This window comes from Atractosteus spatula, chromosome 20 (genome assembly GCF_055471065.1).
Source record: "Atractosteus spatula isolate fAtrSpa1 chromosome 20, fAtrSpa1.hap1, whole genome shotgun sequence".
In the NCBI taxonomy this organism is placed as follows: domain Eukaryota; kingdom Metazoa; phylum Chordata; class Actinopteri; order Semionotiformes; family Lepisosteidae; genus Atractosteus; species Atractosteus spatula.
This window is the reverse complement of record NC_142725.1, coordinates 13078440-13222618: the sequence shown is the minus strand read 5'-3', so window position 1 is coordinate 13222618 and position 144179 is coordinate 13078440. Positions and strand designations below refer to the sequence as shown.

General features: G+C 38.8%; 2 protein-coding genes across 5 annotated transcripts in view; both read right to left on the bottom strand.

Annotated features, from left to right (window-relative positions):
• The window catches only part of gpr153 (G protein-coupled receptor 153), a 21924-nt gene extending 10749 nt beyond the window's left edge, over positions 1-11175 (bottom strand). Inside the window, exons 1-2 of one of the 2 annotated variants that reach the window (XM_088938439.1) lie at positions 10817-11175; positions 3811-4240 (exon numbers count right to left, since the gene is read on the bottom strand). In XM_088938439.1, coding sequence (XP_088794565.1) covers positions 3811-4240; positions 10817-11175 — 789 coding nt within the window. The remainder of the gene's footprint in view (positions 1-3810; positions 4241-10816) is intronic. The other variant, XM_088938440.1, reaches the window with a different exon arrangement.
• A 39081-nt stretch (positions 11176-50256) lies between these two features.
• Positions 50257-143341, bottom strand: acot7 (acyl-CoA thioesterase 7). 3 transcript variants are annotated; one of them, XM_088937983.1, is made up of 10 exons: positions 143151-143270; positions 141177-141852; positions 133369-133486; positions 131426-131582; positions 120959-121050; positions 112663-112777; positions 111240-111326; positions 84963-85079; positions 70999-71183; positions 50257-50723 (listed from the first exon to the last, which is right to left on the bottom strand). In XM_088937983.1, exons 2-10 carry the CDS (start codon positions 141242-141244, stop codon positions 50625-50627), a joined length of 1038 nt encoding a protein of 345 aa, XP_088794109.1. In that variant the 5' UTR covers positions 141245-141852; positions 143151-143270; the 3' UTR covers positions 50257-50624. The 3 variants fall into 3 exon arrangements, with proteins under 3 accessions (XP_088794109.1, XP_088794108.1, XP_088794110.1); XM_088937982.1 differs by lacking the exon at positions 141177-141852 and having other exon boundaries at positions 143151-143341; XM_088937984.1 differs by lacking the exons at positions 141177-141852; positions 143151-143270 and adding an exon at positions 137985-138110.
• Between the last annotated feature and the right edge of the window lie 838 nt (positions 143342-144179).

Below are 144179 nucleotides of genomic sequence, written 5' to 3'. Positions count from 1 at the left end.
ATAACTAGTACAACCTGCATTGCAAACCAGAGCACTACAGTATGATCCAGTCTGGTGATATGTCCACTAGCACATGCAGGAAATTGTCATTGGAGAAAGAGTAATAAAAAAACATAAGAAGGAATACAAACAGGAAAAATGCATTTGGCACCTCATGCTTATTTGAAGCTTATTGATCTAAGACCTCATACATTCTTGAAATGACACACAGGAGATCTATTGTAGCTGGATGGATGGACAGTTGTTTCCTGACATACAAGTATACCAAAACATTAGGCAATCTGCAAGCTGTTAAGCACAAAATCCTGGCATTAGGAAAAACTCAGTCTACACTCAACAAATCACATGAATTATCCAATGACAGTGCTGTTATAAACCTCTGTGCACATTGCAGTTTAACTACAGAGCAGATTTTCAGAACAGAAAAGCAACACAGTAGAAATGTTGATAATCACACATTTGAATTAACATCCACATGATCTGTTTGATGTTAGTAACCCAATTCATTTGCCTGTGTCTGAAAACCACATTTTTTCTGTAAACCCAAATGTGTATCATGGAATCAATAGTGCGGGACAAAGATAGCAGCTGTTGCATTCCACACTGAATTAATAGTGCACTCTTCAGCTGACCTAGTTTGCAGCCTGAAACTGAGTTAATTGAAAAAGTCTGTTTAAAACAACAGCAAATAAAAAGATGCTTCATCAAAGATCTCTCCTCTGGAGGACACTTGCATTGTAATCAAGTATGATAGTGCTTCTCTTTTGCAGCACTCTTCATCAAACCAAGCCTCCAGAGAAATACCTGACCTCCACTGCAGTTTCAGAGTTCTCTGCTATTGCTGACATAAGAAAACCAATAAGATAATTGAGTTGGGTGGCTGATGTCACAGAACCTTTCAATCCATCTACCCCTGCAACAATGGCTAGCAAAAAAGATTAAGGAAGGAACATTAAAATCTGAAGTGGCTTTATACTGCTGTCTGATAGCTTCCCCCTCTCAAATTCAGCATCGGAATCAGTGAGTTGAGAGCTAATCAAGAATAACCTTAGAACATGAAAAACATAATGCAACGCATTTGATGTTGAATGGGGTCTGGAGATACGAGGCAGAGGTGGAGAGGGATAGGAAGAGCAGAAAGAGGTCAGGGCCGTTAAAGCCATTAAAGTAAAGATTCGGCTCTGTTTGAGCACTGGAAACAAGACATGGAGCAGAAGGGCGGAACTCGTCAGGTCTCAATAATTGAGATGGAACAGCTGCAATTCCTGATGGATTCTCTATAGTTTGCTTATAAATATAGCTGATTTATTCAACCAGTACTGTATATTGAAGATGTACAGAGGGCTTACGACAATAATTGCCTGAGACAACTGTCAGCCTACACACCACTAACTGCTGGCAAGTCACCCTATTTTCTCGTTTTAAGTTCTCACTCATTTCAGACCACGTGCAGGAAGCTAGTTCTTTCAGAGGGTTCCCCTCGCAGGGAAGACTGCAGTCTTGTTGAGTTCCCTCTATTTACTTATGGTCACTACTGGATCATCTGACTAACTTCATCTTCATAAGTCAGTAAGCACTGCATCACATTTACTAGATTTTCTCATCAGCTTCACTCTTTGCCTTCATTAATCATGAAACACTAGAACATTCAACCTGCCTAACTCCATATCTCTCAGATCTTAAATCTTCACTTTAACACAACCATTCACTACTATTCAGTTAGACTGTGTGCCTAATCACAATCCTCACTAAAAGCATGATTTCAACTCAGTTTCCCCACCCCCTACTCTTTCAGCAAATCTTCACTAACAGGTCTCCTCGTCGTCAGCTGTCCCAGGTGATTGTGTTTGGCCAGGGACAGCGCTCTGTATTCAATACTTGTACCCTTGACACAGCAGAAGCTGGTTTGTTGTTGTTGTTGTTGTTGTTGTTGTTGTTGTTGTTGTTTGTTTGTTTGTTTGTTTGTTTGTTTGTTTGTTTTCTCTCTAACTTGTCACATTGACTAAGACCATGTACTCCCATCTAAACTACACTCTTAAGAAAGAACACTGCTACTGAGTCCCTTTGCCTCCTAGCTGTTGTTATAAGCCTCTTAATTAGCTCAGAAGCGTGGCCAGTCCCACACAGAGCCTATCACACCAGCTCTTTTCCCTCATGTGGAATTTCACTCCCTCTGACTGCCAATTACTCACTTAGACCAGCTGTGCCTCAGGTTATAATTGCAGAAATGTTTAACTATTGCTTTTAAAACATTGACAGTAACTTTTCTCAGTTAGATTTGCCAAATTATTTGTGGCAACATCACTAGGAATTCCATGACAATTCACTGACTATTGTCTTTGGCTTTAGTGATTTAATTGAAAGGGAAGATGGGAATTTCAGTATCGGCTACATTCTGTCTGGTGCATACTAAATATTAGCAGCATCTCTAGAAGTCTAACTGTACTGCACTAGGAAGTCAACTGCAGTTTGCCTACTATTAACTATTACAAGAATAATTACTGACAAGAAATTTAAATACAGCCACAAACTCCACTGTTCTGACCTAGTGATTCCAGGTTTTTTTTTTAACTGTACATATATCTCAGTGGGTGGCACAGTGTTGCTGTGTTGTATTTAGTCTAAAAAACAATAATACTATATTACCCAGTCCTTGAGGTCTCCTATTGGATTACAAAGGCTGGGCAATATCAGGTTTCCTTAAGTACAGCTGCCCTGAATGAACGCTCATGACTGCAATACATAGCTTTGTTTTACTTGGTACTTTTCATCGCCATAGCGCTCATGCTTTCGAATTTTATTTTAATCACGTACACTCTGTCGCGGCCTCTACCTAAGAAATGAAATAACACAGTAAATCAGAGGCGTCCAATCCTTATCCCAGAGGGACTGGTCTATCTGCAGGTTTTTCAGGTCTCCTCAAAGTACCAGCTGCTGAAGAGCTGAGAGAAGCTGTTGAATTGGTCCCATTAAGCAAATAATGAGCTGATTTAGGTTATTAAAAGATGAGTTGGAATGAAAACACTGACTCTCCAGGACCTGAACTGTCCATTAATCATATCAAGTTAGTAGATCTTTTTAAAAATTGACGGGGCACCTGAGTTAATATTTTTTAAAGCATTTAAGACAAGACTATGCTGTCATAATACATTACTGGACCAACATTTCAGCAGTAGCAGTCAAAGGCACAATAATAATTGTGAGGGCTGGAATCTGTTCAAATGACTGAAACTGGGCTATTGATTATTAGAGCGTTTTTTTCATAAAGAGCTGACCCATCTTAAAGTTGTTCCACTGACTTTCTGTGAACCTAATTAAATGTACTGGCAAAGATGGCTCTAAAACATTTTTGGAATGCTTCAGTTATTGGACTAACCTCAAGATACATCAACAAAAACAATTTACGTAAGTTAATTAGAAAAGTTCACTCAAAATGTACAATTTCACAGCACAGACCTCATTACAAACACACACAGACACAGATCTCTGTGTAGAACATCACATTGGCTGCTCTTGTTTTAAAAATCTTTGGCACTTTCGCAAAGCAATGATTTTAATGAAATTCAGACTCACCAGTACGAGTTCTGTATTTTCTAGTAGCATGAAGAGTTACACTAGACACCTATTTCAGTTACGATTAGAAGAATTATATTGCAAATTCACATATGTAAGTTCCCTGGCTGATTAATGAACACTTTGGAAGGCTAGTATTGAGCATTACCTGAATACATGACTCATATTATAAAATACTATAAAATATAATATAAACATTATATTATAAAAATTAATTATACCTGGTGTAGGACTCACCAGAATGGGGAATCCAGTTAAGAAATCATAGATAAAAACTATCCCGCTGATTAAATAGGTTATTTGCAGGGAGGTCTTGATGGGCTCAGAGCCATCAATGGAAGACCTCCTCTTCCCCTGGGCATCCTCCACCACAATGGTGGGCACATTGAACTTGTTCTTGTCAATGTTGTGTCCCGTCTGGATGGAGAAGGTCTGGAAGAGGGCGATTCCGATGCACACCACTCCCATCACTACGCTGCCGCTGATCAGGAGCAGAAAGCACACCCCGAAGCCCAGGCCGATCTCCGTGACGATGAAGCGGCAGTCCCGCGTGTAAAAGCGTTCGGTGGTATCATGCCAGCCCACGGCAGGCAGAGTGGACAGAATGAAGGACACCATCCAGATTCCCATGACCGTGTGCACCGCTTGCTTCTTGGTGTTGCTCAACCTGGGCGAAAAACACAGCAGCACAGGGAAAAGGAGGGTTGTTATTTGAAGACACTGTTTCAGAGCGGATCCTTCCGAGAGCATCAGGAGTTGCTATATTACTCTTGACTGATAGAGTCAAACAATTGTGTGATGTGATACCTTGTAAGTACAATTAGCCTCATATCAAGCAAAACAAAAGTAAGAGGTTAAGTCTGCAAACTACATTGTACAGTGGATAAGGTCAAGCACTTCTCTGGAAAGGACATGAAAGCATTAGATATTATCATACAGGGAAATGATGGGCCCTGTGACAGGTATTTTGGAGATTTTACAGAGTTTATTCAAAGGAGAAAAAAATAAAGAGACTGCTAACTGGAGATCAAGGATAAAACTACTGTTGCTCTAGAAGGACTAACAGTCTTTTTGACTGTCTTTTTGTGTTACAGCTTGCCCACAATGGTGGAACATTGGAAGGAGGCCCAGCCCAGGTTTGATTCCTTATGAACGGGCCAGTCACACTGGGAAGGGAGATACAGACCTAATTGCACTATCCTGGTGCCCTCTTTATATTCAGTTCTTTTCTGAAAGCAGAGTAAGAGCGAAAACAAAGGAATGTGTTTGTGCAGTTGTGGTCCAGTGATGCTGTATTTTGCGTCTGGTTAAATGAAGGTTGAAGTCTTGTTTTCCTCCTCTCAGACGGTTTTAAGTCAAAATGTCTCTCCCAATCCACTGCTGTACTGCACTTTAATACAACTGCCATCTTAACCGTTTTATTGATCCTTCTAATTATCAATCACTTAAATGATTAAAAAGCTGTCTGTGCCAAAATAAGTGTATTGGAAAGAGAACAAACCTTATCGTAATTTCTTTCTTTTTTAATGAAGCAATAAGATAATGAAGAACACAGTATCCAAGGACCAAGCAATAAAACTTTAAAAAATGATTGTTTTACCACATTGAGTTAAGTGGTAGCCACAGCGGAAACATTTGAGTTCTTACTTAAGACCAGTGGTCTTGCAGCCAAGCTGAGGATGTAACCCATGGGGATTGACTGGCATTTCTCACATGAAAGGTCAGCCATGCAAAGAGTGATTTGATATTTTTTCTTTTAACTTAATTCTCTTGACAGTGAAAGGCAAAGCAAAAGCTTGGCAACTACAGTCCGTTCCCTTATACTAGAAAAAAGGAATAAAATCTGTGTACCAGCTGAAGGCATTCCCATTGTCTTTCACTGTAGGCAGAGCTCAGCTGCTAGTGCAGAATAAAAGCAGGGATTTATAAAGCAGGGTTTGAGCAGTGGAAAACTGGAACTCAGAAAACCTGGTGCTGTGAAGCACTGGTCCTTCCCAAAAGGATTTGCTAGCACAAGAAACGGCACATCACCAGGTAACGATCTCTTGGAGTAGAACGAAAGCATCAAATTCATCATTCTGATGACAGAAGGGGTCAACCACTGAAGGTGCTCATTCTCAGCAGAGGCTGAGCCTAATGGTTCGGTCTACGTCTACGCTCAGCTGCAGTTACATCTAAAAATCCCCAAGCAGTGCTCTATGACTGGCCAAGCACTGGTGGGTTTGCATGGACATGAGTCTGGAAGGTTGCATGAGACTGGCTGATGTGATTTACTAGGTACCTATGAGCTTGCAGTGTTGGTGTCACCTTTCCAATTAACATTGTCACCTTTGTCATTGTCACATTGTCAGGTGACATGTCACCTTTCCAATTAAGTCTAACTCCTAACTGGATGATGCTGCATGACTGCCAGTATGAGAAAAGGTTGGTGGCTCTAACAGTTAATATTTTGGAGGAAAGCACTCCTAAGCTGGCAGGAGGGCTGTTGCAGTACGTTGCACATTGGGCCAATGATAGGCCATCCCAAACCTGAGGGGAATAAAAACAAAAATAATTGACATTTCTAAATTTCATAAAAACACATTAGCTGCATGTGTGTGAATGCCACTTTGGATTGAAGACCAAACTAAAAGCAGGTCACGATATCTTGTTGAAGTAGATGCCCAAGCAACAAGTGAGCAGGGAGCAGAGCTTTATTGCACAAGAAACAACACCAAAGTCTTAAAAACACAAGCAGCTTGATCCCCCTGAAATGTAATCTGAAATTTGAAAATATTTAGCAAAGGGATCCTTGTTGTGAACAGTAAATAATAATAACCTTTCTGGAATTCTGCATTTTTGGTCAAACAATGGCAAATTAGTGAACTACTGTCACCTATAGCACTCTCACCACTTCTTTGATTTTCATCTCGCCTCACCATCTTCTTGTATTGTGTCTCCAGCTCCTCTGTCCTTTGTTAAGCAGGAAGCACGCCCATATCTCCTCAGTTTTTGGGTAGACTTTGGTTCTCAAGAGAGCTCTAGGAATGTGCAGAATCCGAGAGGTGAAGAATTCAATCTGAAGCCTCATGGCACAGTAAGAGCGGTGAAGCTTAAATTAGATGTAGGAAAAGCTCTGGATTAAATCATCGAACGTAATTTTGATGTCAGATTGTCACGTGTTTGTATCTGCACAGGTTTGGCTAAGGGTCTGCTAAGCAAATAAGAGGTCTGTAAATATTAGTAATTTACATTATCAGTGACAGAAAACAGAAATCTAGTTTTATTATTTGATTTTGTCCATCATCTATCATGTGATCTTATTGAGTATCAGCTGTTGCTTATTGAAGGAAAATTTTGTCCGAAAACAATTCTTTGGGTCTGAAGCAGAGCAGGACAGTACATTTGTGACTCATGGCTTTTGGCACATGCTGTGGCTTGAATGCTTCACCAATGGGCTTCAGAGTAGAGTAAGCAACATAGTTGTTTCCCCTTCACATATCCCCATATACTGTACCAGCTTTGAGACAATGCCTTTGATTTTGCTGATGAACAAGGCAAATTGTAAAAGTGTCACATTATAGCTTCATTAGTTCAGGAGTACAATAAGCTGGATTTATTGTGTTTATTCATCTAAACTGACACCCAAAATAAATAATTTAATCTTTCTGCAAAATAACAACACTAATTCTACATTCAGGGATTCCTGTTAGATTTTCTTTAATATCTATAAAGGATGCAATTTGTAGCACGCTGAGCTGTCACTGCAGATGAAAATGGATAACCTGAATAGCACAAAAACAGATGCATGTGTCCCCCCCCCAAAAAAAAAAACGTAATGCCTAAATGGATTCCCCTGTGTAAACACTGTCACAGTGAAAAATCCCAGGGAGAGATGCCCTGAAAAGCCTGGATTCTCTCTTCTTCCAGTAATGGAATTGTCTTCCTTTGGGATCTATAGGAGGCAGTAAAGTGCTCTGAAGAAAGTAGCACACAATTTGTCAGCAGCACTTTGTCCACACTGGTTTGCTCCATAACACATTGTAATAATTGTTAATGATGTTTCTGCTTACAGGCAGAAAATCTGCATATACTGTACTGGGCTGCAGACAGAGAACTCTTGTCTATTTGATGTACCTCATTAAAAAAACACATTTACTTATTCAGGCAGCTATTAAAAGAATATTCAAGCCAGAAGATAATTTTAGTAGAACAACAAGTAATGGTTTGTTATGACTTAGTTAATGCTTACCTGTTCATTTGATTTGATTTAAAATGCAAGTGATCGATATTGCAAACATTTCTGTATACAGGAAACAAGTAGCAGTTGCTGAAGAAGGTGTGGATTTCATATGTTGCCATGGCTGTTGCTGTGTGTTCTAATGAAAAAGCTTTCTAACAAGGAGTTAGTTGTTACTGGGGTTACCCTGTGAGTGGAAAGGAAGACTCTTTTTGCTTGAAGAATGTCTGACAGTTCCTTAGCCTTCTATCAAACAAATTAGGGTTACTGCGGCAGATAGAGAACTTATGTAAAGACAAAACTGGCAATTACACGTAGCAAAAATCACAGAAAATTGGCTATTGTCAAAGTCTTGAACAAAATAAAACAACAACAAAGCAAGCAAAATGTCTATTACTGTGTTACAACACTAATCAGCCTGTGTGTCAATAACCTCAGCTCCCCAACACACTGTGCTGCTTGGTGTGGTTAGATCAGACTCTTCTTTATAGGGAAGAAGAGAGGAGTAAACAGCAAATAGTTACTGAGCTAAGTTTTGTTACCAGAGCATGTGAATGGGGAAAACCCAGGGAAAGCTGCAGCAGTGCTGTACATTGATATAACCTTTATTTTCTTCTACAAGGTAATTTGATTGACAACAAATTCTCATTGACAGTCAATGTACAGCCCCATTTATAGAGCAGGGCACTTGGTGATCCAATCTGTATGAAGCACCTTGCTCAAGAGTACAGGAGCACTGTCCCACCCGGGGGATTTCAACCCATTACCCTACTGTCCAGAGCACTGACCACCTCGCACTACTTAATTTATGCACTGTAGCAAATTAAGTGTTATATTTTAAACCAATTTGATTACCAAATAGTTTCTGTGAATAACACAATATAAATATACCTGGTACATTTTTAAAAACTTATAACAAAATTCTGCAGGATAGTGTTGAGAAAAATACTTTTAGCTTTGTGATGTCTACAGCAGGGCAGAATACATGCAGTAACAATAATAACAGTAACGGGGGCAGTTCCTTTACACCCTGGCTGGAGACTAGCTGGCTGGGGTAAAATGGGATTTTAGAGCCGCATGGAGTTTTGTCACCTCAGCATACACAGGATTTCTAAATGCAGCTTTGGGAGCCCTGTCAAATCATGTACTGTTTTACAGCGAAGACAAATGATAAGGAGGTTTTGCTACTGGGAGTCATTCATTTTCGTTTGGGCTTCCTTCACGGTCTTCCACTGCTGCAGTAATAGCTTTGCGTGCTCTGCCAAAGCACAGCTGACTCAAAAGAAACCACTCAAACCAAGGGAGCAGAACTAAACACACAGCACAATGCTATCAGGAGTGGCAGACCCAGTCTTACAGCGGTTAAAGCACTTTTTGCATATCATTCCAAAGAAAAAAATAACTACAGAGTTCATTGGCCAGACTAGGGATTTAACTAGGTCCTACAAATTTGCTCATTAAAAGACAACCAAATGCCCCAAACATGGTTAACCCCTATCAAGACTGGTCACCTCTTAAATGGTTTGTCAACAAACCCCATAGAACCAGACACTATGAGACAGAATACTTACATTTTCCTGTTTGAAAAACAAAATTGTAGCTTTAACAGGAGATAGTGTATCATGAAAGCACCACACTGTATTTTATTATACTAGAATGAAGAAATGCAGAAGCCACTTTTAAAAAAAAATATCACCTCTGAATTAAAACCACTGTTTAGTCAAAGCTAAGTGGACAAAACTGTTTGATCTGCCTTGCAAACATAGACGTAACCGATTTAAGGTAAATTTTAAATTCTAATGGGAGAAAACAAATTTGGTCAGGCAGTGTAATATTTTCTCTAGTAGAAAATGTAACAATTTACATCAGCATTTAATGGTAGCTTTGTATATCTCCTAATCTTGTAGCAGCTTTATGGCTTTGGACAGAAGCAGTTCCAACACATAGTGATTGTCTTTATTGCCGTGTCTGAAAGAAGCAATTAATTGCCCTGCCAATTAAAAAAGAAATCCTGTCTCAGAGAATCTGTTAATGGCAAAGCTTGTTGCCAGTCCAAGCTTCTTGCAGTACTCTGGCTTGTAGGGCTCAGGAGACAGAGGGGGGTTATAGAAGACACTGGGGAAACTAGCATTTGGAAAGGAGCTGGGAGAGAGTGAGAGTCTGTTTGTGATGTCCTTCTGACCGGATCATTTATTTAATAATGGAATTTTTTTTTTTTAAATGGCACGATATAAACCAGCTAGCTAAACCAGTAGCAGCTAATAGCAATAAAATAATGCAGCATACTGGCCTATGAGAATGCATTCATATTCTGTAATACCAGTGCAAAATAACATTTGCCACCTAAAATTACAGTTTTCTAAAACAAGTTTTATCTTAGAGAGCAGATCAAATTAGCCTGATCAAATTATGTTATATAGGGAATATATTTCCACACAAATATGAATCGTAATAATCATAATTTGTGTATTAAATACCCACCCAATCGGGAATGTTGTATTAAATAATCACCCAATCAGGAAATTCCTTACTGGTAAATACACCAAAAACTAACTTGAAGAGAATTAGGCCAAGCAGGATTGCTCTTACAACATGCCCACTTGTCAGAGCCCTCCATCCTTTGACATGCTATAGTCTCCACTGGGCTTTAAAGGAGAGATAATTCTGATTGGAGGAATGGGAAATCTCTCTCTGACATCGCTGCAAGCTTGCAGGTATCTAGCAAGTCACAGTTGCTTTGCCAAAGCCAAGATGACCCTCGTTGGCTAATGGCCACCATACCCAAGTGGCACTCTACCAGCTGTCCACTGCCACTTGAGAAATCGAGGTCACTGCCACATCACAATTTCAACAAGTGATGTTGGGTATAAAGTAAAACCTTGCTCAAAAAAGAGAAAAGCTTTCTGCCACTTGCCAGCTGGGAATATTCATTCAGGAAAGAAGGAGCACACAGGGCAGACAGGAAAGGAAAGGAGAGTCACAAGGCACCAACACAGAAGAAGTAATAGTGGCACACGCTCTTACCCATACCTGTAGTTGACCGGCCAGCGGACCATCCACATGCGGTGGTAGGAGAGGGAGGTGACAGAGAAGCAGGTGACCAGTGTGAGGGTGTAAAAGGTGGACACAAAGACTTTGCACAGCCCCTCATTCCACTCATAATTGGAGTGCTGGCGGCGCAGCTGGATGACAGAGTACATGGTGATGGGGATGCCCATGTTAAGGATGTGAGTGCCAGCCAGTGTGCAGATGAGGAACTCCAGGGGCTTCCATTTCTTCTGCTTGGCGCTCACACTCAGTATGCCCCAGGTGTTGGCCAGGATGGACACCCCCGAGCAGACCAGCCAGGCCAACGCGTTGTTGTTGATGACCTCATCCTTCATGGTGGAGCGTGGAGGCGCTGGCAGATGGGAGGATGGCGAGAGGTGCAGGCGGAGCAGCGGGCGAGTGGCACCAGGCGAGAGCCAGCATCCTACTGAAGCAGATGTTCCTTGTCCAGGAGGCAGACGCAGGGGGCTGAGGGCATGGCGGACTGACAGCCTCGCTGGGCAGAAGGAGGACAGAGCAAGTACACGTCTCCAAACCAAGCCGGTGTGCCAAGATCCCTATGAATCGAGACAGAAAGGAAAACAGCTTTTTAGGAGTTTGACCATGTTTGATCAAACAAGAAATGAATTATGGGTATGAAAATCAATGAGCTCTTCACCCAATCACAATGCTACAGTAGATGGAACTGGTGCTCCCACCCTTATCTGGAAGTGAGTTCATGCATAAGTTGCAAAAACTTATTTGTATATTTTGTTTTTTCCATCTCATATTTGGAGAATGTTCATCTGTATATTTTTATATAAAGGTACACATTATGAGTCAAACAGGAGTCAATGATATACTTGAAGTCTATATTTTCTTTCTGAGTCTGAAAAGAAATTTGGCAGGCTCCGTGTAATTTAAATTTAGATCATTCTTTATTATTTGTGAACCACAAAAGGTGCAAAATGCAAAACTTCTGCACTATCAGCACCAGACTACGTTCTAAAAATTAATCATATCTCTTAAACAGCAACAATTTAAAAATTCTGATGCTGTATGAGGGGTTAAAGCAACTTCATGTTTGGTGTTCAAAGATTTATGAAGGCTTTTCGGAGATCACCCGCAACAGATCATCTCATGCCACTATTCCCACAGTACAGTGCTTTTCAGGCATGCTTATGTTTTCCACATCTCTTAGCACTTATCTTCTGTGTGCTTTAAATATATATATATAAAATATATATTTTAAAATATAGAGATTGGACCTCAGTGCACAGATGCATGATTGGAAAATGAAAGGAAAAAATGTTTTATTGTACACAAATTAAAAAAGAATTTGCTTCAGGATGTTTTGGACAGAAAAATGTTCAGCAATGTTGGAATAAAAACACTGTGGCTACATTCAATTCTAAACACCTGAAGGACTTATCTCCAAAACACAATTTATATACAGTATATACGTCTTGTTTTTGTTAGTAACTGTTGGCTATAGCAATATACCATAGCAAGTCTCACACATGCATCTTTCAGACGTGTAGTAGAATATGAGCACTATAAAATGAAATAATAAAAAATAAGTACATCAAATACATTTTACATACAAATGTAAAATATAATTACTATAGTAATATTTCAGATAATTGATGTTGATGGCAATTACCATGGCATTATTTACCCTGTAAGACAAATACACAAAGGTTTTCAACACTGGGAAATCCAGATGTAGGAAAAGATTATGGCTCTGTGGGTTTATGAATTAAATATGCAGCCGTTTGTTATTGCTGTGTTGGCTAGGCTGCGCGGAAGGGAGATTGTGTGAGGTTAGCTTTGGGGGTAAAAGCAACAAAAATCCATTCAGAAAATGTTGGTTTCACATCGTGGAAATAGGACATAAAAAAAGAAAGATAAAAACAGGACCTGGATGCTTTTCTGATTCCACTTGGTGAAAATAAGTAGTACGTCTCGCTCTTAAAATTCTCAAATTGCATTTGAAAGCAGCCTTCAGTATAACTTAGAAAAACACATTTTGCTGGAACACATACTTCTGAAAAGCTGGCAGATGATATCTTGTTTTATGAGGACTTGTCTTCAATGAGTCTGAAGTTCCCATCTCATGAACAAGCACAGGGAAAGAGAGAAACAGCTAGGCGGCAGGGTCTCATCATTGCTATGCAGTGCAGCAAATTAGGAGTCAGCATGGTATAACTTTACTAGGAGAATGGATGTGCTAACAATGTCTAATATGTCTTCATTCATAGGCTTGATATGTGCCTTTTGGTTGGACAGTGTATTCTTAAAATGCACAATCATATCTTAATAGCTGCACAGCGCAATCAAATAGCTATTCTAAGAGGTTAAAAATTATTAATAAGAATGAGAGTACACACAGTAAGTTGTTTAAAGCAGGAAATGATGCTTGCCTACCTGTAACCTAAGGAACCCAAGCTGTGTGTAGCTATGGTTTTTGTTCATGGGGAAAAAGATATTTGAGCAGAGGATCCAATCTGATTTTTCAAGTGTCATTTGAAAATGGAATACTTTCCTTGCTGCATCTTGCACACTGATTCAGTAATGGTCATACAACATTGATCTGTCAAGTCTGGATGCAGCAGTTTGGATCTGTGCCACAGACATACAAGGGTTTCAATGGAATTGAATTTTCCAGACATTAGGTTCCAGAAAGTTTATGGCAGAATACGCAAGTGTAAAAGACAAATAATCTATAGACGCCAGGCTGCACCAGAGCTTTCAGAACGATCTAGAGGGATCTGACTAAAACTCTGCTTCATTCTGCTTAAAGGTGGGAATGCTCAAATGAGTACTGTATCTGGCAAGCCACCTTATTGGAGATGCCAGTGATCCACTGCCTCACTCTCTTAGAAAGGGCTGTGTAATAAAAGTTATTTTTTTATAGGATTCAGTGTACACTGCTGCTGACTTTGAAATTAGGTTAAATTCTCCCTTTGCAGTTATAGTATCCCCTGGTTTCTTCACCTCTCTTTGCATATATATTGAAATTCTGTTTATCTATCCATAAAAGAGGCTATTCCAATTTCTTCAGTCTTACTATCATAATCAAAAGCTTCCAATAGAATTATTCATGTTGTAGCATGAATATGAATCATCTGTATGTTATCAGACAGTATCTTGCACTAGGTTCTTGCACTAGCAATGGATAGATTCTAAAATGCAACCATCCCTTCTATTTGTAGTAGAGTTGAGACCAATGCTAAGAAGAACCGCATAAGAATTTTTAAGGAAGATTTTGTATAAAAATCCAAGCTTATAGTATTTATTTATTATGCAAAGGAAAATACAGGATTTCCCAAAGGTCAACTCTCTTAGCAGGTGCTATATATACCACAAATGAAATACAAAGACAACCTTTTGATGCCAGCTCAAAGATGGGAGATAATAATTGACTTACTGCAAAAGAAAACAGTTATGAACAAGCGATAATGTAACGACTCCTTAAGGAACCCTTATTTTGTACAAAGTCAGATTATGCAAATTGTGGATTTCAGTACCATTCCAATTTGCTGTGCAAACCAGAGATGTGCTTTTAGGTCATCATTTTCCTTAGAGGCCATTCCCACAGAGCTCCGTGTGGGGCTATTAATAAGAAAATGAGAAACGGACTCATCAGAATTTCTTCATCTCCCAGTTATGTCTTATTTAAAAGTCACGACATGCGGGGAAAAAAAATATGAAAGAAATAAACTTGGGATCAGATCTCCTGCCATGTGGTCTGTTTGTCTACGATTATATCTGTCCCAGCATCCCTTTCATCCAGTATTTGGTATTTGAAATGCTACATGAAAAAAAGGTTTCAAGGGCATTATGCCAATTTTAGTTTTCTTCCGAATTATTTTTTTTGTTGTTGTTCTGAAACTCAGGCAATTTATAGCTTTAAGTAACTAAAAACAACACTTGACAGAAAGAAGAAAAGGAATCATATTTTTAAAAATGTGTAGAAAATAAATTGATATCTGAACATTTCACATTAACCACTAGCACAACTGAGTTCTTGTCAGAGATCAGTGATAGCTGTGCCCTTTCTGCTTGCCTGATTATACTGGTAAACTGTCCATCTTAAAACGCCCTGATTATTTTCCAGTTCACCTGCTGTTTACCTGTTGCTTCCTTCAGGTGTGGTGAAAGCACAGTAAACCCCCGAGACTGTCTGGCACGCAGAGCTGCGAATGAAGGCACACAAGCTGAAGCCTGCTGGAAGCAGAAAGGTTTTTCCACCTCTGTAGATGTGGAGCTGCGTAGTTTTTGTTTACACACTCAATGAAGACATTTACTGTATACGGGAAATGTGTTGTAGTCAAACTAGGTTAAAGTGCTGCCAGATTGAGCTGTTACATAAAGACTTGATATATAATTTTGCAGTGGAAAATTGTATTTCTTTAGTTCTAAAACTAATAAGGGAGTTCAGTTTTTCTTTTTCCCTAAGGCCCTTAAAGATACAGAAGTAATCCTATATTATATTATAATTTCATGTATTATCAAAGAGCAGTAGCACACACAAGTCTATAGCATCTATACCTACTATATAGTTGCTATACAGAGAAACTGACAGCTTTTTGTATGCTTTTATGAAAGAATGAGCATATTGGAAACATAGTCTTTGCATCCTTTTGAAATCAAACACCCATCTTCATCCATCCATCAGCTTGTTTGTTAAAATCAAACAGCAATCTAAGTTAAGCGCTGTTGCAGACTGGATACTCAAGGGTCAGCTGACAACTATTTAAACAAAGAGCTTTTGGGGAAAAATAAAAGCTTCTTGTTACCTAAGACACACAAAGGCACAGACAGTATATTTCAGAAGTGTAGAGAGAACATTAACGCAGAATTCCCAACCACTTATTACAAGGCTTCTTCATTGGAGTCAACTGAGCAACATGTTAATGCTCTGTAATTGTCTTCGCCTGGATTGCACACATACTTACTATTCAATGGTCAAAGTAGTCAGCACATATCAGAGAGTAATCCGATTTTTCCACTGCAGATTGTGCATTTTTACTTGTGCTCTGGACAGCTTCGATCACTGAAAGAAGCTAAGAAGAATATGAATTGTCAAGTTCAAGTTGGTGCGGTGAGGTTTGAATCAAACTTTTGTCCTCTCCACTGCCAACAAATTAGAAAACTGAACTCAATGTCAGCTTTACACTGGATAGTCACAAGAGGCCTTTATCACGACTGAAAGCTGCCATCGGAGTTGTGCTTGTCAGGTGAGGACAAAACTGATTCAAGACCCTGTGCCACTGTTTTATTTCTCTCCACTCTCGGGAGATCCATTCTCTGGGCCAATAAGTAGACGTGAATCCGTAATTTCCTCAATAGTTAACAACAATCAAATGAATTAGTCACTCTCTGAAATCAGTGTTCAAGAAAAAGCACTCTGTATGTAAACAGTTTTTTTCTTAATATTACATTTGAAAAAGCTATGCAAATATGTGACCTAGAATATATCAGTTAACTGACAATAAATACAGCCTACCACTTTATTACAACAATTATGAGTACTTAGAAGTACTTCATCATAATGTGCTATCTAAATTATGAGCATGGAGTCCTGCTCTGTCTGTGGTGGAGCACAACAGCCATTCAGTGCCAGAAACGCACACCACACCTAAACCTGTAAGAGCCTGTACTACATTACTATTCAAGACATCAATGTAAATTACATTACCTTGAGCTTTCCTTGACCACAGAACAACCCATTACTGTACTTACTTTGGACAGACCAAAGCTCAATAAGAATAATTAATGACCCATACTTCAAAATCAGTGACAGATGCTGCCATAATTATTTTATATTCTGTGCTATTAATAATTACAGCCTCAGTGTTTGTCTGTGGTGTCTAAGACCTCTGCCTACATTCACTGAATTTCAGTGAAAAAAGCTGTTTCTTAACCATAAAAGCCTTTAGAGCATATACAGTACCCTTGAGTAGTGGAATGTGTCGCTCTCTTGAAAACTGTGAGAAGTTAAGGCTCGGGCATTATTCTTGTTATAAAGCGCTGTTTTGGTGGCTTGGGCTGTATTAGGTAAATGAAGTGAAGGTATTCTCAGGGGTCTTGCATCCTGCAAAATTACAATTTCAGATTTATTGGCATTCGAATGCAAGGATGGGGATCTTTGATAAAAGAAAATATTTCATCGAACATCCTTTATCTGACAAGGGGCTTCATTTCAGGAAATATCTGGGAAGGGGAGTGGCTTAATACCCTTCCCTTTCCCACAGTGACGCCTTTCTTACAGATTGGGTGTCCCTATGCACCTTCTGTCTTTATGTCCCCACTAAATTCTTTAGGCCCCTATGATTCTCATTGCATTTCAAAAGCTTCATGGGGGTAACATTACTTGGGATTCCACTGTCATGAAACTCCATGTTACCATCTGACAGCTACCATCTGCACCTCCACTGAAATGACACCAGTCCATTTATCCCCCTTAATGTCATGACACCAATAATCATAATAAAGTGGAATTCCAGCCTTCTCAGTGCCCACAATCCATCTTTCACTACTCATGGTTCCTCAGCCTTACGTGATATTGTGGCGCTTAGAGATACTTCAACTCACGCCTCCAGTATAAGATATCTAATATTTATAGGTTTTGTACCTTTATTTTAAAAGAGTATATCAGTTTAGGCTGTGAAATCAAATTACCTGGTCTGAGAAAATGAGGGGGAATTGTTTCAACAGTCAGAAAGAATAATGTGGCTTTTCAGTTTTGATCCGGTAAATGTAAGCACCAGCTCTCATACTGTGCTCATTGCTGGTTCTCTAAATCACCCTCACTCAGGTTGGCCTGTAGTTCAGAATATGGATGCAAGAAAGGGGCTGGGTGGTATAGTTTAAATTCTTTGTACTTATGTAAGGAGCTAGGAGTACGTCTCAGAATTTACTCCCTTTTCAATCGAAAATTAAATGTATGACTTTCAGCCGTTGCAGTAATTGTTTTTGCTTTATCTTTTCTCTTATGAATTTCATTTAAAAAGACCTCTCCTCCAGTCTTTAACTTTTATTCGAATTAAATGATTTTCCTCAGTGCCCTGCGATAGGCTAGTGTCCCATGCAGGGTGTACCCTGCCTTGTGCCTGTTGTTTGCAGAGATAGGCTCCAGCTCCCCTTGTGATCCTGAACTGGAAGAAGTGGTTGGAGAAGACATTTCTGTCAATTCTGTTGTTTTTTTTTTACCTTGTTTTTTAGTTGCACCCAACTAAAACTCTGTTCTAAATAAACCTTTGATGTGAATTGAGGGACCTGGTGCTGGTTATACTGTATGTTTTCAGACTTTGTTATAAAAAAAAAAGTTGACGAGCCTTCTTTATCAGATTCTTTCTGGAGTTTCTCAGATGAATAATTCAGAGCTGTGCCTGTGTCTACAGGTTTTCGCAAAAGATCTGTCTGACAGAGTAAAGCCTCTCTCTTCTCTGCTGGATTCTCATGAAGACACAGAAAGGAGTTAAAAAAAAACAATATCCTGTCATACAATGGGTATCAAACACGATCATCACAAGTTTGAGACAAAAAGTCAGTTTTTGGAAAACGGAAAAGTCTTGATCCATCATTTGAACAGCCATGTCATTTTTCAGAATTAGGAATCACACTTATGTGACGCATAAAGGACAAGCAGCATTATTTTAAAAATCACGGAATGGAATAATGTGTTTTAACTCCCTCTTTAGTTTTTTGGGGCTACAATGTCAAGCAGCAAAAACGCCCTGCTTCTATCTCAACTTTTGATAGGACACCTGAATGTTTTGCTTGCACCGTTTAAGCTTTTTTAGGTGTAGAAAAATAAATATTTTCTGCTAAAAAATAACATGAGCCAAACTATTACAGATATTGAGACCAACCTTTATGACATGAAGGGCATTCCTGTACTGTGCTGCAGCACGGAGCGTTTAGAGTTATTTAGTCCAGGAGGTTCTCAGAACCTTTCACTCCCACCATATAGAACATTTCTGACTGAATTATCCTTTTGAATTAGTTGAATGTATACAGTATGTTCTGTACCTAGTCCTTAAATCTTCATCTCCTAAGAAAAAAATATCTGTTTTAAAATTCAGGCTCTGGTTGGGGGAGGCTGAACTGTAGGCTGTATTGAACACAAAAACATCAGTGTTAAATCACAAATCTGGAGCAGAATTTCATACAACCTCCACACTTCAATGTGTTAGCAAGGCCCCCGCTTAAATGTCCCCATATCATGTCAGTCCAGAATTGAGAACTTCAAATCCCATTAAGCACCAGGAAAGTAGGAGGAAGCCCTGTAGCCAATGAAAGTGCAGCAAAGTAGATGGATACCACAGATACCAAATCTGATGTCAAGCTGGTATTAAGAGTGGGAGTGTGGTTAGTGCATGTCATTTATTGTCTGTGATTTTTAATGATGCAAGTAGGCCAACGTGTGAATGAATAACACATAAAAGAAAATGTTAACAGGAAATTAATTGTTGCACAGCCCTGAGCCAAGACTTTGTGTAGTTTCCTAATCTTCTTCTGTAGTCACAGCAACCAGGATTTAAATTATATGACCTCTTCTTCATTATATTCCTGTTTTCTTCACCATTTTGAAAACTAATTTCTGTAAAACCTTAGACTAAAAGCGTGTTTGAGCAGACTCCGTTGGGACTAGATTCCTGCTTAGACGTGTATTTTATTCACAACAGTTTAATAGTTTAGAGAACTGTCTCGCACTATAGGCTAAATAGCACTTTTTACATATTGCACATTTTCTACATTAAATTATCTCTGTTGGTTTGGCATGTTAGTTTTGATGCGCAGACTCAAGAAAACTGGAACAGAATGTGATGCATTGCATTCAGCTGAGTGGACAGGTATTCATGGTCAATTAGTGAGACACTATGACAGTTAAAGCTACAGAATGAAAGGCCCTTTACTGATATCAGCTGACAGTGTCCTTTTGCATTTATAACTTAAAGTCTCATGCACTGAATGGTGATCTATATGAAGACAATCAGTGGATTTTTAAGGATGACATTTCCTCACTCATTGAATACAAAATCGTAAATACTTGAAAAGGTATGAGCATGTGGTTACTGAGGCAAACTAATCAAACATTTTCTTAACATAGAAAATAAATACCCCTGAATAAATACCCCTGATTAGATTTGTTGAGTATGGCCACTTCGCTTTGAAGCACAGGATATTAATGTAGAAGATAATATCTTCATTTCAGTATTTAATACTGTTTAGCTAAAGCAGAAAACAGCCTTTTCAAGCCATTTAAATGATAACATCAGGACAGAGAAAAAGCTCATGAAATTCACACTATTTTAAAAAACGATGGTTTTCTAATGTGCACAGAAAAAGGATATTTACAGAAGATATTTATTTTAAGAGCACAAATTTATTTACAGTAAGATATGAATTCTTCGTAGTAAGAAAGTAGACGTTAAAGAGTATAAATAAAAATCATGTTTTGTCATTCATATTTATACATATAGGGGAATATATCACAAAGGTTCCTTTATCACCCTGAATTGGAAGAAATGGCCAGAAAATACTATGTAAGCAAGGTTCCTTTTTGTGCTGGTGTACTTACAGTCTCTTGCCCAAAAAATGAAGCTTTCTGAAAACTACAGCTTTTTGTGGGAAGTTTCATTCTCTGTGCAGTTGTAACCAAGTAACTAGCGATACCAACCAGTAAAAGTTTGCCACTAAGCCTTGGTGCTGTGTGTCTTGCAGTGTATTCTTTGGGTGACAATGCGATGTGAAAGGGCATTTTTGTTCATTTGCAGCCTAAAGGATAAAATACCTGGCTTGGTGTTTGCTTCTACAGGTTGGGGATGATAAAGACTCTGAAGCAATTTTGATGACTTTTAAGATAATGTATAGTACTAAGGTGGCACGGTCCAGCACAGTTACAGGCTTTAATGGATCAGGGAAATATTGTGCTTGGCATTCTTGGAAGACAAATGGGTATAAAGAAAAAATAACGCTGCCTATACATTAGCCGTGGCAGGCAGCCAATAAAAGAGAGACAGGCACATTCACCCGACGGAGATAAAACGTGCCAATAAATCTAATTGCTTTGAAAATTTAAATAAAGGACTCAGCCCCACTAGGTGAAATTCATTCCTGCGCTTCCAGTTTCTTTTATTGCTGATCGCATTCTCTCACTCTCCTCCCTTCTTCCAATCCAGGTCACTCCTGCATCAATCACGTCTTTCCTTGATATTTTCAGGCCAGGCTGATCTGATAAAGATTGTCAACCATCATGCAGGTGTTCATTTCTTTTACACCAGATGGCACATCTGACCACATTCTAGACCACATGGATCTTATGGACACACACCCATTTGAATATGTACATATGGATGTGCCCTTTCAGCCAACGCACAGTCTATTTAGAGCTATCTGTCTTTCATCTACACATCTGTACTTCTATTTTTTTCCCCACAAACGAAGTCACTTTTCTAACCGCTCTTGCAAGTAAATTGGATTTGGGATGTGTTCAGAGCAATGAGGAATCACCTTTGATGTGACACACTTAAAACGTAGTAACTAAGGAAAACATTTTTTTTCTGGGGGGAATGGCATTCAGTATATATATATAATGTCTGTCTTAACAGGTAGGAAAAAATGTTTTCTTGATAAGTAAATGTCTAAGCAAAACTAGAATATGCTCATCTGCTATTATATTCTTGCAAATATTATATATGCTATTTTAAAATATCCCAGATGACTGAAGATTTTACGTAAATGCAGATTCTGTGGGTTCTAAGCATTGTGAATGTGAATACAACAGTAAATAAGGGTGCAGTGGAGTGAAACTTTAACATGGTGAAGGTACCCTTGACAATAAGGTTGAATATAATGTGGTTAATTTGTTTTACTAATAAAGACACCATAAATTATTACCTAGATGGAAGGTTTCATTTCTCTCTAGTCATATTTTTCTTTACACATTCTCTTTCTCCGCCTTGAGACATTTCAATTTCACAGTTAAATTTCTATGATAAAGAAAGATGACAGCACAGGCTGTGTTTCTCATGAAAATGACTGAGCTCCACGGTGAGATTAAATAAAGGCTTTTTCCTAGGGTTTTTTTTAACTGAAATATGCATGTTTCATAAGGGACCTAATTTTAGACAGACGTCCTCCTACTCTGTGCATGAGTAATCTACTGATGAGTGATAGCGAATCCAGAAGGCTTGCAACAAAACTTGCAAAAAAAACGGTTACTTTCTACAATGCTAAATATAAGATACGACTTGCAAAAGACATCGAGGCCCTTATAGATGAGATTTTCATACGTGTCATGGTATTGGATAAACCTTCACTACAGTGAGATGCAGTTAAGTGCTGCTATGAATCTAAATTCTTTTCAAGTTTATTTTTAGGCATCCATCTTTCCAATAAATTGCTGAAGTGTGATGTTGTGATTATTTCCTCTGAGGTGGGTCGCAGAAGTTATAAATTACACTGATGTAGTTCATCCTTTAAAACAAATACTTCTGCCTATATGTAAAAGGTTGCTTTTTACTAAAGTAATTCTCACAGATTGCAGAACAAAGATCTGTCCTTTCAGTCTTTGTAAAGTTAGAGAATTCTATGAATTCATTTATAATACTCCAATTTATCTAAACCACCGGCCAGTAATACACTTGTACTTTTCTACTTGTACTTATATAGTCAGGAGATTTGGTACTGAAGGATGAAAAATCACTATTAACTCCAAAACAGTTTTACATGGCATTCTCTTTAAATCCTGTATTTAAAGCAATTTGAGACCCTTTTGGATGAAACAAGCTATATAAATGCAAGGAATTATTAATATTTGTAGATTCATAAGATTAAATAATACATAATAGGTGTGTGTCCAGAATATTGTACTGAAACTGAGAGCCATGCTGACCGAAGCATTCGTCCAAACCATCATAGTGACCTACATGTAAAGTTCCTTCAGAAGAACTACATTACCTTCATGCTTTTCCACTGTTTGAAATGTACAGGGCTGGTGATAGTGTTGCTTTGTCAAATTCTGTGTATTGTTTTTCAACCAGGAGCCTATAGAACTACTTCACCTTAAGGATGCAGAATATTAAAGTAACTTGCAGGTGAAAGGATTATTTGCATAATAATAGCGAACAAATGGCTTCTTTTCCCAAACCCACTTTGACAATTTATGCACACCTCTATAATCCCAAATGAGGGGATGTCTTTCACAGAAGATTAAACGGAGTGACTGGTAGGTGCCTCAGGTCATATATCCATATGATCAATCCAAGCCACTGTAATTATGACATGGGCTGATTCACATAATACTGACATGAGAAGGACAGTGCATGGGGTCATGCTTCTTTCAAATCTTATCACGTAGAAGTGCTGCCTGCTATATTTATGAGCAGATTACAGGACAGGCTCCCAATTGCTAGGAAAGAGCTCCAGAAACGCTTTTCACTGATGCAAATGGAGAAAAGAGAGGTTCTGCTCTTCTAGTATATTGCAGTTTCAAATAAGTATTCTGACAGTGAGTTCAAGTTTCTCGGTGTTTAAAGACTAGACGTGAAACATAATGAGATATATGTACTGTAACAGATATACTATTTCTCTATGATTGGAGTATCCAATGCTGCGAGCCTGTTCTTAAAGATTAGGATGTCTTCATAATGTCAGAGGAAAACTGTGACATTAAATATGATATGTTTTGCAGAAAACAAAGTTGTGTGACAGCTGTAAGATAGGACATGCATAGCAATTTAGCAAACTGATATTTGGTCGGACAGAATACAAAGGTCAGGGTGGGGTGGAATTAACATTGCAAATAAAACAAGAAGAAAACATGTAATTGAATGTTTTTTTTAAAGTTTGCAATTATTCCTGTTGGAGACAGTGGCATTGTATGGTTTTCTATTAAACAGTTAAAAAATACACCCTCTAAATTATATGTAAAATTGTCTATAATGTCTGATTTTCCAATAAAAAAGATATTGGAATGGTGTGAATGGTGATTTACTTCTTGGAATCTTGACTAAATTCCAGTAATACTGAATTACTCATTCTTAAATACCCAAGTCCACTGCTACAATAACTACACTGAAATGCTAGTCTTCACTTAATGATGTTAAATCATTTTTGTAATATTTCAGACTCTTACTTTGGTCAGGCGGAAGACCATAGATTTATCATTTCTTTAAAAGCTTGGTGCTCTGGTAAGATCAGTACAATTATCATTTAAGAAAAAGTATGTACACTACTAATACTAAACCTCATTTTATACTGCATCTTTAGCAGCAAACATCTCAAAGTGTGCTTCTCTGCCACTCATTAACCAGCATCTGAACACTCCAGTACTCCAAGTGGTAGAATCCTTCAGGCATTTTAGTGGATTGAATAGGCAGCTGCAGTAGGAAAACATTCCAGTATGTAGAAAAATAAAATATTTTAAAAGATCTCTTAGCAGACGTAAGCAGTAAAAGAGATTCCCTCACCATTTCAAGAAGTTCAATACTTGCGTAGTGCACAAGTAATAGAAATTGAAGTCAGCAAAAAACACCAGTAAAATGGTAAAAATAAAGAAAGAATGGGCTCTGTTCTGGTATTCATGTCAAGGAGAAACTATTTACTATTTTACTCTCTTGTGGCATTAACTGGTGATGCAAACTGCATCAATTCAAATAGGCTTTGTTCTGTACAATTTAGTCAAAATCTCCACCATTCTTGGCTAAATTCAGAAGGGATGTAGTTTAAGCCTGCTTAGTTTTAATGAGTCATTGTCAGTGTTTTCATGAGTCAGTGTTTCTGTTGTGCCTTTTGTCTTGGATGTACTTCTCAATATGAAACAAGGGCATGTGATACAGATCAGGAACTCTGAATTGGGTTATTTGGATTATGAGAACTAAATTGCACATGCCTGCAGAACCCTGCTAAATCCATACAGAGCCATTCTGTGGTGTGCTTCTATACTTTTCATAATTTCAGTGCATCTACAAGCCTCAGGCCACTCTTCTTTCACATGACTGACAGCAAGCTCTTTTCTCTCCATCCATAAACGTAGCCTGTAACAGCATTACAAACTGCCATGGATGACTCATTGTGTTGTACTTATTATATGTTGAAGTACATCTTATTTTTTTTAAATAAAACCAAAAAGCCCTTGAATGAAAACAGAGCAATCCTTGTTTAATCTTTGTTCATGGGCTGAGACTGAATACCTTTGTTGTTATTTTTGCTTTCTGATCAGGACTCCTTTGTGTTTGAGGACCAAGCTTTCTTCAGTGATGCAGTTTCAAAGACTAAGGTAAGAAATCAGATCAGTGTGGTTAATGAAATGTTTCTGGCAGAAGCAGCTATGTTATGTTTTATAGATAGTCATTGACACTTGAATAGTCCTTCAGTTACATGAACCAGTAAGGTATCCAGCAAGTATTCTCAATGCCCATTACCTTTAGCATATATCTCACATGTTCCAGCCTTGGGATTTGAACACCATCTCTCTGAAGCAGCTTCCAGTTCTCAAAGAACAAAGAACAGAACAAGAACACAGACATTGATCATGCCAAAAGACCAGCTCCCCTCTTGGCCAAGGAGATTTCAACTAGTGGGACCCCGAGCAGTGTCATCACCTTACTTCCTAGCTACTATCGGACCTGTTCTACCTTGATGTATTCGCATGAAGAAAATGCATTGCTCCATTATGGCTTGTAAAAAATAGATCACCTGCAGGTGGTCTGTAATTGCTAGTCACTCAAACAAAATATGTCTATTTGTATGTTCTATTAGTTCCAGTTTAATGTACAGGTTTCAGCATTTATTCAGGCTGGTGACAAATGAATATTTTGGAGTGAACATATTGCAACCTATTACAAAACAGCATGTGAAGAATTGGTAAAAGTTGAAAAAAACACTTAGGTAACCTAAACTTTTTTTTCATGATTGTACAAACAAGAATAATTAGCTTAGGGCTTTCTTTTGATCCTACCTGCAAGCCTTTTCAATTTTGCAAAAGAAAACAAATGTTTGAAATCTCTAGACAGAAGCACTTTCAAACTTGTACTTCTAAGCTAAAGACCTCAGTTTTTTCATAACTGAGTAGGTTACACAACTGAGCAATAGGAAAAAAGGAAATTTGCAAATTCTTATCCATGCTTGAATCAGTTCATGCTACAGCTGTTAGGCAAATTAACTGGATATTCCTACATTAGAATATTGACAACTTTCCTGTGAAAATCTGCACTGGTGAACATAATAATTAAAATGTTCATTACAGAAGACCTGTCCTGTAGCTGTTTTACATCTTGTCAGCATTGTTAAACCACAAGTGCTGATTAAACCTTCAGCGGTAGGACCTACAATAAATGATGTCCTGTATCAAAGAGTAATCACCTTTGCAAAATAAGAATAACCCAGTGCACACCTAATGTGAACACTGTCAGAGTGTGGCAATTTAAGTGGTCTGTCCTTGTCTTTGGGGCGCTGTCTAGGATCCAAATTCTCCACACTGTTCCCCTCCTAAGAAAGAGCGCATATTCCTCTTCCTTCTTGGTATCTCTTCACTTGGTTCACTTGGTTCTACTCATACAATTTACTAGATCTTTTGTCCTCATTAATCACTATGCACTACATATGCTCTTCACACTTACTATATCCTCACACTTCATCTTCATTAATTACCAGGCGCTTGAGTATTCAACCTGATTAACTCCATATTGCCTAATCACAGTCTTCAGCAAAATTAAATAAACTCTTCACCAGATCTTCACTAATTATTCTGATCATAATGTTCTTGGCTGATCCTGTTTGGCCAGGGACACTTCTGCACAACCGACGCTTTCATCCCTGACATCCTTTTTCATCCATCCCTGAAAGAAGCAGCTGGTTTGTTCCTCTCTCATTTCTTTGAACCTACCAGTGTGTCTGCTAATGATAAGGCACAAGCAGTACTCAGGAGACTCCACTCTTTCTCTGTTGTGAAATACCCCAATCCTTTAGGAAATGATGCTTCCAGTTAACCCTGGCTCAGCTGGCCAACATTGTTTCTAAGCAGCACACTTCAGCCTGATTAAGCCGGGCAAACATACTACTACACAGCCCACATGTCCAGCAACTACGATGCCCTTCAGTACAGCCTAATGTGTTTCTTTCCTAGCTTGCTTGAGACCTACCCACAATCCCACCGTCCATTACTAACGAGACCTCCGACCCCCCACATCTCACCTCCCACCTCCCAAGCTGGACCCTGAAACCCTTTTCCTCTTGGTTTTATAAGCCTCTTGATTAGCCCAAAAGAGTGACTAATTCCACGGAGAGCCTATCCCAACTTCTTCTTTCCCTCATGTCAATGTCACTCCATCTGAGTTCCAAGTACTCATTCAGACCAGGTGTGCCTTATTTTTCATGTTTTTACCACACAGCCATCTTGACTCAAGGCCACGCTATGGAGCCTGAGTCTTGAGCCAAGAGTGTGGTTTCCATACAAAGGCAACTCTCTCTACCTCACACTCGGATAAAATTACATTGGAGAAAAGCATCAAAACTGGGGAGGGATTACTTATGCCTCTTTACCTGCACTTTTGCATGATAAACAAGGCTAACTTATGCAAGGCTTATCTGTGTTTTTTAACAAGGGTAACTTCATAAGAAGAGTACTAGGGAACTAGGAAGCATGAAATCTAGACTGAAATAAAAACACTTTTAGCAGTTATGCCCCCTGCATCACCCTAAAAATTAAATCCCTTTAAAGATGGAATGCACAGATTACCATGTTACCACAAGGGCATAACACTATTTATTAGGGTGTGACCTTAATAACACACATCGTAATTATAAAATATGCTTATTATGTGTAAAGCACCTGCAAGTATTCTTCCACGTATGTACAGTATGTAGCTGTCAATGAATCACTATCCTGATTTTAGATTTCAGTTTAGCGCTGGCGTGGTTTTTGGATGTGGTGACTAGCTTGAGACACTATGCCCTGTATTATATATACACATATTAGCAGATCTGTGAAGAACAGTTTTCTTAACATGTTGACTGCTTCCCTGTTCCAGGTTGTCCAATCTGTTGTGCCCCTATTCCACCCTATTTTCTAGGACACCAGATGGGAAGCTGTTACATCACTAGGCTATTGTGTCTACATAGTGTTCCAACTCAGCTCTTAATTAAATAGATTAGATGATTTTTGACTTAAGTGAAGCAATGATTGGTAATTTTCCCCAGCTCTTCAGGTACCATTGCTTTATAAAGATAGAGAAAACCTGAACAAATAACAAGACCGGACCACCCAGTGTTAAATAAAGGATTAAATCCTCTGGCAATACCAACACTTTCAATTTCTGAGAATCACTTTGATCACTGCAGGCCACCAAATGGGGTTTGTGTGTGCCTTCTGCTTCTAGACTCTCACCAGTTGGAGACCACTTATTATTCCAGGACATCAGCAAAGAGGAAATTGTTTCGGAGGATGCATTTGCTAAACCAGGGTTCTGATATAAAACGGTGATAGTGACAGCTGTGATTGACATAGATAAAAGTTACACTGTCAAAGGAAATAAATAAATAATCTTTCAGAGAACATTCAGATGAATGGACAGAGGCCTCACCAAAGCAATCTCTCTTAGGTTTGCCAAAGAACACTCCTCCATCTTTACCTTAACAACTCTGCTTTTTAAGTTTATTCCTGCCTGAAGAGGCCAAGAAACATTATACATGCAGTGCACATTACCAGTACAGTAACTCTAAGGAGGTTTCATTGGAAAATCACAATCCATTAAGCCTTACTTTGAGTCTCTACAGAGACCTTTTCACCAGGAAGAGAAAAGAGGATCATTAAACCCACTTTGTGATTAAGAATATACAGAAGACTGCAAGACACAGCCATGAGCAGTGAATTTTGCACGCTATTGCCCAACAAGCAAAGATGATATCTACTGAAGCTGAAAGCAACAACCAGCAATAAATTAAACAAATATGTAAAAGGGATCTGGAAACTCTTACTTGGGTGCTGACGTGTTGTGCAGAAAAAAAATTGTTGTGTCTTTAATAGAGAGCAGAAGATTACCCCTGTAGTGTTAATAACACTAATTAGGTGCCTCATCCTCTGTGCTAAAATGAGAACTGCTTGCTTGAGCTGTACATTATTCCACTATGGTGGATTTCTGGACTTGCTCAGTACTCTGTGGTAACACAGTTGGCCGCTTCAGGGAGTCGGATCTCTCAGCTTATTCATAGTGACTGTGGATAATAATGCCATGCCCAGCCCAGTAAAAACAGAGGGTGGTTAGTACAAAACAGTATTATTAACAGTACAGATCAAGACTGGTCCTTTTCATTTTGGAACTATAAAACAGTAACATATGTTTGGTTAAAACGTGCTGCTTTCCCTAAAAATTTACAAAGACAAATGTGGTTGCCAGGTAAAAATTAGACTCTCAGTGCTTAGGCTTTCTGGCTTTATTTATCCTAACCCACCCTTCTTTGTATAACCAATAATAGTCTTAATCAGGGTTTGTTTACTCATAAATGCTGAGAATGCCTTGTAAAATTTGTACAATAAAAAACTAAGGGCCTTGTGTTTAAAGTACTTAGGAGCTTAAATTTCCACAGTTTCAGTTACGAAATTAATCAAGACATTATGATTAAGTTTTTGAAAAATATGTAACTTAATATTTAACTTACTCACTTGCAAATACGCATATGCAATGAAAATTGTGGTATACATCAATGGCTTCTTTTTTTAAGACTTGAGTAGAGAAAGACACTTCAAACTGATCAGGTTTCTTTTCCACATGCTTCAGTTATCTGTTCTCTGTGCCTCTATTTATGATCCTAGGATCCACAGATACTAAAATCCTTTCAATTGTGCTGGTATTTCTGTTTATTCCACATGTAGTTCATTTACCCTATTATTCACATTACTAAATATAAAAGAAAATATGGTGTTTGTGGCGTAGGAATGTAAATCTCTGCTAGTAAAAGGAATCTAATCTGACCCTACTGATGTCACTCAAACAGATGCTAATGGAATTAATTGCTTCTGAAAATAACTTCTCAAAACCTTAAAAAAAAATCAATCCCTCCAGTTCTGTAGGTTGCAGTATTGAAACAAACTACTGTACCTTTACTTGTTGGCAAACTTACTTTTAAAGAATAAGGAATAGACATCATGCATGTTTAAATGAGAGCTGCGCTGTTCTCTTGTGTTTGTAAAGGTGTAATTCTGTGAACTAGGCTGTAGGAGGTGGCTTTTATTAAAAAAAAAAAAACAGTTTATTGTTTCCCACCTGACTACCCAGCAAAGGTAAGGTTTCTGTGTTTACATCTGTGGCTTGTATATGTCAGTCAAATTTTTAAAAATTCTCTCACAGCACAAGACTGACCAGTGGGCGCCAGTTTAGTCCCCAGGATAATGGATTTATGGATCTCACCCCAGTTAAAACATTTTATTTATCCTGTCACTTTATTTCTCACAATGGAACAGCATGGAATGTGCACAAGAAATATTCAAATACACATGCTAAATGCAAGAATGTACATTTAGTAAAACATATTGATTCATTTCAACCTGCACTGGCTCATTTATGGATTATATTGCTTTAGCAGAAAAGCAACTATAATAATGTGTGCAATTGCAACTGCACATCTGTCTTTGCAAAACAATATTTAAATGTACAGCACCTGGCTCTGGCTTCCATATAGATGACTGTAGTTTGTGAAAACCGAAATGGCTCACACTGCTATCAAATGAGATTATTTGTTGATGTAAAATTAGTCTGTCTTTTAGAATGACATCATCTTTTCCATTGTCTTTCTTTCTGTCTTGTACAATTTATCAGAAACACATCCTGTTGGTTTTGAATATTGCTTTCTTCCTCCCTTAGTGTTTAAACATGTGAAAGCTCAGCTTACACTGTTCCCCATTAACTCTGCAAGCCAAATGTGTGTGCAGCTGTTGTGACATTATGTTGTAGCACAGGAACGTAAATGGCAATTTTAATCTCTTGATGCTTAACAGATGTAAATTGCATTAGCTCATATCCCAAGTGCAACATTAACAGTGGTACCACCTATCCACTGAAAACATGAATTTTCCATCTGCAATAGTTTATTTAAAACATGAGAAAAGATTTTGTTCAAACTAGGGCAAGTATATTTTAAGTGCTTTGCTTCTTATCTGTTATAGAAATGACGTTGACAGCTACTTTGGAAGATTAAAACATTTTAAAATTCAGAATTGTCTTAAAAGATAAAGATGCTAAGAATCCATGCTCACACGCTTTTAAAGTACTCAAGTAAACATTACATTTTCAAGTATAAATTGCAAAATGTACACCAGAATGCTTTAATGGATGCAGAATTAATGAACGTCTTGCAATTGCAACTCAAAACGTCGTTTTATGTAACATTCGAAAAAACAAACAACAACAACAACAACGCAGCAATTAATAATAATAATAATGCATTGTAAACCATGCTCACACAATCTTTGAGTATTTTGAATTAAAAGCACTATTTACATGGTTAAGAAATAAGATGCGTTATATACGTTTGTTTTGGAATGCATGGAAAATTGCAGCCCGTGCCAGGACGCGATTAACTTACCCCCACGATTAAAATAAAAAAAGTGGATCGTTTAATTCTGTCACGTGAACGCTACTGATTGATGATTCTACTCAACTGAACGACTGTGGTTTCGCACACTTTTAGGGCTTTTTCCACATCTGCATTTACTGTGTGAGAGCCGTATTCAGAAACGCGTGGGCATTTGACAAGAGGCATTTCCCTCTAACAATAAACTGAAGTGACGTTTTCACGCGTGGGTCCCTTTCCACGATCAAGAAAAAAATTGAGGAGCTCCTGCAAACATTTTCTTTTAACTCTGACCTAGTGCACGTACGCGTTGAACTACCTGGCTAGGCTGTCAAGCTGAATGAATTCATGGGAGGTCATTCGCAATGTAGCAACATTCGTTTACTGTATATTCATTCAGAGTGGGAGGGGGCACACTGTTTAATTTGAGAAAATAAATACAACACACTTTGGCAGTCCGCAACAAATTCTTCCTTGAATGAAGTTTATATTTATTATATTAAATATATCAGGATCAGTCACGATATAATTCCTTCTGAAAACAGCCTTATGTACAAAAAGGTTTTCTGCAACTTAAAATCACTGCTGTAGAAATTTATTACAGCCATTGTTAAGATCGGGAACAATTCCCTCTGGTTTCAATTCTAAGGCACTTAATGCATTAAATCGTCGTGCACTCGGCTCCAGCGGTTGGCCATTCCATAGTAACTATTGGTCTAGTACTCATCCCAGACGCTGATAGTGCAATACTGACCGAATACCACTCTCCATTACGACCTCCCTGTTCAGTTTCCCTCACAATTACTTCAGATTCTGGGCTATGTACATCTCTTACGTAATGCTGTTAGGTAAAGCACGAAACACTTTCTGTCCATTTGTATTATTTTAACTAGACGTTCTGCTAAAAACATTTAAGTTTTTTTTATCCTTTTCTCATAATGTCTTAACACTGCACCAAAAACAATTCACACAAGACAAGATTCAATACCAAAATGAAACCGTAATAATAATAATTATAATAATAATGCATCGGTACCCTACAGTGATCTACAGTACCCTCCATGAATATAAAGGTTGAAAGTGTAAAACAAATAACCGTTCTTAAATCAAGTTGTTTCCTCCAACGGCGTGTGCTTTTACTTGAACAGCATGTTTTTGGTACACTACCTTACCTTCCAGTGGAAGTGAAATTTTAAGGTAGGTATGCCCCTACATTACCCATATTGAAATTCAGATCCCAGAATATACAGGCAACATTCCTCGCGGTAGACGTGACACAATAAGAATAACATGCTACTGTACCTCTTCAGGAAAAAAGAGCGTTCCTTTCTTGTTGTGGGTATTCAAATCGCTTCAAAAGACAGTTCTTCTTTTCAGTGAAGAATCCCGTGTTTTTACATAGCAGTCGCTCCTAGCCCTTACATTCCAAACCAGGAGACGGTGAGCACTGGGGAAAGGAGCAGTCTGATGAATATGTACTGTACGGAACAAGCAGGCAGTCTCGAAAGGGTGATCATCGCAGTTTGATCTTCCATTTAAATCATTTAAGTGCATCCTTTATTGCATCTGGAAACACCCCCTTGCTCTTCTGCCCTATCTGCCTAAAATCTAAAAACATGCTCCTTGTTATAATATGTATAAAAATGACGCTCTTTGGAGATAGAGCAGTTCAAATATGAATATACACACAATTCACTGCATCGCAACGGATATCATGTTGCAGTTGCAAAAGACAAGAATGAATGGGGATGTGTTTCAAATCACTGTGCATTCATGCTTGCGCTCCGCGCACTGGATATTCCGCGCACTGCTCCATCCCTCGGCAGCTACAGTGAGATACAACCTCCTGTTACAGTATTTAACTGTGTATGTATCCCTTCTCTTTTCTGCATGACTATGTGTTGGGTGGGGGCGCTTGTGATTTTTAATCCCCATACGTACCACGATAGATCGTCAGTTTTCTCTTAGTTATATGTCGTTATGAATAACAAACTACGGCCAAAAAGCCAACAAACCACAGCTGTTAACCCAATGAGAGAATGGTTTGTCATTCTAAAAAAATGCAGTTCAATTTGGTGATTTCTATGGTTTCCCCGCTCCGATGGAAATCACCTTTACAGCTCCATTACTACTCGATTCTATCACGTCGAGGAAGGTTCTTCACCTGAATTAGTATTCCGAACCGAGCAAAACGCGACTCCCTCTTTTCTTAAGCTAAACGACCTGTTTCAATTGAGGGGAAGTGTGTTATAAAGTCGTGTGCGATCCCTCCTTCACCTAATGATGGGCTAGGATTTGGGACGAAATGAAATAAACACGATGTATCGTTGGTGTATGGATGTGTGCGTGTGATGGGTTAGTGGGGTGTGTGTTATTTAATTATGTCCTTCCATTTGTCTCACAGACGCGCACCAAGACAAATAAGCGGCCCTATTTCATTAACCTTGTCGCGCAATTCCCTGGCAGGAATACCTCTAAGGAAAGAAAAGACAAATATAGAATCAAAAAGTGCAACACCTGCCAGTTATTGGTCGATTGAGTAAGTTATTTGGTTAATTAAAGGAGCTCTGGTGTTTGTGTGCTGAAAGACATTTAGATTTCTGTTTTAAGTGATCTCTAGATGGGGTAGCACAGTGATGTTTAGCCTTTGTCACCTTATAGCTCTTGGATCCTGACCTCAGTTCTGGCCTCAAACACCTTCAGTGTGGAGTTTCCATATTCTGTAGTGAATTATGCAATTTATATAATATTTTGAACAGAGCTGTCCCCATTATAGATACTTGAGATTTGCACCCCAGTTTACTGATGAAATTAAGAAATACAGATTGTTATGGGAGAGTATATCATTTAAGCCTTTCCTGAGTCATTTAGAGGGTAAACAAGAAAATCAGTGGGAAATATGTCCTTTTTTCCTTAGAATATGAGAATGCATTATTGTGTTTCGCTCTGGCCTGTAAACAAGCTCTAGAACAAGTGATCAGCTCTACAATGTGATGAGAAGAGGTTTTGCTGCATCTGTAAGAATAACTTGGAAAATGTGGTATAAATGCACATCTGCCTTAAGGTCTGAATGTGATCCCAAAGCCACTTTGTTCAAATTTCTTTTGAATTTTCGTTCATGTAAAAAGAAAGTGCTAATAGTGCCTTTAAATAGGGTCTTTCTTCCTGCAAACCAAATTGCTTCTTTTAACTGTCTTCCTCTTTTGAAGTGAACTGCACGTCTGATAATTTGATTCAAACCAACATTTAAATTCAGCAGCACTTTCAAATGAGTGCAAGAGGCTGGATGCCAGAGAGGGCGTTGTGGTAGGGATTAATCTGCATGAATGTGCTTTTGAGAATGTATTTCTTAAACACAGCAAATCTCTGGGTTACATCTATTATTTGTGTTTGTGAATATGAGAGAAACTGCCTGCACATTTTAATTTGTCTCTTTCAAGAGTACCAGAAAACCATGTTCAATGAGCAATATCAGGAGAGGAATTACACTCAGAGACTGGACCATCCATTTTCCTAACGTAGTTCTGTATTTCAATAACCAATACATTCTAAAAGATTCCAAAATCATATGTTGCTATTGTTAAAGACAACAACGTTTATAATACTACTCATAATCTTAATAATAACAGCAACAACAATAATAATACTAACACCTGCAAGAATCATAACAACACTTCTGTTCTTGAACTGGCTCCTTAATCCTGTTTATGATTTTCAGGACATTTCAGGGCACAATGGATTAATTTACTAACTATACCAAAATGTAAACTAAGAAGAGCGGAGGTCCCATTGCAGATCCCTATTATTAATTAAAAAAACAATGCATCTTGTGTTAAGATGATTTTTTTTCCTCTATCAAACTAAAAGCAGCTTTATTAGTTTACCTGCAAGGTTTGTGATGTGTGCTTGTGTGTGTACTGTATGTTGCAATGTTTATAAGGCCTTTTGACTGCCAAAATAATCCCAGTTCATTTCATCAGAAGAATATGGGATATACTGGAATATTTTCCAATGGTGGCTCTGCTGTGGACAGCACATAGGGTGGATGGGTGCAAAATATATTTTGCTTTCACATAGTAATATGTGAAATAAAATGAATTTCTTCAAAACGTTTACATGAAAAGAAATGACTGCATCCACAGGTGCAATGTTTATTTATGCATATCAGCTAAAAGCTTTATTTTTTTGTATGTAATAGTTCAATACAAATTAAAATGATTAAACAAGCCTGATATTTCAGTAACTTACATTGCATCAGAGGCCAGCACCATGGACATTTACCATATACAGTATTTTTGAGTACAAATAGAATTTTTTCAGTGATCTTTAGTTAGACACACCACAGTTTTTTTCCTTATTTTTTGTGTATGTCTTGTATCCTCGGTGGTGTTGCCATGTTTGAGGTGATTTTCGTATGATTTCTCCAATTTATTCCACACATTTCATCACAGACTGCTGGTTTTGAGTGTGTCGGAATGAGTGAATCACACAGGTATGTAAGATGTAAGAGGGGTTTGTAGTATGTGAGCTGATGAATTGCTATATGGATGGAGCCATGGGTGGATGAGCATATTTACCAAGTTGGTGCTGTACTAGTTGCCATACAGTTGAGTCTTAAACAGTTGGAGATTCCAAGTGCAGTGGGTATATAATTAACACAGAAAATATGAAAATGAAACAAAGAAAAAGAACAGAAGTAGCAACAGTAGAGTGGATAAAGTTACCAGTTTATGTTGCAGTTGTGCTGAAACTATGATACACTATTTAGACTGCTTCAGGAGTGTTCTGGTCTGGAGAGCTCTTGAAATACATTCAAGGCTTGATGCAGTGATAGAGTCACTCAAGGCACAGAGAAATGACAAGCACTGAAGTGCTGAATGGACTGTTCTTGTCATTATCTTGTCTTATGTTCTTCTGTAAAGCAAAATACAATAGCCTGCATGTAGAAAGAATTTTAACAGCCTCATCAGTTCCAAGACCAGGCTAAGAAAAAAACAACAAAATATAGCGTTGTATAATGCCTTTTACCATTTATTGAGGTGGCCAGATGTGCTTCTTTGCTTAGGAATATCACGCCATGTTGTACTTTCAGGATCTGATTAACATTAGAACAATAGAAAGGTCTTATTCTTCATTTGTATTTTTTCGAATGTGCTCTTTAGGTAGAGTAAAGGTGATGTTTTTTAAAGATGCTATATTGCTACACATTTTTACTTTATTTTATTTACTTTACGTGCTGCTTTGAACAGTTCAGTTTCCTCAGCTACTTAGGACAAGCCCTCCAGCTTGCATTGTAATCAACCGAGCACTGAGAAGCACAAACCACAATATAAGGAAAAATGCTGCCATTCATGAAAGTAGTCTAGTTGGGATTAGTAAAGATTATATTGTGGTGTGTCTATAAATGATTGTTTTCCATGTAGATTTTTGGATAACACATTCGAACAGATTTTCATTTCTTCTTTTCCTTTAATTATTTTAATGGTAATGCAATACATAAATTCAAGTCCAATCCAAAACCCTATTTGTGCATGCATTTTTGCATTAAAGGGAAAAGCTGTTTTGCCCCTCAGGCTGTGTGCTGCAGTACAGTCTGGTGTTCCTAATGTGAAATGCTTTAGTAATACCACATGGGATGTAGGCATCATGTCTCTGGAGACTGAGAACCCCTTGTATAACATACAGATCAATGGGACAGCCGTGTTGGGTTACTGGAGATAAGGCAATTCCCCTTGGCCACACGAAGACATTTCCAGTCATTAGACATATTAAATAAGACATCGCCTTTTCATTCACAAAACTACATCCCTGGAAAGACCTGGTCAATGAATTTTATGCAGGCAGTGATTCAAAAAGCAGTGAGAACGAGGTCTGAACATCACTGGTGGGTGTACAAATCCACTCACCAACTTTTCCATTTTCTAAGAACCGGCTTGGCATATTCATGTATTCCAAAAGATAAACAGTTGTATAAGCAAGCAAGTGCAAATTGCAAATTTAATTAAAATGTATTAAGAGCTTTTAGGGTGTTTCAATATCTGTAATTTTAATTAAAATGTGTTTGGTGGAAATGTCTGCAGACCCATGAAGAGGAAGAATATTTTAAGCATTGTTCGAATGTCTATTCATTTTATGCAATTAAAGACCATACATTAACATTATTACCATCTATAAAAAAATACAAATAAAAGCTTGCTAACAGTGTGTCTCAAAATGACCTAATATGGATATAGGCATGCTGAACTTTGGCAAACAGAATAGCTTCAAGGTTTTTTAGCTCATTAAAACCAGGATGCACTGAATCCAAGAGCTTAAATGGACTTAATCAATCATTGAATGAATGTGCTTTTCATAAGCTATTGGGTATTTTTCACAACTTGTATCAGTCAGCTTTGCATTCTTATTTTCTTTGCATTATGGTACGTTTAGCATATACTCATGATTCTGAAAATGTATTATATACCCTCTCTTCCACTCTGATATTAAGACCAGGAAAACAGCTACAGTTTCATAGATTCTAAGGTTAGTGGTTATGAATTCTGATCCAGTTCAGGAAGGCATTTTAAACACTTAAATAGCAGTGCATCCAATTTCCCCTTAAATATTGATCAGCGTGACAGAGGAGGATTTTAATATTATTCAGCTTTTTTGCAGGGGCTATTGCTAAGCAGCTTGTCATTCTAATTACAGTATGTAATAATAAATGCATGTACGTTTCATAGACTCTACATCACATAAAGGATGGTGGATGTTTGGAACAAGCTGCTCAGCCATTTTGTTGTAGAAAACAAGAAAGAAAGAGAAACTCTTATTCAGTGATTCCGATAGATCCTATTAAATGCGAGACAGGGGTGAATGGGTTAGAGGTTATTTGGTGTAACTCGCCTAGCTGAGAGAATTCCATTCTGTTCGTAGTGTCAAGGTTGACTGACAACCCCTTTCCCCTCATTTTCTTGAGGAATGAGCCAGGGAGCTGCTGCTAGAGTGAAGATGGGGAGGTGGGAGGGGTGAGAAAGAGAGGCGCAAAGTGAAGTCCAGAAGGAGAGATGCATACATACTGTACATAGGAGAGGTGATGAAGGTAAGATTGGGATCTATCCTTCCTTCTGGATTTCTGTTCTAAATTCCATTTTCCAACATTAATTTAATGCATTTTCCATTGTTAAAAAAAACAACGACAATTGCCAATGCAAGAGCCAAATTTCCTAATTAATTAGCCAAAGAAACATTTCTTTTTGCACAAGAGAGGGGTAAGAGATGAGTTTGAGTTGCAAGAGGTTTTAACCACCCTTCAAGCCCCCAATCAATATAACTTCAACTCCCTCCATCCTACACCCCAACACACAGCCTTAAAATGGTTAAATTCTTCTCTGAAATTGTTGCCTTCAACAAGGATTATTTTAGAAACCCAGCTCCAGATAAAAGATATTGGAAAAAATAACACAATTTAAAATCTCTTGTCAACAGGGATCAGCATAGGCACTGCATGGGGTTGAAGCTGATGTGACTTGACTTGAGGAAACTTCAATAACTGTAAAAAGCACCTTCCTGGAAGCTCTTGCTATATTCTGCACTTTAATCACATTCAGTTATTGGAATTTGGGCTCACCTACATAAGCACAACTTCAGAATTTGAAGGGAGACAGAAAGATGCTGCTGTAACTCTGTGCCACCTGAGAATCAGACCCCTGGTGCAGTTTTACCACAGGCTCTTGAATTGGGATATAGTGTCATAGTATTTGTTATGGGCAAATTAGTGATCAGTTTCATGGTCATTGATGTTCCTAAGTGTGATTGACTGAGCAAGCTGATGCTTAGCTACTTTAAAATGTCAGAAATATTTTTGCATTATACTCTGTGCCTTAATGTTAGCATTAACAATTGCATTCTTGGTCCTATTTTTGTTCAGTACCGTTTTATGAAAAATAACATAACTGTTAGACTGATAGGTCCCCAAGGGTAAAAAATATTTTGAAAAATGGCCAGGGAGCATTATAATTTGTTTGCAGTCTCCTTGATGTGATCTGTATATAATGCCTAAATACATATAAAATATACATATATATGCTGTCCTGTAACTGCAAAACAAATATCTTAATTTATTACTTAGGATATTACTTTTTTTTTCCATAGCAGATATAAGATTCAAAGCCCAGGCATAAATGAATAACAAGTAATTCATTTTATGTGGAAAAATAAAGTAAAAAGGCAAATCTCACCAAATGGTGTACAGCCTTGGAATGATTTATGTTTTCAGTGTGTTTTCAAGCTGCTCAGGGCTAATAAGCAATCTGCAGCATTCAAGGAACTGCACGTATAAAGCTGCACATGTACTATATCCCTCAGCAATTTACTACCACTGCCTCAGCACATACATTTTTGTTAGTGTGACTGATTTTCAAAATCCCATCCTGAAATTCCTGGGCCATAACTCCAGTGTCACAACCAACACATCTAGAGTTACTGTCTATTCCTTAGTGTCCTTTAAATGGATACCTTATTCCCCATTTGTACAGATGTCTTTGGGGACTTCTTAGTTGTAGATGATTTAAATTAATCTAAGGCGTGTGGGTAAAATAATGGCATAGATCACCTTTTCTCATCTGTGATTATAATAAGAGATGAAATGCTGACTGCTTTTCAATTAGCTGGTAAGGTAAAGGGATGCATCAGCAAAGGAACATTTTAATGCCGTTTTCTTATGCATTTCTCATTATGGGCACATCTGATGAATCTGTTGTTTCTGGTTTGAAGTGGAGGAAGGTTATAACTTATTATGATGGAGCTCTGTCTGCCGGCTTTTCAGTATTAGAAAGCTTCAATGGAGACTGATAAGGCTGGCATTTTTACTCTCTCTCCACCAGAGATCAAGGAGCAGTGTGTCTTACAAACTAATTGTAGACAACACTTAGTAGCTGAAATATGTCACCCAGGTTTTTTTTTTAAAAAAGAATGTAGCTGTTTATAAGGGGTAAGTGTATATAAAGCATTGATTAAAAGTCACAGACTGCCCACTTTCCTGGCTTTCCATTAAATGTTTTGTTTTCTGAGCTACAACAACCTACACGAAAGGAGGAGGGAAGGAGGGAGAGATACAGATAAAAAGCAAACCCTTTCCTGTTTCGAGAATGGGATTCAGTGACCTGGAACTAAAAAGAGACAGAAGGAATCCCAGCCCACTCGCTTTGCCAGCCCCAGGCAGCCTGCCTCCCTCCCTCCCATCATGGGAAAATATCTTTATAGTTTTTAGGGGAGTCCCAAATGGGGCCTACACGTTGCCTTTTCTACCCAGTAATTCTTGCAATTTAGAAAATGTGAAGTGTCAGCATTTAGCATTTACTGTATGTTGTAAGTAAGAAAAGCATACACTGCTTTTGCTTTTTAGCAGCTTCATTTGTACTAAGGGTTGCCATTCTAAATGTGGACAATATACAATATCTTCAAAAGTAATCACCCTCTTCTAATTATGTTCCAAAGCATGTATAGACTTTTTTTCAAAGTGGATATTTTTTATCAAAAATCACCTGCAGTTCTACTGATGTTCATATCCACAGTTTCTAACCTGGAAAGACATTTCAGTCAAACGATAGGCCAAGATCTGGGCAACCACTGGACCACCCTGATGAATGTCAGTAAACGTGACACAGACGTGCAAAATGGTGTGTTGTGTACAACAGGCCAATGGATGAGGAGGTGTAAGTATGATGATCTGGGCAGCTGTGTCTAGCAACTACAGAATTCCACTTGTAGTCATTGATGGCAAGCTGACTGCTCAGCACTGCACCTAACAAGTCACGGTACATAGTTTGCTGCCCTTCCTGTAGTATTAATGTGATTCCAACAAGACTATATATGTCCAAATGCTGCTTGTCTAACAATGGTTTTGTTGCAAGAATGTGACAGTTATGCCACAAATGACCAACTCACCAGACGTGAAGCCTATGGAACACCTGTAGAACATACAGGAATAATATTTGCTGTCTGGGGCACAGAGATCATTGAACAGGGACAGACTGGATCAGGCTTTATGGGAGGATTGGAACAGAATTCCACAAGATGGTATTTGCAAAAATGTGCAAATCATTTGTCATATTACAGCTTGTAATGCTTACAGTGATGACCACTCATTTAGCTAGACCATGTCTTTCACAGTATGCCCCTTGTTGGTTCATTTTGGAGATAACAAATGTTAATCAATATAATGACATTACCTATGTCATTTGATGTCTGTTGATTTAAATGTTAGTGCACATACTTAAAAAATATTTATATTTTTCCTTTAAATAACTTCTAAATGCGTTCCATTCATAGATGATATTTGCTTGGATATTCTGTATAAATGTTTTCTAAAACTATTTGTGACCATGTGGTTGTGTGTGTTAGGGGGGGTCACAGGAGGATTAATCCACAGCAATGAATTTAACTGTGCAGTACTCAATTTCATATAACACTGCTGTACAATCTAGGCTATCAGTGCTAATTGATTTCTCCACTCCAACATGCCTGGCTGGGACACAGAGGAATTTCTTCCCTGTTGGTTTTTCAAGCTTCCAGTATATATTTCAGTGCACTGTACAGTGTGTGGCTATAATTGTTTATGTGTTTATTGAAAATATAAAGGTGTTAACATCTAGGTGTTATTCAATGCAAGAACAAGCTGTTTCTTGTTGAAATGTCTCTCCCTCTTATGGGACTCTTATAGGTTTCTTTCTGCCTCAGAGGATCATCTGTCTTCCAAATTGCTGTGGCCCAGACATCACAGGACACACAGAATCAGTGTAATTCCCCTTTTGGTAGTGATAAGCACAAAAGGAGAGGAATGCAAGAAAGAGACAGACTATACACTTAATTAAACTGAGAAAAAAATTGATCCTTATGTTTGATATTATTATCATGAATCTCAGGTCTTGACAAAATGTCATAAATCAGGAACTAAACAATGCAACAATGCACTTTTAGAAGTGAAAAGAAAAGGCACACTTTGCATAGATAAGTGTGAATTTCAAAGGTTTTTTCAGGTCGAAGGTATTGTACAAACTAAGAGCTATGGAGCCAGGGAGATTACAGAGATTTTAGAGATATGTTTTGTATAGAATTAGGATGTAGCATTCCAAAATTGCATTGAAACACTTAAGAAATGTGACTCATTTTTCAGCTTTAGTTATTAATCAAGCCATACTAACAGGTTAACTAAATTAAGAACAATATGAGTTCTTGTGACATAACTAGAAAATGTTAATGATCATGTCTGTTTCCACAGTATGCTGTCTGTTAAGTGTAAATGTTCAGAATATGGAGCAACACGTGAATGACAATGTGTGCCTGTGTAAAGGTGTTTTTGTTTGCTGAAATAAGTGATGCGTGCTGCACATTAGCCAATTTTAATTATACAGCAACTAAACCAAAGTTTAGCAACAGTGTCACAAGGTGAAGTTGCTAGGGATCCTCTGGGATCCATCAATTAACCTTTAACTAACCTGCTCAGTAGCACTTCTGCAAAGTGACAAGAATTACCCACCAGTGACCCAGTGAAAAACTACACATTATGCAATGATCCAACAGGGCCCACCTAACCTTCTATACATTAACAGCTACTGTACAGCTGTTAGAATCCATATTCATAAAGGTCAAATGTTTGGGTTTCATATAGGTGCCCCTATAGCCTTTATGCTGTTATAATTATACTGACTATCACTGGGCAGGATTACAGTTTGCATATTAGGATGGATAACAACCTCCTTGATATTGGCAAGGGGCGGTATTTTCTGTTGAATCCCAGATCTGTGTCATGAGTGTATGCAAGTAAAGTCTCAAAAGCTTTGCTGTGGTCTGTAAAGGGAATGAGATCACATTAATGGCAGGAGAATAATGGTTTGGTGGGCAACTAATGCCTGCTTTAGGAGTCGATTTGTACTGTCAATGGCAGTCTCACAACACAGCTTTATATTGACAAAATTCTGTTGCCTGTGGTCTGCCTATCGTTACAGGACTGGCAATGTCAGTGTAATCCCCTATTTTTTAACTAAGGTAATGCTTGTCCTTATCTAGTAAGGGTCACTCAAGACTTTCTTTTTTAATCTGTTATCAACGACATCATCAGCTTTGGTCCACTTTTACTACTAGATCTTAACGCATTCGAAAGCTTGTTGGACGATCTGGGTTGATGCACATGTCAATATCAACCTAATGACATCACTGATGTGGCAGGCAATTTATTGACTGAGTAGAGGATCATTTTTGGCATTCCATGTGGAAGGTCTATACCGTGCGGTTAGCTTGTATACTTGCTTGTATTTCAGCTAATAGCACACAAGCTAATGAAACAATCGGATCTGAATACCACAATGGATTGTAAAGTTTCAAATCCAAAATTTGTTTTCAAATGATGAACTGATGTCATGGCACAGCTCTTCAAACAAACCTAGCTGCAAATCTGTTTGTGTTTAAAACTGTTTATACTGAATCTTAGTGTTTCAGTATAATTGCCTTGGGCCTATCTCACAGTGTGGCCTTTATTCTGGATGACCAACCAACCTTTTGCTGAATTTGTAACAGGGCTTATGCAGGGCTTCGAAGCCAGTATTAAATTTTATTTTAGGAATTAATGCATTTTTGATCTGTGCTCAGTGATGCCTAAATGCCTGCAATACAACAGTGGAACAAAAGAAAGCAGGCCAGAATTTACTGATGACGTATTGAATAATGCCTCTACAGCAGCAAATGTTGATGAATGGTTTCGATTGGTGCAATTTAAATTTCAATTGCTTTTCTCCTATGGACAATAATGCAATATGCTGTATTTTTGCTTCATTTAAGCTTTGAGAAGTTTAATGAAAAAAAATGCAAATACAAGAAAAAAAGGAAACTAAAAACAATCCTCCAAAAGTATTCAGGTTAGTCACAGTTGTTTGTGAACATCTCTTTGCCTAGCTTCCTTTTGAGGCATGCAGCATTTGCAATAGATTGTACATTAGCTATTTTTGTTTAGGATTTTTAATTAAACGTATGTCCTATTGTGAAAACACTGAATGACAAACTCTTTGACAATGCAAAACTTAATCATGTTGCTGATCTTTAATGCAGATATGACTGTCTGAGTCTGCATTCACAGGCCATGACTGAATGAATTTGCATTCACAGGCCATGGTGATGGTAATTGGAATGCTGTTGAAATTTGGGGATTTGAGGTTTTATCACAGAAGACAATAGTCAATAAGAGTGGCACCTGACAGTTTCTTGTGCCATACATGACAACCCAGACTAAATGCTTTTATCCTGCAGCTTTCTGTCAGGGAAGAATTTCAACTTTCTTGAAAACTTTTTCCCATCTGAAACGTTCATGAAATGGGACTCCAGACTAACACTCCTACTCTCTGGTCCCCCATGAGACAGACTGGAGCTTAGTGGAGCTTAAAATAGCGAAGGAGCATTTGTTTTTCATTTTTATGCAGCATGAACCTATGTTTATTTTGCTAATTTTGACATTTTTAGTCAATGCCAATATAGTAAAAAGAAAAAAGCTTGCCACACTGAGTTTGGTATACTGCCAGCTCCTTTCTTCTCATTTAATTTACTTTTCAGTGGTAGTACTACAATGCTTCTCTTTGAAGACTTTTACCACCCACATAGGCAAATTGGGAGCAATTAGCAAGGTGGATTCAATGAGAAATAATATCAGTAAATTGCACTGTTTTTTTCTGAAAAGTCATTTTTAAAATGGTCTAGACTGTTAGAAACTATTTTTTGGCTCAAACAGACTACAGACAATAGAGGCCTCTTTAATGTTCCTTTAGGCTTGGGGGTTGGCTGGTTTTGCCTTTTACTTTACAGCTATTAAAAAGAAAGTTTATGTGAGTTTTCTCATACCTTTTGTAACCTGTAGGTTTGAGCAAACATGACTTAAAATAAGCTTTCAAGTGCATTATCTAAAATCATGAAAAATGAAGTGCCAGAGGCCTTTTTTCCATGCACTTAAGAAGTTTATATTTCACTCTGCCACACCAAATATCTCACAATTAGCAAGCTGCACTCTAAGCTGGACACTGTGATATACTGTAATCCTTTAATGAAAGTCCAGGAAATGGATGATCTACGAATGAATGTCCTGCCCTCGTTACCAAGATTTTCTTTTGCAAATAGCACCGAAATGGATGTACAGTATGTCACTCTTGCAGATTATAATGAGCAAAAAAGGCTGATGAAAGACAATGTGTTGCAATATGTTGAGTGCAATCAGTGCACTGAGCCTAGGTGAATAATGGGATAAGTGGAATGCTGGGATTGTGCTCCAACATTCTTGCAGTACTACAGAATCTGTCAATTACTTGATCTGCCTGTTTATTTTGATAATCCTACATTCTTCAAAGACATTGATTTGGTAGTTTGCTGGAAAAAAAACTGCAATGTATACAATGGTCTACAAAACAAAACAGCTCATGGGGGAAGAGTGCCTAGCTTTTGAGAAAGAGCTGGAAGGTTTTCTTCCATCAGGGTTTTTCTTTCTGCATTATGGAGTTTATAACAGATGTTTGGGAGGAAAGCCACATTATGATCTTGCACACTCCCTCTCACCTATATACACAGTACAGTATGTCTCGCACATAGATCTCCCCCAAGCGTATCTCCCTCAAAGTCATTTTTCCTGAATTCAGCCTCATGCTTTTCTTCAGGTACAGTAGGTCATTCTTGTTTTATTTAAATGATTGAACTAAATCTAGTGTGACCAAAAATAGCATGATACCTCAGTACTTGTTCAGTGCGCTGTTCAGGTGAATATTTTCTGTCTTCCACTGATTTTTTTTTAATCAGCTAGAATAAGTAAAACTGGAGCATTTGGAAGACAAATAAGAGCAATATATATATTTACCTACAAGAAGGATGAGGGCTGACTGAGTGTAATGGAAATAGATTGCAGTGTGGGTAAGAAAGTTATCTGCATAACCTGCTAATAAATCAAGTCTCTAGACTGAGCAACAAAAGGGATTAGTTAATGAAATTCACCGTAAATACCAAGTGTCATGATGCATAAACTTGTCAGTGAGGAGATCGCTCACCAAAATATGTTGAGGCAGAGACTGTGATGTAGCAGCAGGTGGACTTGGTAGAAGAATGGGTCAGGGTCAGATAGCTGCTCTGATGAAGGACAGGAGCATCTTATCACCCCTGCTGCAATCACTCATAACCTATATCAGAGCAAGTGACATAATTCAAAACATTTGTAGCACTGCAATTTGCAGCATGGAGCTGTTAATCAAACATGTCTTTTGAAGTTTTAGCATTAAATGGTAATCTACACATACTGTATTAAGATTTTTGGGAGTTGGAGTTCATGAATTCAGATTACTGAATTTCTAATTGCACACTACAATTGTTAGCTTCTAGTTTTATATCACATACTGTATAAACCTGTAAATGCATACCTATAGACATGCATTTGAGACAGATCACATAAGTATTCTATCAGTGAATACTGAGTTTTGGGTTTCTGCTCGGATAGCTCTTTATGAAGTGGCCATGATAGCCAATATGTGGAAATGACAAGAGTAAAGTTCCTGATTTCAAAGCCCCAGTGATGATTGTCCAGGTAGGTTTTCAATGCTTATGGTCATTTTCTATTTGCACTTTCTGCTGTAGTTGCTTGAAACATCTGGAATTTCATTCCTGACACTTTGACAAAGAGCATCAGCCTATACTGCACTTGAGAGCAAATTATTTTGACTCACACTCAGCAAGCATTTTTATTTTATGGTCTGAATCTTTACTGTTACAAATCTCAGGTATAGAATCTGCCACCCCTGACTTTCTGTAAATACATATCTCTGATTTATCATCATTTATCAATATGTTCTTTCATTTACAAGCATGTGTCTAGCAAAATGCAGCATAGTGTTAGGGGGTCCCCTTTTATTTTTGAATTCCATCAATGTAGGTTGGACTAGTTGTTGGGCCCCTGTGACGTACAGTAGATAGCAAGCAATCTCCACCTCCATTTGACATGAAGCTTCCAGCCATCTTAATGCATAGTGCTCTGTATTGAAAATTAAGCACCTGGAAGTAACCCCGTGCATCTGCAGCAGTGTAAGATGGGTCATCCCCATCCCTCTCTGGCCCAGGATCCCTCTTCTGAGTTATTACCTGCCTGGCTGCACATACCAGGAAACTGGTGTCACAAAGTGGGAGATGTGCAGCTCTCAAGCAATCAGAGAGTGACAGGCACGAAGACAGGTCAATTATTGAACTCATAACTCACTTTAATACGTCTGTCAGACAGAGCTGTGAATCACCCAGTTTTAACTATGCCAGAGAGGATGTGGATTGAAAAACAGGAAAGAGGCTTCTTGGCATTAGATGTAACCACTTTCTTTGCCCTGTAACTACATGTGTTAATTGCATTTTTGTGACTCAAAGTACTGAAAGCAGAGGTTTAGTGCACCTGGTGTCACATTAGATGTCTAAAGACTATTTTCTGTCTGGAGGCAGAACTTGGGGAACTTGTTTTAGCCAAATATCTGATCATTTAGTATTCAGTTTCTGACAGACGTGCTTCAGAATACCAGAATGTGTACTCATTTATAAGCATTCTTTGTTAATTCTTAAATTTCTTGTCACCTGTTTTATCAAGAAATGCCGTTATATCAGTTGATCATAGCTGGACATCCACACACTGTACTAACCCTCCTCAGCAGCGCCACTTACTACGTAGTACACACCCCAACCTGACTATGCAGGAGATGGTGAGATTCCCTTCTTCATGCATCTTTACCACGAATTCACTTTGTGTGTCTAATAAAATGGCCATACTCAGGAAAGAAGCAGAGAATCCGCTTCATCTTCCAATGCTTAAGCACCTTTAGAGAGATTGATACCAGTTGTTAGAGGGTTAAACTAGCACACAAAATGCCCTTTTCTCCATCTGCTATTTTAGTGCCTGTTCCTTAGTGGATACATATCCATATGATGCATTTCACCAAGACCACCCACTAATCACAGACAGGAAGAATGAATAGCAGTACAAGCAGATGTAAAAATACTCAAGTGTTGAATCAATTGCTGATCTGCCTCTTTTTATTGTTATTTGCCTCTCATGAGCTACATAGACTTTGGAAGACAGCAGCCATTACTTATTGGAATTGATGGTATGAGCACCTGCACTCGAGAGCTCAATTTATTGCAGATTTTTCCCTTTCTTGACGCTTAGCTCACTGGAAAAATCAGCTAGATGCAATCAGTGGAGAGTACATCATTTTAAAAGTTTATGTCTCACCATGAAGCTCAGTCTTAACAGTTAAGTTTTAAGTAATTAATTTTCCATAGGTTTGTATAGTTACTTTGCAACACTAAACACCTTTTTTTTTTTTTAAGTACCACAGTGACAAATGCCTGATACTACACTTATTCCAACACTGCCAGCAAGTCTGTTTTTTTCCCCCCTACACTTTAAGCATCTTGCTTTATGACCTAAGATACTAGCTCTTCCATGGTGCATCCCTCTTGGGAAAGACTGCATGGTCTTCCCCCTAATCTGCTCTTCACTTGGTTTTACTCACACAAGTCACTAGCTTATTAGCTTCATTAGTCAACAGGACTGGAGTTTGCAACATGATTAACTCCCTATCACTCAGTTCTTAATCTACACTTAATTACTACTCATTAACAGCCAGGGACTGGAGTCACAAAAACTACTTCAACTCAAGTCTTCACTCTTACTCTCCACTAACATACAGTAACTCTCCTCATCACTAGCTATCCCAGCTGATCCTGTTTGACTAGGGACTCCTCCCTGTAACTAACACTTGCTGTCCTGACAGAAGCATCTACCAGTTTGTTTCCATCACCCCTGAAACTACCACTTTTTTGCAGCCAAGTCCCAGGGAACTCTCAGGACTCAACTTGAGTTATCTAGACTGCTAGATCACATAGCAAGACCCTTCTTCCTCCTAGCTGTTCTTATAAGCCTCTAAATTAGTCACGAGACATGGCTAATTCCACACAGAACCTATCACACCAGATCTTTTCCCTCATGTGGAATTTCACCACCTCTGACTGCCAGTTACTCAATCAAGCCAGCTGTGCCTCATTGTGCAGGTTTTTTCCAATTAGCAGGCAGCTTTCCATAAAACCACCTCTCTCTGCTTTACCACCATTTTTAACTTCACTTGGTCAAAAGCTCATTATATAGGGAGATTGCCCCCAAAAGACAATTAATTCAAAATATCCCTAACATGGATAGAGCTTTGTTGATATTTAATTATTTTTATGGAAATAATTATACAAACCTAAATTACACTAAATTACATGATATGTGTAAGTCTTAAATATTAACCACACCTGAAGTTTATATAATGGACCTAGACAGTATTAGTGTTGTGCTGGTTTAACTTTCAAGGCTGCAATATGGCTGTAATTGATTTTAAATAGAAGTTAAAGTAGATTATTTTAGCAGTGAAACCTTAGTCATCAGTTATGATTTGGATTACAGGGGTTTTACATTTTCATAATATTGGCTTACTTTAGATGACCAAGGTGAAAGCCAAAATTATTCTTCTTAAAGTTACCCATTAATGCCAATTCTATTTTCTGCCTCAGCATGAGCAAACTGCAATCCACTTATTGTTGCATCTTTTCATACCAATAAACTTATATTTGATGTCAATGTTTTTATTACGGTACCAATTTAAAATCCAGTCCACTTTATCTAAGATAATCAAGTTTTCAGGTAATTGTGTTCATGTCTCTTACATGCTAGCTCTTCAGGACAAGGAAATCCATACAGACACCTCTAACCATATCATTAATTCTGATTTTCAGATTTATGTATAATAGTATGACAATGAAAGTACAGAAACAGACAGTAACGAGTTCAGAAGCCTGGAGCAGGCTGTATCTGTTTATTATATGGTGCATTACACACACTTTATAATTCTTGCACATACTGGTAGTGATTCAAGCCTCTAAAAATAAAAATACTCTCAAGGTTAAATAAGATAGTGCTTTTACCTTTAATCTTAAATACACATTCAGATGCTTTGGTATGCAGCACTGAAACATAAATAATATTCAAAAAGACAAAGCCATTCAAGTAAAACTGAAACAGTTCTTCCCTGTTCACAGGACTAATTTAATTTTGCTAGTTATGATATATGGGTTTCAAGGTTTTCCTCTAATGGTTCTACTGTATCTCTTGAGCTCATTCCTTCATGTGAGAGCCGAGTCATGTGACAGGTCATTGCTGACATTTCTTCTCCACCTGCCTCTTGGCCTTGTTCTGCAGGTAGCGCACTTTCCCTTCTTCGAAGCGTTTCTTCTCCTCCTCAGTTTCAAGCTGTGAAGATATGAAATTAAAATGAAATTAACACAAAAGCTACCCTTCTGGCTTCACACAACTCTCTATCTGTGCATGCCCTACCCAATACTAGGTGAAGTGCATAGAGGCACCAGGTCTACTCTAAGTTTTCAGAATGGGTAGGGAAGTTTTCATGATGAGAAACCCTCACTACCATTTCCTACAGCACCCCTCGAACCAAGGTTTCCCTTCTTTGTGATTTCTGTTCATCTGAATTTCAAGTCCTGCACAGCTTCTCAACTCCGTAGACTAACTACTGACTTTGACTATGTTTGTCAAAGCAGCAACACAAGCAGGAGTTGTTGTTTTTTTTTGTTTTTGAGCAGTAGGGTGTTCCTGTCATTCAGGCAAAGGGAAATGAAATGTTCTTAAAGTTATTTGTTTTGTACTGGCATTGCTATAATTCTATTTAATGAACGTTAAGATTAGGATATAAAAGACTGAATGGAAAAGAACACACATCTCCAGAGAGCCACAGAAGGAATTTAAAATTGTAAAAGAAACCAGAGTTGTCCTCTGTTTCTGAATTGAAACCAGATGATGTGGGTTTAGCACTGTTAACAGAAAGCGAGCATGTAAGTTTAAATATGCATGGATAAATAATATACTGGTTGTCATTGCTTTATTACTGATGTCCTCAGTGTCCAACCAAATCTTCCTGGGTATAATCTGTCATCTAGCTGCTTCAGTTTTTATTATTTGCCTTACAACTTGCTTTAGCTAAAACGACTCCAGAGTGATGTGAGAAAATAAACAGGACTGTCAGCTGCATAACACTTTCCCATTGGTCAGCCTTGACAGTTCCTTTCACAAGCCACCTTGTTTTGTACAACTGTGTCACAGAATGCCGACAAGCATTTCCCGCAAAACAAAACAGGAACACAGCGAAAGAACTCAAAAGAAGATGCTGCAGTACGTAGGCACGAAATGAGAGAAGATGCATTGCAGAAGAGTTTCAGATGATAGAAAGTGTGCTGGATTAAGGGGGGGGGGGGGCTGTCACCCACACTAAGACGTCCCAGCCATCACCACCCCTCACCTCCTCCGCTGTGCCACCCTCTCATTATCTCCTAGCTGCTGTAAATCGGATTGCTTATGCCATGCAACCAGGAAGCCCTAAACGAGGGAGCCAAATAAACAATCCCTTTGTGCCTCTGATGTCTCCAGGCTGCGTGATGTGCACAGTGGCTTTGTACCTGCGCTCCTGTTGTCTTTGTTGTGCCACACTGAGACTCCTCCTTCTCTACCGGCCCACTCGCTGGTGCGTAAGGCTCCTGAGTCATCTCCCACATCAGCTCTGTTTCACACCATTAAGAGGTCCTCTGTGTGTGGGCTTTTCCAGCTAATGAACTGACTTCACTCAAGCTTCTTCTCTCTGCAGAGATTAAGGAACAGTTCCCTGTCTCCAGCACGGGGGGAGCTGAGATAATGCTGTGTTTCAGCTCGTATAGCAAACCCATCTCTGCCAGGATATGTTGGATGTACACTAAGGCAACTTTTATAAAAGAGCATGAATCAGATGAACAAATCCTTACTGGTTTTGTGTTATCATTATAGTTCTTATTGTTCAATTAGTGTTAAATACTAAAAAATGTATAATCATAATATATGTTCATCTTAGATGACAGAGGAAGTTTTCCTATTCAGCAGAATAAAATAATTCACTTTAGCATTTGTTTGCAAGCTAGATACTGTATGGGTAGTTTTTTTTGTAGTTTTTGAACATTGTAAGTGATCTAATTAGAATATTAGAATATCTAATTACTGTGGATTGAATCAAACCTGTGCTTTTCAGGAAAGCTTTTGAGCAAACAGCGAAAAGCTTCATGGTAGAGTAAATGGTTGTCTCTTTTTGTTGTTTCAATAAAGTTTTTGGAGCCTGATAATGAGCACAGTGAGTCTATATTTACTTTTCAGAGTTTGGTTTTGACTTGGCACCTTAACGAATTGACATGCAGGAGTTTAGTATTTTTTCAATAAGCTGTGCTAAAACCAACTCAAAGAGATGAATGCTAGTCAAAACAGAGCTTGATGAAAATGCACTGCGCAGCATAGGGGGGCTGTACAGTCTCACACTGGACTTCATGCTTAATTGGAAACAGCACTAAATAAACCCAGCTCAATCAGCATGTGCTATCCAAGATCGGAGTTGAAAATGACTGATGGAGATTGGCACAATGGATAAGCATGAGTAAATTAATGTAGAAAACAAGGCACAATGATGAAGACAGTGAATGGTGTTGATAGAAAGGAGTATTCACAGAAATATCAGAGTGTAGGTCTCATGAAATAATGTTTCAGTAGAGGCTTGTTCTTGGTCAACTGAAGGTGGGTTCAAATACTGCATTATAGGCATAGAACTTTGGAACTAGGAACTTTGTACTAGGTCACAACATGCGCCCTGCTTCTCTATCTCTTACTGTGCACTTACATGAAAAATAACACAGGGAAAAAACATAATCCTGGTCATCAATAACTTTAATTCAGTTTAAAGAGAGTGAAAAAAGACTTTGAGAGCCTACCAAAACAAGATCTATTAAGAATTAAAAGAAATAACTGATGTTGCAAGACTTTAAGGAGTGCAAAAATTTATAAAAACTAAGGTAACCCGACCCAATATGATTATTGTAATAAAAGGTAGACAAGATGCATACATTCAAAACAAGAGACCCTACCCAGACAGCAACCATTAATCCTACAACAGTCTGTGCTGAGGTATTATTTATATCTGGAAGTCAAAGTTGTGAAACAGGAAAGCTGAGTAGCTTCCAAAATCATCACGAGTTCTGTATTATAACAACTTGACTGACAGAATAATACTTGTGCTATGAAAGTAAAAATAAAACTTCTGTATTGAAAGACAAAGCAAAAGAAGCTTTTTTGAAAATCGGAACTGCCTTACCCTCACCACTATCCCCTGATCTCTCAAATATACATTTACAAATGGCTTCTTAGAAAACCTGGATGACAGATATTGCACCATATAATACAGTTCATTTTTGTAACTCTCACATTACCATAACCTTTCACATCAAACTTGATGGAAAAGGAAAGAATTCAAACATTTTCTCACAAAATCTTTGAAATGCATGTGCAAAATGTAGAGTTAATTTATTCATTGGATCAGTAGTAACCACACAGCGTTTATGAACACATTTCAAGCTACCATTCAAAACAAGAAAGTCTTCGCACTAAATACAGTACTGCTACAATCATCCCAAGATGAGCTCGATCAAGCAGTAGGTATCCTTCAAACGGACATGTCCCAACAAGCTGTTGTAGACTACTTCAGATGTCACAGAAACCCCATCAGTGTACTTCTGAGACATTACAATTGGAGCTGTAATGTCAATGATAGGGCACATTCAAGACATCCATGTGTAATGACGCTGGCATAAGACAGATTGATCAGGGTCATGGTCCTCTGTAATCGCCTTCACACAGCTGCTCCAAGAGCAAGAACACTACCTAGCAAGTGACTGATGGATTTTGTGAGTTGCATTTTTACCTCCTGTGTGATGTTATGGGGCCCAAGACTCAGGATGTAAAGACTTTTACATTACTGAGGTGTGTGCACTGTTTCAGGCATGTGTCAACCATTTTAGATTTAATTATTTTTGGTATGTCTTAAACCTCAACAATAAAACATGTATTTTTCAGGCCGTGTGTACAATATATTACATATGGATGGCCTGGTGGCAAAGTAATTAGTAAAACTACTTCTTAGCCCAATTGTCCCATGGTCAGTTCTAGCCTCTGGTGTATGTTAGGGTGGAATTTGCACACTTAAGAGCAGTTGTGTGCTCACAGCTCATGCCCTAAGCTTCTATGACAGAATCTGGCCAGTCTTTACTCTCACTGGGACCAATGGGTTTCCAATGATGGATGGAATGTACAGTACATACTGTATAAAGTATGGAGTGTTATACAAACACCAGTTACAATCTGTTGTGTAAGGACTGATAGTCCATGCTGAGTATTTTATAACAGCCAAGTCACAATATTATAGATTTCTGTTTCTTTTTCTGTAAATTGACTTTTGCAAAACCAAGAAACAAAGCCTCACGCAGGTATCGGGAAACTTGCTAACATATTAAAAGTGCTTCCTAATTTTTAAATTCAACACGGTGTTTGGACCTGAAATCTGTAACCCTTTTCACTGTGTATTCAGACTCTCTATGTGGCCGGAGTGGTTGAGTGCAACAAAATAGCAAAAGTATTAAACATAGTCTTCTAAAGTGCAAGGTTATCCAACTAGAAACAGAGCAGAGCCTGAAGTATTACAGCATTCACACTGTACATAGAGAGATATCAGAGACTGTTGCCCAGTAATTGGCACCATTCACATGCTTATTAACAACCACCTTGTTAAAAACAACTTAAATTTGCTTTTTGAGCTGGTATGGCATTGCTTTTTTTCTCTACACCTGTATATTGCATCACTGGTGATTAAAGAGAGACTGAAGAAATTAGGAATCAGAAGGTTCCAGCTTTCTGGCCAGACATTCACTAAATCCAATGGTTTTTAAATATGAGGTGGGCGTTTTTCATGGCACTCATGACCTCCTGCTCCTGTTGGGAAACAAGTTTGTGAAGAAATGAAGGTGACTTTGTGCCTGAGATGAATACCTCTATACTAAGCACCAGGGTTTTGCAAAATTGTGTCTGAAGTGCATCTCTGTTTCTTTAGTACCAGGTTAGACCTGACAGTGTGCTCAACATATCTACTCTTTTTTAGTTTTAATCACACTGACACACATACTGGCATGAAAACTTAACCAGCGTCCTCCCCAATCTTTTTGTACCTGCGTTGCTCCATGCAAAGCCTGACATTTCTCACCTGTCTCTTTACATGCAAAAAAATAGAGAAAGAAATCCAGGGAGAACTTCCAACTTAATTAATGAAGATCAGTGACTCTGACAGCATCCTGTAGAGGACATAATAATCTCTTATTGAAAGCCCAAGGGTTTATGAATTTCTTAATTACAGAGATCTAACATGGAACTTTGCTCCTCTTCATAATAGAAATCAAGTGGCATCTTTGGACAGTAATGAGGGCAATTAAAACACATGTCTCTGTTGTTAATTAAAACAGAGCACAATCACTGCATTTCTGTGGGGTAGTTGCATGAATTTGTCACAAGAAATCTGACGGAAAAGTCTTATGTGCCTAAAACATAATGTTGTGCCAAATAATGTATGCCACCCCTTGAAAATCCAAATGATACAAATGATCATCACAAAGGTTTGATCAGGAGAATCAGAAATCAAAAGAAATATTGTGTCATGCCTTGCCTGCACACAACACTTCATGAGGGGTGCAAATTGGGGACAATTTATTGATTCTTGGACACTGAACCCACAACCTATCACTCAGAAACCCAAAGCACTAACCATTACTCCACAATGCTGCTATAGAACACTTCCTCACATGTCTAAAAATAGAAGGTTAGGAACTGGTTTACCATAGGAATAAAATACTTTTTCATAACATTCTGCTTTCCAGAAAATACCTGATGTCGATTTCATATCCAGAATTTAAGGCTGAATTAAGGAAGATGCTTAGCAGATTTCAGCCTTGAATGTAAATAGATGGCATTCAGCTACAATACTTAACAGCAAAATAACATTGCGAAAGAGGAAATTCTTCTATTAAATTAACATTCTAAACCCTGCTGGTATTGTAGATATCCACAAATAGTGTTCAATTCAGAACTGTTCTTTCTCAAGTGTTCCTGCCTAATTACTTTTCAAATTATAGAGCTCCTGTTCTCCTGCAATTTCAATTATGAGTAAAAGCTCTTTCTTCTGTTAACCTTCAATAAAAAAGAGCACTTTTTACCACCTCAGAAAATTCAAATAGCTGATTACTAAATACACAGCGTGAAGGTTTGAGAACACCAAGGAGATTTAAAGCACCATATAAAAACAAAAATTCAGAAATTTCTGAGACGGAAGTCAGATTCTATTTTAGGGAAGGAGGAGGTATCGTGGGTGAAAAATGAGGCTTGATTGGATATAGATATGGAAAATATCTTCTAAAAATACCCTTTTTCTAATTGACTGAAACTGAATCTTGCTTGCCATCTCAGCAGGTTACTACAGAAACAGTAAAACAATGGCGTATTATCAGTCATTCCACTGCATATGCATGCCTAGTTTTGCAAGCCAGGTTGGCACATGGTCTTTAAAACTGAGAGACGGGAAAAAATATTATAAATACAAAGTTTAAACATAAAAATTCTGATATCATGAATAAAACAACTTTGTAAGGACAAATGTTTTTCTACAGAAGATAAGCTTTTTTTGCTGTGATTTATTATTGTACAAACTGTTCTGAAGTGCAGTAATTCTTTACTGAACTAACAAAATACAATCTTTGTTGGAAGCAGGCCATCATATAGCACTTTATTACATTTTTAAGTTGGACAATAATGTCAAGGCACATTTATAATGGGGTCTTCGGGAAGTGTATATGGAATGTGACAGGGAAATTTAGGGTAATAATGCTGTGTCTCCTTCTTTTGCACAGACTTGGGTGGTAAGCATTCACACAAAAAGAACAGCAAAATGGCTTGTTACTTCAATGACATCTCAATTAGCCTCAGGCTCAATGCTCTTTGAGACTGGCCTGCAGTCTGCGTATATTCAGATAATAGAAAATTGTTACAAGGTCATTTGAGGAAAGCCGTTTATATAAAAAAAGGAAACAGTATCTTGGCACTAATGCTATCAATTCAGTGTGCGTGCCTAATGCAGTCCTTCATGGACTGAGGAGAGTGAGTCATGTGACAAGCTGAGCAAATGTTAAGTAACCTAATGGCAATAATCAAGGGATCTTCACACATCTGTAAGGAGCAAAAAATAAAAATGCAAAGGAACAAGTAATAGGTTTATTCCACGCTGAAAAGAGAAGAAAGAAAACGCGTTTCGGCTGTGGAAGAAGGCTCCACAGCCGAAACGTTGTGTTTTCTTTCTTCTCTTTTCAGCGTGGAATAAACCTATTACTTGCTCCTTTGCAGCCTATGCATGCTGACGCAGCTGCCCACCTGAAAAAATGAAAATGCCTTCTGTCTAGAGGATGTATTTTCAAATGAAGTGCTTATTATTAGCTAGTGCATTTTTCTTTTCTTTTCGCAAAGCCTTTCACAAAGCCAAGTCTATCTTTATAATTATTGATATTAATATTAATTAGTTCAATTGTCAGATCACACCGCTAGAGAAGACAGAACTGTCGTATTCCCACAATTCATTGCAACTGCTGTTCTTAACTCCCACCCTAACATGAAAATGGTAACTTCTAATGTATCTACAGTAGCTTTACAAATGTGTGGACAATATACTGTATTTTCTAACATGAACTGCTTTAGGACAGTGCTGCTGAGCGCGAATTAAATAGCACTCAAAACAGCCGTCATGATGAGGCACTTTTCCCACTTTGCAACACAAGAAGTGGATTGAAGGAAAACAAGTTCATTAAACCAGCAAAGGTGCAAAAACAACATTAATTACCTGCACCTGTCGCTGTGGCTGTAAACTGAAGAGGACTACGCTGCTATGATCACTTGTGGGAAATGATTATTACAGCACACATGTTCTTTCTGGCCTTTGTGTGTCCACTCAGCCCGCGTGCCCTACAGTGAGCAAAGCTGTGACTGAGCACCAGGAATCCTTAGGCTCAGACCGCGTTCCATCAACAGATTGAAATAAAGTCTGGAAAACACTGCTTTTAACAAATGAGGGTTTTCTTTCTTCCTGAGAGCTATATAGTCTTCTGACTGAGACAATTCCCAAATAACTTCTCATTAAAATGCAAAATCATTTCATTCATTAATAATTTAGAAGGTTATTTTAGCATTACAGCCCCTGTACAGAAAGTACACTTATTGACTAATACACCGAGACTGAAAAAATTAAAGTGTATGAATAAGTGCCCCAATCCATATTGTGATATTGGATGTATAACATATTTCTCCATATATGGACATGTGATGTACAAATCATCATGGTCTTACTCCAGTCCTAGGAACATCCTCACCTGGAGGTTTTGTTCAAACAATAGGTTGATAAGATTTGGCTGTTATTGACCTCAGTCAGCTCATTAGTGGCTTAATTGGATCATTGACCTACCTGTATGTCTCCAAGCTCTCCAGGTGCTGCTGCAAAGCTTACTATAAGTGAACCAGGTGCTGGTGTATCTAGCTTGTTCAACAGTAAGTGCCACCCTAAAGCAAACAGAGGGTTCTGCTTGCAATTCTGTGTCCCAGCTCACATTTTATTTATAAAAAATCATGCAGTAAGTCAAGTCATGGTAGGAGCGAAAAAGGGCACTTCAATATTTCAATAGAAATAAAGAATTGTTATGATGTTATGATGTTTAAGAGTTCACCATTGACAATCCTAAAGAAACCAGACTTCTTAAAAGTTGCTGGATTGGCTCACACCTCTAGCGAGACACCTTGCCTGTAGACCGAAGAGCCAGAGTAACAGATTTCTGAACAGAAGGACAAAGACATGCTTTCAGGGAACAAGAGGAGCACCACTGTTTCTTAAAAAAGGCAAAAACAAGAAAAACAAATCCTTAAGGGTGTTGAAAATTCTAGACGTCACGTGTTGGGGGTGTTGGGGGTGGGGGGGGTCTGTAAAAAACAAAATCTGTTCTGTCCGTTCCCCCCAGGCAAATTATAATTTCACAATGAAAAATGATACCGTTCTCCCTCTCCCATTCCCTTTTTACTGTTTTTTTTCCCTATGAATTTTAAACAGAAAAGGGAATACAATAGGACAATTGTGTGGAGGTTGCTTGAATAATTTATGGAGAGACAGCTAAGAACACTTTGCCAAAGACCATGTATCATTCTGGCTCAAATTTCCTTTTGAGAGGCAGACTCAATACAGGGGTCAGAAACAGCAACCGAGTGGTTTAAAACCTGTAGTTTAATTACTACCCATTCTCACTGACCACAAAATCCTCTTTACACACCTTGGAAAGTAAATATTGGGCTTACATTCATTTTGAAAAGCTCCTACTGCAGCTTCCAGCTGGCAGCATGAAGTTGGGGCAGCTTGAATGTGTAATACTCTTTATAACCTCCCAGTGACTGCTGCCCTTTGAATTCCTCTATGGAAAAAGTGATTTATCAGTACGGATCCGCATTAAGCAAGCATGATACTCTGTGATCTGCATTAGATATTGATAAGACTGTATATCCGGTTTCAGCATACTCCCTCTGAAAAGGGGGCATTTGAGGTGTAAAGCATTGACTGTAAACATGTGCCCCCTGACACAGACATTCAAATACAAGACTGATGTGCATGTGGTCTATGTTTATTTCCCCCACGAAATTAATAGATAAAAAGCACATTCCATTCCCAAGGTATAATATTGAAACCGGAAAGCTGAATGGGATTCATGATCAAACCTAATTTTGAAAAGCAAATTTCATTTTCTTGGAGGTTCTCCTGTTGGTATTTTCCCATTGCTGAAACTAATAGCTTTAGAAGTGCCTCTCAGAGAGATGCATGGTCAAAGTGCCATAAAGTAATAGTACACATCCAGTTGAGGAGCACAAATAGCCTGTGCAAACTAATCCTACAGTGCTGCCAACAGCTTGATTGTTAAATTGTTTCATTCTTTACATCCTTGATCGTATGTTAAAGGAGGTTTGCACACACAATCAGATCAGACGTTCCCAGGTTATAATTAAGCAAGATGATATCATGTTTAACCAATTGGTCGCCTGTGGGCACTGTGGGCAAAAGAATGAAAAACAGGCTTTAAATGCAGAGCCGCGAGTCAGGTAAAAGGAATGGATGATATACCCTAGATGGACGAATTCTTTTAAATGGATATTTTGAAAAATAAAAACACTGAAAAAATCCTGAGTGCAAAAGACATAAACCAGGTGTCTACTGCAATCTTCTATCACATAAAAAACAGGTTATCAGGAAAGAAAGATGAAAGGAAAACGAAGAAAATAACCAAAATGTATGATGAGGGGACTCGATAGTTTGAGATTCCTTTATGCTATCTCGACTCTTTCTAATTACTGAGGGAAAGTTCTAATGAGCCACAGTAACCAAAGGAAAAGTTTACAAGAAGTGGAGCTTTTGGAGCTGAACTATCTGCAGGAGCACCAGGGCAGACAGTTTGAATAGCAGTGTAGCAGGAATGATTTTCATTACAGCTGAAGCATTCAGAAGAGTTTTCTTTCATCTTTTTTTTCTTTCCTTTCCAGAAAAGCACCAATTGCTTCTGCAGGGTCCTCTGATGTACTGCAGTTTGTACAATTGAGCTTTGCCTTACACAGCTAAGCTAGCCAGTTATTGAAACAATGGATAAATAATTCTACATAAATAAGTTCAGTCATGAACATGGTTTTACTCTACTGGTGTACTTACTATTATATAAGAACTCAGGTTTATATCAGGCATCATTCTTTTCTTAATATTAAGATCCTATTTCTAGAAAAAAAAACAGTCTAAATAATCTCATAGGCATCAATTTTTTATTCGTTATACATACATCCAAGATAAGTCAAATCAACTACCTGCACATCAACTGCAAACTACAAAGTCAGAATCTGATGGTGGCATTTTGTCAGACTGCAGGTTCTTGCTTCTACTCAATGGAAACCTGCCATCAAATATTGGGCTGGCCATTTGTGACTAGCTGAAGCTGAAGCTTTGATTTAAAATCTGGCTATAGTCTTACTGTGATTTTGAAGTAATGAACAGAAGACGCCTGCAACATATTGCTTCCAACTTGCTTTGGCTTTTAAAATAGAAGCCGAACATCGTTACACAGCTTACAGGATTACTAATACTGGGCTTCGAGCAGGTCTGCCTTAATAAAACTGGTGCTCCACAGCTGAAAACCAGCAGACACCCAGTGGTGAAAAGAACTGCAGTTCCACTACGCAGTGGCTTTCGTAGCATGATTAATTACTAACCACTCCTGACTCAGCCATTAAACACCTCTCTTTATTTCAATTATAGTCTGAGTGGCGAGTGTCAAGACTTTTGCTTTCTATTTTTTTGTTCTCACTGATCATTTACTTTTTGGTAAAAAATCTGTATACAGTAATATCCTTTTTCGCTTTAAGTGTAAAAACTAACCAAATACAATAATGGGCAATAAAGGTCTGGTCCTACATTGTATACATTAGTCATGCTCTCTTTCATACTTCTAATGGTTATACATATCCTCAGTTCTGCAGAAATGGACTACTAGACAAACCTAGTTTGGGGTTTGTGTAAAAAATAAACTAATCTGTTTAGCTCAGTTTTTGCAGCTGACTTTCCATGTGTTGGATGCCTTTTCAGAATCTGTCCTTAATTAAAACTTGCAGTCTTTGCACGCAGAGCACTTTAATAATACTTTCTGCATAGTTATCCACTTTTACTTTACTAAAAGGAAGTTTGATAATGAGGGTAAGGCATGTAATCCTTCTGCCTACATAAAAATAATTTTGCAAAGGGCTCTTCAAAATGAGCCCATTTCAGCTGAAAAGTATAAAATATGAACAAACTAATGTGAATGAGTTTACTGCTTCTGTTGCACTCAGAAAAGAAGTATCTTGTTTCTTGCTTTGGTGATACTCTTGGATATTCATTAGGGGCTGGAAGGCCAAATTTTGCCTCATTTTAAGTCCCAGCATGACATGAAAATGGTAATTAAATTTGTGGCATTTAATTTAGTATTATTCCTCAAGACTTTACTGATAAAGTTTTGTGTGTGTACACACAATTTACCAAATTCTGAAAAATTCATGCTACAAGAATAAAAATGTTGTTTTTTTATGTAACGAACCAGAAAGTGCTGTCTGATTGTGATGCACAGCTTCATAATTGAAATAAAAAGAAAACCTTAAAAAAGGGACTCTTATAATGTGCAAGAAAGGTTTGCAACATCATATTTAATGTGAAGCAATGGAATATAACTGATTAGGAGCAGGCACATCTTGGTGGTTTTTTTAAAAAAAACTGATTGACGTCCAGAAAATTCTGGGCGGCCTGATACATGATTATGAATGTCAATCATGTCTTTGCAGTACAATCCTCACATTGGATACAGACATTCCTGCAGGGAGCACAAGGCTTCTAAAAAAGCTGAAGAAAGTCCATCAAGGCATCAGCTACTAGGGCTACAGGCTATTGGAGGACGTGGAAGTAATGTGGGAGGCTGTGTAAGAGTGCCAGAGGGCTTAGGGCACAATTCCGAGCACCTACAGTATAGCTCTTGTCATTGATATATTTCTTTTGCAAAATGGAAAGGCATGTAATAATAATACTTAGGCAATTTAATACTAGGCATTTCAAGGCATTTCTAAGGTGTTTAATCCAAGTTTTCCTACATTGATATAATAATGTCCTCACCCCCCACCCCAATCAAACTTCATACCTCACTAGAGTAAGCAGCCTGGCTAACACCCCAACTCTGTCCCCAATACCCTCGCATCCAGTTCCCACAGACAGGGCCTTCAGCTGATCTCACGGGGAGTCATGTGGAGAATGAGAAGAGTGTGAGCAGCTGAAGGCAAGAGCGGAGTGGCTCAGAATGAGGTAGCCAGCACAAACAACTATGCCAATGAAATTCCAGAGGGGGGGGGGCGCTATTCTGGCACCTCATTTTGAAACAGTAGGCAAACAGCTTTGCCAAAGCCCAGTTTTGGACCTGAATGTATACAGACATAACTAAATCAGTGAGAGATAATTTAAACCTGGCAGGAATCATTTGATTGGCATAGCCCTCTTTGTTGCTTATTCAACATATTTCCATTTGATATGCGAGCACAGAGCTGAAGGAATTCAGTGTCCTCCTGCAGGGCTGAATTGACTGTATTGACTGACATTGACTTTTCAATTAAATTTGTACTGTTTGCATATGCATGACCTCGTAAATTCTTCTGTGATGTTCTAAAACAAATCAAGACTCGGAAAATGTCTGTGATGTTGGAAAAGCAATGTATCCCACACAAAGATGATCTACTAGTTTTCTCAGTAGCTCAGTAGTACATAAACAACTGTCAGAGTGTACTTTCATAGTACAATGATGATAGATTATAATAATAATACAGTGTTGCAAAGGTTTGGTGTTACATGCTCTTTCATTAGTCAAAATTTAACAACAAATCCCAGCTCCGAACCTTATTCACAGGCTATTTTCTGGTTTTCTTCTCACAGCACAACTGTTTTGAACCCTATGGCCCCAATGCAGTAGTCAATGCAGCAAGCAATGCATATGTCAATGCAGTAGTCCTGAGATGGTATAAAAAAAGCACATTTTAACTGTTCTTGCTGATATTTCATGCCCGAATCCCAGACTCTCTTACTCCGATTGGACAAAAGATCTAACACCTCGTCCTTATCTTGAAAAACCGTAGTCAATGATGTTTTATTTTCTGAAGGGACAAAAGAGCTTGTAAAGTAATCCCATGGCGCACAACTCTAGAAAGGTCAAGTGTGTTGTTGAGGGGATGTGAGTGTCTGATTATTCACTGCAAGAGTAATGAACTATATGTGGGCAGGGAATGGCACGCTATCCAAAGAATAAAAGAAGGAACTAGTGGTACAGCATTCTCATTAGCACCCCTTTAGACTACATTAAGAAAAAGCATAAGATAAGATAAGATCACTTTACTGGCCATATACAATTTCTTATATTAGGAATTTGTCTTTTCACATACCCCAGCTTGCTCTCCATGAGACACACAGACAGGGAGAGAAGCTGGGGGTCAGAGCGCAGGGTCAGCCATGTATACGGCGCCCCTGGAGCAGTTGGGGTTAAGGGCCTTGCTCAGGGGCCCAAGGGAGTAGGATTCCTCTGCCGGCTGTGGGATACAAACTGGCAACCTTCCAGCCACAGGCGCAGATCCTGAGCCACCGCACCACCCAGCCACCGCACTAGATGTGTTGCTGCATATCTGAGGTGCATGCTTGCTTTAATGTCTAACACTTGATTGCTTTATTGTACATCAAAAGGGCTGGTTTGTGCAATGGAAGCTGCCATTGTTATATTCTTCTTCACTTTTGTTTATTGCACCAGGAGCAATTTAATGGAACCCTTTATAAAACCATGATATCCAAGCACTGCATTAGGATGTCTTACTTCACTCTTCTGTTTTAGTGCTAACATTCTTCATCATACAGTGTTACCATATAAATTTGAAACTGCCATTAAAAATGTCTTGGTACTGGCTTTCCAGTTGGGTAGACAAAAGAAGTAAGAAAGGTTGCAATTGAGAGGTGGTCATCTGGCACACCTATATCAATAATAGGTTATGAACAATCAAATTGATTTGCTGATCTTATCTGCTCTGATGGAACCAGCATCCCATGGAAGCTTCATGACTTAACTGCTCTTAAGTTATTGATTTCCTAATGAATACACTGCTGACAAAAGCTTCTCAAACAACCCATGTATCCTGATGCTGTGCTTAACCAGCATATGTGATTTTAACCCTTAACTACCTGGAACAAGAAATCACTGCCTAAAAATAAACTCTCATGTGCTTATTCCCATTGTTGCTATAGCAACGGAACTTGTTTTCTGGTAGTGGGGGGTGGTTGTGCCTTCATTGTACTAAGATGGTTTTGAAGTCTCGCTCGGAAAGGGTAAATCCCCCTGCTCTCATTTACTTTTCTGTTTAATTCGTTTATTTTTTGGACTCTACCTCTAAGCACAGTAGAGGTATTCAATAGCAATTAGTTGGCCTTTTCCCTGGACATAAAACATCTCTCTTTCTATCCATTTTCTTCTTTTGAATTTGTCCATCGCATTGTTTTACATCTTGTTCAAGGGTAAGCGAGATGCAGCATAACCCCCCCACCCCCACCCCACTCACTGCCCCCCTCAGCACAATGCAGATAGCAGCAGCCAATCCAGAATACCCCCCCCCCCCCCGCCTCCCCCTCCGCCACTGAGCTAAAACTGGAGTTCTAAAAATAGACATGAAAGAGACATTTTTCACATGAGTGAAAATCACCTGAAGTCAAAAAATAGAAGTTGCGGGCCTGTCAGGACACTATTTATACACTTCAACCCATCTATTTCTGGATACGATATGACAAGAAGTATTTAAAAAAAAAAGATTGTACTGGGCATTCTATTTTGTGCTTTATTTATTTTTAGAACAAGAAACCTGAAGGGAAATCTAACCCAAACACACTCTGGGAAGTTGTATTTTAGTTTCAGTCATGCTACTTTATATTTAGATTTGAATCCATGATACTGAGGTAGTATTGTGAATACAGCACAGTGTAAGCTGTGCCCAAAAGAATGATTTCATTCACATGTCCCTGGACAAGTTGTTTTGATTGTAACGTAAAAACTAGAAATCGTTGCCACTGACTGAATCTTTGTCAGCTGGGCACAGGGATTGTAATTGTAGCTCTACAAGGGGCACAAATGTTTTCAAATATAGAGCATTCTATTAAAATTAATTCAGACAAGCATTACAAAGAACCACAGACACCCACCTAAAAGGTTCCTTTTAGGCAGTGCCGCATTAACCTGCATACACGTTAGCCAGGGTTTCTGCTCTGATTATGGCCACAAATCAACCTACTGTATATACACAGTTACAAAGAATGTTTATTCATGGCCATTTCTCTTTACACACACATTCCTGTGTAACCATAAAGGAAAAGACAACAGTGTACCCCTCTAAAAAGGCACTAAACTCACTGATAGTTTTACAAGACGCCGCACAATATAATTCTGATATATTAGCTAGTCTGTGCGGCTAGGGTCTCAAACTGAATCTTGCAGTAATCTGTCATGCTGTGTGGGCTAAGCAATCACTCCATTTCTTTATCAGTCCAGTGATTTGTTTAACTGGACAAATCAGACATGAATGAATGAGTCGAACATGGACTGTACTTCTACTCAACCTATTTGAAAGTGTACCAGGGTGAAGTTATTATAGTAGTTGTGTGAAAACACAAATGTTGTTTTGCTTTACTTGGACTATGTTTTGCTATGATTTAAGCACGTCTTTACTGTCTTTGCACTGGAAAGTGCCACTTGTAATGATCAGATCAGCTCTCAGTACAGTTTGAGTGCCTCTCGGTGCAGCTGGTTGACCCTAGGTCATGTCACTAGCTGGCTGTAACAGGGATTCCCCAAGCAGAGGAACACAGTTGGCAGAGTGCCGCTGGATCTTCTCGGCTCTCTCCAGAGCAGCAACTCCTGAAACATTCCCAGACACCTGCAGCCTTGCAGTGCCACCAGTGAGGGAAGCGCTGGTCCTCCAGCTGGCACTGGGGGGCTCTCGGCCCGGCAAATGCCACATGTCAATGGGCACGAAGGAGGTGCAGGGGTCACATCTTGTGAACCAAGTCGTAATGCACCTGGCAGCTTCAAAATAGGTATCTACTGCAATTAGAAAGTCTGGCAAAAAAGCGAGCAATAATTACAAATTAATCGACTGAGACCTTAAGATGGACTATAAACCAGAAAGGACTGTACCTTGAAGTCTGAGCACCTTCTGTGGCTTTAGGTTTGGCCTACCTCAAATATTCAGGAATAATAATGATTTGCTTCATTGAGATTCATACCGCTGTTCCCTGCTTTGTTTGTTAGAAATGCAACATCAGAGCCCTGGCAGCTACTCCGCTTTGATTTCTTTTTATAGTGCATTATGAATGATTAAAGGAGATGGGTCTATTTTTACATGACTTTAGAAATCATGCACACGGTAATTACGGTAATGTTCGCCATAGCAATTCGTGCCCACCTCCCCCCACCTCAAAATGAGTACTTCTTAATCAAATTATACGACAAACAAAATCAAAACATATTCCCAGGCATGCATAATGTATACTGCTGGATCTCATGAAACAAACAAAATCTCTCATCAAAAATATCTGCTGGAAAGTCTTTTTTAACCAGTTCGTTCACTGCTGCAGCCTATTTCAGTTGTATCTCTTCATTTATAACAGGTCCCTAAGGGGCACTACAATAGCTACAGTTCTGCACATTAACTGTCTAATGTTAGGCTGCACAGCTATGGTTGTGGAGTGATATTTAGCTGTCTGGCAGGATTCATTTTGACTTCCAGTATTAGGCTTTGTCATGAAGTAACGGGAAATTGGCCGTGTACAACAACAATTGAATTTGCCTTTTTGACTTTTATTTTTCAACTCTCCTCTGTTGTGACTCAAAATGATAGCACAGCATGGCCTTAAGATGAGAATATTCGGTGGGCTTTATTTGCCAGGGACAGGGGAGCCTGACAGGACTTACGTTTTAAAGACTGTGTTTTTTCATAACAAAATCAGTGTTTAAATTGCTGAAGTTATTGTTCTTGGCGCTGACAAAGAAAGCAATGCTGAATACAATTCTGAATTATTCATAAACAATGTAAAGGACTAAATGGTTGTATTCAAATATATTTTTTCAGCAATTGGCTGTTCCTGTGACTCAAAAAAAATATATTTATCCTCATGAGCCTAAGGAAAACTTTATGTGGTTTGTCTTATCTGTTTTTCATTTTGATCTGATGCATGTTCTGCTGACATTTTATCAGTGCACATTACGAAGGGACCACTTTAGCATAAGTATGCTTTGAAATCATAGATCTTTATCGCTGTAGAACAGTACAATAGCCCTACAGTGCGGTACAGTATCTGTCAGCACCCTCTTGTTTGCTGAAAACTTACAAACTGATATAAGCTAAACGATTTTGCATTATTTTCAGTAAATTACAACTGCAAAATTGGCAAAAAAACAATATAACACAGTTTTATATAAATAAGATTTCATTGAAAGTTTTAAGATGATTTGGCAATCTGACACCTCGTGATGCACCTCTTTTTTAGGATTGATGTGTGAAAATTGATTTAATTAAATTAACAGCTCAGTGTTATTTTCTATACACTGGCAGACTTTGCAAAAGGTAAAAATTTAAATTAACTTGCAATTAGCACTGCCCAGTTCAGTATGTTGTCAGATGGGTGTATGCAGAGACATAATTACTATATATACAATACTATAATTACTTGTATTATTTTAAATATCTGATAAACTAATTATTTATAACATATTTAGGACTCAAAAAACCTGTGTAGTTTCATGTATAATGTTATGCCATACAAGCATATCTACCTTCAGAGTGTAGTATTTTAAGAAATGCTGTACAAATTTCAATAATACTATAAAGTTTGTCTGACAGCGCTGAAGGTATTATGCTTCTTAACACAGGAAAAGAAAACCAAACCATTCATACAATATTTATACTGCCTGCAGTGAATTAATATTAATCTGAAACACAAAGGGAAAAAATCAGGCATAAGTATAGTATATTGACCACATTTGGGGTTAGAAATGGATTGAAAGATTGAAACACATTTTAGTGTAATAGAAATAAGATACTGTGCCAATAGAAACTGAGCTGTTAATAAAAAACAGCCACCAATGAAAGAATAGTCAAGCTACTTTTTTCCTTTTCATCTTTGAATATTGATTAGATGAATACATTTTAACATCTGCCTTGAATTTGTCAGGCTCGTAGCACATCAGCACCTGCTTGCAGAGTGCAAGATTTAATAGAGAAGAGAGCAGACTTTTCCTTTGACTAAATCATTAAAAAAACATCTAGTGAGGACCTCCATCTTTTTCATTAGATAATGCCTGATGGCTGAACTGTTGTCTGCTTAAGCAGAGGTTTTATGTTGGTTGGTGTCTCTTAGGTCTCCAGAACTGCCCAGAATGAAATCAATAGAATCCCTTTTCATTCCAACACTTTGTGTTTAGTCTGCAAGCTGATGGGCTGACATATTGATCTTCTGATGTTCTTTGTTACATTAGTCAGAGCTCCCTGTTAATTTTGACTGTTATTTCTTAACAAATTTCTAGTTCTAGGAGTAAAAGCCCTGTTGATCAATGTGCTGGAATGAAGGTTCTCAGTGCTGTGTTAGCAGGACAGAATCTGGTAAGTGGGTGGACCTGACTGGCTCCCAGAAAATCATCTACAAGAGGGTAATGACAAGGTTGTTGAAGAGTGTCTGGCTTCCTTCAAGAAATGGCTCCATAAGATCTTCTGATCAATTGGCTACTAACTGCCAAACAGGCTAGATGGGCTGACTAGCCTCTCTCATTTCTAACCTTTCTTATGTTCTTACAGTATGTTCTCGAGGGAAAGAGAGCAATATGAAAGAGCACTGAGTGTGAGCTGGCTTAATGATTGGCCTGTAAAAGGCATTGAACAGGACCAAACCAGCACAGAACACTGCTCCAACGGACATACAACATTAATGAGAAAACAGGCTGAAACAGCAAAGATGAACGAGTCTTTATTCTAAATTTAGCATCGGGCTGGCCTGGAGAGAAACATAGTCCCAGTTCGATTTTCTTTTGAAAAAAAGAAAACCACATGTTCAGGATTCTTTAGCTTATGAAATGCTTCAGAAGGATAGATTTGCGGCAAAGGCGACTACATATACTAATCTAACACAGCATTTTAAGAGATACAGATCACACGCTCAGTGACAGTTCTTCACAAACTAGATTGGGTTTCATCACAGAGTTCAACACCTCTACAGCACCCTACTTCCAGATCCTTTTTCCACTACCTGTGCAGACAAGGCCAACTACGGTATGAATTGTGAGCAGCTGGCATTCAAATCAGTCCACAGGTAACTCAGTAGGATAAAAATATGCAATGACTTCAGTTGTAGATTTTTGAAGACATTTCAGTGTGTTAAAAACAAACTTCTGCCTAGTGGTCCTCTTCCAAATTGCAAATCAATTACAAAACTCCCCATTGCCTACAGAGAGAGCTCCTTCCTGCACTGCAAGCATCAAAGTTAGTTGTGTGCATGAAATGAGGGATTCTCACCATGAAGCCCTATCAATTCCTTTCAGCACTATATTCTGTAACAAAACATTGCTCAGTTCAGTGGAGCATTAGAGAGTCAGGCAGAACTTACTGTAAAACCTGCAACGGAAAGGCCACGTATTGAATAGTACAAACAGGTTGACTGAATTCCATTATTCACACTAATTTGTCCGCTCCAATCCCGGGCATCCCACTCCAGTGCAGGTTTTCAATCTAAACGCCTGTCACTTCTTACTGTTGCATGCGCTGCATTGCAATAACTTACATGTCCCAGTTATTTAAAATAGGTGATGGCCTGTGTACTTAAAATAATTAACTAAGTGCTGGCTGGACCAGACTCCTGGTTGCAAGGCAAAGCTGACAAAGCCGGGTGTGGGGCATCCAGCAGGACTGTGTTAATTCCATGGCTTACCTTCAGGGGGGGAACAGGCAGGGGCTTTCCCTCCTTATCCAGGGAGATGAACGTAAAGAAGGCACTGACAGCGCGGTACTTCCCCTTTGCGTCTTCCACTATGGGGTCTGCGTCCACAAACACCTCAATCTCCATGGATTTGTTACTGGCAAAGGTCATTCGGCCAGAGACCGTGACCACACAGCCTGGAAAAAGACACACATGTTCAGCACTGGAATTTATTTGTCTTGTTCTGTTCAATAGCACTAAAACCTATGCCTTTCAGTATGATTTTAGAGCACATCCATTTATTAGATAAGTTCAGTTATACAGTATGTACTGTATTCACTCGCAGCGTAGCCTTTAAAGGGGCTTTTACAAAAGCTTCGAGAAAGAAAAAGAGAACAACAGGTTAACCTCTTGCACAAAAACACGGTCTGTGTCTGTTCTCAGCCCTTCCAAATGGGAGCCGAAAAGCAAGTTCCACTCAAGTACTTAGGTTGTGACACACATTGCACAAGCTACCTCTTTATCTGACACGAACCATGATCCTTCAAAAACTTCAGCAACGGAGAAAAGCACCTTGCAGCAGAGAGAGGCTGCTGCATTCAGATGTTCCGATTTATGCCAAGCAGTCTGGTAGCAGAGACTGATAATAAGCTGGCTTCCACTCCATACTGTCACGTAGACTTTGTGTCAGAAGTGTCCTTAGCTATCACTTGGCTGCAGGCAGTAATAAGGCTGTTTTATATCAAGGGGAAGACACAAGAAGCAAATCTGTCAGTGCTGCTGCCGATCTATCTTAGTCAAACACCAAGCAAAATAGGGGGTCTTCTGTGTGTGCAGGTGTGCTTAAAAGAAGTCTCCCTTGGAGATAAACAGGGCGCCGGATGCATCTGTAAGTTTCCAGAGATGCAGTCACCAATGACATGAATCTTTTGTTGGAGTCTGAGCTCATTATTAAGTGTCAGAACACAGGGTCTTTATTGTACACAGCTAGCAACAGAGAGAACTGTGGCAAATCACAGGCAAACTAGTTTATTAAAAACATAGGGGGCTTCGAAAAAGGCCAGCAAAGGATCTGGACTACAAGGTATATTAAAGTTAACATTTGAAGTCTAAACCCACTGACCTTGTAGAGGATAAATGAAATACAGTAGCGCTGAATTTCTGACACTTGTATTCTTCTACATTATTGAAAGCAGTTTCAGTAACATTACCACTTCATTGTATTCTACTAACAGCTGGGGATGTGCACATAGTCACAGAAAGTATGTTTAGGGTTTACTGTGAGAAAGACATGTTAGGGGCAGAGGTCACTGTGCACTTTACACATATATCCATGGTTCATACTTCCTTAACATGAAATCTGTGGACATAGAAGAAAATTCTTTAAAATTTCTAAAACAAAACTCTAAAAAATATCTACTGTATGTCTATTATTGGTGATTATGTTGCCAAATGATCAAATACCAGGGCGTGCCTAGAATCTAGTCTGTTCATCTTATATTTGTTCAAAACATAAATGTGTTTAAATCTGTAAATCCATGCTGCTTTAGATGTAAAGTCTAGGATCTGGCAGTGATTTTAGCTTTCACAGGTGGATTAAAGATCTAGATTAGAGTTTAATCAGCTGCTGTAATTTAGCCACACTTAGCCAGAGCACTGACAGAATAAATAGATGGCTTTTCGAAAATGATTCTGATATACAATCTCAATTAGCTGCATATTCAAAGCACACGAATGGCTTATTCATCAATGGCACATCGTTTATCATGAGTGTAGCATCTTCTAGGAATTACGCAAACCCCTCTTTCTTTCTAGGTAATTTAGCAAGTGATTTCTGAATGTGAGTCTAGCGTGCTCATGAAGTTTCATCTGTGATCTGTCAAAGCAAATGTACTTCTGTCTGCATCAAAACAGAGAACAAAGGAGTGCTTTGCCTTATTTATTTATTCTTAATTGAAACTTCAAAACAAGGGTTATTTCTGTTGTCTTTCATGTTCAGGCAAGGAGGCCATTCAAATTTGCTATTTTTTAAGAGGATGCATTCATGTTAACCTCATGTTTACTGCAGCATATCCAGAACAGTATGGGAAAGAGTACAGTAAATATACTTTAAGCAGAGCTTATAACTATTAGAGTATCTGGTGTAGCTTGGTAAAAATAGTTAATTTACACATTTACAGCATGTAGAGGCAGTAACGATAGTGTCATGTTCTTGACTTTACTTGTCCATATACTGTACATATCTATATAGTGTTAAATAACATAGATCATAAATATAGGTACAGGTAGTGGAAATTAAATGATTGACACTGTGGTTTATAAAAGGCTGGCATTGTTTCTGTCTTTTGATTGTCAAGCCTGAACCAGAAACTATAAAGATATGCAAGAGCCTAATACATTTTTGATTCCAGTGTACTCCTGTAATGATTTGCTGCCAGAACAACTTGTAATTCTGTTCTGTACTGGATTTCCAGACTGCGAAACACTGTTTAATTCAGCCTATATTTCCAGCAGACTTTCATGTACAAACATATACCTAAAAACAAGATGTTCACATTCCGTGCTGCTTGAAACAAAAAAGCAAGTTTATGCAACGTTTAAGTTTACCAAACTGTGAACTTAATATTATAATTATATATAATAATATAGAATACAGTACATATTTTACTTATTTATTACTGATATTAGATTTAGATTCTTGTGAATTAGCCATAGTTTTGCTTGTGACTGATCTTGTGTCACATCTCTAATCTTTATATGCATTCAGCAGAAAGCACTGTGATACATATGATATAAACGAGGAGCAAAACTTGCACAAAGGCTAACGATCCTCAAAGCATCAAGCATATCAGTACCAGGGTGCAGCTGTCAGACTTGCTTGCCAGAAACAGTCACTTGGATGCAATTACTTCACACTGTTAAACGTTTGTTTGTGCACTTTGATCTTATCACCTTGGATTTTTCCATAATGTGGGTCTTTAATTTTTCCATCACATTTTGGTGAATTTGTTCCCATTTACAGGTTGACTTCAAGGCATTAACAAGACTCTTTTTAAAAAATGCAGCATTTACCAGTACAACATATCCTGCCATATCTGTCTTGCTAACTTGCCCAGTGTTGAAGGACTTTGTCGTCTATTGCAGTGCAAAAGAGTTGTACAAAGATGGAATATCTTGTTTCTGTCTGTTACTTCCACTTTAGTCCATGTTACACTGATCTTTTCAATATTGCTTCATCTCTTTCTTACCCCCTGTCTTGATGGGACGTCCAAGGTTATTGCAGGACGTGAGCGTCGTGCGGAGCTGGAGGTGTGTGATTTTACGAAAACTTTCGGTAGGGAGAGAGATCATCCCGAATGACCCTGCAGACTCAGACTTAAAAAGCCGCCTGATGCTGTGCTTCTGAACAGCTTCTGAGAAAAGCAGAGAGCTGTGCAATTAGTCTCAGACGTACACTCTGAGGAATGACAGAAAAGCACGATTATCCTTGGAGGTCCATTTTCTTTTTCGTTTGATGTCTGTCTCATCACATTTCCATGGAAACGGAGGCTTAAGTTCGAGTTGCATGATGTTTTCTTGCAGCTCCAGAAAATTCCACCTTCCTGCCGTGTGTGACTGTTATTTGACTCTCCAAAGGCTGACCTTGCTCTGCGCAGCCTGGCAACTCGTAATCTTTAATTACAGCTCTCATAAGTAAGGAATTCTAGGGCAAGGGACGGTACCTACGGCCTTTACAGCCTTGCTTCTGGGTGACCATGGGCTCCTGGAGAGCTGAGGAGCTTGTTTCACCTGTTACAGTGCGTTAGGAGTCTCTCACATCTGTGCTAAAACACCAGCAAGCTTAATAGCCGAACAAGAGCTCGAAAACCACATGCCACTCAATTGTGATAGACATATAGACACAGCATGCTGTGTTGCAGGGCCACCAGGTCTAGACTGCAAGTGGGTTTCTAATATAACATAATTGTGATATGAGGCTGCATTACTCATATTAAGAACACTCTCCCTTGTGAAGACCTATAGTCAATGGGTGAACTGAGCCCATGTGTGGGACTGTTGTCCACAGCACTCCTTAGTGAGAGTGACATCTCCTGATTGCAACGTATGTTCTCTTTAAATTCTTCATTTTTAAAACAACTACCTTTGTCCATCTACATTGACAAAAAGAAAATGGAGATCGTAACAGAATGATTCTGGCTTTTGTCATGTCTGTTGCTTTCCTCATTTCCAGTTCATGTTCTTTGATGTCCTCTTATACATTGTCAGTCCATTTCTTTAAAGGTCTTCCTCTGTTTCTTATTACTGTCGTGCGACTGTGGAGAGCTCTGGTGTTGTTGTTCATTGCCGTTAAATGACAGAACCACAGAATACTATAATACTTGAATATTTAATATTTTAAAATATACCTTTTGTCATTAACTTTCTTCAAGTCCCTTTTTCCTGTCTCATTACAATTTAGTAATTGGCATTGTCTGCTTGCCTTCCATTGTCTCCACTAATTTCCTTGGTTTTCCTTTCCTTTGCTACTTATCCAACTCCTTTTTTTTCTTTGTATTTATCAACAAAATACGTAACACAGCCAGAAGATGACAGACAAGCCTCCTAAACTGGGATCTCTGATTACAGCAGTGGACAGGAGAACTTCAAAAGCTGTCAGCCTACACTGAGAGACCTATAAACTGGCATCTATAAAATTGTCAGCCTGTAATGAAAATAGATAAACAACACAACTGTGGTCCCATAAAGGCACAGGGCTCCTGAAGCAGTTTCTTCTGACCTAAAACAGTTTAAAATGCTCTGCATAAAACCTGTCTACACAGTCATTAACCTGTGCAGTCTACCCTGATTTTTTTCCCTTCAATGCACTATTCACAATGGCAGATCTGTGCTCCTTGTGCCATTACCTGTCAGTCTGGTTCTTTTAAAATTTGTTTCCTTGTAACCTACATCAGCTAACGCAGGACTCTGCATCTTGCCATTTCAAACGGAAAAGACAAGCACATTCACTTCTGTGGCTCAAATATTGATCTGCTGAGCTGGAATAGCTGATTGCAAGGAGCTTATCAGAAAAAAATGTCAGGATGTGTTCTTTCAGCACAAGCATTTAAGTTGTGTGATGTGGTGAGGGTTCGTTCTAGTCTTTTCTTATTCTTTTATTCGGTTACATTAATTTTAATAACCTGTGATCCCAGCAACTCCACACAGACAAATCTACAGTAGCTACAAATCTACAGTAGCTTATTTTTTTGCGTAGCAGCCAGCAGGTATTGTGGTAAAATGCTGTGTTTTCATTTGCAGTATTTTCAGGCAACAGCAAAAAAAAGTGTTTCTGGGAAGCATACATCATAAGAAGACAAAACACACTGCTCTCCTGGGGTAGAAAAAAAGGAACAAAACTGTGGCCTACTGACATAAAAATCATTGCTATAACACTTTATTTCTTTAATGTTTGTTTAGTTAAACAACTGTGGATGTAGTTTCAGTAGTAGTAGTAGAGGGATGAATTTATCAGAGGTTATCTGGAATACCTATCTGGAGAATGGCGGTCTGACTGTGAGCATGAGGATGTCAGAACTCCTCTTACTTTCACAAGGAATGAGCCTAGGAGCTTCAAATGTGGAGATCGGGTGGCAGAATGAGAAAGATGAACAAACAGACTCTCAGTAGGTGAGATTTAAACATAGGGGAGTCCAGGACATGACCTTCCTTCAAAATTCTGTAAAAAATCTATTTTTGTGGGTTTTAGTAAGATTGTAACAAATGTGATACATAGACAAAATGCAACTCCAATTATGAATTATACAGTAAACATAGGGAAACACAGATGAGGCATCTAAATACATTTGTCATCAAGCACAATACTGTTTGATACAATGCACTGGCCTGGGCTGTAGTGCATAATATACGATGAGACGGGACGACTCTGAAATACACACAAAAATGTGAGCTCTCTTTGAATGTATTGACATGTATATTAATGATGTTTTCTGAAACTATAATCATTCACAATATAAACATCTGACATACGTGTCACATTTATAGAATTAATATATTGTAGCGATCAGCACCCCCAGCACCCCCCGACACTGGGCTGTCTTCCCCACAACTTCTCCCCTGTTACCCCAGATTTACCCTTTCCTGCTGTTCTCCTCTATAAAACTCTGCTCTCTCTTTTCCCTCCTGTGAGTACGGAGGATGCATGCTTTCTCTCTGTCTTCCCAGCTGTACCTGCTCTGTGACAAGAGAGCCCCGCTGTAATGAAAAGGGATCTGAAATGAATTTTAGCACCTCTGCACCTTTCCCCTTGCTGATAGGCATGGCCTTGAATTGTGGACAGTACCCCCTTTCTGAGGAATTTAAATACGGTAACCCTACATCATGAAGCTGGGAAAAATTCAACTTCAAAATAATAGACTTTATACATGGAGTTATTTGATATCTAAAACTATATTAAGTAGAAGGTGAACATGTGATATTAACCCTTTACCCCAAAATTGTTTCATTTAAAAACCTCTTGATCACGGAATTATAGGATGAATTGTCAATATTCCCTTTCGATACATGATTGTTCCATGACATAACCCGTTTCATTACATTTCAGTACCATTTCAGGTTTAGCATGTTACACAGTTTGGTTTTCTGACATGATAAATAAAATATGAACAGAATAGGTTTGGGGGTAAAATAAATGCACTGGTCTTGTTTAGAAATGCAGCACCTTGCGTTCAGCTCCCTGTTGAAGGGGTCAGGGATGGAAATGTAACTGTCACCAACTGGCTAGAGCCTGCATGCCTGGTTAATTTCGACAGCAGATGGCTCCTAATTAGAAGCCATTGTCTGAGGCCCTTCCTGTCCACAGCTGAAGACACTGGTATTGCCAGTACACCAGACCTTAGACAGCTGCACATTTCCCCCCAGCCTGTCATAGTATTGCAGAACATATGCTGTTTTCTGCCTTGAAGGGAATCTAACCCGTCATCTAACAACCTTCAACCACCATGGGGACCTGGTTTGAACAAATCTTCTATCCATCTTCCCAAGCTTAACCACATTTAATGAGCTAATTTCTAAGATTCCTTCAAAGCTTCAAACTGCTTCTACAACCTGAGAGCTTCTTGTAGACTGCTGTAGGTAGTAATATTGTTTTTATGACTACATTTAAGATGTAGCTAGACTGAATGTTATGAGGAAAGATGACAATAAAATATCACTGGGTGGTTTCTTTTTATTTTCTGTAGGTCTGACTATCAAGGAAATTTAGATTATAGAGAACACTTTTTTTTCTTTTTTTAACACAATTTTCTTACTTTTGTAAAGGTGACATCTGTGACAGTTGTGTTTGGGAGATAATTTTCATACAGGTGGCAAGCTATGGATATTCTGATGTGTGGGGTATTTCGTCTGGAAGTTTTCTGGTTTTTAGCAGATAGATCAGATAGATGTGACAGTCCTGGGTGACATTCTGCCCTCCAGGTTGTGGCCTGTCTGCTGGTTGCTGAAGCAGAACATCTTAATCTCCTGGCAACAACTCTAACATACAGGCCTCCCTCAATCATGTTGATAGCAGCTAGAAGATCTTCATTAGTCAAGTGGGGCATGAGTCATATATTTACCTGTTCTAGTGTTAATTAACATCTTATCTGAAATGTCTTTTTAAATATTTATAGCTGTACAAACAGATTCTTAGTAAATTAAATTGTCTGCTAGGGCTCTCTAATTAGTTTAGCAAAACGGCATATTCTGCTTGTCCTTATTGGGTACCTACAGACTTGCAGTGACATTACAAAGAGATGTGCTTCTCTTCCAGTAGGCGCTAACTCTCCTGTCAGGCATTGTGGAGCTCAAAGCATGTCAAAAAGTTGCATGATGCATCAAAGCAAGATGGGTTGCCATGTCAGAGGAGCATGTCTGGCTTCCTCATTTGACCCATGTTGGAGAGCAATAAAGAATTTGCAACACCAAACTGGATGGGTATAGTGAAAAAAAAACACTTTTCTTTATTTATACCCTTCCACAGAGGTGTAACATTTTTAAGGCCTATGATGCCTTACCTCACCAAAATTCATATAAAGGCACAAAAAAGCTTGTTCCATTGCTCATAAATGTCTAGCTATTCTGAGGTGTTTCTAACATATTCTGACATGCTGGAGAAGGTTTTATCTCCTCAGAAAATAATACTTTTTTATGTGTCACATCAGTGTGTACATTGGAGGACTCTTCAGTAGGTTTTATCTGAGAAACATGGTGTATAGAATGATCACTTCTCTGATCTGCTCAACTGTTTTCTCAAAGAATGCACCCGATACACATCTGTCAAATGTTCTTGACATAAGCTGATTTTAGATACTGTGTAAAACAGCATTGCTGCATGCCTGAAAATAATGCAGAGCATTCTTTTGCTCGTGTCAAACTAAAAGAGAACATTGAGTGTTACAGTATCTTCATGAGGAGTCAGAAAATAAACATGGCCTGATCAAGGCTGATTTGTTATTCCTTCTTAAAGCCAGCTCTTTTGTTTCGTAAAAAAACTGTCTGTGATTTAAAAAATGTGTAAATCTAAAACTTAAACCATGCTAAGGTCTGAGTGTCTCAAGCATTTAACATTATGTCATCTGAAAGAAAGAGCATTTATTCCTTGGTGCACCACTGTGCCACCAGGAGTGGGAAACAAATTCAGATTAAGCAGTGTAATCCTGGAAGTAACTTTCTGATTTTCACTGTTGAGAAAGTATGTCTAAACAGGCAATATTACTGTAAAGGGAAGTCAACAGTAATTAAAACATTACTCACATTTCAATAAACATGATCAGATGTACTGCAGGAGCTGTGGAAGAAAGTGGAGCTAGGGGCATCTGTGGAAATCTATTTGAAGAAGCAATCAAGACTCTTCCCTTGGGGATTCATTTTAAAAGCAATTTAAAACAAACAAAGATCTGAGAAAATAAGGTACCCATATACACCCACAGATTCCGTGGGTTTTGTCAAATAACCTAGAATCTGCTGCTTTTTTATTTGTCTTGCATAGCTTCACCTCCCTTGTCTAACAGGCCATTCTTCTCATCTGGAATCTATTTTGTTTACTCTATTGAATATAAATAAACGCATTGGTAACATTGTATATATTGATATCAATTATAATATGCATGACCAATAAAGCAATATGTATCATACTCGTAAGGAAAATAATTTCTAGTGATCACTGCAACAGACATAAAAACAAAAATCAATGTCAAAGCAGTAGTGAGCAAAGAGAAGACTTCCAAATGTCAAGAGGATGCTGTCCAGAGAAATAAAACCAATATCAACAACAGGATCAATTGCACACTATATAGTCCAGAATATATTTATTATTTTATAAGCTGTCGACATTTCAGCACAAAAGCCTTCATCGGAACAAACGTGTCCAACTGATCCTGTTTTTGATAAAGCAGTAGAGGGCAAAACAGAGTTTCAGATATCTTTTCTGAAAAAAATGAGGTGCTGAAGAACAGCGAGATATCTCACTGGCAATACAATATCAAGAAAAACCCACTGATCATGAAATTGACAGACTACCTACATGGCAAATGGTCAAGTAAAATGTATTACTTTCGCCTGGCTGAGAGACATTCTTCTTCTCTGAAAACACTATCTACAGCCTGGAGGGTCCAAAATTCACTCTGTGTCTGTGCAGAATTTTTAAACCAAGCAGACCGCAAGTACTTTAAATAGACAATTAAAGTTCTGCCATCAATCAGCTCAGAGTAGTAGTTCCATGGCTTGTAGCATCAGGGGTCTGCCTTAATGACACCAGTCTTTCTAGGTTCTCAGTCAACCATAAGCTGGCACCATAGGCACAATTACCACTGACCCTGAAAACTGCTTAACGCAGGGTGCTGTACAATCAGCAGATAGAGACTCAAATGTTGCAGTTTTGCCCCTGCTGGGATTTGGACATGGCCATGTATGAGAAACTACAGCTTCAGAGCCACTCAGAGCCACTCATCAGATTGTAGAGAATTTTGAGAGACTAAAAGTTTGAGCCTTCCACTTCTGAAAAAATTCACCACCTGCACTTAAGTACATTGTTTTTGACCTAGTGATGTTGTTTTAGAAAAGGTCTTTTGCATAGTTACAGTAGTGGTTAACATATACAGTAATGCATTATACTGGATTTGGATAGCTACATACTTTAATTTAATGTATGGTCCCCAACCCTACTCTATTCCAGCCTACTGTGAAATTGTGGAACTTAAAATTGGTAACATTTAAAGTCTTTATTTGGTGATTCTAAGGAAGTGTGGGATTCATCTCAAAAGAATGTTCAATACATTTGTTCAGCAGGTAAAATTCAGACCCTTTCCCCTTTACAGCTAATTCAGTCAATGGTGTATTTATCCACTGTAGTCTGTGCTTGTTTGGCATTTGAATGTAAGAAATGTAAAGTGGAAAAAGTGCAGGAATGTGATCAGAGGTTTGACGTTTTCTGAAGATGAGCAGGCTAAACAAATACTGTTAGTGCTTTACTAGTTCAGTCACAAGGGATTGTTGGGGTAGCTAGGACTCTGAGTCCTAGCTGAACTCCACTCTTGTGAGTCATTTTCTAAGGAATGCTGGTAAGATGATCATGTGATAAGCAGGATGTGTTGGGGTTCTGGTACAAAGCAAAACATCATAGACTGAGTGAATTTTGATTCGCCCAGTGATGAACTGTCCATGTCAACATCTCTGTGTCACCAATTCCAAGAGGGGGACATATCTGAACTGAGTACCCTGGATGGGCATCACTGTCACTGATATGGTTAGAAAGAGGGCTAGGAGCCAATAGGATAGGGCTAGTGGGAATGGATAGTGCACTTGAAAATGTCACAGTTAATTAGATGTCTTGACTTAAAAAGTCCTGCACAGAATTTTGGAATTGATTTCTTTCTACTTTCTTGCCCTCCTGGACATCTGGCACATGGAGCAACTAACTTGTCAGTTGATTGTGACTGTCTGAACTCCCAACACCTGAATTGCAAAGAAACTTTGCTAAAGGTAACAGTTTAACTAAGGAAGACCAAATCAGATTTCTAAGACTTTGGAGAGAAGCCTTAAGAGAAGAGAAGTCCTATGAGAGCCCCACTAATTATAATATTACCTGTTCAACAAAACAATATAGATGAACCTTTGTTGACACTGCTGAATATCACTTAATATTCAGCATAAGCAGCTAAGACTAGCAAACAGATCTTCTGAGTTGCTCCAGAGCCTAGAGCCACTTGCATTCAGACCCAACTCCAGAGTCCTCTTGTGCACAGTTTCTAATGAAGCTGAGCACAATACAATGCTAGGAATCCTTCCCTTTTTCCTGCACCATGAGTCATACTTGGCACAGAGCCGGCAGAAGAAGATGACAGTTGCAACTTGGAATCCAGCATCCCATCACTTTGAGGGATTGGCCAAGGTATAAGTCCAATGAGTACATATTCAATATTTATATTTACACTGGAAAATAACTAATTTTCTTCTAAATGAAAATAAGTTTGAGAAGTATTAATTCAGTTATCTTGTGTGAATGTGAGTTTATATATGAGACTGATTGTTTATTGAAACAAGAATGGGAGTGAAACAATGTCAAAGGAATTCAATCTAGAGCTTGCTTTGAAATTACAGGCAACTAATTATACAAGGTATGTCATCAGTTTACTTTGAAGAGAGATTCTGAGATTTGTCATTTGAACAGAGGGATTGTATTTCACATTGAAATGAATATGAATATATGAATACTTCTACAGATTATCAAAATAAACATCAACAAAGGAAGCAATATACAGTATATATATTTTTGCTTAAATTTAAATTGGTTTATATTTTCATAGCTGAAGGAGTCAAGGTACTCATGGAGCAAGGGAAATATGGGAGAGCAGTCAGATAAATCATATTTGAAGCCCTTAGCATTAGTCTCCAGTCATTCAACAGTAAAGCATCTAGTGACTCATGACAATGCCAGAATTCAAGAGGGCTGTTGAAGGCAAGGATGGTTTTTAATAAGCCACTGCAAACTTCAAACTTGAGGTTGCTATGCTTTTGACTGTCACTAGCCTCCTTTCTCTGTTCAACAAGCCACTAATCAAAGACTGATTTGATTGCCGAAGAAAATGGAGACTCATTCTCCCCTGATAGCCACAGTTACAGCATAGGGGAGAGTCTTGAAATTACTTTTTTTCTTTAAAAAGATACATATGCCTGCATGGAGTTTTTGCCAATTAATCATAATTTAACAAATGGTATTTATACAGAAGTTTGGGAGGAACTCAAATTATAATGTTGCATTTTCACTCTATGTACTGTACAAATTCTTGCCTGCTGTCCATACCTCTGTGCAAATCTTTCCTAGTACTCATTGGAGTTAGGCATCTCACACTGTGTTGCTAGACATTGCCTTTCTTGTATTCACCCGTCTTTTTCTTGACTCTTTTCAAACAAGCAGCTCTTCAAACTCACTCTCTCCACAGTCCATAGAAAGCAACTGTCTCCCCATACCTACGATAATACTTGATCTTCTGGTTCTCATGATGCCTTAAACCCTCCCTGGAACTTTGACTCAGCCACGGCCACTTCATCTCCCTTTCCCTGCCTTCTCTCCTCTGCCGTCACCTCTTAATCTCCCTCCCTCCCCTTTTCTTCCTTTCTGGTTGAGCATCCAAAACATTACTCTTCTGGGCCCAGCCTTTCTTGTTTCTTCTCTCCCCTATCCCCAATCCTTCTTTTCACCCTTCCTTCAAGAGCCCCCCTGACCACCGAGGTCCACTCCACACTGAGGAGGCATCAGTGTGCACTGGTTCAGGTCTCCCTGCTTGCAGCCCTTCAGTTTAGTTCTAGCAAACTTCAGAAAGTGATAACTTGCTACTGGTTCCTGTCCAAATTCTGCATCAGTACAGTTCACCTCATGCTAGTCTTTCTGGTTCGCACAGTGTCTTCCACTGTCCACCATAGAATTCTAGTCATACTGTAGGTGAGCTCAGGTTTCTTGGCTGATCTTCTGTCCCATTGCCTGCAAAATACATGCCTCAAATTCACTTCATTCTCCGTCTGATTTCCTCTGAAATACTGCACACCTGAGCCAACTCAATCACACAAAGTTTATAATGGACCATACAAGCATCTTATTCACTTCAAACTGCAGTGAAATACACTACACTACATGTTCCTCAATCGGTTCCTGTAAAAACTTTATATCCCAACTGAGTTGTTCAAACAAAACTCACACTCTAATACCTGAAGAAAGTGTCTTGGGGATCCTTTTGGGAGTTGTGACAGGTCTGAATTTCAGCCAGGTAGTCCTTTCCTTAGCCAGGTAAGGTAACGCCAAATAATAAAACATTAATTACACTATCCGTTTAGAATTGTAGGCTTATTTTGTTTTGATTACCAAACTGTAATTGACAAAACTACGAAACTGTACAACAGACAAATAAAAAGTCATTTGTCAACTTTAAATATCTTCTAAAGACTCTGAGTAAGGAGCTTCAGAGTATCTGCTGTCTTTTGCTAGTTTCTCTCTTTTCTCAAAGACATAAAAGGTAAAACAGCTGGAACCAGAGTGAAAAACAATGGACAATTGTCTATTGGAAAGTAAAAGGTACAGTAAGATTGATAAATTGTATTAAGAGAAAGTCCAATTTGAGCTTTGGTTGTGACTACAGTATTTAGATTTCTATACCTACCTGTCTTAGTGGGAAAATCTACAAACTTGAACTCATAAGAATTTTCTGTGCATTACCATGTTGTATCTGTTTAAGGGGGTTGATATCATAAGCAGACTGGAGAAAGCTATATTCGATTAGCCCCAAGCAGAGCAAGGCTGACAGGAATTGGCTGTTAAATACTGTAATTCATCAATGAGAATAAAGGCAAACACTAGGTACTGGAAAACAACAGAGCTTGTTATTTAGGAGGTAGTAGGCCGTTGAACCAACATCGTTCAGAATGTGTCCTCAGGTTTGTAATCTTACCTTTCTTAATCTTGCGGTGGAAGTTGATGGCGTCCACTGAGGCGGTGACAATATTGGTCTTGCAGTGTCGTGCTGCCACAATTCCAGCCACCTCATCCATCAGCTTCATTGTAACGCCTGAAAACACCAGTGGATCCTGGTTAATGACTGGCACCAAGGAGACAGAAGGGATAAAAGTGTAAAGGACAGCCTAGTGTGCCAAGAGAAAGGAAGTCGGTCTGTTTGTCAGGGTGAGAGCAGGGTATATCAGATGTTTATGCATTGGTTCTCTTCAAGGTTATAAAACTCTAAAAAGAGGATTTGGAACATATTTGTTAGTTTACAATATCCCTATTTGTGGATTTGAAAGCTTGAATTTCTTGGACCATCTGTTTGTTGAATACAATCCCTTTCAGGAGTTTGAAAAAGCTGACCCAATTGTATTTCTGCTACCTCTGAATCATGTCCTGACCTGTTAGTATTTTGCCTTGGTATTGAGTGAACATACTGAATGCTACAGTAGATATATCATAAATATTGAAAGTAATATGAAAATACCATATACAATATGGTGTGTATGGCTAAGCTTTGTCCATAACTGGCCAATATTAATCATGTGTTGCTTTTTGCTAGCACAATTAAGCTATGCTGTACTGTCTTATACAGTATGTGGCTGTAAATACTTGTGCTGACGTTGAAACATGCATTACAACAAAACACAACAAATAACTGAAAGATAGGAAAAAAAATGTCTAATGCTGAAGCCTTAAGCAATTGTGTCTGTAATGATGAGACATCAATTCAGGTGCCTGCTTTTCTAAGAAAATCCAATTTGTGTTTAAGCAGAATGGGATAAAAATGGGGAAAAAAAATGAGGGAAGAATTGTAAAAAAAATAAAAGAACAAATGAAGGAGCCCAAGCAATGATCAAATGCCATTGTGCAAGCATAACAGTGAAGGCTGTCTTCAAAGCCCAGCTAGGACAAATTTAAAAGCTTCTCTGGTTCAATTTGTACACACAGGGTGCATTCTACAAACAGCAGTGCTCACAGGAACTGTTTGAACATGAAGAAATGCAAGTTCATCAGGGGCCTACATTGCTTGTCATTTTTCATATTGCAGAGGGTGGCTAGTTCTGTTCTCATCTAACAGTCAGGGAAGAGCATCTTAAAGTACACAGAGGGTCAAGGCCAGGATGTGGTTATATATTCTTGACCAGCGGTACTGCTGTCACCTAGCTGGTTACAGGATTATAGCCTCTGATCAGTAGATCTGCTCTCATGACCATGCCACTTGGCTGTTCTTATGCACAGTTCGACAGCTAAAAACATATTCCATGAAAAAAATGCACTGATTTCCCCTCTTCCACCTAGGGAGCATTTAGGCATGGTGGTTGTCTGAGAAGATTGGAAGCACTGAAAGATCCACTAATGTTTGTTGGGCAAGCTCTCCAGTAATGTGTGCTGCTGATATATAGGTGGAAAAATGTTTTAGAGAAATGAAGAAGTGGTAAATATATTACCAGATAAGATTTCAAGTGGATATACCACAACCCTAACTTAGTGCTGAGTCTGACTTGTGTGGGTCATGATATTTGGACATTACATATTTTTATGCTGAAAAGTAAAAATCTCTAATGTTGTGTTGATGAGCTGAGCTCTCATGAGCACAGCACTATTGCCCTTTGGAATGGTTTTCTAAAATCAGTCACTTTCTTACAACAGAAACAAGAATGCTGCATGGCTTAGGAATAAAAAAAAACATATCAGTTTTGCTAAAAAGCAAAGTCCTAATTAACATGGTTTTGGTTTAAGACTTTTGAAAATACTATTCCCGAACCTTTTGTCATGGAGAGAGGTAATGATCTGCTTTTAGACTGGGGTGTGAATGTATTGTGAGAAACAAGGTGTTGCACATTACAGTAAAATTTCTGGGAGCTCTCCAATAAATTAGAGTATACTGACTAGCTTTTGCTAACTGCTTGCAAATTCTCCCATAGGATTTGTAGACTTCTGCCTGAGCATTGTAAGGGCGATGTTTAATCCCTTATACCACATAAATATGATGAGCCATCCTATATTCAACTTTCGTTATTAGTTACCAAGCCAATTTACATATGAACGCTGTATAAGCATGAATAAGGCTTCAAAGGCCACTAAGAAAGGTATTGCTAACGGTGCAATTTTCAAGTGCAGCCCATGCCTGTTAGTGCCTGAAACAGAATTTAGATATATGGTGAGTATTGATTTCTTGTGTGCTGGTAGTGCCAGATGATTCATTACCCAACTTCATTTTTAACTAACGATGGGCAAAGTGTCCCACTGCATGCCTACATCTATCTGTTTGCACAAACATAAAGCTTACACACTTTCTATATAGGAAAGACAAGTACCGGGATGAGGTGCTGTCTGGAACAGAAGCATACTGCTTCACACCTCCGCTGGTACTGTGTGTGAGGAAGAAGAGCAGCCCTCTTCATCACTTTGCATCACTGCCACCTTCCATCTTACCCCTCCTAGTTCATCATAGATGGGACTGTTTTGCTGAGTTGATGTAAACATGGAAGTCATTGAATAATGTTTTCTCTTCATGTTACATGGTTCTGACAAAATTATTTATATCCCATGGAAAATGACTTCACTAACCTGGGCAGCCCAGCGTCTATCAGGTGTCTCCTGGTTCAAGACCCAGATGTGTCACTATTTCACTGAGTGTTTCTTTAAGCATGTTACCAGACCTTCTTGTGCATCTCCCTATATACAGTATGGTACTCAAAACTAAGATATAATCATGCGTGACTATACAGATGCTGCGCTCTGGGTCTGTGTAATTCACTTCTAATGAAAATGTCTGCTAAATGACTGTCAGCTCATAATACTTCTATGATGGCAGCTATCAGCTGTATGTCATGTCGCAGCTGGCAGGAGTAGTGGCAGTCTCCGGTGGTGGATTCGGGTCAGGAGATGGATAGGAAATCGAGAGGATAGCAAAACCAAAAACGAGAGGCAAGGTCGAGGTCGAGTACGTTCGCAGGGAGTTAAAAACCGGCAAGGACAAAAACGAGAAAAGGCAGCCTTCAGAAGAAGGCAGGAGATGAGCAGCTGGGTGAGGAAACCTCAATAGTGAGCAAGGTCCAAGAGGAGAGCGAGGGTTTAAATGAGGACGAGTGCGGTGGTAATTGGTGCGTGGGTGTTTACGGAGAGTAGTGCTCGTGAGACTGCGGGAGCGCTTGCGTGTTTGTGTGCGATCTGTGACACTGTATTGTTTCATAAATCCATGAATGTTTGGGCACTAAAGTGTTTCTCCCATTTTTCTGTTATAAAAAAGAAGGAGCTAGCCTATGGCATGATCAATACATAATTAATCCATATAAGTCTCCATTAATTAAACTCCAGATAAACATAGTTCATTCTGATTTAACATTATGTAGCTTGCCATCTTCCAGATCTGACGTGGCAAAAGTTCCTCGTAGCCGTGTTTTTCCAGAGATGAAGGTTAGGTCAGGCACAGTGGGGGATACGGGTTTCTCTGGTGTTACTGTACAAACAGGCAGAGACATATGGACTCCAGTGATGAAATCAGGCCAAAGCAGTCCTCATATAAAAACCAGCCAAGTTAAAATCAGGGATCAGCCAAATAAAGATGTGACATCAGTCAAAAGGGCCAAGTTAGCAACAAGAGATCTTTCCTTTAAAGATGTGATGTAACATGGCTAAATTAAACATGAATCTGGCAGCTCAACTTCAGAAATAAAGAGTGGGACCAAGATACTGTTTGATATCATGTGGTGAAATGTAACAAAAGAGAAACACAGTATGAAAGGATTTTACTATATGCAGTCTAGTTGCACTTAACTCAAAATCTCATAGTATTTCTTGAATCTGCTTTGAAACAGTAGCATAAGCACTGTTTCAATCCTGAATATATTCTAAATCCATAAATACCCCGGGGGCTGTAGTTCTTTAATAAATGAAAATGCACCATCGGCAAGCATTAAGATCATTGCTGCTTATATTAAAAACACAAAGTGTATCTGTTACATCCTGTGTTGTTCTCCATTTTCTCCAGTCCTAATAATATGCTGCTTGCAGTGAGGATGAACAGCAGAACTTGAGAATCACTAATAAGCTGGAAGAAAATAGCTGACTTAAAACCCCACCATGTTCACGTCTTCTTCTGTGGGCTGCAGTTAAGTTAATGAAGAACTAATCACCAAAGAAATGCATATGCTGGTAATGAAGATCATTACCGGAATGATATTATGTTACTAATTGTCTTGTTTGCACAGTGTGAGTTGTGAGTGTTGAAAAGTTCCTTTGTAATAAAGGCCACGCCATTCGTATCAAATGCAGTGAACGCTGGGAAGATGGAAAATTAATCAGATTTCTGATGAATACTCTGCACCTTAACACTGAGGTGAACTACCACTGATGATATACAGTAGTTGAGAATGTTTCGTGCTTAACCACTATCAGATTCAAACCAACGCCATGTCATTTTCGTCCATTCTGGCTGCGTTGATTGCACTGGAACGGAACAGTTAAGCAAAATAAAGAACAAGAAAAGGGGATTTGACTTATCTCCCTGGTGCTATAGGAGTTACTGGGTTGAAGATGTAGCAGCAAACAAGAGAAGACTTATAAAAGCACAGCAATACTAAATAGCATTAACCAGAAATCCTTAGGCTGTTAAGAACAAATGATTAGTTTTACAAATACGTCTCCCCACATAAAGACATGCTTCTTATGGGTGGGTTCAGAGGTGTGTATTCAGTATATTGAATTAATTGGTTGCTTTTGCTAACCATATTAAAAGTCTTACAGATGATATTTTCAGGGCATGATAACAATCTTTTTGTAATGTTCCAGATTGCATTGCTTATTCTGAATTTGAGCCTTTTGACTCTTGCTGGTGATGGAAGGTAAGGCAGATGCTTTGTCATAACAAAATAAACATAAGAAACAAAAATACCAGGATGCACCAGGCAGCTTTAGACAAGAATCAGTGATGTTTTCTGATGTGTACTGCAAGCCATTTTGAGATTTTTGTTCTTTATACAGTACAGTAAATCATTAAAGTGGTGTTTCTGTGGTAGCTCACAGGTAAAATGTGCCAGTTAGATCTTTAATAGATTTCTGCAAATATTAGAGAAAATCGTAGATAGAAAAATCTAAAACTGACCATACCAAGGTCAGACACCAGATTTCATTTACCAAAATAAACATGGACAAGATGTCACAAATAAAGAAGCTGTAGTGCATCAAGTGTCACTGATTTCTAGACAATCCCTTACTGATATAAACTTTGCTAAGAATTCTGCTGAGTCTTGCCAGACGTGTTCCTTTTCCTGCTGTCAAAAATCATTTTTGCTGCAGCCGACAATTACAATGCAATTTTCCACGGTATAAAAGGCAAAATTGTTTCTCAGACCCACCAAGGACAGGTAAAATGTAATGACTGATACCAAGTATTTTGAGCATACAGACAGATTGAGCTGAATGCGTTGAAAATAAAGAAAAACATATTGCTTAAAAACATAGTGGTCTAATCCAGCACATTAAATCATCCCCTACTTCTGTAGGATAGGATGTTTTTGAAAAGATGGATTGTTGTTTTTTTTTCTGATCAGGTTAGTGAAGTGAGACAACTGCATTCACACACTCAAGGAAGTTTATACACTGTATATACAGTAGTTTGTGCGCCCAGAGCTAAACATGTCAGGCACACTTTAAAACCTAAATATTTTCATGTTTTAAGAGCATTACTGGGGTGCAGTTACTGAGTCAAAAATTGGATACATTTCTGATTTTAAAGAGCAATCAAGCACAGTTCAGAGAACGCATTCTGTTCATGGGAGAAATTATGTCTCATTTTCAAGACTTGGGAATCAGCTATTGAGAACTTGTTCTATACATGACAGAAGGATCATCAGCCCTGCCTAAAAATATCTTTTTCAGTATAAAGACAATAAAGCACTTGTTCATTCAGGCCTTGGAAGTCACTTGAATTTGCTACATGTCTCTGTAAAGAAAATGCAATTGTAATAAAATCATTAAATATTGGTGCTTTGTAGGGTAATGACATACAGTACAGTAGGACCCTTCCAAATTTTTGAAATTGGGAGACATTTAAAATATGTAAAAGGTACAGTTTTTAAGTGAAACACCTCTTGTCTTCTATGGAAATTCCTCTCATAATTATCTTAAAACTGATGGATTTGGAGTTCTTAAATAAGTTTCAAGATTTGATAAAAATATGAGCACTGTATTTCAACAAATTCACACAGAGCTAAACAACCAGAATAAACAATAAAAATAAAAATAAAAAAATAAGGATGCTTCAAAGCTACAGAGCCTGATGTTGTAATTGACTGGAAGGGACACGGATTCTAAATAACACGTAAATACTTTCAGAGAAGCTCACTAAGTATCAGTTCCTTTTTTATCAGTGCATGTTAATACACAGCAATATTAGTTGCTATTTTCTTAACAGCGATTCATCTGCTGATTGGTGGATTAAAACTCCCAGCCAGGTGGCTGAAGATGTTTCTCTGGCCTCCTTCAAGAAGTGACGGCATAGAATACTGGGATTCACTGGGCACTAGCCTTCAGGTGAAATGGGACAAAGTCTTTCCTCTTGTTTGTATCCTTTGCTGCATTCCCATGTTTTTATATTTTCAAAAGTTCAAAAGGTTTTTTCTTGACAAAACCTTTGATATCTCACCTCATGATCAAAACCCTGACAAGTCTTCCAGGACCAGACCCCTTTCTTGTTTTCTCACTTTGCTATTTTTTTAATCGTTTCGCCTCTGGGTGTCACAGAAAAGTGAAGCTCTCTGTTTTTGTGTGGGGTTAGGAAGTAATCCAAGTGTTATGACTGATTCGGGTTTTTTCGGTAATACATTCACACATTTTCCTTTTTCTTCTCCACTAGGAGTTGTGGATCTCAGTTTTAGAAGAAGATCCATCTTAAAAGAAATGCAGGCGTGCTTGTGTGCACAGATGTGTGTGTGCACATTTCTAGATCCTGAAACCCACTGGATACTGTTAGCATCAGTTTCATTTGATACTTATTTGTTCCTTGAATGGTTGGGAAGCTTGTTAAGACTAAGGAGCATGAAATAAACTAAATAGTATTTCATATCGTAGGCCCTCATGCATCAGAATGCAAAGCCAGAAGGGTGTCCCAGGAAATTCAGGAACTGCAAAATAAATCTTGGAGATTCAGTTCACCAGTCCTGAACAGGCACCAACTGCCTACAGCTGAGTAATAGCTCTTTCCGTTGAAAATAATTCAGTATTCCTCTATAATCAATAGGGAATGCTAGAGAGAAAAGCCTTGTGTGTTACAATTTCAAGAGGAACAATAAATCTAATGTCATCCATTAAGAAGGGTACTGGTACTTCTCTAGGTATCCATCCATGCCTTGTATACAATTTCTTGAATTGTTGAACACTAATAAGGAGAACAGAGCTGTTGTGGGGTATTTTGTTACCACCTGAACACACTGTGTATTTAATTTTAATATCATGGGAGCTTCTCGAAAGCAGACTGAAGCGATGTGGTATTGAGGCTTGTATTGAAAAGATCTTCCTGATCAGACAATGCATGAACAAGCCTTTCTGGGATTAATATTGTTTGAGTGATCAGATTAGACTTGATAAATCTAATAATTGTCATTCCATAGGGGCTGATATGGGAATCAGGACTTCACAGGACTTAAATTAGAATGATAAAATCAAATGTGTATTACACTCTCTCTTTCCATTTCCTACAAAGCAATGACCCTTTTTAAAAGTAAATAATGAGCCCTCGTCATTGAGATGCTTTCCTCGCTCCGCGATAAACTTTTTTTTTAAGCATTTGAGGAATCTTGCGGTTCCTCTGGGGAGCATAGCAGTTAGCCTTTAAAAATGGGCTTCATGATTATTCCCAGCCCTGACTGTTCTCAGCTCCCTGACATGTTACAATTCTGCACAGCTCTCCAGTATAATGTCACTGTCATTGCCCAGAGCACGCACCAGGAACATTAAAATGACGCTCAGGAGTCAAGGTACGAGACTCATTAATGTTGATCCTGCCCCTGCCATTTCCATGGCTATTAACTGCTGAGGGAGTGCCCTGAACATCTGGTTGTCATCTCATAAAACTGTGAAGGGGATTTCTAATAATGATATTTATTCTTCTAATAATTATATTTATTCTTCTTATACAAGATAATAGCTGCTGCAAATGCACATACTGTATCTACAGGGATGAAATGTATTTCTTTTACTTGTTTCTTTACACTTTCTTCTTGTTTTTACTGCTTTCACAGTTGGAGACGGGCGATCTTAAGTTTATCTGGTCATTTCAGGTGATTTTCTGGTTTAATCAGATTAACACGCTTTAACCCTCTTAAGAAGGGTAAATAGTTCTTACCCTAAGTTGGTAGCATAAACTTTAAAAAAGTCAAACATGTTGTCCCGTTTGAGTCCTTATAGGGTTTGTATTTTGGCAGCATTGGAAAAGCTTTTTTTGACACAATATAAATATTTAAACACATTGTTCTACCTCAACCCTACGTAAAAAAAATTATACATACTGTAAGTCACAGAAGCAAACACATCTGTTTAATTGTGTCTTAGTCGCAACAGAAAGGACACAATTTTTGCTCCCTAACACCTATTACTACTACTAATTCTTAGAAAGAAAGATCATCTTTCTTGGCCCTTCATGGTTATACAGTAGCTACAAGCAAAACATTGCCACTATCAGCTGCATGCCAGTGCATTAAAAACTCAGTAAAACAATCACGCATGGCTTCATAGCTCTAAAGAGAAGAATAGACCAGTATGGGTTTGAAAAGGATAGGGTAATTGATGATTATGACTATGAAGCTCTTTATTTTATGAGCAATATTATCACTTATTATACCTCTGGTCTTATCTTTTTGTTTTTGGAGGGGTTGACTGAGACAATAAGAGTGATTCATATGCTGATCTACCCAGAATTCCACTGACCGCAGGAAGTTGTTTGCCAAAGGTCAGTTGTGAAGCTTTGGAAGAAGCTGCTTGTTCTGTGTCCAATTAATGTTCTATTTTTAGCTCCAGCATGGTTCTCAGTCACTCGTGCAGCAGAGGGGGCTGGGATAGAGGTGACAGCACAGTAAGAAGAGGTTAGAGCATGAAGGCAAGTCCCTGGAGAGCTGCAGACTGCCAGCACTGCTCTGACATCAAGTGGCCTCCTTTCCCTGTTCCTAGCAGGCAATTCATGTGCTTAAATTGAAATACAAATGCTGTTTAGAGATTAAGTAGGAACATAAATGGCCTAATGACTGACCTGTAGGCTATATATGCTCAGTAAAAAATACTGTATTTAAACCAAAATATGGAAAGTGAAATCATATAACACAGTCATGCTGCTCAGTGGAGTTTTACTGGCCAAATGACGCTGACTTCTTTTTTTTTAAAAGGCATAATCTTCCATTTTCTAACTGCTTCATCCACTTCAGGGTCGCAGGGGAGCCAAAGCCTATCCCAGCTAACAAAGGGAGCAAGTCAGGGTACACCCTAGACGGGATGCCACGACACACTCACGCTCACACCAGGGCCAGATTTCCCAGAAGTCCAGTTAAGCTACTAGTACAATATGTCTTTGGTCTGTGGGAGGAAACCCATGTGAACATGGGGAGAACATAGAAACACCACACAGTAAGTACACATATTTTATATCAGAGACAATAGCTGTAATGTGCACTAAGGACTGGTAGGTAACTGGATGTGAAGCTAATTTTGAAAATTGATACAGAAGTGGACTGTTAGCTAAGACCCAGTCTGACTTCACTCCCAATGGGAACGTTCACTAGTAGATATCTTTTTGGGTTACTAAACAATAAAAGTCATGCCAGATAGGCTTTATTTAAACTTGGCCTCTGTTAATAAAATTCAGTTAAACTTCAGTTAAAACATGGTGTATACATAAAGTGATAACCGGATTGTAGGCAAAAATTAATTTAGTGTTAAGAAAAAAAGCCTGATTGTTAAGTACTTGAAGAGGATATAAAATGTATGTAGATAGTTGATAGTATGTAAAACAAAAACTTGAACCCTAAATAAGAAAAGGAAAGAAACCAAACAAATATAAACTGATTTGTTCACATGAAAGTGTCCACTGTATGAAACTGCATTTCCCAAATGTCACACCTGTAATTTCACTGCTCAGCGCTGTTGCTATGTAGCTAACAAGTGGAGTCCCTGCAGAAGAAGTTAATTAAACCTCTACAGAGAGTTGCAGATTTCAGAAGAACTGTGACAGTGGGTATGAATCATTGTAGATGGGATCAACACAAGGACACCACGAAACATCTCCCATTTAGTGCAATCTTAAAGTTGGACTTGCTGAAACATTCTGCCCTAGTGAGTCTACCTGAGAAAGAACAGAGGTTTTACTTTTGTCCCAGAGGATTTGATAAATGCCTATAAATGTCTTTCTGCCTATATTAACCTTGCAAGAAATAAACCTGTGGTACAGAAATAAAAGATTTTTCCTAAGGACACTATAGTTAGGCTTTCCTTCCATCTTTTTTTCACACATTAGTGTTAGACATTTAAATGTTTGCAGTACTTGGGCTCCTTTAGCATTAGCGATTTATTAAAGGGCACAGTGTCAGGTCATCTAGTCACTCCCAATTCATGACATGCATAGGATCAATGCTCTGATTTACATCACATTTAATCTATATACTTTGACGTACTGAAATACTGACTTGCTGTGATCAATACGAAGTGTGCTTGCTGAAATACCTATCACCCGTACGACTGATGTCTGCGATTGTCAGCTAAGATATTCAATACTGAGTATTCTGTTGGAATCCTGTCTCCTGGAAGCTCATGTAGAAAACCAGAACTGACATACTGTTTGCTAACCATCATGTGAAACAGTACATAATTTAAAACATTAGAATAACAGAAAATTATCTAATTTCTAATAGAAAATTCCAATCTTTCATCCATGTTGAAAGACTGTAGCTAATATCATGGGCTGGACACTCCCCTCTGTGTCCATCATTTCTTCCAGTGAAGTGGTGTAAGTGATGTTACCAGATGGCATTAACCCTGATTTATTTCCATGTCTGGAGCTGCACATCCTAGCCCTCTTCAAATTAATCTGCCCACTCTCAGGACCAACCTGTCAGCACCAGCCATAAATCACAGCAGTTTACTGCCTCAACAGGCTTCCACAGTGTGCCTTACACAGGCCGGCACTGAGTGGGGGAGTCTAGACCTGTACTGATATACGAGGTTTTCTTTTCTCTGTGATGAACCAGTGTTTCCCGGCCAAAAACTCATTTTATCTGTGATGGACTGGATATAGAAGGAAAATTGGACTCTTGTATCTTGACAGCTGGACAAGGGCAGGTTTTATTGACCCATGCTGGATTTGTTCATAAGGCCCCCTCACTTTGCAAGGGTGGTGCTTAAGATTTATATCCAGACTGGTCACAATAGAGTCAAAAGTGGAGCAGAGACTCTGGACGGGATGGTTAGACATTGGTTTACTCTTCCAAAGGACACTTGCCAGACATTGCCAGACATTGCCTGGAAACAGAGTCTAGGTCAGGTATATGATGTGCATTAGAGTGGAAAGTGGCTGCACACATTTGTTTAGCTTGGGGGAAACAAAGGCTTCATCAGCAGCTCCAATTGTCAACGAAGGGCTGGTGTGGTAGTGACCATGATTACTATGATTACCATGATGACACCCCCCACAGCTCTCCCCTGACACTGTGAGGAGCTACAGTAGGCCCGTGTGGAATTCAGAGGGAATTCTGCGGTGTAGTTATTTCGGAGCAGTAAATAAAAAAGAGAGGACAAGGCAGGCTGAGAAAGCAAGCAGCTCTCCACTGTGTGGCCACAGGACGGTATGGGGCTCTACAGCTTGTATACTGAGGCAGGGGGTGTTGGGAGCTCACTGATCAATGGAAAAAGAAAATAAATACCAGAAGAACCAAGTCTCCCAAAGGGCAAACATTGCAGTGATTAGATTCTTTGTGACGATTACCCCAAATTTTCCTGTGCAGTGCTCTCAGGCAAGCTCTGGCACCAAACACAACAGTAACAGGCTCTCCTTAGCAGCTGCAGTCACAGTCGTCTTTCAGATTTCTACTCCAGAGGCCTTAATTACCAACCTCAGAAACGGAGCTAAATTTAGACCTGTAAATGTGATCTTTTTTTATTTCTTTTTCTCTCCAGAAAGTGTTTTTTATCTCAACTCTGATAATTAAAAAGCTTGAACTGCTTCGTAATGAACAGTTACTATAGCAACAGGTCTTGCTCATATTGTCAGAAAGGGCTAGCAGTCTTATTTACAGTGCATTTTTAGTATAAACAACTACTCAAATGTGTGCTCATCCTCCTTTTAAGCTGACATCTTTATTTTCTCTGTCCCTCCCAAATAGGAATTGTCGATTAGTGGGCTGAGAGACCCTCTTTCCTCCAAACCATGTGAAGCAAGCCGAGCTGACCCCAGATAACCCTTCATGTGCACAAATAAGGGAGCAGTTCCCTGCTTCAACTTCAAGAAATGCAACCAAATATGCATTGAAATAACTAAAAGACAATTAACTGTCCATTTTGTGGAACAGATATGAAGCAGCATTCAAATTAATATTATATTTCCATTTGTCCGCCATATAAATAGTGATAACCACACTGCTGAAGATGTCTCCATCTGTGGAGCGAGTCAGTGTTATGGAACAAATGCTTCCCACAGACAAAAGGAGATGGAACTGAAACTAATGATTTAGGATCCTCTTGGAATGAGAAATTCTATTCTGACAACACAGCGTCAGGCTCATACACTTTGAACAGTAACACATTTACTTGTAGCACTCTTTTCACTGTGCGCTTATTTCTTTCTAAACCGATGTGGAAGAAGACCGTTTCTGCGTTTCGCATAAAATCCCCCATCTTTCATATATCTTCTCAATCAAAAAATTAGAAAACCCCTGCATATGCTAAACAAAAAGACCAGTGCACTACTGGAAGTCACAGGAAAGTGTATTTAGGGCTGGGAAGAGGAGGCTCTTTTTAACAGAAGGGGTGGGCTGGAATAAACTTCCAAGCCATGCTGTTAAAACTATTTTCTTGGGACCATAAAAACAACATCTACATCAAATCTTTAGTCCAGTAAGATGTTTGCAACAAAGCAAGCATGATGGACTAGAATGTCTTCCTCTTATTTATAATACTTTATATTTTGAAAATATTTTTATATCTGTATGCTTCTGTCATTCCCTCGGCATCTCTTTTCTTTCCACGGCTACAGGTCGACTGGGGGCCCTAATGTGCGCATATGAGGTTATTTGTGATGTTATTTTAATTGTTTACAAAATCCACTTCCACAAATCGTAAGTGCTGTCATGGTTACCACAGATCCCACTGCTAGGCCAGGCCTGATTCTTACAGGAATGGAGGCTGAATTTCAGACATCATTTCAAAGCATGGAAAAGAATATTTTTTAAGTGAGTATGCTAGGCAGTAGTCCCATAGTTTTCTTGCTCTTAGTTTTTGTTAATGAGATGAAATTCAATGTTAATCGAGGTCAGTATGCATCATTTCTTTCCCTAATATTATAAAAACACAGAAAGGCATCCAAAAAAAAAACAAAAGTTGAAGCAATAGGGCTTACATGAGAAACGGGGGGGGGGGGGGAATTGTCAATGTTTCACACTCAACGGTTCTCTGAGCTGAATAATTTTGTAATATATTTTTTGAAAACTCCACAGTGCACAGTGCATGTACCCAACTGCAAACAGCTTTCCGAACACATTCCAGTGCCCTAGAGTGAAGACTACGAGGAGACCCTATTCAAGAATTCACAATCTTACATTCTTAAGGAATTCTTACATTCTTATAATGCAAAGCCTTTACGTAAGAACATAAAAAAGGTTGCAAAATGGTAGGAGACCATATGCTGATTTAGTTGCTGGTAGATACCTTACAGTATATAAATTAACTACATAACACCATTAGAGAAAGCTAAATTCCTCAAGGCTCCTTATGCATGAATGAGGTGGGGAAACTATAGCTGTACCATAGAGGAATCGATACATGACTTCAACAATAGGCTTCTTTTTAAGGCAACGTCCATTAGCTGTCGTGTCACATATGTTTGTATTTCTGAACCATTTAACAGAAGCTGGGAGATCAGAACTGTAATCAAGGCAAAATGAAGAAATGGAATCGTCTGCTTTAAGAGCTTAGACCCCTATCCTGTGGGTGACAGGACTGCCCCTGCAGGCAGAGACATGGGTTATGTTTGTCAGGAGATCCAACAAGTGCTGGGCAAATGGCAGAGACCATTCTGAAGTCCCAAAAGCAAATCTGGCAAAAAGAAAAAGAATTAATAATTTGGCAAGTGGACAAAAACGAGTCTTGGTATGGATCATTGACTGCCACCCGCTTCCCGAAAGAGCCTTTATTTGCAAACAGACTCATTTACAAAGAAACTCAAGACAAAATATGACTCTCACTGTTTCTGAATTGTGACTGATGAAACCTGGCTCACCACCGTAATTATTTTTATGAGGTCTACTGGAAATCCGCCAGCTGCATTTTCACAGCGATCTGTTAGTTTAATGGATGTTTATCCAGTTCCTGGCTGCACCTGCTTGACTGTTAAGGAACATTTTAAGCTTAAAAACACTAACAGTACTAGAAATACTAGTATCGGTCCTAGTATCTTATACTGTATATACAGTATACATACACATAGAGATATATAATGTTTATAAGGATACAGAAAACATTAGTGGAACCCCCTTTTGCTATATCTGTGTTGTTTTACTTTACATGTTTCTTCACTAATTTTGCCATTTTTCCCTATTTAATTATAAATGAAAACGTAACTGCCATAAAATTTAAAACTTTACTTTTTAAACACTACTGGTGCATGATTAAATATACTTTCTCAGTTTTTGGCTATCACCTGAAGACAAGTGGTAGACAGCAATCTGTAAAATGTTGCTGAATTTAAATATTATGTTTACATTATGCTTAATAGTAAACTGTCAATTTTTTACCTTTTCTAATTTTCCAATAAGGCTTTATTAAATGTAAATGTATTATTAAAGACAAAATACCTCCAGGAGATTTTCCATTATGTTGTGGTGGTATATATTATGGTGACCCACTTCATCCAAAAACATTTGGTCTTTTTTTTAGGGTTCACTTCTTGACATTCTGTTGCAAAAGTAATGAAAGGTTCCCTTAGCTGCTGAAGCACGGGTGGCCTTTTGTGCTGTGAAGAGCATCTGTTGTAATCTCCCATTAGTAAGGGATTTACTGGTCATCTGATTGAATCAACTACTTTCAGCCACTTTCTTCTAAAGCAGTTACTAACCAAATTCCAAAAGTCAGGAGGCTAATTCCACTGGGCACTGAATTAATCTACTGCCTTGTCAAACAGAGAGGCCTTAAACGCAGAGAGTAACACACTCAAAAAGAAATAAAGCCAACTGAGCACTAAAAATAGCTCTTAGAAGCTGACACAAACAGACACAAATGCTAACACAAACCTTTCACATACAGTATACATACATTTCTATAGAGATGAGAAATGTATGAGAGTGTTTTCTGTGAATTTGGACCTTTGTTAAAAGGTACATACTATAATTCCACAGAATTGCAGATTTTATTTTACAGAAAAGCTATTGTGCAGATTTCTCTGTATTACTGCATGGCAACATAATACAAATGAAGACTGGCACTGTAGACAAAAAAATATAAAGACAATTGATATGTACAAATAGAAACAAACATTTCACAAATTATTTCACCATTGGGTCACTTGGTGACATCACAGACAGAAACCTTTCTTTATTTTTCCTATCTGTTTAATTGTTTAAAATTAGACTTGAACAGTGCGGCCTTTCAGAGCCTGTGGTGATCAAGCTAGGTTTCCATGGAAACTAGCAAAAAGCCTCCCTAATAAGAGGAAAGAGGGGGGTGGAGAGAAGAGTGTATAGGATAAATGGAAGAATTCCACAGCCTTTCGCGATGACCTGACACAACACTGTGTGTTCATTGTCTGTGGGAAAGAGGGGTTCATAAAGCCTTTCCATTCTAGGGCAGGCTGGAGCATTTGATGAAGAGAATTACAGCCAGAAAATCCCCCCCATTTTTCTGCCATCTTTTAACTAGCAGGGGTAGCTCCATCCAGCATGACCGGCACAGCACTAGCTGTCTGGAGATAATAAAAACGACCAATAAAACAGCATATCAGGGAAGAGGACAGGCACCCTCACCTGCAACCTGCTGACAAGATGTTGTTTCGAGGAGGAAATCTCATTTTTCTCCCTCAGGACAGAGAGATTCTCTGCTGAGCGAGTCCTCTGTAACACAAGTTCAGATAGAAGCCCATTCTGAAAGAAGTGTAAGACCCGGCAGGAATGTGAAGGAGGGAGGAAAGCATTGCCACTGAACTTAACCAAAATTGATCATTTCAATTAAGCGGAGGCATTAAGTCGCTGTAATTCATCTGAATGAATGGTATCAAGTGAATCAAAGCTGCCATCTTATCTAAACGGTGAGAGGAAAAAATACAAGCAATGAGAATCTGCTGTATTTGAGCATCTAAACCTTTTCACCTTACTATTGGAACAAATATTCTGCTGCAGTGCTTCTAAAGTATGATGTAGAGAAAGCACTAAAATGTCCCTGTAGGGCAACATGCTGCAAAAACTTGCATTGATAAAACGTTTCTATGAACGTTCTTTCATCAAGCAGCATGATGAATACTAAGACACTTGACAGCATCAGTATATCTAGTAGACAGTACTGGAATAGCCTCCCCAGATTAGTTGCCTTCCTTACTTCATGCTTCACAAAAACGGGCTGGAAGAAAAGTAATTGTTGTTGTTGGGGCAGAAGATGAGCAGTCTTATCGTCTTGGCTGTTTAAATGCACCGTCTTCTTCTTTATAAGGCTGTGGTCTGCTCAGCCTGCACATCTACACTCTATGGTTCTTCACAAACAGCAACTTTATCAATCCAATTTGAATTGCTTAATAGATGATAAAGAATCGCTGTAAATAGTTTACTAAACAGCTTTCGTTGCCAGGTCACTTCATCCGTTATTTTTATGTGTGTTCCTACTTCTTCTCCTGAACACATTTTTTTTTAATTTTAGTGAAACAGTAATTACTATCCAGCCTGGTTTGTGAAAAGAGTCGGTAAAATAGAATCTGCTTTTCTGACGTGAACACTTCATCATAGAAAGGATGCTTGAAATATGTTTCATTAGTTTTACAGCTTTAAAAACAAAGGAGAATTTGGTCTAGAACCTCCGCGTACCTCCTCCAGACTTTGTGCTCTAAATCATCAGAATCATTTTTTAGTTATGAAGGAAATAAAGTAATAAGACAGCAGTTGGTATCCTACCCCATAGTGGACAATGTCAAGGATGTGTAGACAAAAGTGAAGAATTAACATCTATAAGAATATTGTATACAACTTTGGACACCATGTTCAGAATCAGTCCAGATGACAGCAAGCAGATGAATTCTAGGCCTTAAAGGAATGTTCCTACACTAACTGGCTGAAGGAATTGATCTTTTCAGTCTTGAACAGAAAGGAATAGGGGAAGACCTTACACACACCTTCAAAATCCTCAACACAGTGGACGTAGTTAAAAAGAATAACAGTGAGACACAAAGCAGTGAACAAACATGGAAGCTAAGCAGAAGTGCTTTAAACACTCAAAGCAGTTAGCACTCTTTATCTAAATGGGTACAGAGTTATGAAAGAAGCTGGCCAAAAATACTGTTGAAGCCAATACGCTGGCTTCCTTCAAGAAGCAGCTGGATGGGATCCTTATCCAGACCAAATATCCAAACTACCAAATGAGCTAGATGACGCTGTCAGCATGAAAAGGAAAGATGACATTACCTTCTCAGAGGATGTCTTAGGAAATTAAGCACTGTGGAGCACTAGTTTCTTTCACCCCTGTATGCCCAAGCAGTACTAACCCCAGGCACGTAGTACAATGAGTTACTGGACAAAAAGAAAAGATCAGGAACACACAAGAATATATGCCTGAGCATATCACACAGGCAGGAATTCATGGCAGGTTGTTTTTTTGCCCTAGACTTTTAAAATAAAATATTGAACTACAATTCAGAAGAAGGTCAAACCCTAATCTCACCCTCTCATGCCAACATAGATTTACATATCAGGTAACTATCTTCTTCCCTGCCTTCACCTCACCTTCACCTCTTGCAGCAGCTCCCTGACTTATCTCTCATTAGAGCAGGAGAACCAACAGCCTCATCCTCACAGACGTACTTCTGTTCTCTACGCAGCAAACTAATTCATATCACCTCTCTACTCCACCTTAAAAAGGGTGTGGCCAAACTACCAAAATGAATTCATTTGAATGGTGTAAAATATTTTTAGCAATGCCTCCGCATTAGCTATAGTATATAAGAAAGCTCTGATTGTAACAGTAGAGTAGGTGGATGGTTTAGATGGTTATCTCTGAGATTTACAACTGTTGGGGATGCCAGAATAACTGTATGGGCACATTTCCTGGGAAATATAAATAGTCCTTCAGCCTAAATAAAAATTTTATTTATTTACTATGAGGGGCAGCTACACTGGGTTCATCTCCTGAAGGGAAGAACAGAAGAAACAATGTCCAGATTAATTCCTTGATTAAACTGCTCTCAATCAATGATTTTGAATATGCAATACCAATCTCAAATGCCAGAGGTAGCCTATGGCAGTTTCAGCACATGGGGGATATATGTCCTTTTTAAAAGAAGGATAGGAAGTCGAGGACACAGGGTAAACACTTTTAAAACTAGAGGGTAACCCAGTTCTGTGGGGTTGTGTTATAATAGCCTCCGTACTTGTCTGATCCCAGTTCCCAACAGGATTCTGTTTGCTTCATCTCTTTTGCAATTCGTCAGACTTTGCATCAGCTTGGCTCCTACAACACATCTACATGCTGTCTCACAGGATTCCATATTTCTTCTCTGTCCTGTTGAGCTTTACCCATCTAATAGCTTTGAGTGCTCTTTCCAGTGGAAACTGCAATCAGTCTCATTTCAGGCATTGGCTTGAGTAACAACAAAGAATTTTCTTGTAATTCTCAGGCATTTTAACAATCCGAGATTGACATGTATCTGGTACAATCAGTGAGAATACCTGGCAGGGGTCTCGACTTAATAGTTTAGATTATATCTGCTGCAGGGCCCTGATTTTAAGGTAAATTGGACAGTTAATTAGAGCATAACGTTAATCTGATTGGTCCTATTCTTGGAAAACATTTTACTGAAACATACTTGCGTACAAATTCTGGGAGTGGAGTTTTATCCCAGCATGAATAATCCCTTTCTTCACCAATCTCTTTTCCAGACACACAGATTCTGGGCATTTTGACCATTAACATCAACTTTCATGCTCCAGGAAAGTCCCGAAGCAAAAACTTTAATGGTTTAAAGGTCTTTAATGATTCTGAGAATGACCTCAATGCCCTGTCATTAAAGCCTCTTGATTATAAGAAACAAAATCATCTGAAAAAGAAGTCAATGACCGCCTGAACCATTTTTGATGGGTGGTCAATATAAACACAACATCACAGTGCGTTCATTACAAGCGTCAGTTCAGCAACAAGTTGTGAAATCCGGATTATATAGAGGAATGGACTTCATAATCATAACAGAAAAGATCGATTAAGAATTTAAGAGGCGTAGTGTTTTAGATTTAGCCTCAGTTATATAAGTTTGAAAGCCAACAAATCAATTGCTTAGCTCTTCTGGTATGGAAAGTGCATAGTTAACCCACCAAGAGAGTCTTGGATCATGCATCATTTAACTACTGTAGTTAGAAACTTTCAGTAGACTGAAAATGAAGCATTAAAATCACCAAAAAATCACAATTTTTTGCCATTGTAGGCTAGATAAAGTAAATTTTGGATTAAACGTTACTGGAGGGATAATCATTTTTTAAATATGTCCTGAAAGGTTTTGCAAAAAATACCTCTGTTATATAAATTAAGGATGCGTACTGTATATTGGAAAGCGACAACTCTGCTGTCGAGATTTCTTACCGATTTTGAAAAATTCCATCATTTTTCTAGCTAGAGTGCAATCAATATTTTTCTGAAGGAAAAGGTGACCTGTGAGCCTGGAAAGAGTGAGGAAGACAGTATAAAAGGCTAAAATTTCTCTGTAAAGAAAATGTCAAATAAATCAGGGCAGAAAAGGGAACTATGATTAGCCAAGACAGATTTTAATCCTTTGAATGCATGAGAAGAAATTGCTTTTGATTGTGTGTTTGGATAAATGCTTGCCTGCCTTAAGACACAGGAAAGAGAAGCCTATAAATAATAAGAGGGGAAGGCTCTTTGCAGGAATCACCCTACGTGCCAACCATTTTGATCCACCTTGTGAACAAGCCAATTAAATGGACTTCTCCTTATTGTGTCCATGTCTAATGGGACTGTTCCTGATGAAACCATGACTGTGCACTGAAACATGACCAGAATTAATTTCCATTGACCCTGCAGTGTTATAGGTTAATGAACCACAGAAAGCCTTGCTAATGAAAGCATTTATTTGGTGCCTTGTACAAATTTCCAAAAACAAAAGGCAATTGAAACAAAACATCTTGCTTATAAGGCCTAATATTCACTGTAAATAATAGAGAGTGCATAAAATGTGGTGGGGGACATATCTTTATTGCCAATTTACCCCTATGTAATACCTTGGTCACTAAATAAATATTGGGAAATGCAATAGCTTCCTCTTTTCAGACTTATGTGAAATATTTAACAAGCAAGCTGCTAAATCACACTCACACCAGCAGTCCAAACAGGTGCTCTTGACACTGGTGCTTATTTTATTCTGCTGGGGCTCCATACAAATAAACATGTCCTTGGTATTTTTGTGAATAGTGCTTAGGTAGTGTTTTTTCAGACAGTGATTTATAAGCACAATTAAAAAACTTATTTCATGAAGGAAGATAAAAGTCAAATGCAATATACTGTATAGAAATATTTGCTCAGGAAAGGATATTGTAACTTTCCAGAAATAATGAAAAATACTAAAAGCACTCACAAATATTTTGATCACATTAATTTTTAAAATAGCGGTTCGGATGATTTTTGTGCATTCATTTATTACTTGGATTTTTAATTTATACCTCCCCCAGGAAATGCTGCAGGCTACACTAACAGGCCACCATTCCACATGAAATAAGGTATCAGCTTGAGATTTTGGAGCTCTTTCTTAAAAAATAGAACAAGCCATCACAATGGAAAAAAAAACATAACACAGAAGAGAAAACGACTATTTTCTTTCTAGCAAGTCTTGTTTCTTTCTTCGGTAAATCTACTTCAATTTAAAGTGTCTGGTTGAAGGGCCATTTGACTTGTGTTTGTGTTGTAGGGCTTTCTCTAGCTTCATTAAACAGCACTTTTCTAAAGGCAAAGCAATCAGTCAGTGAAAAGGATATTACATATTTTATTCTGCTGCAGCTCACATCTCAGTTCTTTTTTTTGTTAGATTTATTTTTTTTCCAAGGCCATACACAGCACAATAGAATCATAGGCAGAGGCAGAAATCCCAAGTTGCTATTTCCAAAGACACGGTGGATCCTAACAAGATAAACAGATTGGATTGTGAGTTAAGCTCTCCTGTAATGAATAGGATGGCTGTAGATTTCTGCTACACGCGCAGACAAATGACCCTTAACTGGGACAGGATTTCTCAGTTTCATCTACACAGTGCTTCTGATCCATAACAGGAGATGTTTGGTGAACACAAAAAAATGCACAATTTATTTCCTGGCCTTAGAATACTTCCCTGAATAATCAGATAGGTTGACTTTATTGTAAAAGATTCAAATCCGGACATGGCTAAGATGATTTGGGGTATTTCAGACTTCTAGTGAATGAAGGTGCAACACTGCTGTGTTGATGGCACAGAAATGTATCACCCTTTTCTGTGACAAGGTGGTGTATTCACAGGTTGCTTTATCTTTCTTGTTATTCCACATTCCTATTTGCACAGGCAAAATAAGCCCTGCTTAGCTCTCCTGGTGCTGCCTGTTACTGACCAATTAAAACCTTCTGCTGCCCTGCCACCATATCTACAGGCTACAGCCTCTGTAACAGACACAAACTGAAGGCTCTGTTCTGAATGTTCTAAACAGCCAATGGAAAATTGTAGTACACTGTACACTGTAACAAAAAAGAGAAAAAAGCATTGGTAGGTACTGTCTATATGAAAGTGAATATCCAAGACTTAAAGATTGTTATTATTTTGGGAAAGTCAAGCAAGATCTAACCTAGATCTCAAATAACTTTCACTGCAATGGACTCCTAAAGCAATTGTCATACTGGTTATATCCACAAGCGCGGAACTAGCCTTTCACGAAACCAGAGTTGAACAGTCCCCAGCGTGTTGTTAAATATCGAACTCAGCTGAATTTAATTTAAGTCTTTGAGGGAACAAGTCACTCACAACAACAGTTTAATTGAGGGATGCAAGACCAGCGCAAAAAAAAACACTTTTCAGTATTTTTCATTGAGCATAGGCTTCTGTTATTTGGAACCATTTTGACATTTTAATGTTTTGCTATACAGTTATTTTAAAACCAGGCCCAAGAAAAAGGGAAGTTGTTTTACTTGTGCATTTTAAAATTCCAGCTGTGTTCTTCTTAGGCTTTGAACATTATTTTCCTATAAAAGGCAGTCTCCTCTGGTAATGTCATAGATGGAATGGGACTTTTTTATTCAATAGAACCAAAACTGGCCCCTGGAACCTACCAGTTTGAAATCCAGCAGCTGTTGTACTACAATATCTGCACAATTACAGTATGTCCCAGATCTTTGCCATAAAATTTGAGCACTGGTAAATGCAAGAGATAAAAGGATTAGCAAAAAATACAGAAGAGCAGGCTCAGACACACAGTTGTCTAGTAGCTTCTCTTCATGCATTAAACAGGTCCTGAAGCAGATGCAATCCGTGCTGCAGTACTGTGTAAAAATTCATCAATCAAATCTTTTTGGAGTGTTTTCAATATAGGGCCTTTCAATGTAGACCCCTGACCTATACTAATCTATTTTTCTTTGTACAAAATCTGCAATCAATATGACAGGAACTGCTATTCTCAAGGGATTTTGTTATGAGTGCCTGATGTTATTGACTGAAAACAGATATCAGTTTTTCTTTTAGAGAAACGATTGATTAAAATTTACAAACCATTAGGATCACATAGCCTGTAAAAGGCAGAAAAGGCAATGGTTTCCCTTTGGCAATGACCAACAATTTCCATCTGATTCAATGGCATCTCAATTTACAGCCAAAGGACTCTTTACTTATGTACGTGAAGGTTCATCTTTGATTTTAGTCTACGCATATTAACAGTATCATATTTTACCATTTGACTATTCTAAGGCTCCTTATTGAGTATTACAATAAATTGTAATCCAGTCTGAAGTCTAAAAGTTTTTTCCTGTCTTTATTTTCTACAGAATTTTAAATGGCAAGATAACTGATTGCAGCCCTCACGTTTTCAGGAACATCATACTTACAAAATGAGTGCTCATCTTAAATTAGTTGCCCCCAATGTTAAGTCCTGTTCCACAACATTTTCCAGCTGTCATTTCCATCCTGTCCATTCTTCTCATCATATAATACTATTGTTTAATAGGAAAATTAGATTTCTTCTTCTCGGAAGAACTGACAGTACTTAAAACAAAACAGTGATTTAAGAAGTTACACATGAAGGGAATTTAATTAAGGTGTTATTACTTGTTGGGCAGTTTAAAAACCTGAGATGCCTTTATGGCTTTTCTGCCAATTGTGTTAGGACTTGTAATAACTAGGTTAATAGCTGTCTACCAAAGATTACTTCCTCAGAGCAAGCTGTCAATATGTCTGCCACTAATCTGAACACAAGCTCCATTTAAAAACCAAAATGATTCAATAAAATGAACTGAAAACACCCACAGACAATATGCCCTGTTGACAAAGAGGCAGCTGTTACCCCTGTATAAAATCTTGCTGTTCGCTTTATTTAGACTGATAGAACAGGAGTGATTAAAGCTGTGTTGTGAATTAGTCAGAAGAGCTCCCCTGTGCATACAGTATACATACTCCAGTGTTGCCACAGACATCAGGACCAGGATGTTTAATCTCACACACACATAAAACCTGTCTGCACCTGGCAGTTAAGACAGTTATTTTTCCAAATTATCAGTGTACACAGTTCTTTCAATAAAAACAAAACAGGGCCTGTACAGTCAAGATGCAAGATTTAGGTTATTGTCGTTTGTCATTGTGTTTTTCTTCGACTTTGCTTTCTTTCCTTTGCAGCACAACGTTTTTCTTTTTTTAATACAGTCACATTAGTTTAAGGGAACGTTTTTAAGATGTTACTGCTTGTAGGGCAATAGTTAAGGTATTGTTAGAAAAAGAAGTGGCGGAAACTACACCCCTGTGTAGTTCTTTTCACACAGCAGATGAATACCCCCTTAAAGCACTTCTGTGGCACAGTGCTCGGCTCATCCGCAGTGACAATTTTCCTTCGGAGTTTTCTTCTGGAACACCAGGCTCAGCAGACAACGCAGCAACACAAGTTTATCTAACACCTCGTGTGGAAAGCAGGGAGCAGTGGAGTCTTCATGCCACCGAAGACTCCGAAGAGGGCAGCTCCCACAAACACACTTACTATTTCAGGGACTAATTTTATTTATGTTCGATTATGCGCGTTTCAACATGTTTACTGTATGTTCTAAGGCTACTGCAAGAGTCTTGGTAGCATCAGCACCTAGTAAACACTGACTGCAATATTTGCTGTTTGCTTTGCACTGATCATTGCGGTGTGTGCATTCAATTAAACCTGCTTTGCTGTCTCAGACATGGCATCCTTTCACCTTTAGCAAAGGTTTTATTTAATTGCAACTGTCGCTAAACTAAGATAATACAATGCAACTATCCTAGAAGAGATGAGTATAAGAACAAATTTGGAGTGCATTTTAATTGGGTCAGGGAATGTGTCCAAAATAACAAAAATGCATTGAAAGCCAGTAATTGCGTGTTATAATTGCCTTTAAATACTTCCTCATTTAAAATTGCACCTGGACATTAATGGAATGTTAATATTGTTTTACTGGAAAAACATCTTCATCACATCTGCAGGGCTACAGTACTAAACAGCCTATAATGAAAGGACCAGTAAAGTTTATGTGAATAAATTATCTGGTTTTTTTTAAATAAGACCTTTAATTGAGAAAGAATCCATCTTAAAAATACTGAGATTCTGGCTTTTCTGTCTGGAGATATAAAGTAAAAAAATCACAAGAGCCTCAGAATGCCTTTATTAATTGTTAGTTTTTTGCCATCGTATTCTTGAAGGACTGAAGTATATCCTGCCTTAGGATAACAGCATAAAACAGAATTAATAGGGGAGTCATCCTAAAAGGTTTTCTGTCAACACAACACACCACTTCATTGATTTAACCTCTTGTTTCCCTAGTAACATGATTCTGTCTCCTGAAGTTTGTCACCTAGCAGTAAATAAACAGTGCCACAGAAAGGTTCTAAAAATCCTTTTAGATATTTTTTTTCTCTTTCCTAATATAAAATTTCCCTCAGGCTACTCCATAGCCTGGTAAATAGATGTGATACAGGTGCCTAAAACTTTGCCCAAATATTGCAGAAACTCACTTCAAGCTTGGTACAGTATGAATGACACAGTGAGGTGTCATAAACTATGTGTTCAAAGAGAATATTGTGACAGTAGTGTACATCCTTTCAAGCTTGCATGAATTAGATTTGGATCGCTGTGCTTAATTCAGTACATCACGCTTTGACTTTTAAAAGGAATGTGTTGTTAAAATAAGCAGCTGTGCGCCAGAAAATAACTATGGTACGGATACTAACAATCTTGCTGTTCAGGGTGAGTAACTTGATGCCATTATGTGGGACATTGTAGTTAAATCCTCCATAATTTGAGTACAAGCCAAAGTAGTTACAATGTTGATATGTAACTCACAGCCAAAATTTCAGCATGGAGTTCTACAGCATAAGCTGTGTTCCCAGAAAACATCATTATTTTTTAGGAATATTAGCTTTGACCTCCTTTGAGCTTATAAAACACAGAACCCTCAAATGTCTTCATTCCACTGCTGCACTGACATAGCATATCTCAACAGTATTTGGAATCACAGAGCATATTTCTGTAACAGCTCAGCTGGGCCCCAAGAAACTGTTCAGATTTCCAAATAATAAGTCATAAGGCCTTACCTCCATGTACAAATCCATGCAGAGTGCAGTCTGATGGTCCGACAAGATGGATCAGGCTGGACTGGCTGAATCCCACAGTGTAGGCATCTTAAAAATACACAGTGGGAATTCTACTTACATTTACATATATAAAGATAATTTGGAGATTTCTAAAAAATATAGAATCCTCAGTGTTTTTATAATGCCTGTCTGTGCAAATGCCCTGCCCTGAAAACTACCATAAGAACCCTGCAGAATGTTCCTACCACGTCTCTGAAAGAGGCAAGGATGTAGACGACAGTAGGTTGCTGTATTTATTTAATCTGGGAATTATACTTATTTTTGTTTTGCTTTCTTCAGATATGTGCCCACAGCACACAGCAGGAATAGAACATACAAAGTGTCTCACAGGTTGGATGAATGCTGGCAATCAATGGTTTACAGAATCCAGAAAGGAGGAGGTATTTTACTATATATTGAGGGGAGGGATTAAACTGAACAATAAAACCAATGTCACTGTCCTTGAAAATAGGATGCAATATTTTCTGCAGTTGCTTACTTAATCTTTTATTACTAATGGCCTTTGTTCTCCCGCAGTGAATCAATCCCTCTCATGGTTTCTTTCGCCTCGAAAACTCAAGATTTATTCTCACCTTTGTTGTAACCTTGCATGGTAAGAAAGAAGAAAAAAAGAAAAACTTACCTTTTGTTTGCCTGTCTGAGAGGCATAATGAAAAAAAGGAAAAGTCAATAGGCCAGTATAGACAAACTAGATGTATTTTTATCTCAAAAACATGGCGTACAGAATGAAAAAGTGACTTTTCCCCCACTAAATACTGATGAAGGAATGTATCCAAAGAGCTCGCTGTGTCTGTAGTATTACGAGTCTTGAACCAAAGCTGAATTGTAGCTAAAATGAGACTTTAAATAGGATGTTTTTCTTTTTTTTTGTCCAGATTTGAAATGTGAGCAAAAGAGATCCTCATACCAGCCATGGGAGAGAAGAATGGAGTACATGCTTGTCAGAGCCGTCTGCTGTGTTTTGACGGTACAAGTCCCACAGTGCCCCAGAGAGGAGTGAACATCAATGGAAGCAGTGGTCTGACTCTCACTAACAGCACCACAAACTCACATGCACAGTACACGACATGCATCACGTGCAAGGCAAACCACCTCTTTCTGAATCAAGCTAAACTCATCCCGGCGGAGCCCAGACAATTGTGTGCCGCTGTGTAGAGAATCCTGGAGAGAGGTGACTAGAGCTGCAGCCCAAACCTGATACAGGCACTTTTGGGCTAATTTAGGATGTAAGAAAGGTTACAAACAAGAGGCCATTCTAAACTATTGGGCAGCTAGTTGCTATTTGATCTGAGTGGTTGAAATAAACCAGGCCGTCAGCTTCTACAGCCTGGCCTGCTGGTCTGTTGACAGGAAGGTGTGTTACCTGGACTGGTCACGGGGGTGATGATATCCCCATTCCTCTCCTTGGTCTCCATCCTCTCCATCTTCTGGGCTTCATATCTCTTCTTCCCCTCTTCCTCTTCCTCCTGGCTGGTGTACTGAGAAACAATAAAACAGACATGCTCATCACTGCTGTAGGGTATTATAGAAGCCAAGCTAAGGAAAAGCTCATTTGTTCAACACAGCAGTGCACACTTGCACCCAGCCAAAGAGTGGAAATAAGGAGCTCAAGCCTGCCTGCAGAAACTTAACTACCCACTTGGCCCTCAAAACAACTCCTTCCAAGCCAGTCTTTACTTCAGCACTTTTGATCACCATTAATTGCAGCCTTTTTTAACTACTTTATTCAAACCTTTGTTTTCCTAATGTCCATATTTTTATTGGCACTGTTTTTGCTGATCATAGGCAGTGAAGACTGACAAGCTTTTACTAACCTTAGCGTTCAGTGACTCAACGGCTTCATCGTACATGTCCTGATCTCCTGGGACCTATTTCTGCTCTGAACATCTGAATTGCTTTCAAGGCGTTTGTCTTGTCAGACCTTAATCTTGCTCCCCGTGTGTATTTTGTCTACATATTTCTCAATTTTATTGTGTGACCTTGTGCACACAGCTTTCACAGTTATGCATTATTGATGAGAGAGCTATCGGAAATCAGTCAACTAGACTTAAAAAATGAAATTATATCAGCAGAAGACGGGCAGGCAGACCTTTAATCAGCAAAAATAGGAGCGAATGATCCAGCATGACAAAATGTTGTGCAGGAAAACGTGCAGAGGGCCTAATACTGCCAGCACAGGGGTTGCTGGAAGGAACATTATTCACAGCAACATGTTCTGCAAGCGTGACATCCTTCACTGTGGCATCTGTAACAGCAGTGTGCCGGCACGCAGTAGGCAGCTCCATCGTTGTGTCCTGGAGTCAGGTTTAACCTTGTTACAGGAAAATGGAGCCCCGGTGAAAAATGCAAAGCAGTGGTATCAGGGAAAACCCAAAAAACCTGCCAGCGTAAAAAACAAAAATAAGCAGACAAAGGTACTGCAACTCCCACTGACACCTTGCTCTCTGCCTTAAGACGATTCAGTATTTCTCAACAGCAACATATTGTGTGGGCAGTACCCCTTTCCACCTTTGTCAGAATTCTTCAAGTGGGTGGTGGCTTCCTGCATTGCTTTTGCCTCGCTCTGTTGCTTTGGCTCCCGCTGAGTCAGAGTTGACTTATTTTACAGATCCCCTCTCCTGCTTCTCTTAGTGCAGCAGCTCTAGAAGGACATACAAATGCAGTTCATAATAACTCCTGCTGGGAACGTGCTTTCCTGTCCTCTGACCCTGAATCCCAAGACATGTTTTGACTGCCTTGTGGGAGAGCAAATTACCAGTGTGACCCTGAACAGACTTGATTTAGAATATCTCGTAGCATTTCCTTCTTCTTTAATTAAAGAATTTTAATGTGGGCTTTTACTACCAGAATGTATACTTCGCCATGATGCTACGTTTGTTTTTTAACAAGGCAGCTTGATGAGCATAATTTATACAGCGGGTGCCCCCAGTAAAAGGCTCTCCTGGTGTGAGGAGCCTGAGCTCTATCATCCAGAGATCAATCAATCATGGGTCATGTCAGTTGCCGGCTTGTGATTGGTGTTTTTCACACAGCAGGTAATGAATGCTTGTGCACAATTGTGATTTCTTTGGTGCCTGCAGCCACACAGTGACATCATTGAATCACATGACTCACGTCCAATCAGAATCAAGACTCACATCCAATCAGAGCTGAGTCTCCCGTACGCTGCTGCAAAGCTTGTAATGTGTCAAATAAAGAGCAGCTTCAGTGGCCAAGCTAGAAGAGCACTTTTCTACTTCCTTATTCTTGCTGTGTGGGTACAAGGGTCATCACACTGAGCCAAAAAGTAAACCTTTCAGATCAAAAATCTCAGTTGGCGATTGCAAATGGGGAGGATTAATCTGTAACAAAAATGATTGCATAGCTTGGCAATGATGAATAAATATATATTTGAAAACTGGGTTACTTGTATTATTATTTCACACACATTTTATTTATTTCTAAATACTGATATCTACCTGCAGTGCTGAGCATGCCAATGAATTTCTCTAACAACCTTAAACTGATGGGAATCCATGCATAATTCACTTGAAAAAAAAACAACGCAACACATGTCAAAACAAGAGACATCTGTTTTGCTGCAAACCTTGCCATCTAGAATATCAACACGTCCTGCAGCAATCTCTGTGCAGCAAAACAATAATTAAAAGTCTTGTTTCATGTTGCATGCTGATGTATAAAAGCCAGAGATTTCTTTAATTTAACATTTAACTTTTAGGTTTAATGCAACTCTCAAGGTGAAAATGAAATCGTACCATTGCATTTGTTGGAACAAGCATCGCAAAAATACTTTAGTGCATTAGTGAGAGTGAGAATGAGGGTGGATAGCTTCAGTATTGGAAAAAGATTTACTTTAAGTAGCTTATCTGAACATGTAAGCAAACAACTGTATCTAGGTTCCTGATAGAGATGGCAAAAGAATTTGTAAGATATACAAAACTACCTTAATTATGACCTCCCAAATGCCTAAACTCTGCAGTTTTCGATATGATCTGGGTGAGTCTGAATTTCACTTTATCATTTCCCATCTGGCACAATCCACATGCCACATCCATGAATTTTGGAGACATCAGCTTCCTACAGAACAGCAGAAAGGCATATGGCACTTTGCATTTCCAAACAGAGGCTATGCTGCTCTCCCCCAAAACATCTGGGAATCCCAGAATGCCGCAGTGCAGTTGGCCATGCTGTTGTGTGGAACGGAGATGGACTATAATTTCATTCTATCTTATAGCTGGGAGGATGTTAGTACCTAGCGGAGATCAAAGGGTACCTCAATGATAGGCGTTAAGGGCTGTAAAGTGCATTGTCAAGCCTTAGACTGAGCATTTACTGTATAGCAGTATATTCAATACTATTGTGTATCATTTTCAGCCATTTTTAAAGGCTTTTGGAATACCTTAAAAAATCTAGTGTCATTTATTCAACTATAATTCTTGAAAGGCTAAAATCGTTGTCATACCATTTTAGTGTAGTGTAGAAAAGTCCTGTATTAACTCTCCCAATACATATATAATTCTTATTATTTCATTTAATCAAAGCAAAAGAATTTACATAACTTTAAATAATTGATCAAACCTTATCAGCTGTTTCAAATCAAATTCTTGACCTCAGGATGCATGGTGTTTCTTCTAATAATTCACTGTACTGTGCTGTAGAAGAGCCTCCTATTTTATTTGATCTATTACTGCTTTAATGACTAACCAACTTATTTTGAGTACTCAACTGAAATTGTTGATATTGATCAACATAACATTGATAAATCCTAGAAGGAGAGCTGCATTACTTGACTGATTAAAACTAATTGTATGCCTCACAGCAGGACATTATAAATAATACTGTTTTTATCAAAGCAGCCCACTTAAGTTTCTGTTTCTGAGTCACATTTTCAGAGAGAGATGTTACTAGAGTCCCTAAAAAGATATCAGACATTACATTCTTATTACACTCACACAATAGCGAGTCCCAGATGCCCTACATTAAAGTAGATTTAAACTGAAACTGCTGCCTCTTAGGAGTGAGAAGAAGCTTAAAAGACTTTAATGATGAAAGCCTAAAACCTTTCTCCTTCACAACTCAGAAAATGATCTTCTGAATGACATTGCTGGACATCAATAGAGAAATATAGTACACAGAAATTACCCTGCTATGCAACCTAGTCCCAGACTTCATTTATTAAATATATATGTATAACATGCAATTAATATTAATAGGAGTCACCCAGTCCTACTTTTAAGGTAGACACCTTATGCCAAATGGCTGTCACCATTTGTAACTCTCAGAGATGGCTGCATCAGTACACAGTTACTGTCATGTCAAGTGGACTGTTGCACAGTGTCACAGTTATGAGAAACATTCTATGTAAAGTGTACATTTGTAATTACTTTCAGTTTAGTGATATGTGAAGCATAGCTTTAAATGTATTTGTCTTCCTTCTATAATGTGAACACAGTTTTTGTATGCAGTGTCTTGAGATGGGATCAATCTTCATGTTTACCCATATGTATTTGATTTACATGTTAGATTTATTTAATGAGACCTCCAAGACCATGGATTATTGCAGGTACCATTAGTCACTTGGAACCAAATTTTATAACTGTGAGCTGAGGTTTATTTATGTTTCATACAGCTTCTCTCATCAAGAATTGCTTTTCTTTTTTGGAACATTCAGAGTGAATCAGACATTTAACCTTTAACCAAACCTTTACCTGATAAGAACAACCTTTACCTGTTTTATACATTTCAAAACTCTGCAAAGGCCCTCTGAAATGCTTTCTGAACCAGCTGGAGATTAGCAACTGTCCCACTTTACCCATTTAATTACTCTGGCCTTTGCAAATATTTCATTTTTATAACATATCAAGACCTTTCCACTTACAGCTTAGAATGCAGACTGGCTAAAAGGCAGACTAGCAAACTGAAACATCTCTACTTCTGTCTACATACATAGAAAGAGTTAGTTATTGTTCTTTGAGCATAGCAGGTTTGTGTAAGATGTTATGGCACAGAAACTGATTTGAAAGGCAGACTGCTTACCTCTGTAGAAAGCTTGAATGGCTCTGATGGTGCAGAAAAACACTCTACTGTTCCAATACATCAAGAACTAATTACAGTCTATTTCATGGGGATTTTTTCTTTAAATTGCAACAGACCAACAACTAATACTTTTAACTAACAGCCTATTGAATAAATAATAACAGGTTTTTTACTTCATGGATTTCTAGTTTTGGATGTTGTTAATTGTGTTTTCTATATACTGTATACAAACACAAAAAAGAAGAAACACCATTCAAGATGTATTTTGTGTGGAGCTCAAATTTGTTTTTTGTCCTGCTTTTAATAATTTATTTTCAAGAAGAATAGAAGAGATCCCAGCTTATATCTGTCTTTCAATTGTGGCATGAGAATATGCTTCTCAAAAAGAGGTTTTCAGTCAGTTCATTACTTTTGACAAGGAAACTAAATAAAATCATTCAGAATACTGTTGCAGTACGTTGCTGATATATCATAGAAACGATTAATCACAACTTATTGATATAAACACCAGAGCCTTTAGTAATCTTTATATCACATTTCAGCTTTAAAATAACTGTATCACAAGAGCTGTCTAATGTGTGATAGCACTGTTTTTAAACACGGCAGATACAAGCCATGCATATCTCACATTGAAACAACAGGATCACAGATATGTGTTTTATGGCAAGGAGCACTTGGCTTGAAATTGAACAAAACAAAACTGGGGGATTTACCAAGAATCCAATAAGCATTAAGGTCCTTTAAGAATTTGAGAAATATTCTTTAATATGAATGGGAGATTAAAAACTTTGACAATGGGCAGCATTTCAAAATACACAGAATACTAGATCAGTCCCATTTCAGACAAATAATTTTGGCACAATGAGATATCAGCAACTGTTCTGTGTAAATCAGGGTTTTAAAGTGGATAGATGGCCCAGGAGATTATTATTACAAGAGTTCAGAAGTCATCATTGAATTGCATGCATCATATGTATCACATTAACAATTGTATGGATGGTACAGTATGCATGTATTAAAGCTACAATCCCTGCACTGCACACAGGGAAAAAGAGAAAATTTCGCTGTTTCCTCCAGCTCACCCAACTTGTTTGTTCCTCTCACAAACAGACCTAGAGTGAATGACTCCCTGCTGGATGCCCACTGGTCCATCACAAGGTTACCCGCAGCAACACAGGTACTCATGTTCACAGCTGGGTGAAGTGGAGTACTGGAGGTGAAGTGCTTCACTCAAGGATACAACAGCAGTGTCCATAGTCAGTGTAATTTTCCAGAGTACTTTGGTGCATTTTAAATGTATTAAACTATTACAATCATATGTAATGGGTTGGTGGCTAAAAATTACAGTGTCATTTACTGATGAATACTGAGAAGACTGCATTTATTGTTGTGTTTGAATGAGTGCACAGATATTGCAGTATTTTTGCATAGTAACAGATTTCTACAGAAATGGCTCCCTATTTGTCAAATTAATGGTATCTATTGTGAGTATTAATACTGCGAGCTGTTTTCCTTCTGTAGTTTTTTTATGATTTGGTAGCAGGTTTTGTTAAGTTTGTTTCGCAGAGGCAGTCTTATTGCTGTTCGGTGTTCTTCGGAGGAGAAACGCAGTGCTGACAGTGCCAGTCTCTCCTCCTCCAAAGCCTCTCAACCTTTTCAACTTTCTCCATATGATTACTATTTCAATTTAAGGCAGAAAAAAACATTTTGGGGGAAAGAAATTCCTAAGGCGATATATGTTTGTTGATGTTTGTTGCAAGAATTTTCCATTGCAAAATAAACAAGACCCCGCAATAACTTTTTTTATGGGAATGCTTTGTTGTTTTAAATCACATGCACAGCTGGGAACAATGAACTAGCTTCAACAGCACCTTTCCATTTTGCTAGGTATTGCCATGACCTCAGCTGGCTCATGACTTACAAAGAATGAAACCTTTATGAGCCTTGCCCATCCTGTTTTGCTTTAACTGGTCTGATTGCAGCATGTTTTGTGTGACTGATCAATAACGACAGTATGGGCTTAGAGAACATTGGATGCATTTTTGTAGTCGGTTTTAGAATTTCTTTTGGGTTATTTTTCATTTGGACCCTCCACCAGTTTGGAATAGCCATTTTTTTTATCCAGTAGCAAACCCTAGGAGTTGCACAGGAGAGTTGGAGTCTGTACCTGCCTCCACCAGAGCATGCTCTTGTCAGGCCATTTGCTTGGTTTTCACGCTGAGCTGCTGTTTCTGAATAGAGTGCATCAAAGTGCTGCAGCTCTTACTGACAACACTACAAGCCACAGGCTCCTGGCAGTCGGCAAGCTGCTGATGCATAGCAAGCCCATTGCGACCTTCTCACACCCACCTAACTCTAGATACACTTAGCTAATTATGTACCACCATCTGGAGAATTCTCATCACAGGCGGATAATGACATGGGCCAGATTGAAGCAGAAAATCCCTGGCTTTCACACAGGTGCTGTTGCTGGCTGAGCCACTCGGGAGTCTTGTTTTGAACATCTTTTTGAAATGTATAAAAAAAACAACCTCTTTGTGTTTCAAATTGTGCTGATTGTCACCGTTTATCTTCAACCCAATTACAGCACTATGGCATCTATTATATGTGATGTTTGTACGCTCAGTTCTTTCTGCTTTCTCACAAACATGTTTCGCCTGTGTGGGCTCTGTAAATGAAAAGAGCCGGGCTCTGGTAATGTTGTTGCAGGTAATACTTTCTGATAGAAATGGAAAGTGACTGCTTCCTGGGGGGAAAAATTCTAGCAAAACAAAACTACCCCCTAAATCAATGCAGATTGGCCTTCGGTTTGCTGAATTGCTGCAAGAGATTATTAAATCAACAAAGCGTCTCTTTTCTGACAGAACAAAAGCATCCCTTTTCTCGAACCATATTCACAATAGATACATCGGGATGAATCCTTTGTTGCTTTATATGGATGCTTCTTTTAAACAAAGTAGTCTGATATACAATCAAATGTGATTAAAATCTCTGTGTAATGACTCATATTCCATAAAACTATTAAATGAAAAAAATGCATGATGTATGATGGTCCACCTGTTTATCTTACTTGTGGAGAGACCATCACAGGGTTTTCTGCTATTATAACAATTGTGAATGTTATTAATATAGCTTAGCATGGGCGAGAAGAAAAAAAGTTTGTCATTATATGATCTTTAATTCACATTGATCAGAATTGTAAAAAACAGATCAAAGCTCAAGGTAAGCTATACATAAGAAGCTACTGTGCAGTGTTAAAGCAATGGTTTACCTACACTTACCAAATGAATATCATTCACTAGCAATGACTCATTGTCAAGTGTTCCTCATAATTACATTATTTGCTCTTTCAAAAAGGCTAGTTTTCACTCCAAAATACAGATCTATAAGGATTAACTGTTAGTTTAAAATGGCTAAAATTTCAGTAGAATATATTCTAGAATTGTGTTTCTACTTAATGAAGGAAAACCATCGAATATAAAAAGTACAACATTTCAAAATGTCTAAGACTTGCACATTTGCCACAGCCAAACAGACGTCACAGTGACAGAGATCCATAAGCTCACAAAGAAGCGGTTCTCTAGGGTAAAGTCTCAAACAGGGTGACGAGAAACTTGACCTACCTCAATTGGCGGGACCTCGATGATTTTGTCAACGTTTTGCAATGAGAAGGGCACATACCACAGTGTTGCCTTGTTAGTTACTTTTTTGACTCCTAAAAGAGGAAACAAAAATCACTGGATCTCAATATCTCATTAGATATCGGCCGCATCTAGGTGGGCAAAAATACACACAAAACATGTGTGAACATACTGTATGTATTGAGCTTCCTGACCTGGAAATACAGTCTACAGAATATTATTTTTACCACAAAGTGATTCGGAATGCAACATCATTATTGAAATATAAAGAAAAACTTTAGTAGCATCATACAGTATATACCAGTGAAGACACCCCATTCACACCAGTGAGTAAGCGGTAATGCGGTTGGACAGACACACATCTGAAAGGCCTCACTCTAACTAAACATTGCAAATGAAGTACTTTTTGAACACGCGTCTCCACATCAATCTTCACAAGAGGCTGCTGGATCAAATTGACAAAATAAACTGATTTATTAAAATTAAATCAGTGTATAAAGTGATTACAGAATCAGTGGAGTGAATCTAAATTAGTCCCATGGTGCAGCAGCTAATACGTTCAGGCAACACTGATAGTGTTACACCTTATCAAGCTGCATGTCTTCATCGGTAACACCCGTGAGGCGCTTTCTATGGTGCTCAGATGTGTCTGTTAACTGCTATCTTTCTCTCTGCAAATGTGGGATCAATTTTATTGGAGGAAAGATGTAAAAAGAATGTTTCGTGCAATAAACAATTCAGGTTTACAGTCAGAAAGGATGTACAGTATGATGTGCAGATTCTTTAACATTGCTCTATGTAGAAGGTAGATTTTGGACTCTTTGCTAAATGTGTTATTACACTTATCAACCAATACAAAATAAAAAGGCTGGGATTTCTGGCTTTGTGATTGGCTTGTCGATATCTGAATCTCTGTATAGATTTCTCGTTTTGTTTCGTAACCTTCCAATCTCCCTGGCATTGGCTTGTATGGTTCTGATAGCTCAGTCAGCCAAAGCCTGGACATCTTATCTTTGAAAAGGTCAGTCAGAGTCAATACTCCCTCCACTAGCTTGGTTTAGGTAGGAGAGGAGCAATATGGTCAAGTCTGTCAGATTAATTTTAGATATTCCTGCTGGGGAAGATTTCACCTGTGCATTAATAGTTTGGAGAGTGAGTAACATCTCATTGACAAGAATCAAGATGGGAATTTATCGATCTCAAAACAAGACAACAAAATCTATTGCACTATGCGGTGAATATCCACAAATTTACATACTACAGGGCACTTTTCCATATTGTACTTATCATGTCCTGGCCTGTTAGGAATCTGTTCTGCGGTTTACTGTTCAATTCAGTCACTGCAACATGACAGCAGAACTGAAGGTTAATCATGGGAAAAAAACAGAAAACTGCAAATTCAAATATTCGTTACAAATTTACCAATGGGTATTTCAGTTCAGTATCGGGGAATGGCTGATGTGATGAGCCTCAAAAATAAACTCCCATTTTTTTTCTTGAGAAGTTCCTGCACAGACGACACTGACCACAAATATCGACAACAATCCTACGGATTTTAGAGTAGAAGTTATTAATTGGAGTGGCTGATATATTGATATGTTTTTTTTTTCTTTTCCTCTGCTGCAGCTGCATTTTTAAACAAAGGAGATAATGAGGTATACAATTTACAGGAACCGTTGTGAGCAAGAGTGATTCTGACAGGCTGCTTTTGGGAATAACATTTGCATTTTACACCAAGCCAAAACTGTCCTGACAGCCCAGTTGCCATGACAACAGCACACGGAGTCTTCTGTGGTCCTCACGAGCACGGCTAGAGTGTTTTTCATCTAATTGCATTCAACCACGGATCCTCTGAAATTTTGAGACACAGAGAAATGTGTATTTACATTATCTGGCATTCTGCGATGGAGGTCTAAAAATAGCGCCTGTCAGCTTTTCTTATACATGCTCTGGTGGGGAAAAAAAAAAAATGACGCCCCATACACTACCACAACATAAGCTTTTGGAAAACTCTCCTGAAAGGCATTCGTTATTAACATGATTTTTCATCTCAAGTGGAGCGAAAAGAAAACAATAATACAAATCTGACGGATTAGATTTGAAATAATTCATTAAGAGACGTGGTGCTCAGCTTGTACAGTATTGCACACAGTCTGTTGAGGACTAAGCCATTTTAAGATCTAAGGCAGACTGGGCTGGATTTCAAAGTCTTTCATGTGTGACTCATTTCATTAGCTTCAGAACCCTGTGTGATTTTTTTTTTATTTGGCATTTTTGCATTCAGTTCTAGTCCTTCCAAAAACAAATTAATCCTATCTGTGGAACCAAACCCCAAAATAAGCACAATCACCAACCTCCCAAGTGCGTTTGTAGAAACATGTAGAATTATTGGCGACATTATATTTTGTATATTCCACAGGACACATACCATTTAGTAGCTCTTAAAGCTTTTATTACTGTGGAAATGCTAATTCACAGTCTTTCCTCTAAATAAAATGAGCATCCAGCCACAGAGGTAACACAACTGTATCAAAAAACCAACACAAAGGCTATACAAACGATCCACCGCTCTCTGGTTGTTTGGCTTCATGCTTTGTGTGTAGACCCAGTGCACACAATTATACAGTATAAAAGGTTAATGTTTATCTGACAGATATAAAGAAATATTTTGGGAAACTGGAGAAATCCTTAAGTTCAAGGGTACTCACTGATGAACCTAAGGGTTTATACATGTTACTAGTAGAGGGCATTGTTTTTATCTTGTTTGTTTGGTTTTCAGTGACTTATTGTTCCCAGAACGTTGTTGTGCCATTTTTTAAACTCAATTTCAGTGATGTGCTCTTGTATTTGTTCCTAACACTTTAATCAAGAGTCTGGCTTAATTTCAAAGCAGAAGTATCTTTTGATTTAATTTTGACTTTGGATCTTTGCTTCGTTGTCAAGCTTGAAGTTCAATTCGTCAACAACTTTTAATTTTTTATTATAAAAGCATGGCAAATTATTTCCTGCCATTGATCCGCTTTCAGATGTATCAGATGAGTACAAATGTAGTAGTAATGTACTTCCAATGCTCCAAAGTCAACCCAGTAAACTGCTTCAGCATCAACAGTGAAACATGAACCAGAGGTTCCAACTGAAAACTACACGGATGCACATTTAAATCTGAAAACAGGAGGCACTTCTTCATATAAAGGGATATGTGCTAATGATCAAGCTATGTTGTTCAATGTTGAAACCCTGGCTTCTTTAAAGGAATGGATTGGATTAATTCACTATGAACTTCCATGTGGGTTAGCTGGGCTGAATGGACTCCTCGTTTGTCATCTTTGACATGTTCTTAAGCATTTCCTCATCTTATTTTTTTATGTATGGTGAGAACAGATAATTATTGTTCAGGGAATAAAACAGTGTTTCAATGGAACAATCCAGTACACTCGGGAGTTGCAGTTTCTTAACCTGAACTCTGCTTCTAACTCAATCTCAGTAAGACTTTTGGCACAAACAATCTACAGGTAACTCAGCCCAGGGAAAGAATCTTTTGATTGTAGGAGAATCTCTCACAAACGTGCATACAAACAATCCTGCTTGTACTGTCCAGCATACAGATTTTCTAGCATTTTGATCATGATAGGAGCATTGTTGGTTATCAGCCTTGTCAGGAAATGAAACCTTCCAACTGGATAAGGTAAAAAAAATATACTAAGCATTTTTCTTTTAATTTAAAATGCATGGAGCCTGATTGTGAAATAATGGGATTGTAATTACTCTGGAAGACTGCATTTTCATTTTCCTGCCTCTTCCTCTTTCCTCTTTCTGCTAAACATCACTACCTTTGCAGAATTGTCTCTTGTTTACTCTTTCTGCAGCTGCCCAGAATACTAAGAGCCCACGTGAGCCATCCAAAGTCAGAGGAAGAACTGCAGTTCTTGCCTATATAGGCATCAAACACTTTAAGTGGTGAAAGTAACTTCCTAAAATCTGGAAATCCACAAAAATATTCCTTGCTAAAATCCCTCAGTCTATCAACCATTAAAATGTGCTCATATGAAATAAAAGAAACATTAGCCAGAATGTTAATTACCTCCCTAAACAATTACATATACTGCTTTTTTTTCAACAGTTCCTGGCTTTGTGACTGACACAATGCAGCTGCCTAAAGGGATGGCTTTCTTTACCTCCTCCTTTCTCCCCAAGGCAGGAGAGCTGTCTCTCAGAGCTGGGAATGAGGAGGTCCAGTCAGTCTTCCCTGCAGAAATACTCTTCTGCCCCACTGCACACAGGAGCCCTCCACCTCCCACCCTCTGCCTCCTCAGGGGAGCTGGACTGAGACTCCGATACACATCCTCCTCCGGAGGAGGAGTTGCAGGGCTTTGGCCCTGGTGATGAGATCTGGCCTGACTGCATCCGATCAACCGACCAACCTGGCAGAGGACAGCCCACCCTCATTGCAGCCCATCTCACCATATCCCACCTGCAGATCAGTGGATCAGTGGTCTTGCTAACAACAAGGTCTTGAAGTCTTGCTCTTCATCCAGGGTGTGTCTGTAGGAAGCTGGTGTCACAGGCTGATCTCAGCTTTCCACAGTCACACCACATCTTGATGTTACCATTTTAGTGCTAAATCTGCACCTTCAGTGCTACGAGGACTAGTCACAGATCTGATACCTCATCTTTTGTTATGTTTTGGGAATGTTGGCTGGCATTAATTACAATTCTTCACATCTGCACTAATTGGTATAAATTCTGTTTTGTCTCTTTTCTCAGACTAGTGCAGGCAAGACGTTTTCATTCTAAAGAAAACAAAAGCGATTACACAAGAGCTATGACTCCGGTTGCCAGTATTACTGGAAGAAGAGAGAGAATGTATTATATTTGTGGAGAGCGAGCAGAGTGCAGAAAAGAAGGTTATATTGAGCACATCCCAGGAGTTTGGGCTGTTTGAGGAGGTGTGAAAAATTGCTGTGATCCTGCTCATTGACTAAAGGTAAACAGAGATCATGATAAAACACCAGGGCAATGGCTGCCTGGATAGGAAGGACAGAAATGCAGCTGAAGAAGTGAAGCCCGTCAAGATATTGCTCTCTGTCTGTAGCACTGAGGTCCGCTGTTTGTGAGGCATGACGCTAACAAAATATGACAGAAGCAAATAATGTCTGCTCCTGTTGTCTTCTCTCCCTTTAGGCACCACAGGATCCCTTAAAGGAGCAGCACTGACACAGCTCACTGTGGAAACACAGTGCAGCTGCCTCTGCTTACAAAATGCTCTCTTATCATGGAGGAGAGGCAACAGCTGGGAGAAATATCTCACAGCAGGCAGGGTGGTTAATCAGACATCTCGGTCTACAACCCCCTCATGACCCGTCAGGCCAAAACAACACACAAGTGTCACAAGATGACAATCTGCTCCTGGTCAGGTAGTCCAGCTCCCAGTGCTGATATTAAGCCACTTTGCTGCCTGTTTCTGAAGTCCATTATATACAGGACAGTTGGGACAAAAAATCCAATTAATAATAATCCTGCTTAAACGTTTCCGTGTTTTCCATCAAATCCCCTCTAACTTTTTACGATTTAACAAACACAAATCATATTACTACAATCATTCCACTATTTATTTATACTAAAAAAGCAATTGCAGCTTTCAGTCTTGGTCTGGAATCTCTAGCCATGCACTTTCACTAGCTGTTGTCATGGTACCTATGCTATAATAAACCTGGATCTTTACACATTTCCTGAAGCACCACCTTTAAGGCTGCTGTCCCGCCCAGGAAAAGTACATCAACAGCACAAATGAAATGAGCATGCGCAGGGCCCATCGGATCTGATTTAAGCGTTGACTTGTAAGGATGCAATCCAAGGCCAATGGTATTTTCTCTGCTCTCGCTGTGTGCACAGTGTTCCACCGAGGCCATGTTGCGCTCAGCCGTGCAGATCATGTTGCGTGACTGACAGCTCTGTCTCACAGACGGGGGGCAGACACTGGCTCCTGTGGCAGGAAGGGAAGGCGTGACCTAGGCAGAGAGCCGGGGAGCAGTGAGTCTGTACGTCTGAACGGAGATGCAGTAAGGCAGAAGTCAGCAGCAATGAATTGCCTGATTCTTTCATGACACTGCACTGTAACCCTGCTGGATTTTAATTATTTGATTTGCAATTTAATTAAAAAAAGCTTCATTTCACATATACTAGTAGAAGGAAACAAGCTGTTGTTATATTCCATTCCTGATTTTTTTTTTCCTCTTGATATCTTATTCTGAATAAGATGCAGTAATATTGCTTTTCAATTACTACAACACTGGTAGAGCCAATTAGCAGTGGCATCTTCCAGGTGTATGTGGGCCCATTGTTTAAGATCACTTTATCTCAGGCTGAGTTCATCTACTTCAACAATAAGGTCCTAAATTCTAACTCCTTCCATTCCCAGGCAAGACTTGCGACTCTGGGAGTGCCAGCTCATTGTTACACACCTCACACACGTGTGATAAACACATTAATCAGGTAAGTGTGTGACCCAGAGCTATCTGCCACGCTGTTAAAAAGGACCATAAATCAACAGCAAAGAGGGAACCAAATATTTCTAAGCATCCCACATTGCATGCTTTCTTTTGTCGAGGAACCTGCTATTTAAATCAGAGGAGTGACTTTCATGAGCAACATTATGACGGCAGAAACACATTAAACTGGAATAAATAGAAGGCTTGGTTTGTCCCATATTTACTGCAGCCCACAGTAATAAAAACGGCCTGCAATCATTTAAGCAGGTTATTTCTTTCCATTGTAGATGGCTTGTACTGGAAAGGATGACTTCTGGCAGTGCAGCAGTAGAGTGTGGTAAACGATCATGTAGATTTTCTGTGAATTTTTAGAACGAAAGCTGTGCATATGCACTCACTTCCCCAGCTTGTATTCATGAAGGACACCATGTTAGAGTCCGGTTCACTTGCAAGATTCCTCTTTCATTCGCGTGTCTTGGAAGAAGACATCCATTTAATTAACAGTAAGACCATGCAGTACATGAGTTCCAAAATCTAGAATGTTTCCTGTCCCTGAATCCAGTTCTCACTGTTCCATATTCACACTGACCCTAGGGGACACCCTTGTGCAGGAAATTACCTTATGTATTAATTGATTCTTTATTAAACAATAACTTGCTTTACCTGGATGGGAGACCTCTTGGGAAAACTAGGACCAGCAGGGGGCGCTCACCCTGCGGTCTGTGTGGGTCCTAATGCCCCAGCATTGTAATGGGAATACTATACTGGAAAAAAGGTGCCGTCCTTTTCTGATAGAATGAGATATAAAACGAAGGTCCTGACTCTCTGTGGTCATTAAAAATCTCAGGGTATTTCTTGAAAAGAGTAGGGGTGTTAACCCATTGTCTTGGCCATATTTTCCCTCTGGCCTTTACCAAATTTTGGTCTCCTAATAATCCCCATCTATGAACTGGCTTCATCACTCTGTTCTCCTTCACACTGTGAGCTGGTGTGTGGGGAGCCTACTGGTGCATCATCCATGTGGGGGCTACACATTGGTGGTGTGGAGGGGTGTCCTCATTACCTGTAAAGTGTTTTCAGTGGGGTGTCCAGAAAAGAGCTATATAAGTGTAAGTGGTATAGTGGTATGGTCTTATCCCATAGGAAATATAGTTCTTGTAAAGGATCCATTAGGTTTCTTTGATTTTCCATTACATGCATGAAGGTGAGCAGTTCTTCAGTGACCAGGGGAGGTTATAAGGGGCTAAGAACTGCTAATTAGCAAGCTAGCCTCCATGTCTTTTCCTGGCGCTGGTATTAAGTGTCACTTACTGTAATGATCCGGTGTTTCTTTTCACACTTACACACTGCAGTATTCCCTGGCCTTGCTCCTTGCTGGGGGATTAGTGGCTCTGTGCAAAGCCACATAATACTCTGCGGAAAAGCATTGGTTTCATCCTGGCTTTTCCCCCTTTCCAGCAGCTGGCCACATTAACCTCAGTGCTACGGATCCCACAAGTCTTTCCTGTGCCCCCTGTGCCTCACTGCGCCCCCTACTGTTCCTACCCAGCTGCTGCCATATGACAACAGGGTTGCTGTGGCAACAGAGTCTCGGGACACCAGCTTTTTTCTCTGTCTTAGTTTTTCATCTGTCGTCTTCCCAGGGAAGTGCTGTATTGTTTTCAGCATCCCAGGACACCTGAACTGTGCCAGAGATTCCAACACGGGACAGTAGGACAGCGGTTAATCAGAGTGTTGGAAGCCAAGCATCTTCTGCTGCACGAAACATGTAATTGGGTTGCTGTTAGACATGCAATAACCCTTCAAGACTGTAGAAGTCCATCCTTGGGTATTTTTATGTGTAAATACAAGTTCTTGTAGCAGACAAAATATTTCCCATCCAAAACTGATTTTTTACTGAATTCTCATTTTATGTTTTCCTTCTTTCTGAATTTAGTTTTTCAGCCAGGAATAAACTGTTGTTTTTTTCTTCATTTCCAATGTTTTACCAGTCACCCAAACGTGTAGAGATTTCTGGGGTGGTCCCTGGAATAAATATTCTGGTGTTGAGGACAATTAGTATTGTAACGCTTACAGCCGTCAGTGGTGTATAAAAGTCTTGACTCTGCTAACAGTACTTTAGAAACATGTTCTGAAATAGTGATCAACCCGCAAAGGAAGGATTGTTGTCCTTTGTTACCCAGCTGTTATTCAAACATGACTGGTAGTTTTATCTCTGATGTCCACCCTCTTAAAATACAGCACTAGGTGACACTATTCTGTGAAACAACGGGAAGGTGAGACAGTTTTATCTCAATTTGAAGGAAATTAAAGGAAATGTCTAGCACCATTCAACCTGGTCCTCTAAAAGCAACTAGTTTCCCATGCAAATCTATTATTAGCAATTTAAGATCCCCGGTGCCTTTAAGAAATCACGTGTCATGTTGCTATAGGTAAGCAATAATCAGTGTGAGCTCGGCAGGTACATTACATCATTGCGTTTGGTCTTGTGATCTTGTACTTGCTCAGCCGTTGTGCTACTCTTTTGAAATCCAATAGATTTTCTGTTAAATTATTATTTTATTATTTATTATTGTTTATTATTCTTCTAATTCTTTGAAGCTATTCTATTACAGTGCCTAATTTAAAGTATTGAAAACAGCAAATAATCTGCTGTCCATATCGTGTGGGAAAGTTGTAACGGTCTTAATTTGAAATTTGGCTCCACCTAGTGGTGTAATTGATCTCGTCAACCCACAGTACTCTGAGCTCATGCAGTTCTTCTGTTTCTTTTGCTGTAATAATACGTCTAACAAAAGGAAAGCGCTCCTTATCTTACACTGCTGGTATATCTGATAGTCGAGCAGTATAGTTATGTATATTATATATGTAACCTGGGGCATTTTCTACACTTTTAAAAGCGTATATACAGTACTTGAAAACCAAATGGATAATCTGAATTTTTCAAAGTAGGCAATTTCTCTGTATTAAGAACCTTTTGATATTAAATGCTGTTATCTTCAAAGGGACCATTTCATTTGGTAAATGCTACAAAACAAATAATAGAGCAGGAATGGGAAAAAACAGAAAACGGAAGGGTAACAGCCTGCAATATCTTCACATATAACACAAAAATCTCCATCAGGACATTAAATTGCAACCCTATACTACACTGGAAGTATTCTATTAACATGTAATTAATGGGGGTATAAATAGTTCTAAAAGTTTATTAGTGAGGTTGTGGGCCATTCTAGCATCAGGATGAGAGTTTTGTTACAAATATACAATTAATCTACAGCAGCAGTTGGTTAGTATCCCATTTCAGATACTTTATAAATATATTAAATATATAATATATTTATACATAGCACTTGGAGCCCTAATAGTTGCATCTTTGTAACCTTTTTGGTCTCAGATGCTAAAGGTAGAAACAGTTGACTTGCATTATATGCAAAGCAAACACTGTGATGCCATCAAAGGATCCATGCACTGCAATGCCTTAAGAGACATGTTATAGCTGATTAGCACCTTCCAGAGTTAATCCTGTTAGTCTATAGCTTTAGTGCATTAGTGGCTTCCCTAATCCCATGTATTATCTTTTTTAACAAATATGAGGAGTTGTAACAGGAGAGGATGGTCAAGGAAATGACTTTGACTTTTGGCTTTTTGGAGGGAGACGAGAATAGAGATGAACTCATGGTGACACTTCCAAATATTTCTTTACTTTTTTTTCGGTCTAGAAATACCGCAGTTGGCATTCTTATTATGGTAGGCAGACCCACATAGACAGATAAGACATGACAACCGGGCCTTCTGCTACTGCATATTTTCTTGATCCCTGTGAGTAAAGGTAACTACTTGGGGAAGAGCTGCCGTATAGAATTTAACACGAGCTACTGAGCCTGTAGAGGAAATGATCGTGCTGGAGAAGAGACTTAGCCCTGTGGGCGGAGTGGAGAGTAGCTGTGAGCACCACACTCACCCGTGAGGATGTTCTCCGCCATGACCATGACCTGCACTTCCACGGAGTGCTTGGAGGTGTAGGTGATCTCCGCGCTCACGTGCGCCACCTCGCCGATGAACATGGGGTGCAGGAAGTCCGTGCGTTCCACACGGGCCAGAGCGGCGACGCTGCGCTCCTGTCGGATACGGGAGGAGCCAGAGAACACGGGGACACTTCATTCCGACAGGTGAAAGAGACGGACACGGCCATAGATGAGGACCTCTCTGCTGATTGTATCTGGTCTGATCTGAATCGCTCATTCCAGAAAATCCACACCCAGTGTCTCACTGACAGAGACTAGTGCCTGCTGGGGAGCTTCACGAGAAATTCAGGGGGCCCTTGGGAGCTGCAAACTTCCCGAGCAGGCTGCATCCGGGTTAGACAGATGTTCAGACATTTACTGAACTTAGTTAAACCTCTCTATTTGCGAAAGTGTATTTTATGTCCCAGAATAGCAGTACAAGTTGTGCTTCAGATACCAATTGGCAGATCACCCTGTGTTTGTCTGCACAAACCTGCTTGTACTCTCCTGAATCGGAAAATAAGTCAACATAAATTAACTGGGCATATCAGCTCCTTGGTTGGTAAATTCCTAAATCTGAAGTGCCATCCAGTGGACACCCTGAGAACTGTATCAGCTCATTTCCTTTGTTTATTTATTTACCCTTTATGTGTTTCTTTATTGACCTACCTAGAAAACCTGTAGTACAGTAGAAATTAATTGGCTTCTGCAATTTAACATACATGCCCAACATACAGTAATGCAGTGCCTTGATAATCAAATGATGTGAGCACACCTGGTAGTCAAATCATTGCTTGTAATGACATTCATGTCAGGACATTGTTTTACCCAGGAAGACACTTTATAATTAAAGTGCACCTGATGTCATTATTGTTGCATCACTGACTATTAAATGTTACTCATTATCAGAGGCGTTCATTCTGTTATGGACAGTATCATCATTAGTATAATTAGATTTAATTCTTGGATCTAGCGTTGAATACTGCAAGTATTCACCCTTGCTTCATCTTATGTTGATATTGTAAGAAGAGGGTAATCTTGATATCTGAATCTCTGTCATCGTCATTGCAGTTCAACCAGTTAGATTGCACAAGACAGGGCTAGTTTCAGGCACAAACAAGGTAAAATCTTTCAGGGTAAATGTGGTGCAGGATTTAATTTTCAGTGAAACCCAGACTGTTGCATTGGTGCCGCAGACTGTTAGACGTGTATTAAAGTATGTCTCATTAAGATGATATAACCTGTAATCAGACAGCATTGTGAGTAGGGATTAGCTGTCATATGACTCCATTGTTACATTAGTAGCAGCAGTCAGGACCAAAGTCCTTAATCTGTGTGCCTTAGTCTGACAGTTTTGTGTTTAAACAGTCTCACTTTAAACAGTGAAAGTGATACAAGCAGGTGTTTTGTGTCTTAATGAGCACCTAAAGCAGGAAGAGACAGCTATGGTAATTGCAGTTCAGTGCTTAGATTGTGTCTTCATATTTATCTGCATGACTTGATCACTTTAACCTTGAAGATGAGTGTTTCTCCACTCCTAATGACCGTTGCGAAAACAGCAAATGCAATATTTAGCAGAAACTGTAGCTGCATCAACTAATATTTTTGCTAGGGAAAGGGATGGAGCCCATCTATCTATTTGCCAGTCTTCTTACACTTTAGGAATAACTAAATGCAGTAAATCAGTGTCTGTCCTACATTTTCATCCTGGAGACAACATCGTGCATCTTGTGCATTGCGTTCATTGTGAATCTGATGTCGTATCGATTAGTACAACTAACAGAATGCAGCATGGGAATGAAGGCCTGAACTCTGTGTTTAACAGCCAGTCATCCCAGGTGGGGAGCCTGTAAAGTGAGGCTACGGTGCTGGGTGTCCCGTGAGATGAGGTGGCTCTTACCCCAGGCTGGGTGTTGCAGTGACGAGTGCTGATGATACCCCCCGCCTCCTCGATCATTTTGAGAATGGTTCCTCCATGGACGTTGCCCACGATGTTGGCATCATCAGGGCGCATGATCCTGTGTGAGAGAGAGAGGGTACAGCAGCTCATCAACAAGATCCGACCAAAGTTAAGCACTCCAGCTCAGGGGTCAGCTGAACTCACAGAGTGACAGCACAGAAATAAGAGGGCATCATGATAGAATAGTGTATGGTATCACATTGATGAAGTTGTCATTTATTATGTATGGTTGCACAATTGTTTCATGGTTAGTCATGCATATGTGTCCATACTGCATTGACGTAAAACTTTCCCAGATATACTCATTACGGAGGAGTGATTTCAACTGGACCGGGACTGATTGGCATTTATGGTGGTTTTTGTGACTAGTTTAAGTGGATGTGGTGGATTGTGTGTTATGTAACCTTAATTCTGTAAATTCTCCAAACAAAATGTGTCTGCTTAGACATCTGTCAACAGTTCCGTCACCGTGTTGCTCAAAGCAAGAGTGGATAAACTGGGCTAACAGGATGTACAGTACTCCACACCCCGAGTACAAGGTGAACTCCAGAACTTGTGCCACTTGCATTTCTCCTCAAGGCCTGGCTGCGCTGTCACTGACAAGCAAGGGCTGACTGCCGTTTCCCAGCCAGACAGAATAAACAAATCAGTATCTTCACCCTGGCAGTGACGTTCTACAGTCAGCTGTGAAAGGGCTCGATCTGCAGCCTTTAGCATTTCTTACATTTTCTGTTGTTTGTGTGCTTATGCCTTATTTCCAAGCGGGTGTGTTAAATATATACAAGGCAAATGCAAGTCACATGCTGGAGACGGGAGCTGCTGCTGTTCAGGGCAGTGTCAAAAACAGGACGGATTGCGAAAGAGATGTGATTTGTGCCTGGGCAAACAGTAAGCCCATTCTAGGGAGTGCTGGTATTTTTTTTATCTTGCAGATTCTTTTATCCAAAGTGATAAAAGAGTTTGTAAACATTTATAAAGCTGGGAAGTTTACTCAGCAATCTAATTGAAGTACCTTGTTCAAAAATATAACAGTAGTGTCCCACCTGGCATTTGAACCCACAACCTTCCAGTTATGAATCGACACAGGTATTTTAGGGCTTGCGAATTGCTATCACCACCAAAACTTCATACCCCTGTAGGCTCCAGAAGCAGAAATCAGAAGAACAAAAAGTGGATTATATATTTGGTCCATGAAAAGATATCACTAAAATTCATCTGCCACATCAAGATATACTGTATATGTGTTTACACTGCTCATCTCCTCCTGGAAGTGCCTGGCAGAGAGATCTACAAGGTTTTACATGTGCATTGCCAACATATAACATATAGCCAACAAAATCCCTGATATTGACATCCCTGGGATCCATATGTCATGAGTTTAAAAAATCCCCAACTTCTTAAGATGCCAGCACTTTCCTAACTGTATAACTTGTTTCTTGTTGCACAGGAGCAAAAGCATTATTGAATTTACTGAGGTCATTTTAGTACACAGTACTGGCATAAACAAGGTTTCTGAGGTCTGCATTGGTCAAAGTCAGGTACAGCACTCCATATTTTATGAATAAAATCAGTTTTAAAAATCAACAAAATCACTACAATTGACCATACATTGAGGCTAATTGGCTTGTTGTGTGATTTGGAAGGCAATTGCTTGCCCCAGCGCTCATTTACAATTGCTGTTACTAAGCACAGTGTAAGCCCACTTATCCAACCCGTTTTTCTAGGTTTTCATTTGTTATTATGTTTCTGAACGTTTCAACATTTGTTTTTCACTTGGAGGTTGTGCTTTACAATGTGTGAATAAAGTTAAAATAAATCCTGATCTAATGTGTCTTGATTTCAAGCTGTTAGGCCACGCACACAATTGGAAAGGATGTGAAGACTTTCTGTTGGCACTGTAAGTCCTCTTCAAAATGTGTAGCTGATCCATTTTATAGCAAAAACAAAGTGAATGATTTGCATTTTGTCTGTAGTGTGGAAATTAACTGAACCTCCTTTGTTCAAAATGTTTTCCTATTAACAATTTTTTGCTAAGCAAAGGTACACCATGCATTATTGAAAAACATGTTACTGCAGAGATTCACCATCATTCACAAGAACAAATTCCAAATTCAAAACTGCCTAATTTTTGAGGAAGTGCTTTGACTTGTTGAGTCATTGAGGCCCAATGTCTAGTCATTTTCAATGGAGAAATGCCAGTCTGCTTTGATCCACACTGGCAGTACTAAACCAATATTTATGTAATGTTTGCATATGGGGACAAAGGCAAATGAACTTTTACAGAGTGTCTAAGCACTGAGTAATCGAGAAAATGCAAAAGACGTAGGCTGGCTATACGGTGAATGCACATTCAATACAATACAATGTATTGCAAATATATTCTTGTACAGTATATCACTCTTCATTGCCAGGTTTCTCAAAGTACAGTACAAATTGGAAAAATACGAGTGTGCACAGAAATATTATGTAGAAATTCAGTTACATGTCGCTACAGAAAAACGCGTTCAATAACATTTGATTAACAATGTTTCCATTTTTTGATGCTAAGAGGAGAGGAGTTCCAGACATATTGGCTTGGCAGCTGAAAGCTCTGAAAACAGCTGACAGACGATGATACCTGGGTACAACCAGTTAACTATTTTCATATCTTCAGGAACAATTTAGTACACAGTGTGATATCCTTACCATTTCTTCTCTAGGTAGAGGACTGATTAGGATGTTTTTTAGCATTTTGTTTTCATTATTTTTTTAGATTCCACTATTATACTATGCACTTTCCCTAACTCTAAGCACAGAGTAAGCCTGCAATGGCTTGATGATTATTTCATCTCCAGAAAATAAGGCTTTTTCATTACTTGCTCTGATTTAATGTGCTGGCCTCTACACTCTTTGCTCTCATTCTAACAATACCAGAACTATGTCTGCTGAGTGCTGGTCATATCCTCTCAGTAATTCTTTGTCTATCTCGAGCACAATCTCAGGCCGACAGCCTACAAAACTCTTCCCAGCCTTTTTATTTTTTTCTCCTAACTCGGGACACGTGGATTTAATACCGGAATTACCAAATGCAGCAGGTGATTTCCCTAACAGCTTTATGAAAATGCCAATAATATGTTGATTAGCCACACAAGTTACATTCTGAACTGTTTGCCACATTTACTCAGCTGTTTTGCCATAATATGGATGGAGAAGCTCTTGAATATACGAAGTGCCAGCCCACTGAGAGCTTTATATGCTATTAATGATATCATCTTTAGATAAACCTTGTCTGTTGATCATTGCTTTCAATTTTACGTTTTAACATGCAGACAGCTCCACGTTTTGCATGCAAATGGTAAGACTGCATGATTTTTTAGACTACTATGACTCAGCAGGAAGTAAATAAAAGTTCCTGCTTATGTGTGGTACCACATCAAATGCACCCCTACAACAGAAGAGGAATACTTCTATCTTGTATCTCGCTGTATACTCTCCTCTTCAGTGACATGGCATCTATTTCAACCTTTATTTTATGTGATTGCTAAAGACACAGACTTGTGTCTCTTCTGATCTGTTGAACTACTACAGGTCTCTAAAGTAATCTTGTGAAGTATTAAGTTACTTTTCATACAGATCAATCAAATAATTAAGCCTCCTCTTAGCAACAACACTATAGCTATAAAGATCATAAGATCAAAGATGTTTTAGGTTATAGATCTCTGATTAAGGCCCTTCCTTGCCTGCATGTAAGAAATTAAAATCAAAAGTACAGGATGAGGCGTGACAAGGGATTTCTGATAGGCTTGTTGTGCAATCGGACTGAAACCTGCTTTCAGGACAGCAGTCTTTCAGTCTGAAATGTTGAAAGTGTCCTGGTTTAGAGAAGGAAAAAGCATTTCATCATAGTTTGGACTGTTTTATCTGCTGCTTGGCTCGGCTGTTCCTTCTTTATCTTAAAGCAAAGTGATGTCACTGTGCCCATAACCAAAATCCCCCCTGCCAGCACACTTTCATTACTTGACATTTCTTTAACCACGTGCTCAATCTCTCACCCAGTTCAGATCGCCCATCAACCCAACAAACACCTCTGCCATGTGAGGTCCTTGAAAAACAATTGTAAAACCACACCAAGATCATCAAATTGACTTGTACTGAATAATGCAAATATATAATACCTGCATGTGAACACATAAGTACGCAACACTGAGAAATGCTTATGAACATTTTTCTTTCTTATGGGCAATATTTTAATTGTAGCCCATTCATAAAATTCTGATCTTTTCCAAGTTGAACCTAATCCAATGAAAATTTAACAGAAGGTCTCTGCCATAAGACTGACATTTTATACGTGTTTGTTTCTCTCATCTTACAGTAATCAAAAGTGTCTATTAGTCACACCCCACAATACAACAATAAGCTGAAAAGCAACTTTAAAACAAGCATGCCCTCTGTAAAACCTCTGAGTGGTGAAAAGCAATGTTTTCGTTTCTCAGATGAGATGAGGAAATGAAATAAAACATACCGCATATGACTGAATCTGTGCTAATTCAACGAGCCACAGAACAGAACGACGTTACCTGCTGAGCTGATGATGAGAACCCAAGACATGCATTCTGAATCTCCCTTTACTTGTGAATGGTGAACGAGTACAATCTCTTATGACAAGCTTATCAGAACCAGAAAGAGTGAGGAGTAAAAAGTGATGTTGAACAAACTAGCACTTCCCCGCCAGCTTCATTCATAATTCACATCACTGCAAGTGTCAGACCTAACCTCATATAGGCTCCACCCTCGTGCAGATCATAAACCTGCCCAGCCCTTTCCTCCCACTCATTGTCAGGCCATACAGTCAGTGTCTGAACCAATCAGAAGAGCCATTTCTCCATCGTTGCCATGGGAATTTCTTCTGAGGTAGAGTGACAGGAAATGGTGAAAAAAATGATAGCCTGTGGTTTTGCCTTCTGATTTCTATGCTGAAAAATGGTGCAGTACTGTGGTACAAAGTACAAAGCTGCTGTGCAGTTTGAGCTGCAGTTGCCATCAGATTTACAACACTGAAGCTGTCTGATGTACATGCAGAGCTTGTTATGAAATTTATCTGCCAACATCTGTGTTAGTTTACGTAAATGCTCTCCTTTTCCTTTTAAAAAGGAAAATCGCCATTTGCAGATTTCCGTTCATTCTTTATATGGAAATGCTGCGGTTTTCATGAATAGATTATTTCCTAAGGATAGGATACAGAAAGTCCAGCAAACAGAAAGAATATTATTACATTATATGTTCTATCTGTAGACAAAATCATTTCTAGTTAATCCCTGACCATTATAACACTTCCCTGTATCTGTGACATTGCAATGTTCACAGAAGACAGTCTTTTTGTATGTTTTTAGCAATAAAAACTTTGACTGATTTTGCTCTAATTTATATAGAATTTAATCCTATTAATCTAATAGGACGATTCTCAGTCTGACTTAAATATTAGACAATGATATGCTCTTCGGGAGTACCTCATTGGTCCAAAGAAAGTAGAATCTACAACAGTTCTGAAGTTAAAAAAGACCTTGTAAAAGAAGATGATTTTACTGAAAGAAGATTGACCTATAATACTGTTCAGCTTTCTTGCTTAGAAATACTTTCTCTTCCTGTAGAACCCTCAGTTCCAAGAAAGATTTTTGTGGTGAACACAGATGTCACCAAGGAGGTACAGAATGTTCTTTTGATATAACAGCACATCATTGTAAACGGGAGCTCCACCAGTAATGTACACAGAGCCTGTGGTGTGCCCTGCATACTGTAGGTTTTGCAATAGATGCTAATTCTGATATGGGTGAGATTTCTCTTATAAAAGAGGAATTAGTCCTGTTGCTGCTCTCTCTATCACGCAGCTAGCTAAGAAAGAAGGATAACGTACGGTTCTTTCTGAGTGAATTCAAACTAGAAAGCAAGGAAAGAACATTACAATTCAGACCATAATCTGGAATGAGAAACCGAGAACACCAAGATATGTAACCCAATTATTTACCACATAATCAACATAGCATTTTTAGATCAGTAACTTGAAAATTTGTGCATCCTAAAAAAATTATAATTAGGAGAAAAGCTGTTTCTTACAATATTTTTACATATCAAAAATTGAGGGTAAACCTAAATATTTGCTCTATTTGATCTATAAAATCCTCTGGGACAAATCTAGCATGGTAACCAGCAATTATTATTCATTTCTGACATCTAAATAGGAACGTTTTGGAATAAGGTGTGTCAGCATTGCCTAAAGGGAAGCTTTCTACATAGATATTCAGACAAACATTCAACCAGATCCATTCAATGCAGTCATGTCAAAACGAGTTACGAGCAGAAATAACAAAAAGTGTATAGGACAGAGGTGTCCAGTTGCTTTCATAGAGAGAGTAACAAAACCAAACTGTGCATGGATCTAAAAACAATGTGTAAAACCAGCCACAGATTAAGAAACTTTATGAAGGTCTTCATTTTATACTACTGCACTCTCTTTGAGTCTCAGAGACAGACCTATTCTCCTAAGGTGTCTTAGTCTGTCTTCCAGGAGATGTTGTTACAGCTGGCCAGTGATGAAGGCGACATGAAAACACCCTTATTTTGTTTGCATGAATAAAGGACAAACATTAATTTTATTTTTACTTAAAACTTGCAGTGGTTTTCTAGCACATTTTTGAGGAATGGCGAAATGGAAAATGACAACAGGTACCAGCTGTTTAAAAATTCCATTTGCAAGTGGAATTGAGACGAATGGAACTTTTTAGCAATAAAATGAGTACAGTGATGGCTTTATAAGGCATTAAGTAGGTACAGTTTTGACTAATAGCAGAATATATCAAATGAACAGCTTCCACAAAAATGACTTGTCAAAATAGAAGAGAAATGAAATAACTTGTGTTGACAGCAGCAAATGCAGAGCTGGAACAGGCACTGCTCATCGCCTCAATTTTCAAGAGCCAAAAACTGATGGAATAAAGTCGCTACAGTACAATCTTCGAGAGGATATAACACTGTAAGTCTGCAGACACTTCTACTGTATACCAACATATTAGGGAATTTTTTGTTTCACAGGAATGTCCTAGTTGTCTCAAGCAGTGTGTAGTCCAGTACATGGTATGGGCCTGATTTAAGAGGATAGTAAAGTCATACTCAGTTAGGCACTTTTCTCAGTGTACTGTGTTGTGGCAAAGAAGTTTGAGGCATGTCACCTTACATTATCTTATAAGATGCATGGTTGCTGGTGCTTGTCTCCTTGATGCATCACTTCAGGCAACAGCACACTTGGCTAATGTGGAAATTCAGACACCCTCAATGATCACTATTCTATAGTGTTGTTGCGGAACACACAAAAACAGAGACAGGAAGCATATTGCAGGCCATATGATCCAAAGCCAGACCATAAAATGCTGGAACAGCAGTCACAGAAGTAGATTGATACATTTTTAGAGTTATTTTATAGTTTTTGTTAGCTAAGTACAGTACAGCATATACAGATACAACTGTACAGGGAGATTTCTATAACATTAAGGTTATCGTAAACTGCATTATATTGGTTTCCATTGTTAACCATTTATACGATTAACATACAAATACTAGCCTTTAATTTTAATAGCAGGTGATTATAAGCGTTTCGCAGACTGTCGTCCTCGCGGTTAATTGTAAGTAGATGTCATCTCATCCCTACATACACTGAGAAATCCACGGTTTTAAATTAATAATATAAAAACATAAAAATGGGAAATTGATCTCCTTACCTAAAGCGGCTCGTGTAACGCACAAAGCAAGTAAACCTGCGAAGAAAATCTGTCATTTTTATCATCATTTTACGGACTCGCACCTCGTCTGGGTTCAGAGAGTGCCTGTGCGGCGTGTGGAGACAGAGCTCGGTACACAGTGCAGTGCCCTTCGCCCCACAAACTTCATCACCATGAAAACTCGGCTATTTGACCAATTCTCGCAGATCGACTCTCTGACAACGTGGTTATGATGAGTTTTCAGACACCTGCTTCGACAAGGAAAGGTGAAGCTCGTTATTACCCTTACTGTCCATCGAACACTGGGAGACGGACCGGACCAGAACTGCAAATATTCGGAACGGGCAGACCGAAAACTGAAAAGGTTTACAGGTACTGTACATCTGAGGAAACATAGCGAAGCCTGCAAACCCTTCGTTGTTAAATTGTAACTAGCGCTTTCTTTCGCTTTTGAAACATGAGGGAGCCTCCAGTCCCGGTCATGACAGGCGTGTCTGCAAGTTTTCAGTCCACAGCAGATGGTGAGTGGCTTGACTGGACAGATGTAACAGCTCTTCCCCCACGCTACAGGTGCAACTGCTTTAAAGAGACCTAGAAAACTCGCAGACATCGGTTTCCAGGATCGTACTTTTCAGGTCGTCGTTGTACACTTGCAGCTCAGCTACGCGGACTTTGCCTAAACCATAAAAACATTACTGTGTATTAACATAAAACATTTCAATGACTTTCTACAGAGAAGGCGACGGCATTGGATCGTCACCAGGCTCCAGGAAACAGCAGCCCCCGAAGCATGGCACACCCAAAACTAGAAAATGTCGCTCGTTCCTGGTTTAAAGCGCTCGACTTTGAGTGAAACAAACTTTGGAACATAAAAGGATTTCATACAGTATATGTCAAACAGAATTGTATTGAATTCCAATAGCAAAACTGAAAGATTTGTTTCGTAAGAAACTCGCAGAACATACGACTGTTCTTTTATCTCGTGGAATCGGATCGCAATGGGGGTTTTGTTTTTTTCTGTCCCACTACAGAACCGAATGGTACCAGTTTCAGTGGCTGTAGTCCATACATTGCATGTTAATTGGAAGGATGAAGTGTAACAATTGAAGATCAAGTCTTACGCCCTACAGTATGTAGGTCGTGGTCCATACCGAGAGTGAGCAACTAAACACGAAAACATGAATAGTTGTGTCTCGTCTGGTGGGGCGGTTGTAATACATCTTTCTACCAGTAGATGGTATAAACCTAACAGCCTCACAGCGCTCCTCCGAGCAGCTCTCCGCCTCCGACATGTTCAGCAAAACCCGATGACGTCTGAGCGCTGCAGCCTAAAACCACATACTGCACTGCAGTTTTTAATCTGGATAAATCGTCCCGGAAAACACGCAGTCGATTACAATTTTAAAAGAGGCAGACATATTTGCCGGGCCAAGAAACCGGCAACTGTACTACGTTAAATGATAAAACGACATCACAATCAATCGTGGCTTACTCAGGGCCCCTCATGTAGCCTGCCAGCGAGACGTTTTGGCTAAAAATGTCCTTTCCGTGTAATTTTTCAAAAATGTGCGCCGCGCACTATCCCCTTAAATAAACACTGATGTTGCCCTTAAAATGTCCTTGCTTTTCTAGTGCATCTTACACGTCCGCGCCCAGCTGTCATTTTTACATATACAGGATGTGTATTGAGGTCATGCAAAATGCCAGGAGGATTTGTCTCACGTGCGCTGTCGTGGGTGTGCAAAATCCCCAAACATACAAGGACTAATAATCAAAATTAAAAGCCCGACGGACATGGAATTTCTTTCAATGCGCAATTATCTGCTCCAGGAGAGCCAAGGTGCAAAGTCTAATTCAAGTGAATGCGGATTATCGGCCCGACCAGAAATGGCATGTAGAGTAGATTACTTGTTTTTGGTTCGCCGGACGAAACAAACGAAATGAAATAACTTTTTGTTAAGCGTCAGAGCTTACCTGCATATCTGGATGGAGGAGGAGAGGGAGAGCGGTTTGGCGGCAGACATGACCGGTTTTGTCTTTCCTTGGCTGTAAGCGAATCTAGGTGTAGGGAAGGAATGCCGGCAGAATGTGCTGAATGAGACAGTGAGTAGAGCGGAGCAGACAGACCGAGACTGCATGACCGCTGCAGCCGGCAGCCCGCTCAGACGGCAGGGGCTTCGAGCAATGAAATTGTTGACGAACATGTCTGAATGTTATAATTAAAGTCATGCTGGAGATTAAAAACTAGAAATTTTGGAATCGGGGATCTTAAGATATTTTGTATATATTATGTTGTCCTTAAAGAAATCGTACTCTTCCTTGTTTCTTTATGGGGATATCAATCCAAGTAATTAAAAATAGTGTTAGGCGTTATTGCTTTGACCAATGACAGTAATGTAGCACGATTCAATAAAATAGCAGTTTAAGTTTTTTCGGAATCTCTGTAAATACAGTGGCAGGCGGTTTTTGTGCTTGGGTCGTTGACTAACAGTTGGTCGTAGAATTCCCACATTTAGTACTTTATATGAGATTCTGACGGCTGAGAATAACTAATTAAATAACTAAACTAATTAAATAACTAATCTTAGCTAAACACAATGTTTAATATAGTATGGAGTATTCAATTTAGTATTTGTGTGAAAACGTCAGATAAAGTACCTAGTTTCAATAAATCACTGAGGACATACCCCTTGTTTAAAAAAAAAGAAAAGAAGTGTGTTCTTAGATTTTAACATATTTTAATAACATAATTATTATAAATCATTCCCCTTAAAATTTCTTTCCCCCAAAACTGTTCGATTTTCTTCACAATATTTAAGAAATTGTGTAGCAACCATTCTATCCACTGTGTGGCAGCAAACACCAGAATTAAAATGACAAAGAACAGAGGCAGAGTCTGTCACCAGCGCGGGTATTCGCGAATTCGCAAACTAAGGAAGTGCCTGCAGCAGTTTTTCAGTACCATTTTCGTAAAGAAGATGTTGAAATGAATTTTAACGAAGG

What these genes read in the sequence shown, in the direction of transcription:
- acot7 (XM_088937982.1), bottom strand. Translation starts at nt 143,314, where the DNA reads ATGCAGTCTCGGTCTGTCTGCTCCGCTCTACTCACTGTCTCATTCAGC. An exon ending in CCACCGCAAGATTAAGAAAG is followed by an intron (nt 71,184 to 84,962) that starts GTAAGATTACAA and finishes GTCTTTTTCCAG; the next exon opens with GCTGTGTGGTCACGGTCTCT. An exon ending in TGCCTGTTCCCCCCCTGAAG is followed by an intron (nt 50,724 to 70,998) that starts GTAAGCCATGGA and finishes ATATCTTCACAG; the next exon opens with CTTGAAACTGAGGAGGAGAA.